Source organism: Colias eurytheme, chromosome 2, assembly GCF_061535395.1.
Source record: "Colias eurytheme isolate Ceu_HAF_F1 chromosome 2, ilColEury1 Martin Lab GWU primary, whole genome shotgun sequence".
Classification (NCBI taxonomy): domain Eukaryota; kingdom Metazoa; phylum Arthropoda; class Insecta; order Lepidoptera; family Pieridae; genus Colias; species Colias eurytheme.
In genome coordinates this window covers 4,939,547-5,061,442 of record NC_142981.1, presented here as the reverse complement: position 1 = coordinate 5,061,442, position 121,896 = coordinate 4,939,547, and the positions used below count along the sequence as shown (strand labels likewise).

At 33.5% G+C, this 121,896-nt stretch overlaps 8 protein-coding genes, 1 long non-coding RNA gene and 1 pseudogene across 11 annotated transcripts; 6 read left to right on the top strand and 4 right to left on the bottom strand.

The window, feature by feature from the left end:
• Window positions 1-1,452: 1,452 nt before the first annotated feature.
• On the bottom strand, window positions 1,453-12,473 carry Zip71B (Zinc/iron regulated transporter-related protein 71B). Its single transcript, XM_090112281.1, has 4 exons — window positions 12,010-12,473; window positions 5,642-5,783; window positions 2,562-2,753; window positions 1,453-2,449 (listed from the first exon to the last, which is right to left on the bottom strand). The coding sequence occupies exons 1-4, from the start codon at window positions 12,169-12,171 to the stop codon at window positions 1,530-1,532; spliced, it is 1,416 nt and encodes a 471-aa protein (XP_089968407.1). The 5' UTR covers window positions 12,172-12,473; the 3' UTR covers window positions 1,453-1,529.
• Window positions 12,474-19,973: 7,500 nt separating this feature from the next.
• Window positions 19,974-28,073, bottom strand: mnd (L-type amino acid transporter minidiscs). Its single transcript, XM_090112247.1, has 5 exons — window positions 27,222-28,073; window positions 24,493-24,711; window positions 22,260-22,530; window positions 21,791-22,115; window positions 19,974-20,629 (listed from the first exon to the last, which is right to left on the bottom strand). The coding sequence occupies exons 1-5, from the start codon at window positions 27,502-27,504 to the stop codon at window positions 20,237-20,239; spliced, it is 1,491 nt and encodes a 496-aa protein (XP_089968373.1). The 5' UTR covers window positions 27,505-28,073; the 3' UTR covers window positions 19,974-20,236.
• A 467-nt stretch (window positions 28,074-28,540) lies between these two features.
• On the bottom strand, window positions 28,541-32,597 carry LOC149910307 (angio-associated migratory cell protein). Its single transcript, XM_090112259.1, has 4 exons — window positions 31,723-32,597; window positions 31,092-31,266; window positions 29,658-29,774; window positions 28,541-28,931 (listed from the first exon to the last, which is right to left on the bottom strand). The coding sequence occupies exons 1-4, from the start codon at window positions 32,356-32,358 to the stop codon at window positions 28,615-28,617; spliced, it is 1,245 nt and encodes a 414-aa protein (XP_089968385.1). The 5' UTR covers window positions 32,359-32,597; the 3' UTR covers window positions 28,541-28,614.
• Window positions 32,598-35,925: 3,328 nt separating this feature from the next.
• On the top strand, window positions 35,926-37,118 carry mRpL10 (mitochondrial ribosomal protein L10). Its single transcript, XM_090112270.1, has 3 exons — window positions 35,926-36,086; window positions 36,180-36,689; window positions 36,770-37,118. The coding sequence occupies exons 1-3, from the start codon at window positions 36,068-36,070 to the stop codon at window positions 37,003-37,005; spliced, it is 765 nt and encodes a 254-aa protein (XP_089968396.1). The 5' UTR covers window positions 35,926-36,067; the 3' UTR covers window positions 37,006-37,118.
• Window positions 37,119-38,857: 1,739 nt separating this feature from the next.
• Window positions 38,858-43,917, bottom strand: LOC149910305 (uncharacterized). 2 transcript variants are annotated; one of them, XM_090112227.1, is made up of 5 exons: window positions 43,806-43,917; window positions 41,348-41,474; window positions 40,630-40,891; window positions 40,273-40,432; window positions 38,858-39,821 (listed from the first exon to the last, which is right to left on the bottom strand). In XM_090112227.1, the coding sequence occupies exons 3-5, from the start codon at window positions 40,737-40,739 to the stop codon at window positions 39,270-39,272; spliced, it is 822 nt and encodes a 273-aa protein (XP_089968353.1). In that variant the 5' UTR covers window positions 40,740-40,891; window positions 41,348-41,474; window positions 43,806-43,917; the 3' UTR covers window positions 38,858-39,269. The 2 variants fall into 2 exon arrangements, with proteins under 2 accessions (XP_089968353.1, XP_089968363.1); XM_090112237.1 differs by lacking the exons at window positions 41,348-41,474; window positions 43,806-43,917 and having other exon boundaries at window positions 40,630-41,304.
• Window positions 43,918-43,950: 33 nt separating this feature from the next.
• On the top strand, window positions 43,951-59,052 carry JhI-21 (Juvenile hormone Inducible-21). The gene is made up of 7 exons (XM_090112215.1): window positions 43,951-44,383; window positions 47,619-47,917; window positions 52,589-52,714; window positions 53,714-53,855; window positions 56,885-57,008; window positions 58,030-58,230; window positions 58,561-59,052. The coding sequence occupies exons 1-7, from the start codon at window positions 44,241-44,243 to the stop codon at window positions 58,966-58,968; spliced, it is 1,443 nt and encodes a 480-aa protein (XP_089968341.1). The 5' UTR covers window positions 43,951-44,240; the 3' UTR covers window positions 58,969-59,052.
• On the top strand, window positions 48,774-50,049 carry LOC149910304 (uncharacterized). 2 transcript variants are annotated; one of them, XR_016457305.1, is made up of 3 exons: window positions 48,774-48,812; window positions 48,897-48,975; window positions 49,528-50,049. It is a non-coding gene; the product is annotated as an uncharacterized LOC149910304 (long non-coding RNA). The 2 variants fall into 2 exon arrangements; XR_016457304.1 differs by lacking the exon at window positions 48,774-48,812 and having other exon boundaries at window positions 48,829-48,975.
• A 2,555-nt stretch (window positions 59,053-61,607) lies between the features above and the next one.
• LOC149910302 (NADH dehydrogenase [ubiquinone] iron-sulfur protein 2, mitochondrial pseudogene) lies at window positions 61,608-62,762 on the top strand (annotated as a pseudogene).
• A 2,655-nt stretch (window positions 62,763-65,417) lies between these two features.
• On the top strand, window positions 65,418-68,729 carry Snx21 (Sorting nexin 21). The gene is made up of 4 exons (XM_090112203.1): window positions 65,418-65,806; window positions 66,018-66,239; window positions 66,883-67,076; window positions 68,179-68,729. The coding sequence occupies exons 1-4, from the start codon at window positions 65,582-65,584 to the stop codon at window positions 68,303-68,305; spliced, it is 768 nt and encodes a 255-aa protein (XP_089968329.1). The 5' UTR covers window positions 65,418-65,581; the 3' UTR covers window positions 68,306-68,729.
• Window positions 68,730-73,364: 4,635 nt separating this feature from the next.
• Window positions 73,365-74,167, top strand: LOC149910300 (uncharacterized). The gene is made up of 2 exons (XM_090109813.1): window positions 73,365-73,600; window positions 73,942-74,167. Exons 1-2 carry the CDS (start codon window positions 73,365-73,367, stop codon window positions 74,165-74,167), a joined length of 462 nt encoding a protein of 153 aa, XP_089965939.1.
• Window positions 74,168-121,896: the final 47,729 nt, after the last annotated feature.

Below are 121,896 nucleotides of genomic sequence, written 5' to 3'. Positions count from 1 at the left end.
CAAGACAGCATTTTTTTACTAAAATTGCAAACCCTTTTTGACGTATTGCATGACACTATATGCGCTATAGCACTGGAGCAGCGACGTATTTGCTTTTGATTTCGTATTTTCTTTGACAAGGGCGACGGGCGGTTGTCATGCTCCATCTGTATTTTATTTTGTAATCGGTCTTGATCTTTTTTACAAATTGTCACAAAGATCTACGCCACGTCTACGCGGGCCAAAAATTTCAGACGTACCTACTTACTTCCCGGGGAATACCTTGTCTGTGTAGGCCTAAGGTAGTTAAATAATTGTAAATAAAATATATTTTCGTATAAAATTGTTTTATTTATTTCTTAATAACAAAACACAAAAAAAAATGATGCTTTAACATTTAAAACACTCGTCTCTGAGTGTGGCAGTATAACTACTTACAATATTATTAAGAAGAATTCGACATTTTTTTTATTTCTAAAATTATAAAATAATTATAAATAATATTGAATAATAATCGTTGATGCATTCAAATTAAAACATTCTCATTAGACATGAACGACAAATATAATATCCATAATATTCAGTCATTTCAACACACATGCGCTTTTATATAGAATGAAATATGTAGGTATCTATAATTTAAGAATCTATTACAGTTTACTAAATTATGTTTGGCCGGCAAAATCTCAAATTGGATGCGTGTACTTAATTCTGTTTATTGAAAAAGAGAGTATTGTATTATATGTTAGGTACATAATATTATGTAACACAAAATTCAAATTTAATACCGCATACTAACATTATTATAATAACTTACCTACTCAAATTATAGGTACATAACTAAATAATATTGAATGTTTTTATTAGGCTTTTAAAATATAATATACGTACCTATTGTACATAATCTTGTAACATCAATGTGATTACAGTGTTTCCAAAAAAATAACCTTCTTAGAAACAAGTGTAAATTATTATGAATTATCTATATTTTTAGGAACATCCACAATTTAATGATAAATCATGTTCAGGTTTTCTACTTATTTCATTCGTTTACGACTTATACAACCTAATATTTATAATCACTAATCAGTAATGTGGACCCTATCTTTAACCATACTTAATAAAAACCTTATATATGTATTCAATAACGTGCTAGGAAATTACTTTTAAATGCAATGTATCACTATCGTGTTTTATGTTCATTCTGTTAACTACAATGTACCTATGTAGTTCGAATTTTAGGTATTAACTCGTTGACTACTCGTGTAATAACTCAATATTAGTTCATGAGGCTAAAAACAGCAAGGATTAAAGAGGAGTGAAGACAGCATGTTCGTAGCAGTCTCAACTCTCAGCTCCTTCGGAAACTGTTACATATAGGTACTTGTAGCTGTCTAATTGAAACTTGTTTTTAACCATATTTACTTATGTTTCATGTATTTACACATTTTATTCACTATGGATTTAATAATATTTAAGTTGATGCGCATTTATTTATTAATAAATTATTATTATTATCACAACACAGTGTTGATACGTATAAAATTGATTCATTTTTCTGAACTCCTAAATAAGTATTGTATTGAGTCCTCATGTAATGCAATAAGAAGCATTATAATACCGCCTGATAGGATACCTAAAACAGCAATAACTAAATGTAAAGTTTTGCCCTTATTATTTTCATTTATTTCTGGAACTAAGTCTGCTAATGCTATGTAAAAGAATGTGCCTGCGGTTGCAGCATATATCCATTCTGAAGCGGATTCGTGGTCTTCTGCTAGCCAGATACCAACGGCCATGCCCATAAAACTGAGCACAGAGGATAGTAAGTTGTAATAGAGGGCACGTTTTATACTCATGCCTGACCGCAGCAACACTGCAAAGTCGCCAAGCTCGTGCGGCAATTCATGACAGAAAACTGCTAAAGCTGTTGCAAAGCCGGTAACAGGATCTCCACTAAATGCTGCACCTATTGCTAAACCATCTGTTAAATTGTGCAAACCATCACCTACTATAACCATAAGTGCCGTCGATGACATGGGACGTTCCACTGGCGGCTGCGGCGATCCAGGCATTATTGCGCCGAGTTCGATTGATTCTATTTGTTTGGCGGATTCAACTTTCTCCTCTTCAACTGTTTTTTCTTGATGATCATGAGAATGTGAATGTCCACCGTTAAGCGTTTGCATAATAGCTTCAACTGTATAAAATAACAAAATTGTAAGAAATGTTACACTACATTTCAGAACAGTTTCGGTTTCTTCTTGTGGTTCATTCGGTGAGCCGTGCGATTTTAATGCATGCGGTAAAAGATGCAACAAAGCATCCCCACACAGTGTTCCGACCGCGATTGCGATCAGAAAATGCAGCACATGACCAAATGCGGCTGATTTTATCATTGGAACAATCGCAACACCAACTAATCCAGTAGCACTGATGATGAGAATACTAAGAGTGGCATAAATCCACGCTGGAAATAAATGTAAATTTATACTGAATATCTGAGATGTTAATTATGTTCAAATAAATAGACGAAAACAAATGAAATATTATAATGTAAAAGGAATTTAGATTGAACTTACTCCATATTCTGTCTACTTTTGGTGAAGGCGCATCGGTTTTATAGCATGAGCGTTGGTCTAATTGGTATACTAGTGCAGGACACATTTCCAAAAATGTTTTTGGGTTGATAGTTATCACTCCTGGTTCCTTCTCCATCCCGTAAACAGTAAGTAATTCTCGTGGAGACAAACATGGTTTTTTGAGTATTGTTGCTGTGAAAATCGAAAAATTTAAATGAATTAATAAATTATTGATGTAGCTTATGTGAGAGTCACAGGAGGGATAGTCAACTGATATCTCATTTTTTCTATTGACCAATTGGATTATGGATAGTCCTAGAAATAGTCGAACTTTGACTCATAGCTGTAACATAATATATCAATTTATGTGTCAGGAAACTTGGGCTTGGGTCGATGTATGAACTAGGGTTATAATTGGATAATCGCAGCCTCTTGAACGACAAAATGCTCTTGCTCGTCTGATACGCATAACCGCTGCTCCGGCTCCTCCGTGATATGAATAATTTTATTGTAAATTGTAATACGTTAATAGAAAAGGTGATCGTGATACTCGTGGTGCATAATTAATCTGCAGCTCATTATATTATTTATTTTGAAACATTAATTCGTCGGTATAACTATTAAAACAATAGACATGCGCAAAATTATTTTTGAATGTTGATGATGCGTTTTATTGTTGTTTTTTATTACATGGGATATGTTGATTTCATGTCAATTGTAGGAAACAATATTACATCATAAGAATTAAGAGAAAGCTCGACTGCAGGTACCTATGAGTTGCTAACTCCATCGCTTTCTACCAAACAACCGGACAAGTTACTTACACCGGATTAGAGCCATTTTCTGATTTGATATTACCTACTTAGTTACTTACCTACTACTATTTCATATTTATTCAATGTAATCTCTATTTACGCTTTACCAGTCTGTGTATCAAAGGGCAAAGACCTTCAAGTAGAACGGTAAAAATCAAGATTAGTTTCTGTATACCGGCAAAAAAGTTTTACAGATTTTTTGCTCAATTGGCAAGTTTTAGTTTAGTTATATTGCAGTAAAACGTGATTTTCTTTTTACCGTCGCTGATATTTAATAGATTCCTTTTAAAATTACAAAAAAGAGCAATCTGAGGTTATGAAAATAGATAGGCAATTTACTATTAGTGATTAGGTACAGCGCGTTAATTAAAACTTTGTAATAAGAATAGGTAACCCTTTGAATAATTTTTTATAAGGTATATTACATAAGTTGATACGTACAAGGTATACTATAAAATATAGGATTAGCTAGGTGCTTTTAATCAAAATTGAATTGAATCAAATTGAGTCATTTACACTTTTGAATAAAAATTAACGTGTTTAAAAATGGAAATATGTATATTATATTTCGTATGAATTTATTCTACTAATTTTATAAACACGTTTATTACTCTTTCACGCAAATACCACTGAACAGATTTTGACGAAACTTGGCAGTTACGAATAATTAGCCTATATCCTAAACTCGAGAGTAACACATGCTGCTAGAAATATTTGCTTCTGCCATGCTTCCTGCCAGTGCAAGTGGTTTCATTTGGCTGCAACAGCGATATACGCTAGTTGTATAATGGTTAGGGAGCCAGGTGCAAATTTGGTTAACTATTTCCTCTCAAGAGATAATTCGTCAGACGCATGAGAGTATAGTATTATAAAGCCTCGTGAACGTCAGCTGGCGCTCGGTTGGGGGGGTGAGCGGTTGTAGCCTCCCACGCACATAGGAAAAAAAATACATTCATTCATTCATTTCCTCTCAGCTAAAAATTTGTCAAATTGTAGCTAACCCAATATCTCAACGAAAAAAAATAGTCAGCTGGTTACAACATGGTGTATTATACGTCAGCTGGTGTCTCGAACATGAAAGTTAAATTTAAAGAAAAATTTATTTTCCGTTATTTCCTCTCAAACAAAAATTTACCTGATGATAGCTTATATGTAACTGTGGATAAATATATATGTCAGCTGGCTGTATCTTGGTGGAAAAACCGTCAGCTGATACGGGAGGCTACAACCGCTGTTCCCCCCAACCGAGCTCCAGCTGACGTTCACGAGGCTTCATAATACTATACTTTGATGCATTTTACTAATTACCGCTTGAGAGGAACTTGGTCATAAAATCTGCTGCTGGCTCCCGGACCATAATATTATATTGTACAAATGCAGCTTACTAAACCCGTTAGCACATGTACTCAAAATTAACCATGAAGGCCAATAAGTATGGGTTCCCCTTGCATTGTCGTTACCGGACAATTTCCATTCAAGGGTATTGAAACAATAGCCAAATACAGTGACTATTTTTGGACCTAATTGAGATTTTTTTTTCTTCCGTCTTTCACACCACTTTCAAGGTTTATTAACGATTGTTCATGATATTTATTTAGATTTAGGTAGTTAACTAACTATTAACTTTTTATTGTGATTGTAGCATTGGGTATTTGATAGTAGTGAACGAGTTCAGCGGGTAGACATGATTAAGGTTTACTTTTAAGTGTATTGCACGACTCATGATGCGAAGCATCAGAGAGTGCTTTACGATCGAAAAATTTTTTTCGCCTCATTTTTGCAGCTATTCTTATTAATATAGCCTTGTTAGTTCACGGAATCAAGATATTTTGCATACTATTGTCGAGATAATTTAATGGAGATTAATCCCATACTTTTGAAAAATTGATTTACTTCAATAGAATTGGAAAAAACACCGAAATAGGTCAAAAAATTTTCCTGTCCGTAATGTGTGAAACCTGAAAACACTATAACTTGTGAAAAAATCCATCATTTGAGTAAAATTTTTTTTTAAATATTCTAATCGACGATTGTAGGTCACTGAATGCGAATGATTAATTAATTCAGTGTCGTTTAATTGCAATTAATAAAAAACGAAAACTACAAGACTGTATATATATATATATATATATATATATATATATATATATATATATTTTTTTTTTATATTTCATAATTAAATGAGCATTATGAGTCGTGCACTTTTGGATTTTCCAAACTTTTTTATTATTTTTGCAAAGGTATCTGAAATAATTAAATACATACAAGAAACGGGTGATCTTCGGTGGCGATGTTGCGTGTCGTGCAATTGTTTGAAAGTGCCGTTTATTCTGTGGAGCGCGAGGTCATGCGGGGAACTGAACACGCGCCCGCCCAACCCCAGGTTGTCGAGCAGGTGCTCGAATCCCTGGAATTATAGAAAGGTTTTTGAGAGAACGTAGGTTTTCCTAATTGTGCTCGAGCTCCTGGAATTATGGTAAGGTTATTGAGACTGTATAAATTATAAATTAATCATAAAAATAAATGCTATAAACGGTAGATCTGTTGTTTCTAGATGACTAAATTGCGACTATGTTGACGCTCGCGCTATGGATATAAGCAAATTGAATTTCTAGTCGTAACCCTAAATTTTTTCGACTCGCTGATAAGTTCGTGTATAATTTACCTACATGGTAAATTGATACATAATCGGCAAAAATGGCAGACGGCTATCGGCATTCAGCAGTGACTACCAGCAGGCAGCACAGTATTACAAATTACAATAGTGCTACCAGTGTAGTCAGGATAGAATAGTGAACACAAATATATATTGTCACAATATTCAATTAAATAATAAGACGATTTAAAACGGGAATCTAATATACTGAAAATATATAAAGGAAATAATTCCATAAATATTCGTTTTTTTAACAGTTTACTAAGATTTCAGTCAAGTTGAAGGTTATGTTATCAAATAGCTAATTCTTATACGTATATACATATATGTACATATAAAGGTAATACTGAATACAGATAGCCGTTGGTAAATATTTACAAGTAGGGTTGATGGAATGCCATGTTTTTTATACCTAATCAAATGTAACGATAAATGACTATAGGTAGTTGGTACTCTATAAAACTTCTACAATTATTGTGATAAATGTAACAGTTTACTTTATTAATAGTTCTGTATTGTATTAGGACATATTACCACAGATATTAATTATTATTTATATAAATAGTACCTAGTTACATACGTAAATGTTAGATATGACACACATACAATGAGCAGCCATCTAATTTAAAATTTGTATAATTTGAAATTATGGAATAGGAATTGAATTTATCATTATATATTGATATGAAATAACCCTAAATAGCCTTCCATGGTCCACTATTCTACAGGAATATAGGAAAAAATTTGCAACGCATTGGATTCCGTTTGTCCTAGAAGATTAATATTGTGATCGATTGTCAATCCATACCTACTTCCATACTAATATTATAAATGCGAAAGTAGGTAACTCTGTCTGTCTGTCTGTCTGTTACTCAATCACGCCTAAACTACTGAACCAATTTGCATGAAATTTGGTATGAAGATATTTTGATACCCGAGAAAGGACATAGGCTACCTTTTATTGCGAAATATGTACCACGGGCGAAGCCGGGGCGGACCACTAGTAGCCCATAAAAAACATACAATACATTTATTATTCATCAATGTGATCTGAAATTGTATTTCTTTCTTTATACATAATATTATAAGAGATTGGATTATAAATTATTTTATGCTATCAAGTGGAAAGGCCATTTTTTATTATGATAAAAAATAAATACATATCTATTGTATAGCAAAATACGTCTTCCATACTAATATTATAAATGCGAAAGTAACTCTGTCTGTCTGTCTGTCTGTTACTCAATCACGCCTAAACTACTGAACCAATTTGCATGAAATTTGGTATGAAGATATTTTGATACCCGAGAAAGGACATAGGCTACCTTTTATTGCGAAATATGTACCACGGGCGAAGCCGGGGCGGACCACTAGTAGCCCATAAAAAACATACAATACATTTATTATTCATCAATGTGATCTGAAATTGTATTTCTTTCTTTATACATAATATTATAAGAGATTGGATTATAAATTATTTTATGCTATCAAGTGGAAAGGCCATTTTTTATTATGATAAAAAATAAATACATATCTATTGTATAGCAAAATACGTCTCAATTATGATTATTACGTCCGCGTCATGATCGTACACAACTTGTACACAATTTTATAGGAAACATAATTTCATCAGTTTAACAATTTGTGTAAAGGACATCACGGTTACGGTTCCTTTCATATCAAATATGAAATAACTGAAGCGTATATCTATACTTTGAACCACTCCTTCATGTGTACAAAAAACAATTTACTTAAAAATTTAGGGAACCATTGGCCTTTAAAGTAAGAGCACTACTACACTACCTACCTAACTACCACATCAATTTTCAAATACATAGTTTAAACACAAAGTGCAGATCTTCATCAATTCATCATCAGATGATGATGATACTTAGATAATCCGTGAGTATGTGTATCTGTTTTCGATGGTGGTAAATCATAATATTTGCGTGTTTGAAAACTTATCTTTAAACCCCATTAAAATATCATGATGTTTAGCATTGTATATCTTATTATTCATGATTATTTAGTCGTAGCTGAAGTGAGCGCTAAGGATTAAAAGCATTCATTATCTTTTGAGCAAAGTGGTGTAGCGAAAATAAATTAGTTACATTTTGGAAATGACAAATACTTATGGCGTGAAACTAATTTCATAACAATTTTCTTTGTAATTGTTAGGACTATTAGTAATGTTTACTTACGTACATTTAGGTAAGTATTGTTATTTTATATTGTAGATACTTAAAATACCTATATTATGACGGCACGTAACAGACAAATGCGGATTGTCCTGTATGTTGATAAGGTGTTTTACCTACAAACTACAGGTTCTACCCTCTGAGGGTTCTACAGTCTACACGTTGACACTTTGAAAACTTATCACAAACGCATTTTATTGTCGCTTCACACACTTACGCTAAAAGAAGGGAAAGAAGTTTATTTCGGTGTTTTTTATTGTAACTAATTACATATTCAATATTTATATTCAATCTTTTTTAAATAGAGCTGATGAGTATTTTTTTTATGATTTTAGAATCATAGCAAAAATACCATTTTTATTTTTTACGCGATTCACATAACAAATCTACAATGGTACCTATACCTACTTTTATTTTTTGTTTCTATTCAACTTTTATTGCGAGAACAATGGCTTGAAGTCTACTCTTCAGAACAGGTGGCCTATTCAGAAACGACAACTGAAATAGTGCTCTTATTATTTGTTAAATAACTTAAGTTTCAGTGACATGCAATAGGTCATCGCTTGGTGACAGTTTATAACACAGAACATATAAAAGAGGTGGTTTAGAACTACATTAATAAAATTTGATGAGTAGCTTGAGCACATATAGGTCTACCAGAATCTGATGGCATATTTATATTTAAGAAATAAAAGATTTTCATGTGGCAACTTATTTGACAACTATCAAATTGGTTGTCAAATTATTTGTCTTTTTTGCAGTTGATGAATAATTTTTAGGATTTTGTCTAAAAAATCTTCGAAAATGTCGAAAAAGCCGCTGTGATAACAAGCAAGAGGTGTTGTTTATAATGTGTATAGAAAAATATTTGATGAAGAAGGGTCAAACACATCACAATTTTCAATTTAGAAGATTCTAATGGTAAATTGGACTTACCCGCTTTGATACTTTCAATTAAAAAATATTATATGTAGGTAACCTGTGACACAATAAATAAATTTTGAATTTAAATTTGAATTTGAATTTGTAACTATAATATTGTTTGTTGATTGGAATATAATTTTATGAAAACTTATTACAGGAGTTTCCAATACGGCTATTCGTCAAGTCCAAGCTGTCCAAGTAAATTTTATAATGTGTGTATCTGTTAATACTTACGAAAATAAACAGTTTTATTTTATTTTTATTTTATTTTATAAAAAATTATAAGCAGGCTAGTTTTCTATCGATATAAGATCGATATAACATCGATATTTTCACATGGCATAATAATAATGAACATACAAATATAGGTATGTGTAAATAATAATATGTATTACCTGTATAAAAGTAATATGTATATTATACATGTAAGTATGTACCTATATAATATTAAGTGAATATCTTATTATTAAGTACAGTATTGTCCACTTATGTAATGTGACTAATGATATTGAGAACAAACTAAAAAATAAGCAGTATCAAGATCGTTCAGTCCATTTTCCCTAGGGTTGCACACTCAAAATTTTGATTTCCCTAATTGCCATCAGATTCTGGTTTACCTATACCTAATATTATCTATTACATAGGCTTTAATGCCAGATTATTTGACATTTTTTCCATAATACTCGGGTACCATCAGAAGGGCAATACCCGGTTCTTTGGAAGACTTACGTTGTGACTGACCAAACACATAAAATTTAATTAGAACTACTGATTAAATCTATATAATAAAAATTAATCGCAAAAAATGCAAAAGCACACTACATAATAAAAGTTGTTTTTCTAATCTTACGCGACTTCGTCATGCCATTTTCCCAAGAAACAAAGGAAATCTAGAGATACACAGTTTAATATAGAAGATATAGGTAAACATAAAAAATAAAAATATATTTTGATCATGTTATGTTATTCTTATCAACAGTCGATTTAAGGGATAATTTATATATTACGTCGTATAAATGATAACAGAAGTATTGTCATTTATATCTGACTTCCTTAGGAAAAATGTTAATATTTTAACAAGGTTTTTTGGCAGTACACTTAAAGAATATTATCACACTTAGATGTTTATTTCTAAACGTGATAAAATTCTTATACGCCATCTGTAAACATTATATTTTCCATACTAACCATACCTATAAAAAAATAGGAACTTGGTTTTAAAACGATCGGAATGGCAAGTTTATTGAATCTCTTGTTTTTATTACACCTCCTTCACATAAGATTATAGGCTTTATAAAAAAATGATTAATTATGTATTAAATTATACGCAATATTGTACTTCATTATAAGCCCCTACTTTGTCTACGTATTATGAAATAAGATAACAATAAGAGTTTTGAAACTTGGTGTCGGTATGAATCAAAATAAAATCGATTGATATACTTTTAGTATAATAGTTAACTGTACTTTTTAAACAGGTTAAAGATTTTACTAGATAATTGATAAGCGATCGATAAAAGATAACAAATCGATTTATATTATACATAGAGTAAGTTAAGTTTATTGAACTTCCGTTTACGAAATAGGGAAAGGTGTAGAAAACTGTCATAGAAATTTATATTTAGAAATTTTCCGTCAAGCCTGAATAGAGTAGCGTGGGATTCACATAACTTTTATTATGGTCCGGGAGCCAGCAGCAGATTTTATGACCAAGTTCCTCTCAAGCGGTAATTAGTAAAATGCATCAAAGTATAGTACTATGAAGCCTCGTGAACGTCAGCTGGAGCTCGGTTGGGGGGAAGAGCGGTTGTAGCCTCCCGTATCAGCTGACGGTTTTTCCACCAAGATACAGCCAGCTGACATATATATTTATCCACAGTTACATATAAGCTATCATCAGGTAAATTTTTGTTTGAGAGTAAATAACGGAAAATAAATTTTTCTTTAAATTTAACTTTCATGTTCGAGACACCAGCTGACGTATAATACACCATGTTGTAACCAGCTGACTATTTTTTTTCGTTGAGATATTGGGTTAGCTACAATTTGACAAATTTTTAGCTGAGAGGAAATGAATGAATGAATGCATTTTTTTTCCTATGTGCGTGGGAGGCTACAACCGCTCACCCCCCCAACCGAGCGTCAGCTGACGTTCACGAGGCTTTATAATACTATACTCTCATGTGTCTGACGAATTATCTCTTGAGAGGAAATAGTTAACCAAATTTGCACCTGGCTCCCTAACCATTAATTTAGTTGATAATTGCAAATTAAATACATTGTCACTCAATAAAAAAAGTGTATAATGGAAACTGTGAAATTTGAATTTGAATTTACATACTTATATTATTTCAAATAAGTATGTTATAACAAGTACCAATAGATAGTTTTATTTCTATATTGTCTGTATAGGTATCTACGTATCTATCTACTTTCTTTGACCGTCCTATTTTTTTGTTTTGTGATGATAATATATCCGTTCGCATTATAGTATCTATTATAATGTAGTTCTTCCATAAATATACATATTTAATTCCACAGCACACTGAAAGTCTCGAGGTGTGGGTGTTTAGTCAAATATAAAAATTTTAAGATCAGATATGTTTTAAAAACACATAAAACATTTGTTATTTTGCCAAGTGATGATTGTTTAAAATAACTTCATCCTTTATACGAAAACCACGCACCTATTGTGTAAATAATAGTAGATAATATTCTAGTTTATACATGATAATATAAGAAATAGTTACAATATTTTTTTATAGCATTTTCCAACAAAAATATTATAAACGACATCATCTTTATAATTAACGGCTTAAATATTATAATATTGTGTATCACTAAATCCCACTCACCTCAAAAGTAATGACACCTTCATAGCCATATTTATCGAATATTTTCTCAATGAAATACTGTTCTGCGGGTAACGTATTGTTTACGTCCAGATCTGGGGCGAGGAAGAGTTCAGCCGAGGCGGATCCCGCCGCCAAGAGAACGAGGCAGTACGTTGTCAACATTGCGAATACAAGTGCCCGGCCGGTGCGCCGGCGGCGTTCTCGCGCCCTCGCACCACACTATCTGGCAATCAGCGATGTGCCTCCGCGATGTGATACGACGCTCCACACGGCGTCTGACCACGTTAGACGCACGCGATTATTTGTTTATTTATCCAAGATTATCGCGAACCGAAATCATTAATCGAATGCGAATTACTAAACGTGTTTATCTGTTGAAGCGATGTGTGCGTCTGAGACTTTCACTAAACGCTTGCCGATGTCTTGCAGGCCACTTCTGGCCCCGTTACTGATAAAAAGGTGTTTACGTAGTGACCGTCGATTCATTAAAAAACTGTCCAAAAGATTAGAGCCTGTTTTATAATAAACTAGACAATCGCACTACAAGCCAATGTAACGCGAAGTAATTTTGAAGAATGAAATAAATGTTATCTTACTACTTATTTGTGAGAGCAAATTTATATCAAGGACGTGATACTGAGGTATTGTTATTAATTGCTTACATTGTCTGTAAAATTGATACCTGTTAGGTATTCCTATGATGCGATAAGTGTAAACATATTAATTCAATAATTATGTAGTAAATAAAATGAAGTTTGAGTGATAACCTCGGCTTCCGACTTCCGTGTGGTCTACGTAAGAAAATGGATATATTTTTTTAATGAAATTAGAAGCTTAGAAACTGTAGAAATATCCATATAGTTCTTCACTAGTTCCAAACCATGTCTACTAATGTATATAATAATAATATATTATACTTTCTAAGTAGGTATGCAAAGCACTTATCTCATACGAAAAAACAATTGTAGGGGTCGCTCTACCAATATTAACGTAGGTATTTTATTTGATAATAATAAGGATGTATTTGTAAATAAAAATTATAAATAAAAGACAAAGATGTAACTACTACGACACTAACAGACCCATGTAACTTTGATCTCAAAAGGAATATTTTTCCCGCTCTTGCAACATTTTGTATGTAAAATGTATGTATGTAAAAAAGGTGAAAAGGAATATTATTTTAAACGGGGAGGTATTATACCCTGTGGAATCTACTGTTTTTCTTGGTTTGACATTAGATGAGAAGCTTCAATGGGAGGCCCATGTTACCACCACCGCTGCTAAGCTCAGCTCAGCTGCATATGCAGTTAGAAGAATAAGGCATCTCACCGATGAAGAGACGGCTAGATTGGTTTACTTTAGCTACTTTCATAGCATTATGTCCAACGGAGTTCTACTATGGGGCAGGGCTGCAGATATTGGGCCTGGAGATAGGCTGCCGCTGACGGGTCTGCGGACGCGGTTCTACCGAATACCCGCGGCCCCGTCAAGGCCCGGCTCTTCCCCCGAGTGCCCTGGGTATGCCTAAATGCATTCTCCACTATAAAAAAAAGGGCTGCGGATATAGAAACTATATTTATATTACAGAAAAGAGCCATACGTTCTTTATGTAATTTGTTTGCTCGAGACTCACTAAGGGATCTCTTTAAGAATACTGGTATCCTTACTGTAGGTACCGTCGCAGTAAATATTTAATAATATTTAATATGTACACAATAACGCTTACTTACACACAAAAGTAGGAGATAGACATTGTTATGACACAAGAAACAGAAATAAAATTGAAATGCCATTTTTCCGACTAGCTAAAGTTAAAAATTTTACAACAGAATTCCTCATAATATTAAAGAGTTTAGTAGTTCTAAATTTAAAACTTATATAAAAAATGTTCTAGTTCAGAGAGCCTATTACAGTATTAAGGAATATATGGACGATAAAAACCCATGGAGGGTTGTCGCGTAAAAACCACAGGACAGTTCTTTGGCATATCACTATAAATTATGATGTAATTTGTAAAATTAAATTATTGTAAAACTGACATGATTAAAAAGAGCAACTATGGAGTACTTCTTGCCGATTCTTCTCCGTAGATACTGCTTTCCGAATCGGTCGTAAATGTTAAAAATATGTACCTATGACTTTCAAAAGTGCTTCTAGAAGAAGTCTAATTGAATAAATAAATGTTTGAGTTTGAGTTTTTCCTTGATACCTAAGTACGTTTGATTTACGTTACATATTTTTTGCTCGACTTGGCGAGCTTTATATTATGTCTACCTCGAATCTCGATAAATAAACTCTACAATATGCAACATTTTTCATATCGAACCTGTTTTCCGGAGATAAGCGCATTCAACCAACCGAACAAACAAATTCTTCAGCTTTATATTTTACTTATTGTACATAATTATTGACAGTATGTACCTATATAAAAATAATGACATAAAAGTTGGCATATTTTTTGCACGAGTATTTTGCAATGGTAAATAAGCAGTAAATTTGCTAATAACTGTGTCTGATTGTGAATGTGGCCCAGAGAACTCATTAGTTAAAAGATTAATCTTGGAATTAACCAATTTTATTACTCAATTAAGTAATGCTTAGCAACGTGTTATTTTTATTATGTGCTCTTTGTTGTGATAGTGTAAAGATTTTGTTTATTTTATTAATGGTTTTATTAAAAACTAGCGGTCCGCCCCGGCTTCGCCCGTGGTACATATTTACGTTTTCTCTACATAAGAACCATCCTCGTACTTCAAGGAATATAAAAAAAAAAGAATTATCGAAATCGGTTCAGCCGTTCTCGAGTTATGCGCTTACCAACACATTTTGCGATTCATTTTTATATATAAAGATGATGTTGATCTGATTATTTTAACTTATCATAATATGTTGTTATAATTTTAGTCTTGGAATGTCTGCTTTACAAAATGCCTCCGTTGGCCTCCTCCATAGTCCGTAGACGATATTTCTGCAAATATTATTTTAACTTTTTTTTAAACTTGTTCAACATAGGTATGAAGAGACCTACACTTCGTAACTTCGTAAATATTTCACTGGTATGTTTTTCTTCCCAAAGAATATTAAAAAAACTAAGTAAACGGTACTTCCTGTTTTCGTGTAATAAGTATATGATATTGATAAGTAGGTGTGTATTAATCTATTAACAATTTGTATGAAGGTTCCGTTGCAGAACAGTGTTTGTTACCTATATATTTTAAAAATACATATCGAATATCGATCGTATCATTGAGTTAATATTTATTTAAACGTGATGTCTAAAACACCTGATTCAATACTGTTTTTATATTGTTTCGGCGTAAGCCATAGCTAAATAAGTTTGAACTTAATATAGGTACCTATTAGGTCTTTATTGTTTATATTGTATCGTAACAAATAAAACGAAATGTTCTTTAACCGATATGTAGCCTGTAGGTACCTCTATATATTCTTTAAATTAAAATATTATCCTTATGCTGTGTTTCAATTTAAAATGGAAATTATTAAGTCATTTACTCATAATGATACCATCTATTTTGCAATTATTTATGTGATGATTGTTATTTATAAGTAGGTACCTAATAAATATTAATCGTATCTATAGGTATACATAATAGATTCCATTTAACTCTTATAATATCTTTGTTTGGTGTGACTATACCTGCCCGTGACTGACATAATATTACAGATAAAGTTTGTAAAACAAGGTCAGAGGAGTTTCATTGTGTCGATGTTGCTGACGCGTGCAAATACGAATTGCGAATATTTTTATTAGTTTTTTTAGGCGTCTACGTGATAGGAAATAAAAATCAAATAGCTTATAAAGATATGATAAAACGGAGACATTTCCCATGGTATGGCATTCGAGCAAAGAGTTCATTGACGTTTTCTGGGGTAAAAATATCCTAAAATCGAGTTAGAGTCAATATAAAGTTTGGTAGTCACACTTACACGAAAATAAAGATACAAAGGTAAGCCGGAAATGGTCCAATCCAAGTGTTTCTTCAGTTAATTGGTTGCAAAAGTTGTTTTCACTAAAGTTATCAAGGATTTCCATTTTACACACATGAATTCACACTTAGAGAAACACTTTAAAAAACTCCCCATTCAAGACGAACATGTTTTTTTAATGGTCCCTTTATTATTGGTTATCACTAGGTACATAGTATAAAACAAAGTCGCTTTCTCTGTCCCTATGTATGCTTAAATCTTTAAAACTACGCAACAGATTTTGATGCGGTTTTTTTTAATACATAGAGTGATTCAAGAGGAAGGTTTTAGCATATAATTTATTATGTTTTAGACAAAGCGGGCGAAGCCGCGGGCGGAAAGCTAGTACATATTATAATAAAAGATATAAATACATTGAAAGAAATATGTACTTAGTATAGCTGTGATATTCCGTTAAGTTAAGAACAAGAAAAAATATTTACACTTGAACAATATTTATTTTATCGGTAACTTTCAGGTTTGTATTTCTCGAAGACATTGAAAAAATAATAAATAAATAAATGGCCGATAAGCTAATGGTCATTGCCCATTGGTGTTAACAAAATGTTCTTGACAATTGATATGTAGGTACTTTGCACAGGTACTTTGAGTGAATGTTCTATAGAATAGAACCGAAAACAGGGAATAAAAGATGACATAAAAATGCCCTCGCTTCATCTTCTTCTTAACTTGTAGGCACTCTGAAAAGATTTTAAATAAAAAGAGATTTACCAAATATCAGCTATCCAAGTTGGTTTGTAGTGATGGATGGTTATTGGTTGCATCCATCCCTACATTCAACTTCTGCGTGTATAACGGCGCGCCGCGGCGTGCGCTTGCAGCTATTTAAATATCAAATAGTTCCATGAAATTACATCGAATTGTTGTTTTTATTTCGCTCTCATTTTAAGAACATAGGTATCTATTAGAAATGTAATTTTACTGCAAACACATATTATAATCAGAATGAATTACGGAGAAAAAAAGAGTTAATGTATTCATGAATGAATAAACAGATGTAACTTATCATATTTGATATACATAATTGCCAATCACGTTACGTATTTGTGTGTGAACTTGTGTTTACTATAACTGCGCCCAGTAAACATTCTCAGCCACTGACTGTGATAGCGTGTGTCAATATTGTCGGCATCGCATCGTGTTGAGTGGTACAAGGGTAGTATTTTCCCCACTTGATTTTACACGACAGAGATTCTCCTAAGAATAAAATATGAAATCTAAAGTTTTATTCTCAATACAAATATATTAATCACTGATCAGTGATTTAAATTGTAAGCGCCTGGTTTTTTACCATTGAGTTAATAAGTACATATTGTATCTCAATGTTTTTTACCTATTAATCAATGGCTATATTATTATACGGCATATTATCTAAAAAATAAAAATATAACGGTGCACTTCAATAATAGGTACCTTTTTAGTTTTTAGACCAGACGAACTGGATTCATCATAGATTATCAGGATCGTGTCATTTTCTTTTTATTTGCACATTTAAATATTAATTGCAACTGTTAAATAAGTGAAAGCAGAGTATTGTTATTTGTAATGTTGATAACAAACATAGGTACCTATAACAAATTTATTTTCTTTTATAATATCTAGTTATCTAGGTTGTAACCCGGAATTCATAGCACTAAGGCAAGGTAAGGAAGCATGAAGGTAGCATAAAACGTGTTCATTACATTCATTATGATTATTCATTTTACGCTCATTATAATTATTTAATAGGTATGTTGACTCAGTCCTAACGCGACATGCCTGAAAATAATTGGTACATTTTTAAATTAGCGCATAAAGTTCCTACGCAGTAGTATAGAATACTTATGAATAATTACATAACAGCAGAAGCAAATAGCCAAATGCCAAACCAATGAATATGAATCATTTATTAGTATTATACCTAGTACAACTAGTTTCAATGGTAAAAGTTTAAAGTATATACTTACCTAGGTATTTTCTTTATAATAAAATGAATAGCTAAATGTGTTGGTAAGCGCAAAACTAGAGAACTGCTCAACCGTTAAAATTGGTATGGTAGATAAGGTACTCAGTATCTATTAATATACTGGAGATACCTTTTTTCTTAATGTACCTACTAAGTATGCATTTTCTTTTTAATGCAATGAATATGCTACCTAGTCTGCACTGCTCAAAATAGCAACAGCAGCAGCAAAAGGTTAATAATTTTTAAGTAACTAACCAGATTACGTACGCGTTGTACATACGTAAATGTATTTATTTGAATCCGTAATGGAGAACATATTTAAAAGAATACTTTACGTTACGTTTACGTTTTAATTATGTAATGAAAAATGGTCCATCAGGGATTTATCTAATCTTTAAACCAAACAATCATAAATGATAAAACTAATTTGAGTGTCTAACAATAGTTTAAAATAAGTTTTTATGTTAGTATTACTTTTTTAAACGGTATTTTAAATTGTTTTCAAGAAAACAATCGGGATATTTATTGATTTTAAATTGATTTCTTTGTAGGTACCGTCGTGTAGCATTGAGTCGTGACTACGTGACTATTCAGTTATCAGTAAAACAACTTACGCTTGGTTTCACAAATCCTTATTGAAACCTTATTCTATTCTCGAAACAAATTTCCTGATTTTGCTTTATTTTATAATTCTGCTTCATAACATCGCGAGAGGAATAATTATTTTTTCAAATATCTATGGTAAAGATATACCTAATGGATAACCTCTAGACCACTTGCTCCATCTACTTTCTACTTTGATTAGAAAATAAATATGTGAGAAACAAACACAATAGGGGTGAGGTAAAGACAATCCCATTAATATACCATAGTACTTAGACGTATTTAATTAAAGTTTATCATCAGATAAGACAGTAGACTGTTGCATGACAGAAAATATAATTTTTGCTTTATATCGTAAAATCCCAAATGTTTACTAGTAATAATTAGTTCAGAATCTGCAATTTGACTTGTGTAAGGGGTGATTATGCACAAGGTAAAACTAAACAATAATATTGTGTTGATTTTCAAAATGCTGCTACTTAGCTGTTAAAACATATAGGTAACTACGTATAGGTAAAAACGGGGAGAATTATTTGAATCCCTAAAGGATGATTTACGTTACACCGTGTCGCGACCGGTTCGTGGCCCGTGCCCCGTCCGGGGCTCGATCAAACATATTATTGCATAGCTACTTTTTGTCAGAAGTGATTTATGCCTGACCGTGGCTCGGCCGGGGCCTCTCTGTGGCCGGGGCACAACGTTGAAATGTGGTTGAAATGTCGATGAATATTGTTTCATTTGTTTGGGCACGGTGTAGCGTGAATCATACCTACTTTTTTGAATTGATAACGAAATTCAAGTATCTAAATACACACGCCTAATGAAAATATAACGCAAAATCTCTGGGAAACTTAGTTTTGTAATACAATTTTCTTTAGATCATACTAGTAGCGTCTCGCGGTTTCACACGCTTAAATGAGTTTTCCCTTTTAATCCTATTATTTCTGGGTATTATTAAATCCATGGCTTGCGCGAGAAAGAGTTAACATACATCGCTCGATGAATGATAGGAAAATAGCGATTCCACCAGATAGCTGTTACATAGTATAGACTGGTTGGTTAGCATCGAAGTGGACATCATTCCTGATTTTGACATCCAATGGGAGTCAACTACTTAGTACAATTTTAGAAACGATAATAAATCTAGTGAAATATTGGGTGCGAAATGCGAAATAAATATAGGTATATATTTATTGTCATGTCTGAATGAGAAACATAAAAAATAAAGTACGCAAGTAATTTAAACATTTACATCTTAAAGATGTCGGTGTAAAAAATTAATTGCCTATTGCATTGTAGCTTTTTTAATTACGTCTAACATTTTACATAAAAAAAATTGTAAGGTACGCCATATTACAACTAGGTCTAGTTTTTAAAAGTAGGTAATCGGCAAAATCAAAAGCATATATAGAATTTCCATAAAAAGCATTATATTATTAATTGACAATACAAGCTTATCATACCTACTTAAAAATACAGTTGCAAGTTGCAAACGTCCTTTTCTTTCAAAATTATTGTCTAAATAAACTTAGCACTAACTTTAGGAAGCATTTGTTTTCATTATCTAAACAGATCTACATAATTGTATGACTTATTACAATTAATGGCGTTATTATTAAAAATGTATAAATAAATACATACACACAGCCCATAGTATTGAACTCAGATCGATCATAATTCTTTGGAGTCTTCTGGGAGGCATAAAAACATTTTTGAGCAGAAGAGATTGACTGAATTGCAGGCGGTTAAAAGCCACGTTGGTTTGTTTTGCCACATGATGAATACCCAATAGACGGGTACACCGAGGGCTATAATAGCAACACCAATACCTACTTCGAGGAAATGCGTGAAGCAAGAAAATACAACTAAGAATATGCAGATTATGAGAAACACTATTGGGAGCAATAAATTCACTCGTATTGGTCGTTGTAGTTTCGGGCGCGTGTATCGCATCCACAATAGGCCAGAGATCGAACAGAATATAAATATAGCTTCTACTGCTGTCACGTACACCATCAGCGACTCGACGTTGTTAAACATTAACAGCACGAGGGTTACCAGACACTGGAAAGAAAAAAGTGTTTGTTTTAAATTGTGATTCATGCATTTCCATTTGGCCACAGAAGTGATTGTTAGAGGTAGGTGTGTGAAAAATTTGTCGTGTGTAATAAATAATAATGATTAAGGAGAGATGATAATATACCACTTTAACCTTTCTGTAACTAGGGACCGGAAATTATCGATGTTTTCCAGCATTAAACTTTCATGATCTATCTAAAGCCTAAATCAAAATTGATAATACATAGAACAGTGAAGATATACCTAGTCAGGATACGACTGTATGGAAGGCTTTTCGCTTACTTATTACCCGATAATATAATGAGTTATAAAAAATTTAAACGTAGTTAGGTTGTCTTGAAATTGGAACGACGATTCTTATAAATTAAAAATATTAATAAGAGTAAGTATAACATGATAACGTAAATAGTCACAATCGTTAACCTTCAAAATAATTAAGTTGAGATTTACATCAAGAAGTAAGAATTTCAATAAGGGACCGTTATCACTACATAGTACCTATGAAACAAAGTCGCTTTGTGTCTGTATGCTTAGATTAAAGACAGTGTTTGAAGAGGAACGTTTTAGTATATAATTTATGAGGTTTCAGACAAAACAGGCGAAACCAAGGGCGGATAGCTAGTTAAACACTTTTTAGATTGGTTAATAAGTAATCCAATATTATTAGGTACAAGTGTGTGTACGAACTATAAAGCTCTTATCGATTTAAAACCAATATTCAATTATTAATTAGCCTTGGTAGTTAAGTGATAATTGAAAAAGTATTTGGGAAAATTAAAAGTATAAAGTACAACGCACAAATCAAGAAAAAATTAGTCTTATTAGTTTTTTCGAAGGAATACGCCAGTAGTTTTTCCAGTTATAAGCCTTTTCTCATTACCGTATCGACGCATGTGCAATGTACATGTAAAGTATTAACGCTATCATACCTTAAGACTATTAACTTTTAAATACGACCATAAAGTTACATAGAGGCGATACTATTTTTCAATTTAATTTCTATGAATAAGGATTTCTATTTTCTACAGCGTGCTCTTTTTTCTTACTTTGAAGTAATCAATCAACCAAGATTTATATATAGATACAAAATCTATACTTGTTTCAATAGCTTTAGCATTTTTACTTACATTTAGCATTTTAACTTACCATAAATATAAGAGATGGAACAGGAGTAAGTCGCCGAATGTCTATCAAGGAGATCGCTAATGGTAGGTGTCCGTTCCTGGCACCGACGAAAAATAGACGGGAAGATGCGTAAATAGCTCCATTAAGTGATCCAAATGTACACAGCGCTACAAATAGTGGCATGATCCAAGATACTACACCAAGGATCTTCTCACTAAACGTTACGGCCACCGCCTCGGACGACATTATCTCGTCGTTTGTGAGAACAGCGAAAAATGCCACGTTTGTAAGCGCATACACTAATGTCACTACCGGCATTGATATGCATATTGCTTTCGGTAAATTCCTGAAAGAAAAATAAAAAATATAGTTCATAACATAATTAATTTTAATAAATTATAGTTTTTGATAAACATTTTTTTTTCTTATACGTAAGAATTGTTTTTAAAATGATGCTTACACGATTCAAATTCAAAACAAGGACACTTACTTATATGGGTCTTTCAATTCTTCAGTTACAAAGTTAAGATAATTCCAACCAGAGTATGAAAATAATCCAGTATAGAAAGCGATGGCTATGTCCCCTGGATTCGTTGTGGTCCCTTGCATCATTGATTCCAAATTCTGCGTGTTTCCAGAAAACAAGTACCAAATGCTGGCAAAAAATGTGACCAATAGCGCCAAAATTTTTGCCGCCGTGAAGGAATCTTGTACTCGCGTCACCCACTTCACATTGTAACAATTTATGGCTGTTAGAAGGCCTGAAACGAAAACAATTGAATAATTAGTTAGTGGGCGAAGGAACCATTCCCATAATCCATAATTATCTTTGAAATAATACGCACAAAAAGTCAGTGACGATAGGTACAGATATACGATTTAATAAGATTAAAAATAAAAGAAGTTTAAAACATAACTGATGTTTCATTGTATCAATGGTATTTCGAAGTATCGTTTGTTTTTTTTTGAACTCATGACAATAAATTAACTTAACCTGCCATACTTGAGTTGTCTGTTTCTTATTTACGAAGTAAGTACATAGTTTATAAATAAATTGTAAAATGTCGTAAAAAAATTAATAAAATGTAAACATTCTCCATTTCGGTAACAATTGATGAATACCATCCATGATATCATTAAGTGTCCTTACTACAATCAGTAGGATATTTTCGCACTATGTGACAGTGAGATACGGGAGGAAGCTCTCATTATCCTGTCAAGCACAATCAGCACTATGTCGCCATTGCGAGTTTAAAGACGTAGTCCTCCACGGCCCTGCGATGACACATGCTTTGTCCAATAACTTATTATTATATTACGTGTTATTGTTATCCAATTGTTGCTATTTATCCTGTAACGTACAAATGTCCGTATCTACTTAAATAAAGACGTACTAATTTCATACTTTATAGCGTGTTTATAGCGTTATTGTCGCACCAAAATAACTGTAGTTATACCGTCCTTATTTATGTTTAAGTAATTACATAAAGTGAGTTCGTTGCCCCGTGTAAGTTTTTGCAATATTTCAGCATATTTCTTTTGAACACTTGCCACTTGTGTTACCATATATGTGACCAAAACCGGAAATTGAGTGATTGGTGTGGCACCAAACTTGATGCAGCAGGAAAGAAATGAACTTATATACTTACTTAGAACATGGTACTTTTGTCATACGAAATTATAGTGTTCTTTTTAAATAAACTTGATCTATTGAGTTTTTCCAACGGATTTTCTTGAACTCACTTGTGCCAAAGAAACGACGCGACGCGAAGATGCAGATGGTATAATCGTCATTGCTACCGTACACTTTCCATAATTTAGAAGATTATAAATTATAATTTCTACATGGTGTAAAAATAATAGACAATCATTAATCACAGTCCAAATTAACCACTTGTAGTGTAATTCCTGCATGTATAATGAATACGATATCAATAACATATACTCAAAATAATAATACTTAAAAATGTTTTCTCCGAAACGTCTCACTGCATGTGGTAATGCATAATAATATCTTGCATTCCAAGAATCTTCCAGGCATGTTCGTTTAATTTATAAATAAAAAAAAGGTATCGATTGTTTCTTACGCAATATTTAATTTGACTGTGACGGTTCTGCGGAGGATGAACCACACGAAAAATGTAAAAAGTTTAAATTTTAACTCAGTGAATTAACAGAATATGTACCCAAACTTAAAAAAAAAAACTAAGTAATTACATTTCAATTTTCAACACTATACGTACTTAGGTATTGTTAAACCATATTATTTATCCAATAAGAAAAATATTGATTGGCTTAATTTTTTACCTTTTAGTAGGTATACTAAATTTAAAACGCTTATGTACCTACAAATATAAACTTACTACATACTAAAATCACAGACAACTCATGTATACAGTAGAAAGTTTTGTATAAATATTTCATCCTTGACTTCATTAATTCGACTAAAATACTACATGATATGAATAACTCAGATATACATAAATATAAAATGTGAATATTTTTAGTAGATCTGGTAATATGTTCGTTGCCACGTTATTTGACAAAATGTAGCTATTAACAATGTCTATTCCTAGCCTACACTCCTTAAAACTACTAACATGAAAACAGTGCTTAAAAAGTAATTTTCAATTAGACTTCTGAATTAGGCTATGAATACAATGAAAATAGGTTTGTCTTGAATTTAGATGAACTTAGTTAAAATATAAATTCGAGTTACTTACAAGTTATAGCAGCAGCAATTAACGTAACAGCATCTGAAGGTGGTTCGCAAGCTGGTGACAAGGGTTTGAGAATGTTCTGTGCAAATGTAAGTGCCGTGATGGCGTTTCCAGTAGGCACTAAGATCAATAACGCGACCCACAGATATAAGAAAGCTGGAAGTGGCCCGAATGCTTCCCCAATGTACGCGTAGTCACCGCCGGACTTTGGGATCATTGTACCTGAAAGTAGGAAATAGTCCATTATAAATTTATGAGATTACATGGACTTAATTGCCGATTTACGAAGTTTCGTTTTAGTTACTGAGCACACAGTACAACATTATATCTAACTCACTTTTTTGAACAAATGCCTACAGCTACGGTAGTAGTACGGAGTACCGTAGTGGTACTCTAGAGTAGATAGGATTCATTTGTACTATTAATGGACGTGATTAAATTATCATTTACTCAATAAACAACGTAACCCCTAAACATCCAATTATTCGAAAATGAAGATATCCTAGTTACTGTGTATATAAATCAATATATTATGGGTTTTGATTAGCGGAGCAAATTCATGCATCATATTTATAAAATAATTTGGAAAATCCAAAAGTGCACGCCTCATAATTTTTTTTTAATAAATATTTATTAATTAAGTATTATTTTTGTTTATTTATTAACAATTAAACCACATCGAATCAGACCCTGAAAAATGAAAGGGTTCTATTCCTGAGCATACTCAAGCGTAAGAGAAAAAAAAGACTCGATTAGTAAAGTATTTCGGTCGCTATCGTGTTAACAAGAAAAAGGATCCGCACATACAGACACACGGACGTCCAAGACAGAACTTTTTTAAACTGTTTTTTAACTAGTTTAAATAACAAAAATGACATCAAAAATATCATGAACGTTAAAAATAGTGTTTTTTCTTAATATGTGTGTGTATGTATTATCTTACAAGTGCAATGTATGATACATAAAGACATTTTAAGTTTGAAAAATCAGATGTTTTGCGCGAAGTGACAGTAGTACCCACCTCAACGCTTCGCTTATGAGGCGTGCAATAACAGATATGTACTTAAATTTAATATTCATTTAACTAGATAATGTGGTGAACAATTCACGGACAAGAACGAGTGGTAAATATAAGGAAATGATATAATTTAATGCGCCAGCGCTGATCGATTAGCAAATCGAACATAATGTGTGAAACCTATTTTGTAATAAGTACCAAAAAGGTATTATAGGTAGTATTGGAAAAATAACGTTTTGGTTGGTTCAGAGATAAATCAAGTTAAATTCTTATAAGGTCTGTGAGAAATATTAATATGTAATACTACTATTTATCTTGTTCGAATTTGCATATTTATATGTATACCCGCAGTGCTCCGCTCCTGTTGGTCTTAGCGAGATGAAGATGATATACCTATAGCCTTCCTCGATAAATGTGCTATCTACCGAAATAATTTTTCAAATCGGACCAGTAGTTCCCGAGATTACCGCGTTCAAACAAACTCTTCAGCTTTATAATATAAATTTAACCTAAGTATATATTAAAACTTAAACTTAACGTAAATTTCTCTCTTTAATTTTGAAAGTTGCGGCATCTGGCACAATATTATGCTTCCTGGCGCTGTTTGAAATATCCTCAAAGATTGCGTGAGAAAATTTCGATTTGGATTGCGAGCGCAGAAGAAACCAGTCGTGAACATTTTCATGAAAAAAAATAATTTTATAGCTAGTTAAGAAAGTATACCTAGTAAAAAAGATACATCGATCTAAATACAAATAATGTAATGGTCCGGGAGCCAGCAGCAGATTTTATGACCAAGTTCCTCTCAAGCGGTAATTAGTAAAATGCATCAAAGTATAGTATTATGAAGCCTCGTGAACGTCAGCTGGAGCTCGGTTGGGGGGAAGAGCGGTTGTAGCCTCCCGTATCAGCTGACGGTTTTTCCACCAAGATACAGCCAGCTGACATATATATTTATCCACAGTTACATATAAGCTATCATCAGGTAAATTTTTGTTTGAGAGGAAATAACGGAAAATAAATTTTTCTTTAAATTTAACTTTCATGTTCAAGACACCAGCTGACGTATAATACACCATGTTGTAACCAGCTGACTATTTTTTTTCGTTGAGATATTGGGTTAGCTACAATTTGACAAATTTTTAGCTGAGAGGAAATGAATGAATGAATGTATTTTTTTTCCTATGTGCGTGGGAGGCTACAACCGCTCACCCCCCCAACAGAGCGCCAGCTGACGTTCACGAGGCTTTATAATACTATACTCTCATGCGTCTGACGAATTATCTCTTGAGAGGAAATAGTTAACCAAATTTGCACCTGGCTCCCTAACCATAAGTGAAAAAATAAATAGACAACCTGTCGCAAGAAACTGTTGAGTTTTTGCGCTACTGCAATGCAGTAAGGTCGCAGACAGTCGGGAGGTGTCGCGTCCTCATTGTAAGAAGGTATTAAAAAATTACTCAAAAAGGACATTACTAATTTACTAATATACTTAATAATATTGAATTTTGTTTTCGACTAAAACATAACTTGTTACCATGACTTTATACTGTGTTAATTATAGCTAAATTACTTAAAATAGTAAGTTACAGGTTGGTACGCATTGTGGTCTGTGGGTTACCGATTGTTCTATATTTTAAACCTATAAGCATTGAGATACATGTTCTACGTACTCAATGCCTATAAGGTGATAATTTGTTTTTCAAACACTTACCCAATTCCGCGTAGCACAGTGCCCCGATCATTGACAGGAAACCGGAAAGGACCCAAATAATAAGGGCCATACCCTTTGAGCCCGCGAATTTCAAGGCTAAGCTTGGGGAGACGAAGATTCCCGATCCTACAATTACTCCAACAATGATCGCTACTCCATTGACCAAGCTTAATTCTTTCTTCAATTGAACTCCTTCCCTCGGTTCTTCATCAGCGTTCCCACCGCCTTCACCGCTATCCATCATCTTCGGCGTTAAACTCTCCGATGCGGATACTTTTGCCATTTTTTATTATTATTGTGTTGCACTAGGAAGATTAAATAGTCCTTTTTCTGATCACCAAATTTGAACAGTTTATTTTTACGAGCACTCAGTTTTATTTGAAAATAATAACATAATGTATTCTACTACCGAAACTGATGACCCGTCATGCAAACATTGCATCACACTACTAAACCACCGCGGGAAACACCACGTGCAATTTACACCATAAAACTGTTCTATGGTAATTAATTATTAGTTAGATATAATAATAAAAAAGGAAACCGCTTGACCACCGAACACCAGCTGATAACACGTTGCGTACTGTTCACCGTTTGAAATAATTATTCACGCGTTTTTTACCTATATTATCATTCGTAGCTAGGTTAATATATTCTAAAATATGTAGGTCAAAATATGTTTGAAATGTTCATTAATACTTTTAAAACGAACACGTGGTTTTTAAATTATTGAAATAATAATATAATGGCAAATAATTTCGTAAAGTGATTATAACTCATGTTGCGATCGAAGGCCGGCACGGCGCGCAACACACGTTCTCCGATATGCGACCCCACTTCACTATTCAATGTACTTTTCACATAACCACGGCTCCGACGGTATACAGCCGTATGACTCAACGACGAAAAAGGCTTTAGAACGATGACAGGTTTATGCATTTAAAACTCTAAACACCTATAAATAGAGTCCATTTTTAACCATAGAGAAGAGCGTAAGAATTCACTGCCAAGTTTGAACAACGGGTTTTATTTGTCTCTTTCACTCCCCTCTAAAGTCTACACCACGTGTACGGATGGCATACTTTTTAAAAGTAATAGTTATCCTGACAGACAGCTCTGATAACACGTGTCTTCATTCACTGATATCTACATTAAAGCTATGAGATAAACAATAGACAGACACAGGATATAATTATTATAGCATCACTGCAAAAGGTCATTGACAGGCTGATGGTCGGAGATCAATCAACCTCACCCAATATAGGCTAAAATAAAAGGAAAATTTAACGTATCGGTTAAAGTTAACTATGTAACAAAAAATTGTTTTGTATAGAAATATTTATTGGGTATAAATATAAAATAGAGTAACATAAAATAATATAACCATTGTAAACTAGTCGTTGTCGCTCTTGACTGGATATTTAAATATCCTTGCGGTGCCATCGTCGGATGTGGTTAATATAATATTTTCCTTGGCATTGTGTACCAAATCTAGTACTTCTGACCAATGGCCAGTAAACATAGCACTTCTTTCACCAGATCTTCCTTCGTAAAATCTTACGGAGCCATCGAGGCAACCAGTAAGAAGATTTTCTTTAACCCATATCATTTTCGTAACGCCAGCCGATACATCTTCCTCAGATTTGGCACAGGAATGACGAACCATTTGTCTTGCTGTATCCCATATTGTCACAGATCCGTTTAATGTGCCTAAAAATAATAATAAGCATATAAAACACATTATGGGTATTGTTGATGTAAATTCTGTGACTTTATTAAAAAAAAATTACTGTACTTTCCTCGTAGTTAGACTTATTTTCAATAAAAATTACATATATTTTTTCTCATATTAAAAAACAACATACTAAGTTATAATTACTACACTAAATAAACAAAAATGAGGATTACAGTATTTCATAAAACATTTTCTATAAATAAAAATGGATTTCGATTGCCCTTGGTCACGACTCACGGCATCACGCGTAAACATCTGGACAGATTTCGCTATTCTTTTATTATTGTGTTTATACTTTATATTGTCAGGAGTAGAAAAGAAAGAAATTCTGCCAAAAATGAAAATTAAGAAAATTTAACGACTATGTATTTAAAATTTACGCATATTATAGTTAGCGGTAAGACATAATATAGTCTGTCAGATCAGCAGGTATAAGATCAATTAATTCAATTATTACAATCTAGAAGCTATAATTTATTTTTTTTTTAAATAATGTATTGTATACATCTGTTTTTTTTAAAGTAAGGATTGATATTGGTTAAAAGCCAAAAAGAGGTATGTCTGATCTGGCTCTTCCAAATTATTCATACGAATATTTTATGTAATGTATACTCCTTCATCCTTAAATTAACGAACCATTGTCTTAATAGTTTAAAATGTAACATTCATATTTATTATGCTGTATATTAAAGCTTTATTACCAAGAGCAAAATATCCGAGCTGTGTATCTTGACAAAAAGCAACGGTTTCTAAATCATTATCGGCTTGAAGTTGTGCAACCACTTTCCCATTATTGGATGTAGTTAGACACACCTTCCCTGTAAAAGAATCAAGTTTTAGAATATGTACATGTATACTTTCTTAGCTTATATAGAAACATCTGTTAGACAAAATATAGAACAAAACATGTTTTTTGTATGTTTAAAGTCAATGTATCCCTAAGCTTCTCTTTATAAGGTCTTTGTAATACTTCGGAATAGATATTTTATAAAGACTATCCAGTAACAACCATGTAATATTGCATTCATTGCTATTTTTTAATATTATAAAAACATATTATGTACATGTCATTAATCAATAATGCTTATGCATTTGTTGTGTTATATTTTGAAGTGAATATTTTTTTTGCCGCATTGAGAGTAAATTTTCAAGGTCGCCATACCGACACGTCATGAAGTAAGGCGACATAAAAGTTTCACTTCTGACACGTATGCACAGGGCACACCCTTTTTTAATTTATGCTAAAGGAAGGCCAACGAGAAGCGATACGAAAAGTCATTCACCTTAAAAACAACTGTGGCGTTGACAAACTAATATCTATCTCTTTCCATCTTGTGCAGTTGCCGTAATGTCTCGTTCTCCCGGTTGTTCACATGACAAGTCAAGCCGGGTTCGCCAACATTCGACCGGCCATTTTAAAAAGATTTATTCTGTTTCGGAACGCGCTCGTGGTGATACAAATTATTTGTTAAAGTTTTGCTATTGTTTGTTGTTTATTTAATTATTTCTTGTTTAAGTTAAGTTAATTTATTGTTTTAGTTAAGTTGTTGTTCATTGTTTGTTTTTATTAAGAGTGGTTAATGATGGAGCCACAACCAAGTACGTCAAGAGATAAATCAACAGATTTTACTTCTTGTTTTCTTATTTCCATTAACAACATAATATCATCACGCTTGTATTCCATAAGGGGCAGGCAGAAGTATAACACACTCACATTTCGACTGATTTGTTTCAAATCCCTATGTAACAGGTGGCAAGTGTGTTGCCATACACAGAAAATTATTATTATTATTCGCGTTATTTAATTTACATCTACATTATACAATAATTCAAATTATGATAAAATTTATAAAATAGACGTATCCTTTTTTGTATTATTACAATTTGCCGGATATTTAATAAAAATATATTTAAATCTAACTTTAAAAAGGTTACACACCCCTGCTATTCCGAATGACCTTGACTGTGGTTTGTTTACATTTGGTATCGCTTCTCTTTGGACGTGCTTTAAGCTTAAAGGTTTCGCTTTACATGAACTTGCGATAATATTTATGACAGAGAGACGTAGCTAGTTAACACCTAAGAAAATATCAGAAAAAAGTAATATGTTGATTATAATAAAATTATTTTATTACCATCTGTGGAAATGGATGCCAAAAGATTATTCTCAGGATGTAGATCGAGTGCTGTGACGCGGCTCTCATGCATACCGGCAGGCAGTTGGTGAAGAACAGCATTTGTCTTAAGATCCCAGATCTTAACAACTCCGTCTTCATAGCCAGCAGCAAGCCTCACACCATCGGGGTATATCTAGAATATATTTTTGATTTATTTTCTGATAATCTATACTAATATTATAAAGAGGAAAGGTTTGTATGTATGTATGTATGGTTTTCACGCATAAACTACAGGACCGATTTTGATGAAATTTGGCACAGATAATCTTTAGACCCTGAGAAAGAACATAGGCTATCTATTATTGCGAAATATGTACCACGGGCGAAGCGGGGGCGGACCGCTAGTGTGTAAATAATTGTAAAGATTGTTATAATTATTATTAAATACTGAAGGAACACTATCCATCAGTGTGGTTAATTCATTAATTCCACAGTAAAATTTTCAATAAATATGTTATTTCATAAATCTAATATAATATGTAAATTTACTCAAAATATGTAAAACTCTTTCCACGCACAAGATATACTTTCTTGACAAAGATGCAAGTATAAGCAATAAAATAAAAAAATATATTTAAATTTGTAATACCTTTCCACATTCAGTTCTAATATTGTGTCCTTGTAGAACTTTAGTATCTCCTGATGGTATTTTAAAGACATATATGTCACCAGCTACTGCTCCACATATGAGGACCCTCGCACCAAAATGCCAAAGGCCCCAACTGAGATCATCAGCTTCATATTCAAATGCCACAGGCCATGGTTCCTGCTGATTTTCTTCTAAATTACACTTCCAAACTTTAATTAAGCCACACATATCAACTGTGGCTAAGTAAGCCCCATCAAAACTAAAGCCAACGAAAATTACTGAATCTTTATGACCCGTACAATCCATGATTATTTGACCAGTTTCTACAGACCATACATAGGCTTTATCATCCTCTCCTCCAGTGACAGCAAATTTTCCACTTGGATGAAGATCACAACAAAAAACTGAGCCTGTATGTTTGTCGAAAACCATTGCCGCGTGGTCTTCAGGCCTTTCCATACCTACATCATTGTATTCCTCTTCTTGATCGTCAACCATTTCTTCGTCATCAAACTGAATCTCGTCCAGTTCTCCCAAATAAATGAGTTCATCTTCATTTTCACCATCCATTCCCATAATTTCATCACCATTAACAGATGAGGGTGGTGTATCTTCTTGGTGAACCCTCATTTTCATTGATATTAAAAATAATTACTTAGTTCCTTCAAAAATAACCTCACAAAATAAACGTTCTTTTAAAAAATAGTCACTAATAAGCTAGTTGGACAGAAACTTCTTTCAAGTAATAGAAAATTGTAAATATATTTGAAATATGATTCCGTAAATTTAGTTATCTTTTTTTTCGATAAATATCAATTGAAAGAGAAAATTAATCACATGCCTGCCGCTTTTGTTTTGATAAGTTTTGATAAATGATCATTAAATGATAATTTTTGGTGACACCCGTGACAGTGTCAAGTGTGTGTCGTGACATGGTCGTGACTTTTCTCAGACCAATGTCAAAGTCATCCATCTCGCAAAGTCTCCTCTTTGGTTTAGAAGCTCAAGGCCTCAGAGGAATATAAACCTATAGAGTACTTATATTGAGACAGAACAAAATACATATTTTCTAATCTACTTACTCTTAGTCAATAACAGCATAAGTCAGATTGAGATAGCGATAGAGTATCTGCACTGTCTTCAAACGTAGCGCGCCGGCAGTCAGTTTGTTTTCCAACCAGCTGGTGGGCTCAGTGCGTCAAGTGTTTTTAACGAAATATTTAGAAAATATTAAGTGTATAGTGTTTCTTTTTATTTGTCAGTGTGCTAAAATGAGTATTGTATGTTTAGCTATCGGCTATTACTAGTCGAATGGGAGTTTTGGATGAAAACAATGAAAAAATATCTTTCCATCGGTAAGTGATTTTCAGCAAATTGATAAATATTTATGTTCTAACCCTATTTGAAGGTTTTATCAAGCGCTTTTTTATAAGTTTATGTTGTAACTGTAACATTTACCCACTTTATGGGGTTATGGAATACAAAAGAATTAAATAATTTTTAAAAAATGTCACAATATTATCACGTTTGGCATTTTGTTTACCACCGTAGTGTTGTAACACATCTAGCGTATATTATCGATTTATGACAAAAAATCTATTTCATATTAACGTTGATTTATTTATTTTGTTTCTTATATCAGATTTATATGTAGTTGTTGTTGCAAATAATAGATGTAAATTTTCTACAGCAGGAAAATAAAAAATACCACGTGGTTGTTTTATTTGACTTATCTGTTTAGTTTGTTGTTTCTCTTTTAGATTATTAATAAATTCATTTTGTTTTAGATTTCCAGAGCTAAATAAAAAATGGGTATAAAACATGAGACGTGTAGATTGGACGCCGTCGAAATTTGGTAGATTGTGTTCACTGCATTTCGAGCCTGCGTGTTCTCAAGATGGATACTCTAGAAGAATTGTGCAATCTTACGCTTACGCTTTTTTTTGTTCCTATAGATAATAAATACATTTGTGTGTGAGTGAATTTTTATTTGGAAATTTTTTTACACATTTATTTTAAATGTGTAACTATGTGAAAATTAAACGGTTGATTAAATGACAGTTCTCATAGATGAGAAACTACTATTGAAATACATACTTAATATACGTATGCGTTTTCAAAGAAAACCCCGCATAGTTCCCATTCCTGTGGGATTTACGGGATCAAAAGTAATTTTTCCAAATTTCATTGTAATCGGTTTAGTAGTATTCGCGTGAAAGAGTAACAAACATCCATCCTCACAAACTTTCGCTTTATTAGTAGGATGTAAGGAAAATGTTTTCTTTAAGACTGTCCTTTTATGAACTTGTTAAAATTCATGCTGACTGTGCCTTTCTCCTCACTCCTTTAACTTTATCATCATTTCCATCTTTATTTTAAATTAGTTACATTTCAAGTTTTAAAATTTATTTTAAAATATACTAGCTTTCCGCCCGCGTTTTTAAAGAAAATCCCGCACAGTTCCCGTTCACGTGGGATTTCCGGTATAAAACCTATCCTATGTGTGTATGTACAAAATTTCATTGTAATCGGTTCAGCAGTGAAAGAGAAAGTTATCCATTCTCGCATAATTTCGCATTTATTATATTCGTAGGATTAAACAAATAATGTATTCAACTGAAATTAATGATTAATTTTGTTTTTTTTTTATTATTTATTATTTCACGAAACCGTAAATGCAAAATGCATTCACGATTTTATCGATTGAAGCACATCCCATCACTATCACCTTCTATCTATCTAAATACGTACCTATAGTAAAAATGGTGCCATGACTATGTTGAAACGTAGCTTGTAGTCTATAGCTATCTCATTCTTTCATACGACGTTTTCTTTAGATAGAGAGAAACAAATATATGTAAATTGTATACGCTCGATACAAGTACTCTATAGGTTTATTGCTCTTAGCTCAAGGCGTAGACAGAGAACGCTCTAAGGCCATTCTCTCATTACGATATGCACAGAAGATTCAAGTATCCTGCAAGTCCTCGAAGACTAGTCGCCTCGGAGTATCTCACATACATTTGTATGTACGCTCGCACACTTCGCTACCGCTACAAAGTATGTGAGATATTCCGCGGCGACTAGTCTCCGAGACTTGCAGGATACTTGAATCGCCTGTGCGTATCGCAATGGGAGAATGGCCTAAAGATTGATGCAGGATGCAGGTAATGAATGGAATCTTGGGGCGTATTCAGAAAGAAAGCTTGAAACTTATAAGCGCTTATCGGCGCTTGTCATGTTCATATATTTTCCTGTCAGTGCTGGTAACCCGCGCAGGAAAATATATGAACATGACAAGCGCCGATAAGCGCTTATAAGTTTCAAGCTTTCTTTCTGAATACGCCCTTGGAATGGAAGAGGTAATGACACATACCCCGTTTTCCAATTACAGCACTAGAGCGCATTATGCGGCATAATGCTTAACGTTGAATGTTCCAACTACAGCAACGCTTCGCACAATCGAGCACTAGAAAAAGTAATGCGCGTGAATTGATGCGTGCAATCGATTTATCGTTAGTAATTATTAATTGTTGGAAAAAATTTAAAGCTTTCGTTTCATTGTAGCTTTTTCGAAATAATCAAAGTTAATTCAAATTGTGTTAAAAAAATAAATATAAGTATGGATGACGGTACAAACATTGAAAAAAATGTTAATGAAATAATCAAAATCCAAATAACTTAAAATAACCGTAAATATTTTTCAACCAATTATTATGTATACCACTTTATTTACACATTATTATAATGAGGTTATTGTAAGGGTTATTGCTAACTAACTAACTTTAGAAAATAATAATTACACAAAAGTTATTTCATCGTTCACGCACTTCATACCATAATCTGAAAATGGAGTAAAGTGGAGAAATAAAAAATATAATAAATAAGTACAGCCTCAGCTCGGACCTAACTAACTCTATGAATATTTTTTTTTCAACACTGAACTTAGCGCAACCTGCTGGTGCGTTTCATGTTCCAATTAAGCATCAGCATAATTCGGCATTGTGCGGCATTGAGTCGCATTATGCTTTGTAATTGGAAAACAGCCTTCATCACAGAAAGATCAAAGACAAATATCACAGATCTTTTGCAGACAAGTTGTTAACTTTCCTGTGTTTAAACTTCAATAAATCTTCAAAAAAAAAAATATGACACTGACAACCACTGACAACAGATACGAGGCAAGTCACAACTCACAAGTGACAACTGACACAAGTCAATACTTACTATCTTCAAAAGGTGCATAATTTATAACTCTATTTTCTATATTATTATTAGGTTAAGTGTAATTAATTAATCACACACATAAAATAACCAAAGGATATTAAAAAATAATATAAATAACATGGCGTCTTTAAACAAAGGTAATATCAAATAAAAATTAAAACAACAAAATAATTTAACCACATTGTTAACTCCACTAATGATATATTTTGAAATATTTGCTCTTTTTTCAGCGTTATTGCAGACGCCTGCTACATTTTTAATTGCCAGACGTTTTCGAGGTAAAATTAATATACAAAGACCTCGGAAACCTCACTTTGAGAAGCAGCTTCTTCTTGATATAACTAAACCTATTTATGGAACTCCTCGAAGCCAATTACCTGAATATGTTTTTTGTGATTTTGATAAATCTAATAACGTAAAAAAGGAAATTGATAATCCATTTGAAAGGATATTAGCCCGTGAGTGCCTCGATTGGTTTAATACATCAAAAATGGTTGTGTTCCTGCACATGAATTCAATATCAATGGAGGATAAGACACCAATTTTCGCGGCATTAAAAAAGAACAACCTACATTTGAGGACCTATGGTAAAAAAATTGTAAGCATGGCAACCACAGGCACAAGATATGAAGTTGTTAATCAATTGTTTACATCACATCAGAACATTATTTTTGGGCAACCCAATAAAGCTGACAAAATGTTTAAAATTCTGAAAAAGGCACCTCAACTTGTTGTTATGGGTTAGTCTATAAAACATAATTTTTGGTGACTTATTGAGCCTTAGTATTTTAAGTTTTATTAATTGTTATATTTGTTTTAGCTGGCATTGTAGAAGATAGATTTATGTCAAAAAATGAGTTAGTGGAGTTCAGTAATCTTCCCAACCTGGATGTTGCGAGAAGTCAATTATGTAATGTGCTGCAGAGCGCTGGGTCTTGTCTCGTGAACCAATTGAATCAAAACCAACAAATATTAGTTTCACATCTTGATAAACATATAGAATTGCAGAAAGCACCTCAGAGCGAAGAACAATCTGATACAAAGGAAAGTTCTTAAATTAAGGTTATAATAGTAATTGTAGTAATTGTAAACATAGATTAATTAAATATAATAGAAGATGTGGTATAAGTATATCTATTTTTATTTGTTTTTAAAAATTAATCTTTTTATTTCAGAATTATTAACAATTACCTATTTATCTAAAGGTAAATTATTTATTGTGGAATGGTTTTCTATTTAAAATTAAATGTAAAAATTGTTTATTTGGAACATTATAGCATTCATAATGTAACATAGGCACATATCTATGTAAATTGTTTTGCCGTCTTTATGGTGGGATAAAATTAAGTTTGAATTGACTTTGACAGACATACATAAAGAATTATAGACTGTATATTATAGCAGTTTGTGATTGGGAATACCCAAGGAATACCCAATGATAACGAAGTACATACTATACAATATTATTTGTATTTAAATTTTGTACTATGTGGAATGAAAATGTTTTGACAGCTGAACATATGCTTGATAAATATTTAAATAAAAAAAGAAATCATAAACTTGACTTAAACAAAAATATACTATAAATTCTGAATGTCTGTCGTTTTTCGGTTAAAATAACTCTTCATTCGAGGGTTTGATAGCTGTTGTTATTTATTTTATGACTGTCGCCGTGCGATGAAAAAATATTGAAGTGAAACTTCTTTATCGGGGTTGGACAAAAATTTAGTGTAACATTTTTGCGTTACGTCGTACGCGTGACATTTTTGCGTTACGCCATACGCGTGACATTTTTGCGTTACGCCATACTCGTGACATTTTTAAGGTCAAAGAAGTTTCACTTCTTACGTGTGTACACTAGTACACGCACACTTTTTTGTTAGATTATAATCTTTACGCAAAATTGTGATCCGTAACGTTAAATTTGCTCTCTATTTCAATTTAACGCATTCGATCTCTTTAGCCTTTATTGCGAATGTAATATCTTAATTATTATGTATTGTGGAGAATTTATTTTACCCAACGTCAGGTGGTTTTTAAATATACAGAACCTTCACTGACCCATCATATTGAATACAATTTAACGGTTTCACATCGATATACTATAATCTTCCAAAAAATTTTTAAAATTTTCGTTAAATTTCAAATTTCAACCTATAATTAATATTCACACAGTTTTTCGTCAGATAACGTTTAAAATTTTTCGCGTATCAAGTAAATTCCCAGGTCCATAAATTGACGTAATAAATTGTAAATTAGAGTTTAATTTACCCTTTTATGAGAATTTGATATGTATGAACAAATAAAATCTATGACTTCTCAGTTGAGAAAAAAATTAAACACCGCTTTAATTATTATTCAATCAGTCACTTTATCAATAATTTCGAAAGATATACCTGACGACAAAATTCTACAGGGACTTTTTATTAATATCCAGTTTCATTAACTAGAAATCAAAAATAAATAATTGATCCACATATTTTTCCGAAAAAAATTGGTCTATGAATCGATTGTAAAAAGAGATTAGTTTGACATTGCTTTAAAAATTCCAGTCCAGTTATTTAATAATTTATTTATAAAGCATTTGCAATAAGTAATAGTTTCGTAGTATTATTGCATGTTTTGTATTCATCATCGCAAATAGAAGTTCACCCAGAAATATTCAAGAATCAAGTCAATTTTCATTTATTGTATTGGCCACAAATTCCTGTAAATGTGTTGCCAGTTACAGGAGTTTGGCGCAATTAGCAATGTTTGATGGAAAATAGTTTCGCTTTCTTTATTTAAAACCTAAAAGTGAAAGTGGGATTGTTATCCTGAATTTAGTATTTTCTTTATAATTTATCTTATAGGTATTTAAAATATAGTAACTAATAGCAACAACTGGGTATCTAGTGAGTTAATAACCAGCACCGCAAGTGGGAAAATAACAAAAAATTTACAATTGTGTACATTTTTATTGTAATAAACAATCTTTGGTTAAGCTATAGCCAGTCTAAAAGAGATCAAAATATTAGCGTTCCTTGTAGGCAGAACTTACCTCAAATATTAGTACGTAGTAGGTGATTATCTACGATTATAATTTATCTACTTGATCACTTGCTTTATTTTAAATCCGCAGGCTACAAGGAATTACTACATTAACTTAATAATAAGAAATAAAAGTAAGACATAAAATGATTAATATTAATTTTCCATTGAGCAATTGTTAAATTTAATTATAATTAAAATCAAACTTATAATTTAAAGGAAGAACTCATTAATTAAAATATGCATACAATCAATTATTATGTATGCAAGAAATTAAAATGCAAAATATTTTATAAGGCAGTAATGCGGCTAGCAGCTAAAGTGGTAAGAGCAACTGCTGCTTCTACTTCGTCTCTGTCATGTCGCAGGGTGTTCATTGGTCCTCGTTGCACTTTAAATTCCGGCTTTTTTCGTCTTCCTTCCGCCCACCATGAATAATTGGTCTCACTTGGTTGAAATCGCGCAGCACTTTCCAACCATTTACTCAGAAGGACCGGGCTAGTTGTCGTTTTGGGATCATCACAATTAGAAATGGTGTGGTCGACTTCATTACAGTTATTGTTAAAACTCTCGTTTTGATCTAGAGAGGCTATTGACCCGTCAGTTTCATCGTTTTTATATTCTGATTTGGCATCCGGACTGCTTTCAAATCGATCTGTATCACGTGGACTATTGTCTCCCGGTTCACTCCAAATGCTATCATCTGAACAGATACTAAATTGTTCAACATTGCCTTGTGCTCGATCATTGTACGTGCGAATGAGATGGCCCCAAGTCAATTGATGGCGATCAGCATTTACATTTTTTAACTTTCTTCGCCAATTTGCGAACCAATTGCATATCTGTAATATTATATGTTTTAATTTACTTTCACTTGTGAACATTAGGACAAACTTTACCAGCAATGAAAAATTTCACGTAATAGGATTTATATATTACGAAAACGAAAATAATTTATAATATAGTCTAGTATTTCAAGGTACGTAATAGCACCGAGATTCGAAGTTTAGATGTGATTCAGTAATCAGTAGTATCATTGGCTTAGGTAATGGGTAACAGACATACCTAATAGTAAGGGTTAAGACAGTAAAAATATATACAAAATTAATGGTCAATATCCAGTTATCTTTTCAAACTACAGATTTAATTGTTTGTCGAGAAGTGACAAAAATAGTGCCTATTTATGTACAAATAGCAATTCTTGGCACTTTTCCAATTAGGTTGTTTAGAGGTACAGATCTGTAACACGAAACTTTTTGTCTTCAACTTGGTTTTAAAATCAATAATACTCACTTGAATATATGTGAGTCCTGTTTCCCTGGAAAGGAGCTTTTTTTCTTCTCGGTTGGGGTATGGGTTATCTCGGCGTCTTACGAGCCAGTCTTTTAGATATCGTTTGATTTCTGGTGTAAAAAGCCTTTTTTGGGGACGCTGGCCCGACACGAGACATCGTCTGCAAACATGCAAAGTGGTGTAATTTGTAATAAGAAACATGAAATCGAATAATAAATTATGATAGAACAGTAAGTAACAATTTATGACTCTCCTTTGAATTTACAAAAGAAATATAAATTTTCGTAGGTATTGAGTGACGCACAAAGACATTATTTACTAAATAAAGACTGAAAGAGATGAGTCATGTTAGCTAACCGTGTATATCGCCTGTTCCTCACTGGTCTCAAGGACTTTCCGCGATCCTCTCGCGCTGGTCCGTCCATGTTTTCAGCACGTCCGTCTTCTTCTCTTTGAATTAGCGTCATCGGCGCAACAAATCACTTCCACCACTAACTTAATAAAACAATTTTTGTAATAGTATCTGGTTGCAATGTTTCCAAGCACGTGCGAAGGGTACCGCAGCTTGAGACACGACTCGTGTCCCGTAACGTTGTCGTTGCGGGGGATGGTTGATGATCTATTAAAAAATAAGGACATGTTAACACAAATAGATTTATTCTTAAGCTTGCCATACCTCTCGTTTCGTTGCTGATATGCACAAAAAACAGTTACTATTCCATCTATCTGTTGATGTAACCCAAACATGACGGTCACATTCCTTAGTTCACTTTTAGATGTTATTATTTCTTAATGTTTTCTGAGAATACGAATTGGTACGCTGTTTATTTATTATTTTTGAGGCGATATTAAGCTTTAGTTTTCAATTTTTGAATTAGTCCCTGACATCTTCTAATTAAGAGAAAAACAAAAAAACATGTTAACTGTTACGTGTACCGTCGAGGTCATTGTTCTTCTATTCACGAGGCACAATTAGTTCACTATTTAATAATTCTAAATGTTAGTGCGATATTAATGTAACAATTATTATATTGAATAAAGTTAATAAATATTTTTTATTAGTAAGAAAAGTTACCTGGCTGCGGGAAAGCTCGTGGTCGGTATGAAAATGGCGTCGGATAGTGTGTGCGATTGTAGCGCCGCGGCGCGGGCGCACCGCCCTGCTGCAAATTCATGTTATTTCAGGACGTCTCCCGCGATGTCTTCAAACAATAAAACAATCTGAGATAACTTATTGTTTCAATAATAATAAGAAATCCTAATAACTTTTGGTACATTTTTACATTTATCTAGATAAATATAATTAATAAATTGGAATGGTGTCGAATTGGTTCCATAAAAATTTTATTCGGATAGGCCCAGTAGTTTTTATTTTATGAGCATTTTTGCCTGTTCTCGATGACTTAATTGAAATCTAGCAAGGACTTTGAGTCACTTCCCGGTAACCGATTGAGCTGAAATTTTGTATACGTAGGTATGTCAATTGGAAATCGATGAAACAATATCATGACATAGATTTGACGATGGAATCGGAAGGTGGTCATAGCGAACTCAGTAATATATTGACTCAACTTTATCGAGTTTGGGCTCGTTTAAGTCGTGTTCAAAAATTCACTATAAAGTATGAAATAAAAATAACTAACTACGTTAAAAACAACCGAATTCAAAAACGGAACAGTAAAAAATGAACAGAAAAGTCGGTTGTTTTTAACGTACCTAGTTAAAAATTATTTGAATTTGATTTCCATATAACTACTAGATACAAACTGTGCTCGGTACTGTAATTTTCATCACCTTTCTCTTCACCATGATTCGTGAAAGAAATGTTTGTGTTTTTTGTATAAATATTCTTATATTTTCAAATTATTTGAATGACTATTAGAATTCAGAGGAACAAGTCTATTTAAAGTTGTATTTTAGTATCTTTTATCATGTTTTAACTTTAAACAAAAGTACATACAAAATACATACGTACGACAGGATTAATATATGTATTTTAATAGTTTCTACTGTTGTCCTGTATTTAAACTATAAAATTTATTCCTGAAGTCATAATTAAAATGTCATCAAAATCAGTCCAGTCGTTAAGTAGGAGTTCAGTCACATAGGTAACATTATAATTATTATTGTCAATGTGTCGCTTACAACAAATCTGGATAATATTATTGAATGAGTGGAGTTCCGACTCTTTCGTGTTAGCACAGAATACTTAATAGTAGGCTAGCTAACGCTATGCTAGTGGAGGCTGAACGAAGTATAGTTGAAAATGAAAAACTATTTGTTTCAGCTATACTTAACACAATAAAACGATAGAAATTTATCAATATAAAAATTTGCTGTAGTTTAATTTTACACATATTATATAAGTTTTAACTATAGCTCCCACAATAAGAGAACTTTATCCATTACATAAAAACATATTTATTTATTCAGTGAAATTGGGAATAAGGATCATTGCCAGGAGGCAGGAAATTGATCTCTAGGGGTATAGAAAATAGTTCACCACTTGGCCTGGTAGTGGTCAAATTCTCATAAGATGTTTCAATACGGTAGTAGTACCTACTACCCTTCTACTACCTATGTATGTATTATTCCCAATAATAAAATTGGGAATGTCTGTTTTTAATATGAAAACAACCACTTTTTACTAAATGCGTACGTATACCAAAATAGTATATTTTACAATTTTATGTCTGTCTGTCTGTTTGTTCCAGCTAATCTCTGGAACGGCTGGACCGATTTTGATGGTCGACGATTGACGATTGACTTTCACTGACACTGACAGTTTCACTGACGTAGCTGTTGTTTTAAGGAGTAAGCTATTTGTTATACCGATATTCCCACAGGAACATTAAGATTAAAAGGAAAAACTCAATCACGCGCGCGGGTGAAATCGCGGGGCGCAGCTAGGGAGTAAGCTTATTATAACATAAGTACCTATAAAGTTATTGAGGGTAATTTTGGTTGCTGTATTGCAGGTATTGTGAGTTGAACCGACCGCGACGACTGGAATATGATGCAACATTACAGTTAAATTACATAATTTTATATCCAACGATTTTCCAATAAGTGCAACACGCAAAATGTTTTTTAGCCTTCTTAAAAATGTTTCCAGTTGATATAACTTAGTTTAAATGATACCTAACAATATTAATATAGGTACTACGTATATTTCCTGTTTATTTTCAGACTGTTTTTCAACTTCTGGATTAATATGTTCTCTTAAGCCAATCTGGCAGTTAAAATTACTAATAATATAGTTAGTTAATTATTCGCTATTCATATTTTTGATTACTCATATTTAAAATATGTTTATATAATTATCCGCATTTTTGTAATCCTAATTCCTTATCACTTTTAATCATGCTTAACATTAGCATATTATAATGATAATAATGTAAGTACAAATATTTGAGCTAAAACGAAGTAAAAAAAGTAAAAAACGTAGACACCGCAAGTATTTTAACAATTTAAAAGATCGTTTAAAGAAAACTTTTTCGTATTATTTTTATCGTATCTAAGCTTTTATAGACCTCGTGACCTTCATGCCGTCTCTTTCATTTCAATAGGGCCGAGGCTATCGACGTCCTTGTTGCGTGCGGGCTTTCCATCGCTGACTAGTGACTACAAGGTGTTTAGTGTTCACTGTTCACCAACGCAGCACTCCAGTGCCAGTCTCCAGTTAGCGGCCGCACATGCGCCGAGCGTCCGCTTACCTGATAATATATGTTTGACGTGTTGTTGAATTTCTACTCATTTGACGTCAGATCGCGGCAGTCGATTCTTGTTTTGTAGATCGTAAAAATGGTAACGGAAAGTGAAATAGTCGTGTAAAAGTTTTAGTGGAACACCGACGACAATGCGTAGACTGCTGAATTAAAAATTGGATAATAACGTAAAATCGTGCAAATTTGTCACACGGCCACGTGCGTAGTGCTTGCCGGCGTCTGTGATTGATTTTTTGCGGTATGGGCGAAGAAATAAAAGGCGAAGAAGGAAATGTGACTTTGAAACGCAAAATAACACTATTTAATGGTGTTGGTATTATAATTGGTACTATTATAGGATCTGGAATTTTTATATCACCTACTGGAGTTTTCAAATACACCGGGTAAGTAATATTATTAGTTTCCCGCCTTTTTAAATGTCAAATCTGAACCAAAATATTTTGTTACTGTAGTCATATTCACCATAAAAGCTTTGTGTTATTAATTTATCTAGGTATGTATGAACTGTAATAATATATTGTGATTTTGTCAGTGTTTTACATGTTTTGTAAGAAAACTTTTATATCCTAGGTAGGTAGGTACTTATTGAACTTTTAAAAATCATATTGTACATTTCCATAAAATTATAATTTTACTATTTAAGCTGCAATACGCGTTTATCATTAGAAATTGTAAGGACATTCCTAAGCAATAAATGTATTTGATAATACAATAGTAGTATGCGTAATAGCATTATAGTAGTGCCATTCATACTACATAGCGTGCAAGTCATACGCGAGTTACCTACTAATCCAATTGTAATTGTAGGTAACAATGTTGATCTGATTTTCTTAACAAAATATTTTAAAACGCAGCACATTTTGACGTTACATTGTTTAAAAAGTACATAATATAAAATCGAATTTACTTATATATCTATACCTATTTTGGATTTATACCGTACGATATCTAGGTAGACCGTATCTATTCGTACAGTCTCTGGATTTTTTTTTATTAAATACTTAATAAACATAAAATGCATTTTTTTTATGATAATTATTAATTATAGATAAGTATTGACAAGTTTTTTTTTAGTAAATTAAATATAGTTTCCTGGTCCCTTTTGTATATACACGTTTACGCAATGCCATGATAATGTATCGCGAATTATATTTAATGGAGAGTTGTAGAATCTTTAAATTACGCCAATTAATTTAATCAGGGCAGTAACATGCCCCGTGTCCTTGGTTGGTCAAGGCATTGTTGTTTTCGATATCTTGTTTCGTTTGGATTCCATTTGATCTCTAGTAGCCACTAGCCAGTGGTAGGTAGATAATAATTACAGAAACGGAGCTTTATCCATACTAATATTATAAATGCGAAAGTAACTCTGTCTGTCTTTCTGTTACTCGATCACGCCTAAACTACTGAACCAATTTTCATGAAATTTGGTATGGAGATATTTTGATACCCGAGAAAGGACATAGGCTACTTTTTATCCCGGGAAAATGACGCAATCCCGGAAATCCCACAGGAACGGGAACTATGCGGGTTTTTTTTTGACTGCGCGGGCGAAGCCGCGGGCGGAAACCTAGTTCTCCATATTTTTCCTATTTTAGATCCAGATTACTTTTAATGTATTTATAGATATTTAATACATCTCGCAAGGTTACTCAACCTACGGACTTTAAATGAATTTGTAATGTAATGACTAATGACATTACAGCTCTCACATTCATTTCATAATGTCAGGAGGTAGGTACCTATGTGCTTTAATTTACAAAAATGTCTCTATCTAAACAGGACACGTGAAATACAAAGTTTGAGTCCAGGCGATTTGTTTTGACCTAAAATGTGTAAAAATAGAACTGACATCAATTTAAATTGAACTTTTTGTAGGGAATAGAGGCGACAATAAGTTTTTCATATTTCACAGTAAATTTGTACATTTGTACTTTTCTGTTTTATCACGAAAATGTAACCAACATTTTTGAATATGGTCCATACATAATATCGTCGTAGTGCATCTCGTTTAAGTGCATCAAGTCAGATCAGATAGGTAGGTAAGTTATTTATTTAGTGCTTTCTTTGTTTTGATGTTTGATAGAATACAACACACTACCTATAATACCTACATTCGTTTGGTAAAAGTAACAAAACTAATGGGTTGGAAAATGTTACAAGTCATTATAATTATTGGTACGGTGTTGATGGAATTTCACTTATTTCGATGACATTTTAATGATTTTGAAATAAAAAATTGCGTTTGGCACTTATTTAACAACGAAAAAAAACGTCTTGCAATAAAAAAAATATGTCTGATGGATCTATTTAAAGGCAAAAGATTAAAAATTACGCGTAAATAAAATAATTTAAATGACTTTAAATTACGGATATTTTCCTGTGCAGATAAGATGCGCACTAATAAACGCAACCACTGCGGCCAGTCAGACAGCCCGGACTCTAACCAATATACCAAAGAACCAACTACATATATTAAAAAGAAGATCTTCTATCCCTAATTAAGTTTTATGGGCTTTGCTTTGACCACGTCGCCGCGGCCATTGGAAAACTGAATAAAGGTTTCAATTTTTGAAATCGAAACCTTTTACTTATCATTGCTTTTATAATAACTATAGATACTAGATTTATAGTATAGAAATCACTTGATCTATGAGGTAATAATCGAGCGGTGAACGCACTTCGATTCACTTAACAACAGTGTCAAGGCTGTAATTAAAACCACCAACGAAGTTAGTCTTTCTTAGTTCTAGGAAAGCAACAAGGGAAAATATATTTAATCACGCTTTAGGCCGCATGCAATTTGACTATTTTTTTTTATCTAAATCGAGGTAAAACTGATAAAATACACACCAGTGACACGCTTAACAATTCAATGATAATATGGGTACAGATATAATATTTGTTCTAATAGGGAGGTGTTTAGTATACCAGATTTTTTTAATAGGTAACAATATGTAATTGGTATAAGAAAAAACGTCCACTAGGTAGATATTATATTAAAAGGGTTGCAAGGTTAAAATGTGATGTGAATGAAAAAAAAAATCATCGCGAATGTTTAGTTTCATAATAGTTACCAATTATGGCAAAATTAACAAAAATATCATTACTATGTACCTAACTAGCTGAACTGGCTTGAACTCGAAAATGTAATAATATTTATGTAATTTTAAATAATGATAACTTTGTAATCGTTTGCAATTGCCCTAATCTAGGAAATGTCGTTTGCTTACTTACGTTACCAACTCATCTAGATGCCACATTTACCTATTTGAAAATATTTCGAAATATAATATTGTGTTAATAGTAACTATCTACTTTTAGGTTACTGAGTAAAGTTCTTATGATAATTAAGGTTGAGTGTGGCATATTTGCTGTAAAGTAGAGCATGCCCCTGAACCGATAGAAGGTAGTACAGTTACAGCGCGGTTACACCTAAACCGGCTCCATATCAGGTAATCGATATGGTACTTGCATTTTCGACAACGTTATCCGATTTCATCTCTCAGTTAGCCATTTATCAACGATAATATTACTACTGCTATTAGCCATATCAATTTTACGTATTTGACCCGTATTGTCTTATATTTTTTTATTGAAATCGTTTTTTTCTTCCAGATCCGTAGCCGCATCGCTTATAATATGGCTCGTAAGTGGGCTCCTATCAACACTGGGCGCCTTATGCTATGCGGAACTTGGGACTTCCATCGCGAGGTCTGGCGGTGACTATGCCTACATATACACGGCCTTCGGGCCGTTGCCTGCGTTTTTGAGAATGTGGATCGCTCTACTCATTATAAGACCCACGACACAAGCGATTGTGGCTCTCACTTTCGGCCACTACGTTGTTAAACCATTCTTCCCGGAATGTGAACCACCTGCCAATGCGGTGAAGCTTTTGGCTGCAGTTTGTTTGTGTAAGTAGTTATCCCTTTTTATTTTTATTTAAGACTAGCGGTCCGCCCCGGCTTCGCCCGTGGTACATATTTACGTTTTCTCTACATAAGAACCATCCTCGTACTTCAAGGAATATAATAAAAAAAAGAATTATCGAAATCGGTTCAGCCGTTCTCAAGTTATGCGCTTACCAACACATTTTGGGATTCATTTTTATATTATAGAGATAGATATTATAGCAATTCAGAGTGCAAAATTGTACTCTTAGAAAAGAGAGACATATTTTGTTTCGTTGAGTTTCATAAAAATACCATTGCAATACAATTCATATTATACATAAGTAGTGAGTATTAAAGTTTTGAGATTTCAGTACCCAGTTAGGAATAAATATAAAGAAATTTAAATACTGACTTGCAACTTTGCAAGGTTTGAGATAAGGTCGACTCAAAGCTCAATGTTTGCATTCAGCACATCTCTTTATATGGCGGCAACGTGGCGCCATCACTATGACTCTAATTTTCAAACTTGTAGTAGCTACATCATTAAGATATCATTATGTCGTTAACTCTAGATTGTACTTAAAGTAGGTATATGAACATAAATAAGTAAAATTCTTAGGTTTACACAAAGTGTCTGCAAGTCATTAAACTAAGGATCATCATTCATCAGGACTTAAAACAGGTTATGGTCTTTAGATTAACATTTGTAGTAGATATAAAACTACATTAAATTATATAAGTATTTGAAAGTTTTTTTTGTATTAGGAATTAAGAGATGATATCAAAAAATTTTTAATAAAAATCCGTTCCGTTAACTACTTGGAAATCATGTGGAAAAAAATAAATAACAGGCAACGTTAGACGAATTGGTTTAGTTATTAGTAGGTAGGGGAGACCGAGGGGTTTTGAAACAAAGGTAAGTTGAAACAGTCTCGATTTCTCCGAACTTAAAACTGTTAGCGATCTGGCAACGTCTTTTTTAACCAACTCCCGCCACCAGCTATCGCGTCAGTTCATGCCGATGACGTCAGTTGTGCAGTTGTGTAGTTCTGAATGACATGTGCCGAAAATCGTAAAAAGTAAGTATTTCATGATTTTTTACGATGCTCGTACTTTAATATTGGTATTGTTTTTTGGGTTGAGTTATTTACGTTTTAAAAACTTATTATCTATTGATTCTTGAAATATACTTGGTAAATTTGATTTCTGTGTATTTACTGCTTGGTCGTGATTTGAATAAAAATTGGGAGGTTTTTTCTCACCGAGGTGATTTGAAACAGACTGTTTCAACTCTCCTTGTTTTCAATTTAATATCTGATTATAGCTAAAAAGTACGAAGATTATGGGCGAGGCCACAACACTGCGTTGCGGCGTCGCGTCGTAAAAATGTACGACGCGGTGCGCTTATAATTCGTGTGAATATATCTACATTTTGCACGCCTCATGTTGAGGTGGGTACTACTGTCACTTCGCGCAAAACATCTGATTTTTCAAACTTAAAATGTCTTTATGTATCATACATTTTAAAAGTCTGCGGCGTCGTAGATTTTTACGACGCGACGCCGCAACGCAGTGTTGTGGCCTCGCCCTATCGGATTTTATTGTTGATTTAATGTGTTTATTTGTTTAAGCATGCCTACTGGATGAACTAAAGCAAGAATAAGTTTAAAACCAGGCTGTAAAACTAAAAAGGTTAAGGTTGTCAAGAAACGAAGATAGTGATGAAGAAGAAGAGGAATCCTGTTGTATTTGCTTTATGGAATCATATTCAAATAACAGATCCAAATAAAAGTGGGCTCAATGTTTGAAATGCCAATTGTGGGCTCATGAAACTTGTGCTGGTGGAGAACTTTGTCTTTGACATTTTGTAGATTATTGTTCCTTAAATAGTTTATAGTAGGTACTGATTGTAATACATACTTAAAAAACGACTGATTATTAACTATTTTATGTCAAAGATTTAGTTTTATAAAAATGTAAAACATTTTGTTGATTTGACTGATTATAATTGATGTTACGCATGTTAATTTTTGGTTATTTAGGTGTTTATTATTTGTATTAGACCTACTTGACTGAAATGTCATTAAAATATTACTTATAAAAGTCGTTGATTACTTGAAAATATAAGTTTTAATTAAAACCTTTGAATTAAATCATCATTTTTATTTTGCAGCTCCTATTACTCCCCAAAATCATTATGTTTCAACTCTCCTCGACCTCTGTTTCATCTTACCTCGGTATGAGGGGAATTGAAACAAGTTCACTTGTTACGATTAAGTCAATTTTTAACCACCATCTTTAACGCTTACCGTTTATTTATGCTAACCATTTGGAAGTGTATAGAATAACCTATCGATTGATACCAGTACCATAAGATTTCTGATAATAGTATGAGTTATATCAAACAAAACGTGAAAATTGTTTCAACTCCCCTCGGTCTCCCCTATATATTTTTGTCAAAATTATATAAAGAAACTAGTTTTTTACACGTTTATAATGTCTTTAAACAATTTTTCATTTAAATAACTTTTATAAAATAACCTGATTGTAACGTGCCCACTCAAAATAAAATTAAGACAGGCTCATATTATCGAGGAAACCGTTTTAGATTGGCATGATAAATTAAAAAACACTTGTGATTTAATCTATAACAATATAAAAATTGATTGCTTCGACAATCTATTACCGCATACGTGGTTGCTATTATGTCCTTGATATTAAGGAATTTAGCTATGAATATTTAAATTAAATGTACATTTAAAATACATATAAAAAATTTACAAAAGTAGTATTAGTACAACGATATTTTTTTACACTGGATGTCAAATGAGTACACGTGTGTTTTGGTAGGCATAGGAAAACTTTAAATATATGTAATAAAAACAATGAATCTATAATAACTACATATCATAATAAAGTATTTATTTGAATATAAAACACACGTTGCTCGCCCCCAGATAGTAGGTATTCGGTTAGCAAAAACAATTTTATGCCTGTGAGAAAATGGGGAGAGTCCGACAAACACTGATTGATCCTTCTCAATGTTATATTGTTTTTGTTATTATTCACAGATATATACGATTATGATTTATGCCTCACGCTTGGTAATTTAAGGCCTCACGTGATAGATTTATTCTAAGTCTAAGATATTAAATTAACTGCGTCTTATGTCAATACGTAGATATATGTAATGACAAAAGACGATTCAATTATGATAATCTCCATAGTGGGTGGTACATAATTATATACCTCACATATATTAAAGAGATATATTATTAATTTATTATAATGAATAATTAGTATAGGTTCATACATTCATATAAAATAAACTAATAATCATTGGAGTCAAAGATAGCAGAAGTACTGAACATGAGGATAATTTTATACTTAACCATTATTGACACGTAATGTTTTGCTAAGCTGTTTAGGAAATGACGTATGTAAATAAATAAACGTACTTATGCATTTGAAGTAGAAAAACATATTATATACCAACAGTGGGCCACCCTATATATAACGTAATAATTACCTATAACCTTAATTATTTTCACATGTTACTTTTTAAAGATAATTTACCTGAAGGTACCTCTCGATGAGATTTGGGTACCTATAGTATGAAGACTATGTAGTTATTGTTTGAGCAGTTACTCGTTTACGTTTAAACGATTACCAGCTGTTATACTCATTAGCATTCATACGAGATGTTTCGTAATAAATTCACGAAGTTAACTTGCCCATTACGATTTGGCAAGCTCAAACTTAAGCACATTGACCTTTAAAAACAATTTAACTTGTTTGATTTCTTGGTAATGTTGCAATTTTTTATAACAATGTTGATGTAGTTATTAACAAATATCATACAGTGGAAGTTGATAGAACAATGTGCATATTTGTGAAAACCGATAAATTGATCATTATATTGTTAAAGCACCACTGCTAAGCTTTGTCAATCTACTTCTATTGCATCATCAAAATGTTCAGGAGAAACTGATACAGCAAAATCATAGATTCGATTGTGCAACAGTGCAGAAATATTAGGTGTACCTACCGTGTAATAGGCATGTAGCCGGGAAGATAATAAACAATCTCAACAAACTCAAGTATAAAGTATTCCACATATATTTTACATCTATTGAAGTAATTGCGAAACCATGTTTACTTAGTTAGCATATTAGGTAGGTATGTAGATTGTAGGTATATTTTTATATAGGCTTTAGAATAATTACGTATTTTGAAATATTGATAATGATCCAAACAATAAAATAACAAACTGTAATAAATTTAGTTTAATAGATTTTCCGGTTGATATTTTTGCGCATAAAATAAAAGAGAAATGAAAATTTGAATAGCTGACTTGTCTTCAATTCTACCATTAAACTGCATCTTCGGGGAATAGGCGGAAACTTCCACTTAACCTAATTCCCGATCATCTAAACTCTAAAGGAACCGTTTCCCGCTCGCTTCGTAACAGCTTTAGCGTTAAGTTGATTGTTGACTATTAATACTTAGTTCTCATCTTCCATCAACAATCTATTTACACTAGAAAACTTAATATCTAGTGAAAGCGATTTAAGTAACTTGGCTGATTAGAAATGTCTGTAATCATCTAAATGATATATCTCTCCCATGTTATGATTGATGTATTGGTCATGCAATTATATGATTACTGGAACTTTTCCACGATTTCTCCAGGTATATTAACAGCCATCAACTGCATTAGCGTGAGGTGGACGATGCGAATACAGGATGTCTTCACGGCTTCGAAGCTTCTTGCTTTAGTGATCATCATCATATCTGGACTGTATTATATCGGAATTGGTGAGTATTAGTAGCTAGCTACTTTTTATTCTGTGGTATTAGAGAGTCAAATTTATAAGAGGGAATAAAAATGATTAGTGTCATTCCTACATTACGAATTTTTTTCACGCGATATTCGTAGTGTTGAGCGAAATTATACTGGAATTCGAAACAACCTACAACTAATTGCTTAACTTTTAATGCATTTGGTATTAACAATAGAAATGTTCCGATAACCAAGATAAAATATAATTTTTTTTTCTAATATTTTAGAGTAAACTAACCTATGGGAGATATAATAGTTATAGAGGGTGGTAGAGCTAAGGGTAGAGCGTGGTAGAGCTCTAGAAGTCTAGAATACCAATAAGTTGAACATGTTTGGTGAATTTTTCATGTTAAAACACATAAAAATGTATTAGAAATTGCATTTCTTTACAAATGAACACTATTATAAAAAGTACCATGTTAACAAATACATACCTTTGCTCTTATTCGTTGGTGAAAGCATGTCGATGTTTTTATAAAAGATAGTTAGCGCTGTCCGCCATTCAACTCTTTCTTTTGTATTTATTCCTAAACGGTTACTGTAGGTAATATAAATCAAAGGTGGTTGGAAAACTACGTTACTCTCACCACTTGCTACATCGACCCACTTGAACTTGACAAGTACAAAGTCTTTAGATATAAAAAGAGGTAGGTATTTTATTGAGACGTACCTACAATTTAATGAGTGTATTGAAAACACAAACACATACCTAAATCATAATGATTATTAAATGCATACGTGTGTAAACTTAAGATTAAGCTTTATGAAGACAGGATATCCAAAGATTGAGGAATATCAAAAATCTAACGATATCTTTCGAACCACTGACCTTGAAGTCGTTAAAGATATTCATGTGTACTGCTCTTGAAAATCATAATTTTTAGAGCCAACATAGAAGATCAAAACCGATACTAAAATTTCTGATATTTTAAGCAGCATTATACATTTAAATTATAATTTTATTATTGTAACAGGTCACACCGAAAACTTTAAGGATGCGTTTGCTGGCGAGTATGGCGCTGGTAATGTGGCGGTAGCTTTTTACTCTGGACTCTTCGCTTTTGGCGGGTGGAATTACTTGAACTTTGTCACTGAAGAGCTGCAGGATCCATATAAGTAAGTTATTTTATGTTGCCTTTGTAATATTGAGCGAAAAATTATATTTTGTTAAATCACACTTCTTAAAGTTGTATAAGGAATTTACATTATGTCGAAACAAACAGGATTTTGATTGATACTGTAGTTAATATCCTCATCGTAATCGATACCGTGTAATCGATAAAGACACGCAAGATGCAAATGCCAAAAGATCCTTTTAGTTTATGACTTCTCTTCTTGTGATTGAAACAGTACGTATTTAGAAAGTAAATATGAGTGCCTATCATCTTTAAGCTATAAAACATGACCATTGAAAGTAACTTCCGTACTTCAGATTCCGTACTTAACATAAAATGATCCTTGTTATAACATTAAAATAAGCATCTTGCAAACGCACACTGGTTTCCAACTTGTTCTCTACAAGGGATTAACCGAATCATAAAGGTAAAATGACATTAAAATTTTCCTTATTTACATAATTACGTATGACAAAACCCGTTTTCCGCTTGAGTGCTTTAATAATGTTTCGGTGTAGTGTTTGATATGTCTTCAAGCTACAACTGTTCAAAAAGATTTTTCGATATTCGATGCGATCTCAAAAGGGAACCAACATTAGAATGTGTGTTATTTAAACACTTATATTAATTATCGCATGTCCAATACCACGTATTTAATTCACGAGGCAGTGTCAAATAGCGTAGTTGGAAGTTTACCGGATATTTTTACAAAGCATTTATCTCAATGAAACCACATGAAGTCGACAGAATGGATTATTTATTCCAGTAAAGTCAAGGTTGTCGACCGCAAAGTTATATTGTAATGCAAATAGCAATTGATAATGCTCACATTGTCTAAGATTTAATTTATTATCCAAACACACATAAAATTTTAAGATAAAAATAGTAGGTGTGATAAAAATAATTTTTATTGCAAGTTCTTATAATATATACATAGTATTATAATATTATCATAATCCTCGTTTCTAAGGATATAATTGAACAATTCACCAAATATTTAAAAACATGATCATTCGATAGCGATAATCGATAACCCATTATCATTTTATAAGGTTTGTTGGACAAAAAGCAATGAATCACTTAATGCAAAAAATAAGCTGTAGTTATGGTTTTTTTATTATAAATAAGGAACGAAATAAAAATATTTTACTTTTTATCGAAAATTTATGTATAAGGTATCACAAATTGATCAATATTGATGGTACAGTACATTTATTACTTATCATTTCACTATAATTGCATTAAGCTTTCATTCACTATTCAATTGAGTATAATTTCAAAAAAATATTACAGGGCTAGAGATATTTTTTTATTGTATCATATAATATAATATATTGCGTGATATTGCTAAAGGACAGAAAGCAATAGAGTATTAAAACTTCCTAATAAGCCCCGTTAGTAGGAAGCACGTGATGGCCTTTATACTGCTGCTGTTATCATGTTATCTTGTAACGTCTATCGTACTTAGATCACGTAAACGATAAAAAATATATATTCTTATCTGATATTATCACTGCATCTCTAATAAAGTAATTGGTTTATGGTATTCATTAATTTATGTTCAAACATCGTTCATGTAGAATCCCTAAAGATTATCTTATTAAAGACGTTTATTTTTGCATTTTATACTTACACAAAAACATTATAAAAATTGCACACTTCAATTCATTTAAGAAAAATTCTTATAATCGAGTGTGTAAATAGAAAAACCTTCAGATACCATTAATTGCGTGGGTATTCAGAGTAAACGTTCAAATCCATGATGAGCATCCCTCGAGAGTTTATCAAACATCCCACGTAATATAGAGTTTCACTCAGGGGAACTGGGCTTAGTTTGCAATATCATTTCATTATAATTGATTATTTTAACTAAATGCTAACTACCTATTATAATAGTCCTAAAAAATTGAACGAAGTAGAAATTAGACGAGTATTTATTATTATGCAAACGATGTTTTATTGGACGTAGATTTTATGTAAGTATGTCTCATTGTTTTGCGTTTAGGTTTTATTTCTAGCTCAATTTTATTCATTGGAATCTATCAAGGATTTCCAATCTCGTTTTTCAAACAGACCTCCGTTTGTTCTTCTGAGTGCTATTACATGCATTATTCATTTAGAACGTTTGCTATCTCGTCTCGGTTGTCAGGGTCTTTTATCGGACCCCACTCAAGCTTCTAATGACCTACTGAAATAATGGCAATGACTTGGATATTATCTTACATTGCGTACGTTCTTTTAGCAATATAGGCTTAAGTTACGATACCCATATCAATGGCAAGATATAATTAATATCATAAGACATTATCAAATTTTTCGAGCAGTAATACCTAATTAATCTTAGATATAATATGTCAATATCGCACGTTATTATGTAATATTTACCGAGAACTATCGTAACAATAAATTTTAGTTTTCTTACAAATTGAAATTATTCACGTAAGTATTAAAAAAGTGCTGTATTCTCTTTTTAAAGGAGAAATACAAAAACATATTTCGTTCGTTTTTTATACATTCTATTTTATCCATTATAACTTATAGCGGAAATGTTGACGAATTTATTTATAGATACAATCAAGATACAATAATGGAAAAGTGGGATCGTTCGCGATAGGCATATCTAACATGGTTATGATGTCACTAGTATTATAGTTATAAATACAAATGATACAAGTGTACGATGTTTTATAAACTTCCGATAACCGCGGTACCTAAGTATTTGTTTTACTACAAAGCTTTTTCCCACGATAATTACTACAGAAAACTCGATGAAGAATTTGAATTTAAGTATGATCGAATGAAAGGGAAAATAAAAGAGTAGGTTCTTTATTGTAATGAATATAGAAGACCAAATACCAAAATATGGAACAAGATGACATTTTTAATGTTAAAGTTTTAGATTTAAAACTAGTTTATTACTTAGCTTTGTTTTTAGACTAAACAATTAAAAGCAGCATAGCTCAATAGACCTTGTACAAGAATGTTAGACAATAAAAATGTTAATGAGATATTTATTTCACGCACTTTCAGGAATTTGCCGCGTGCGATATGGATCGCTATGCCGATGGTGACTATTATCTACGTAATGGCAAACTTGGCCTACTTCGCCGTTGTCTCCAAAATGGAAATGATGTCAAACTCCGCGGTGGCTGTGGTACGTGATACTATGAGATTATCGGAAATAAATCATTTTTATGTTATCTCGTAAGGCCGCTATGAAGATAATTTTATAATCATTATTTTTGCATTTGGAATGAGTTATGATAGGATATTGATAGCGTATCGCTTACTTCATAGTAAGGACTAAGCACATAGTAGTTGTTATGAAAACTTTGCTCTCTTATTGTTGCCTGGCGCAACAATCAATTGCAATTATTATGCACTGCATTTGATCAATTTAGGACTCTGTTATCGTTTTCGTTGTGGTATTCCGAGCTAAATAATAGGTACGTATACGTATCAGAATTCTATCGAGAAAAACGTGTGCCAGTGTTCATAACGTGTAGGTACCTAAAATTAAACTCATTTCAAATTTGCTGTTGATAAATTTATTTTACATCCTGGCATTCAATATCCAAATTTATCAAAATTAATTTCAAAATATAATAATAATAACAAGATGCGATGACATTGCCAAGGGTGATCTTACATTATTCATTAAACTCGAACCGTCTGGCTTATTATTACTCGTCATATTTTGCATGCACCTTTGTAAGTTTAGACCGGTTTCACAGCTTCCTTTTCCTTTCCTGATAAGTTCTGTTATTCATCGTCGGTTGTTCTGGCTTATTCGTCAGTGATTAAGCCAAATCATTTAAAAAAATCTATGTCAAGGATTTATATAGGCTATCAGACATCAGTGACTACGAGCAAGAGATCAAGTCAAGATTTAACTCAAAGATTAGTCGATCGATTTTTTTTTAATAAAGCTTTATTTACCCAATATCACGGGTCCTTCCGATCGAAGCCGGGACAAGCTAGATAAAATCTATACCTACTTAATATTACTAAGCTTAGAGTTTGTTTGTTTGAACGCGCTAATCTCAGGTCTAGTCCGATTTGAAAAATTCTTTCGGTGTTAGATACCCCATTTACGCTAAGACCAACAGGAGCGGAACAATGCGGATGAAACCGCGGAGCACAGCTAGTTATAAATACATAAATACGATTTCCAGGTATTCGGTGACCGTTTATTTGGTGCATGGAGCTGGTTGATCCCCGTGTTCGTAGCTCTGTCCACATTCGGCGGTGTGAACGGAGTGCTGTTCACATCAGCGCGACTGTTCGCGACGGGCGCGCAAGAGGGACACATGCCTGCGTTCTTCTCGCTCTTTCACATTGATAAGCAAACGCCTATACCGTCGCTCGTGTTTACGGTACGTATTTGAAATTGGAACACTTTTTGAAACGAAATTTTTGTGTCCCAATTTAAGTTTGCGCGGTGGGGTTTCGATTGAAATTACGATTGCTTTTACTAGCGCGATGTAAACGATGATTACTTTCTGATTAATACTTTTTTACAGTTATGAAAGTGTGGGTCAATGGCCTGAGTTTAAAATGAAGTTACAGTAAAATAGTAATTGATAAATCATTGCGGACCTATGTTAAAATAATTTAGAATTTTTTAATAGAACTTTACACAGTTTCGGATGTTTCGGTGTTGTGTAAAATAGAAAAAAATTAAATATGATTATTATTATTTTCAGTGTTTCTTCTCACTACTCATGTTGACAACGAGCAACGTGTTCGACCTTATCAACTATTTCTCTCAAACTCTATGGTTGTCTGTGGGCGCGTCCGTCGTTGGGATGCTCTGGCTTCGAAGGACCAAACCGGACATGCCTCGACCAATTAAAGTCAATCTAGCTATTCCTTATGTTTTCCTCGTTGCTATCGCGTTTCTCGTCTTCATTCCAGCCTTCACTCAACCCATGGACACGGCTATAGGTCTTGGAATTCTTCTCTCTGGCATCCCGGTTTATTATCTATGCGTCAAATGGCAGAACAAACCCAACAGCTACCATAGATTCTCAGGTTGTGTACTAAGGTTCCTACAGAAGCTCTGCTCGTGCATTTACGTAGACTCGTTAGAGAAATTATCCAATGCAAATTGAACGGTTTCAAAGTAACGATAAAACTGTTTAATCGGATACTTGTTGCCTACATTTTTTATTTTAATTCAAACATTGAATAAAAATTTATTGATGGTCACAAGCTCCCATCATTTAAGATCACATTTATATAATTTGTTGTTTGAATAAATAAATAGGTATGTCCGTGTGTATTCAATTCAATCAGTTTTATCTTATAGTGTATGAAAATAACACGTTTATTTATATCGACTATAAATTATTGCTACAAGAATAAATGTAAATGGACCAATATTTACCTTATAATATAGTTATATACTTTGATATTAAAGACATTGTGACGAATTTAAAACGTTATTTATTTTATAGTACTTATAACCTCCATTTTGAGCAATATTGTTTTTTTTTGTTAAAAATTACTTAACATCATTCATAAATTTAGCCCATTATTAGCCGATAAAAACAAAAAAATATATATTATTAGACATTGTTGATGCAAGTAAATTCTTGTAATGTTAGTAAATTTCGTTTGATATTCGTTACATAGTCTTTTATGTCTATATACTGCTTATATGTAAGTATTTTAGCCATTGGATGTTTAGTAAACTGTAAATATAAATAATATTGTAGGTATTGACAAACATTGGATACCACAATATTAAGTATAATGTGTTATATTTATCATAAAATGGGTATATTATACACAATCCCATAAAGATAAGAGTACCTACGTCAAATAATTAATTTAAAGTAATTGATGGCAATAACATCGCAGTTTAGACATATTTGTTAAATAAAATGGCTTTTTATGAAACAATTTTGAAGTAATATAGTGAAAAATGTTAATTTATATGCTCACAATGACTTAAGTGTTTTATAGCACTTTAAATTATTAAATGTATAATTTACACAAAAAATAGATTCTCATATATAAATTTTATTAACATACCGAGCTTTTGCACGCGTTTATGGCTAACATAAGCTAACAAATAGTATTATTATATGACATTTTACATGGTACTTACACTATTATAATTTAAAGAACTTGAATTAATACAAACTGTGAACTTTTTTACATTTTATTAGGAAAATCTTTTAACTCGTTTAGTATATTAAATTTACCTATACCTATTGACTTGAATTGCCATCCTAGATATTTTTAGATCAATATATATGTAAAGATATCTAAAATTATATATAATGGGTATAGCTGATATATATGTAAAACTTTTCATAGGTACTTTATAAAAGAATATATGAAGTAGGACCGGCTATATAAAGGTCAATAATATACTTACTTTATTGTACAAAATACATAGTTTAAAAATAAATCATATCGTGAAAGAATGTATTATTGTTGCTATCCATTTTAACCAATAGTAGGTAAGATGCAATTTTAAGCATTGGACTGAATATTTAAATTTTTAATACTCATTATTTAAACAACGTTAAATACAGTTTCATATTGAGCAGTCTGCTGATAATATTTTTAATGCGATATAGAAAATCTGGTATTATTAGAACATAAAAAGGTAATCTAAAATGTATTGTGCTTATTTATTTCCACAGACCATAGAGTAAGCTAGATGTAAGATGATAAGTGCACCGTTCATGCCGTTACGATTACAAATGGATACCTGTCGGAAACTAGTCTTAATAACATAATATAACAGAGCAGAACATTTCGGGACTCGAGTCTCGTAATGTTAAAAGAAACAACCAAAATGATTTTAGACGGTGGTTCCCTTGCAACCAACTTGCAACTTATTACTCTGTGCTTATTACTGACAGATGACAAATATACATGAACCTAGTTTATTATTATGTGGTCTGTGGAATTTTTGATGTTGACTACATACATCCTATTTTTATCCACATATTTATCAATATTATATTATGACTATAAAAAAAATTGTATTTAATGAATATGTATGACATGTTATAAATATAAAGCTCGAACTGAAAAACAAAATCTTTTATTATTTGGTTTATGAAATCATACGCTATTTGCTGATACCTAATCCTATAGAAATATTTTTTTTATACATATATACTACTTATACAAGTTGTTCTTACCAAAAACTGTTGATTACATTCTTATTTACTTACTAGGATTACTATATAGGATGTATTTTTCAACCATTGTTATATCAATATTTTAACAAAAAATAGGTAAGTATATATAAGTGAGCTTTTTTCTCAGATTTAATAAAAGGTACACACGTGGTACACCGTACACACCTATTAAATAATAATGTTATTGAAATTGAACTATTTTTATTTTCATACATCATTTTATCATAATATAAAACCTTTTTAACCTTTATAAAAATTGGATTTATTTTTTAAATTTTAATTTTAAGTATCTATGAAAATAGTGACAAACGCGAAATACACGCAGTAAACAAGTACGAAAAGAATTTATCGTCAAGAACATAATATATGCAATGCAATTTTTAAAGGTAAATTCTTTATTTAACAAATTCCAAGGGATAAGGCAGCTTCGAATATTTGCAGCTTTAAATGGACATCGCTGGAACCCGGATCCCGAATTTATGAAACAATTCGAAGGAGTAGCGATCTATCCAACACCTGAAATGGAAAAGTATGGTAAAGTAATCTGGAACGCAACAGTTAGGCCAATTGAAAGAAAACTGAAGAATATGGTGATTAACTTTGGTCCACAACACCCAGCTGCTCACGGCGTCTTACGACTAATTCTCGAACTGGATGGTGAACTGGTGTTACGAGCGGACCCTCACATTGGTTTTTTACATAGAGCTACTGAAAAGTTAATGGAGTCTAAGCATTACACTCAAAGTATACCATTCATGGATCGTCTCGACTACGTAAGTACGATGTCCAATGAAATAGCGTTTGTTTTGGCTGTGGAAAATTTACTCAATATAGAAGCCCCACCCAGAGCTCAGGCTATCCGGGTTCTCATGAGTGAACTTTCTAGAATCGCTAACCATCTGCTTAATATTTCTGGTACTGTTCTTGATGCGGGTGGAATTACTCCATTTTTTTGGATGTGCGAGGAACGGGAAAAAATTTATGAACTATTTGAAAGAGTGAGTGGATCTCGTGTCCACAATGCATATATGAGAGTTGGAGGAGTGTCTCAGGATCTTCCGATTGGATATCTTGACGACGTTCACGAGCTTTGTATGAAGATGGGTGAACGTTGCGATGAAACTGAAGATCTTTGCACAGAGAATAGATTATATTACGAACGTACTGCTGGTATCGGTGCTATAAGTGCACACGAAGCAATAAGTTTGGGGTTCACCGGTCCAATGTTGCGATGTACAGGTGTAAAGTGGGATTTAAGAATAGCACATCCATATATAAATTATGATTTGTATGACTTCGACGTGCCAGTTGGTACCTTCGGAGATAGTTATGATCGCCACCTTTTGCGATTAATGGAATTGCGTCAGTCATTAAGAATTATAAACCAAGTATTAGATTCCATTCCTGCGGGAGAAGTGAGGACGGATGATTCCAAGATCACGTTGCCTGCCAGAGCTGAAATGAAAACTTCTATGGAGTCGCTTATTCATCATTTTAAATTATGTTCTCAGGGATTTAATGTGCCCCCAGGTTCTACATATACTTCAATAGAGTGTCCAAAAGGAGAATTGGGTGTGTATATGGTTTCCGATGGCACGTCCAAACCTTATAGAGTATTTCTAAGACCTTGTTCCTATCTTCATTTAGCAGGATTGGCTGTTATGGGAAAGAGGATGATGCTGGCTGATATTTCAATTCTCATTGCTACCATAGATATAGTGTTTGGTGATATAGATCGTTAATTAATATTATACATAAATAATATATTTCTATTTGTTTGTTTGCTGTTTAACTATAAGTCATTTGCATTCATTATATTTTATTTTTATACACAACAAAAATATAAAAAAAATACTTTTTTATAATTGATTGACATTTCTTTGGATTTCCGATAGAAAACCCTTTCCCAGGTTTCAAGATTATCTTCCAATTTTCATTGAATTCGGTACAGTGGTCTGTGGTGTAGAACTCTAGGAGTACATCCGTATACACTGCATAATATATGGGTTTAGACGTGATGAAGACACAGTTAAGATGAAACATGAAAACAGAAGTTAGGATTTATTTATAATTTAATTAATTATTATACTCTGTCCATTATATTATTTGCTTTTTGACAGCTACACGCCTATGAAGGATTGTATTGTCTATGTTAAAATGTCATACAAATAATTATCGTTCTTCATGGACAGGTCCCGCCCACTTAGTGATGTCTACACAGAATTATTCAATGATGGGTCGATAGATTATAATAATCGATAGAAATACTCTGTAAAATATATCCGATGCAGAAAAACTCTTCTATTATGTTATATATAATTTAAACGTAAAGACAACCAAATTTTAAGATAGAAACCAATAAATAATAAAATATTAGTTTAGTTTAGTTTTAACATACAATGCATAGATATGTGGTCTTATTATTACATATCTTATTAGTACGTTTACGTTGTAATTATTATTTACGTACCTGATTCGATTTATGATAATATTTTTAATTTATAATTGAAATGGTATCACAATCGATAATCTTTTGAACATCACTTCTGGTATCACCCGTCGAGCTGTCAAAAAGCAATTCTTATAGTGGACAGACTATAATGGTAGGTGATTGGTAGGTGAAAGGTAAAGTTTAGCAAAGTTATTCCTTTATTTAAAAGTGGTGACCAAGAAGACAGTAATAACTATAGGCCAATTTCCATATTACCAACTTTGAGCAAAGTCTTCGAGAAACTAATTTTAAACCAATTAAATAGTCATTTTGCATCAAATGGTTTACTGCACGCCAAACAGTATGGTTTCACAAAGGGGCGTTCTACCACTGATGCCGGAGTAGCTCTTTTGTCACATATAAACAAAGCATGGGAAAATTCAAAGAATGCTTTGGGGATATTCTGCGACCTTTCTAAGGCTTTCGACTGTGTAGAACATTCCACTCTATTACGGAAACTAAATTTTTATGGTATCAAAGGTTTAGCTCAGGATCTCATAGCTTCATATCTTCAGAACAGGGTACAAACCGTTGTCGTTAATGGAGAGAAATCTCGCGGTGCGCCGATTAACATAGGTGTTCCGCAGGGATCTATCTTAGGACCGTTTTTGTTCTTAGTGTATATTAATGACCTACCTTATTATTTGCAGGATATGTGTGAAATAGTACTGTTTGCAGATGACACCTCATTAATTTTTAATGTGGATAGACATGACACAAATGTTGACGAAGTAAACTCTGCTCTTTTACGCATATCCAATTGGTTTAATGCTAATAATTTACTATTAAATACAAAAAAAACAAATTGTGTAGAATTTATCCTCCCAAATGTAAAAAAGGTGAAAAGGAATATTATTTTAAACGGGGAGGTATTATACCCTGTGGAATCGACTGTTTTTCTTGGTTTGACATTAGATGAGAAGCTTCAATGGGGGGCCCATGTTACCACCACCGCTGCTAAGCTCAGCTCAGCTGCATATGCAGTTAGAAGAATAAGGCATCTCACCGATGAAGAAACGGCTAGATTGGTTTACTTTAGCTACTTTCATAGCATAATGTCCTATGGAATTCTGCTATGGGGCAGGGCTGCAGATATAGAAACTATATTTATATTACAGAAAAGAGCCATACGCTCTGTATATAATTTGCGTGCTCGAGACTCACTAAGAGATCTCTTTAAGAATACTGGTATCCTTACTGTACCGTCGCAGTATATATTTAATAATATTTTATATGTACATAATAACGCTTACTTACACACAAAAGTAGGAGATAGACATTGTTATGACACTAGAAACAGAAATAAAATTGAAATGCCATTATTCCGGCTAGCTAAAGTTAAAAATTCATTTATGGGCCAAGGTATACGCTTTTACAACAGAATTCCTCATAATATTAAAGAGTTAAGTAGTTCTAAATTTAAATCTTATATAAAAAATGTACTTGTCAAGAGAGCCTATTACAGTATTAAGGAATATATGGAAGATAAAAACCCATGGAGGGTTGTCGCGTAAAAACCACAGGACAGTTCTTTGGCATATTATGATAATATAATATTATGATATTATTACATATGTAATTTGTAAAATTGTAAATCTGACATGATTAAAAAGAGCAACTATGGAGTTTCTTGCCGATTCTTCTCCGTAGATACTGCTTTCCGAATCGGTGGTAAATATTAAAATATGTACTTAATGACGTTTCAAAAGTGCTTCTAGAAGAAGTCTAATTGAATAAATAAATGTTTGAGTTTGAGTTTGAGTTTGACGGTAGATGATTGCTTTTAAAATCAGATTAATAACACATTATTAATCTGTTGAACATTTTTGACAAACAAATGGGCTTATGATTGACAATTGACATTCGAACGAACGTGACAACTGACAAGAGAGTCAGATCACAGATGATTTTGTTGTTTTGGTCATTGTAATTTTGAATTTATATAGTTAATCAAAATATAAAATAGTTAAATTAGTTATTATACGTATTAATTTTGTTCGCAACAGTATAAAATTGTGAAAAAATTACATGTCCGTTCCTAATTTTCATTGCAAATAATACTAATTGAAGATGTTAAAATTTGAAATTGTATCCTCTCGTACAGTGGAGGGTGTAGACAATGAAAAGAAGTTCGTAGCATACATGTTACAAGCGAGACAAGATTCGACCGAAGAAAGAATTTATGATCCTGAGCCAGCTAATGTGGAGAGACGCTACACCCACTTTTTGACCCTCTATAATGGTCTGAAAAAAGAATTTCCTGGTATGATGAACAACATATCTTTCCCGCGCAAGGTATGAGTCAGTATTTAGTAAACAAAGTCCTTTATTATCGCTTTCATGTATCTATTCAGTTAAACAGGCTATAACAACTTACTATTTGAAATCTCTGTCTCTACTTGAAATAAAGCTTAAATTTATTATCATTGCTTTGTAAAATAAGTATGTAGAACTATTTAATTATATATTTTAATAAGTTCTCTTACATGAACATTTCTTGTTTTAGATAGTTGTTGGTAATTTTGATCCCAGCCTTATATCAACAAGATGTGAAGCGTTTGAGTTGCTTCTTAATGTGATAGCAAGTGAATCCAGACTAAGGGATTCGACACCAGTCATAGCATTCTTCCAGGATGTGGAGTTGAAACAAGCTAAACAACTGATCAGTGAAGAGAAATATGATCAAGCTTTGTCAGTATTGGAGACTAGTTTCAGACTATTAAACAAGGTAAGCATTCTTTATAATAATGTATCCCATTTTAAAAATGATTCACCGTTAATTAGATTGATACATGTAATGAGAAGAAAAAAATGTAAAATAGAGCTAATTATGTATTTAACACAATACAGGATTGTACAACATTTAAATATGTTGAAATAATTGGAGATAATTCTTTGTTGTTTAAACTCATCCATTGTTATCATATTGCTTAATCTATAATGTTGTCAACCATTATCTGATGTTGCTTCAACTTGTATGATAATTTTTTTTTTATCTGATGCTCTTGAAGTTATTTACACTATTGGTGTGTAACCTTAATGTCAATTTACAAAGCTCAATAACACATTAAGTTTGATTCAGACATTCTAAAAATTGTGCTGAATTGTGATTTCAAAACTCCATTTATAATAATTTTCATATCTGTTTTTGCTCTCAATTTAAAGATACTGAGTTTGAATAAGCTCCTTAATACCATATTGCATAAGACTGGAAACCCTGCTTCCCTTGTAAAGGAAGACTATGTGCTAAATTGTATTATTCAATTTCATACTGACCTGTCACCAGTTAATGTCTGAAAGTATAACAATTAACAAACATCCATTTATTCACATTTAGGATATTAGTATCAAGGTTTTAATAAACATTTCAGGTGTACACAGACAGATCGAGGGTGGTATTAAGTGTGCTATGTCGTATAGTGGCATGCGCGGGCTCTAGTGGTGGTGCGCTGGCCGGCCCAGTGGAGAAATGGGCACAACTCGCCCTGAGACGCTATGAAGCTGTCAGTGATTCGGAATTACTACTCATATATGTGCCTCTCTTGCATACTTGTATTTCTATATGGTAAGGTTTTGTTTAAACTTATAATTATTGTATAAGTTTTTTTAAAGTCTGCCGATAGATATTGTTTTTCGTTTGTCTGTTATTACTAGTAAAACATTAATTAAAATTACCAATATGTACCTTGATTTTGCATATGAATTGTACAGATATGTAGAATTAATAAAATGTAGTCTCTTTACAAAATATATTATATCAAATTTCCATAATGAGTAAGTAATTTATTAAAATTGATGTATTAGTAGTGACTAATGAGTCACTTGACACCAATTGATAGTTTGGTAGGTCAGTTTGCATAAGCTGATTGTATTACAATTGAATTATATTACTATTGTTAAATATGGATCTATTTAAGAGGTCATGCACCCTAATACAATGAAATATTTTTGTGATTTCTTTTACGGCAATATGTTCTTCGAAAATGTTTATTTTATTATTTTGAAAAATGCAGTTTTTTTAACAATAACATTAATTTAAATAGCTTTTTTAATTTTGTAAATTAGATATAAGCCCCAGGTAAATGGCATAATTTTATTTGCTTTGTTTTGGCTTGTGACAACTTATCTGCGAATAACGTTTAATAAATAAGTAAATGTATACTTACATAATTTGTTTAACTCATTACAATTATTGAAATCGAAAAAAAATAACAAAAAAAATGGTAATCGAATGTGAGATATAAATGTTTTAAAATATTATTATAAATACCTACCTATCCTATCTCGTTTCGTGTCGTTGTAGATTGTAAGGGGAATTCCTTTTTTGATATAAAGTCTGTAATAGTGCACTCCTAAAATATTTCCTTATCCACGAACAATGTGAATTTACAATCAGCTTTTACATGGTGTTTATAAATAGCAATAGGTCTTCAATAATGAGTATCAGTCGTGTCTGTGGTTCCGATAGAGATTAATGAAATACATCTCGGTCTTGACATGATTTTTGTTTCTCAAGGACTGCCTGCCTACCGTCAGCGTTATGGGTTTGATAACGTCACGAGTCACGACATTCTACATTGGTTGACTATCTTCACTATAAAACGATGATTCCAGCTATGATACATAAAAATTTTTAAACATAACTTATACCTTTTCTATTATTACAGGGAAACATTGGGACGCGACAAAACCAAGCTAGTGGAAGAACTGAACAATCTTCGAAGACGGGGAATGAAAGTAGATTCTGTTCCCAGTCTAATGGACGCTATCGATAACCTCAATACAACCATGTAGTCAGCTTTAGATGCAGATATAGTAAGCTTTAAGTAATATATTTTTCACCTAGCATAAGCCAGTTATGTATTATAACTTATAAGATATGATATTATAAACAATATTCTAAATATAGACTTAGTCGATAGGTATAATCAATTCAGTTATTATTTAATCAAAGTATTATGAATAAGCATTTGTATGCATGTATAATTATTCCATATGACAAGTTATTAAAAACAAATTAAGATTGGTTAAAGCAATCTGTTACAATAGGCTATAATGTAGCTTACAGATACTATTATAATGACAGTATTTAATTTTAAACTACATAGTATCACGAATAATCTTAGTTTTTAAATCATATTGAATACCTAAATAACCTAATAGCTTAATTTTTTAGGCTTTTATCGATTCCTTCTCAAGATATTTTAGAACTACAGACTCTAGAGTCTAGATGAATCTCTATTGAAATTTATATTTGAGACAAAATTACATATTAACATATTATATGGGTGATCCCATTAAAATTTTAAGATTTTTTTAACGAAATAGATATGTTAAGAAAAAAAAACTGCGAAAAAGTAGTAAAATTGCCAAATGCAAATATATATTTAAAAATTGTTAAATATCGTATCTTTTGGTGGTTATTTATTTTTATGTTGAAAAAGTTTTATTCAATTAACTTTTTCATAATTTGTAACATTTAGGTATTGAAAACCAAATATAATTATTAGGTGCTTTCGTATGATTAACTAGCTTTTTACTATTGTAAGGTTTATACATATATTGAAAATGTGATAAAATTCTCATACAATTATCTTTAAGGCAAGTTTGTCAATTGGTCGCTATTAGGAAAATTTAATATTAATTAAGACAGACATCTTTTTTTATACCTTTTGAGAATTCTGTATGCCATTTTTTGTCATGACTGGAGACTATTTCTAAAATCAAGGAATTATCGTAGTTCAAAGCTGATTGGGTAGATGGCGCTAGTCTGAAAAAGGTCACTTAAATTTTGCTTTATCTATATTTTCTTAGGGCCGATTTTTCAATGCTTGGATAAAACTTATTCGTCGAATAATGTATAAAACTATCATTTTAAAAACGTATTTTTATTGCCCGTATTTGACAGTTTACGTGACATTTTAATATTATCGTGTAATTATTTATTGGACGGATAAGTTTTATCCAAGCATGGAAAAATCGCTTAGTGAATGTAAAAAATCTTATCTAGTTGATATGTAAAGTTTTATTTAAAATTATGTTAAAAATGCAATAGAAAACATTTATTTTATAGCTTAAATAAATTAAAGAAACTATTGACAGTTAATGATTTACACGGAATATTGTGTTATGTAAAATAAAATAAAAAATATGTACATTATAAGTAATAATATTATCTTAGATTAAGGATTGGTCTCCGCGCGCGCGCTACGACTAGATACCGCCCCACCTAAAAACAATAGCTCTGTGAGTGCGGCAACTCATTTCTGTAGTGTGTGTTAGGCAATTTGTAAAGACGCTAGTGTGTGTGAAGAATTGGGCTGCCAGCTACATAAATTTTACCTCATAAATGGGAAATCTGGCATCTTGGAAAGAAGTTTGAAAAATATTTTTTTCATCCTGACCTGGCCGGGAATCGAATCCATGAACATGTGACTCAAATCCACTTGCGACGCTACTATACTATAGTCACAAAAGTTTTTTAAAAGTAAAAAGGCGGAAATAAAAAAAAAAACATATTATATGAGTTATTAAACACGGTTAAACAGAAATAAATTATTGTATTATACTTTTTTATAGGTACATGTATTAGTAATAGTATTGAAATTATTGCTAAAAGATTTCCTCAACCACGTGTATTTTTTTGGATATGCAATACGGCAACACTGAATGGCGTCGTATTTTCGTAGAAAAATTTTTCGAAGTAAAGGAGAAATTTCGAATAATACGATACTTAGTGATGGTACGTGATCGCAGTGTCTTTCTTATTTTTTGTTGTATTATTTTTAAATAGTTTTATGACACAAATAGGCATTTTACTTCAGATTTTGTTCAAAATCTTTATAAATTATCGGTTCACCCTCTCCACACAATGCTTGTGACACGACTGGCTTGGGTACGCCGAATTCGGCGTACTATAAGTTGCCGCATTTTTCAAGTACGCCGGCGGTATCTAGTCGTAGCGCGCGCGCGGAGACCAATCCATAATCTAAGAATATTATTTTATCTTCTACTTTCGAAATCGAGTCATATTTATATTTTATTATAAGTTATTGTGTAATGAAATGTTTTGCTATTTACTCAGTTTTACGCTAAGCTATTTATTTTAGCTGTATGTACCTATAATCAGGCAAATAAATTCCATTTGACTTATATACTACCATTGCAATAATCATTTTACTCATAATTTCTATATTTGTATATTTATACACCATTTGTAGACATTATATTGAAATAAAGATCTGAATCAGTATTTATAGCTTTTTATTCTGTACCTACCCCAGCTATCATTTTTCAAATAAGTGAACTCATTATTTAAAGGAGTTCGCTTTTCAATATTAATTTTGTAGGTTTTAAACAGACACAATACAGATTTAATCTAATCATGGCATACAATTGTAATTTTGGTCGACATGTTTTATTTTAAGTAAAACAGAGTAAAACCTGTGTGAAAAATTAACGTTGTTGAAATGACGTTGGATATCCAGAATTCGAATTATTTGCAATGAGTTTTATTTAATTATTCTTCTGAACCCATAAAAAATATTTAATACGATAGTTTTTAATTAGGTTTTACTTGCATATAAAACTATAAATTACATATTAAGTAGATACTCTAACATAATTGACTGAATCCCTCAAATTGTATGTTTATAGAAGCTCTCCATGATCCATCGATTTACAAATAAACAAACTATCCACTTATATTAAGTGGACATCATAAAAATATCTATTTAGTAAATTGTTAAGGGAATACGTACAATTTTCCCTTCATATAGGTAATGAACTTATACCCATGTCGTTTAATTCACGTTTGATTGCCCTGTAATTCGTGGGAGGCATATGGCCTATGCATGTTAACTGACGATGGACACGTAAGTTGATTTTACTATAAATATAATAAAGAAATGTTAGGTTTATGATAAGATAAGGCATTAGCGTATTTTGGGTTATCATATGTATACGTAGTAGGTTCTAAGTGATTTCTCAATCATGTATTGGTTGGGTCCATAAGAAATGAAAGACTACTTAAGTCTTTGTTTTAAGACCAAAGCCTATCTACCTATCATCGAAGTTAAAACTCTTGTTTAAAAGTAACAAACAGGTGCATACAAAAAATTAGCAAATACCCTTGAAATACCCAAAGTCCATAGATAAACAAAACTGCTCAAGAAGTAACTTTGTTTAAGCGCGGCTGGTAACAGCTATAAATCTGCCGTCTAGATTTACGAGGGACCTCTGCAAATCGGTTTATATTTTCGATAAATAAAATTGGCGCGGGTTTTGCGAGATAAGCAGAGGCAGTTAGGAGCACGTCGCCGCCCGCCAACGCCAGCTGCCGCAGCACATAAACCCGACTACCCTCGCGTTTTCTTGCTGACAATTTTTTCCTGCTACGGTCATTACACAGCTGGGCCCGAGACAAAACGGCGAATCGTTTAAGCCCTCTCCGGAGACCATCCAATTTTATTGTATACCTAGTTGAAATTGATATGCCGTGCGAGTGTCCTCGGCTAGCGTCACATGTGACGGACATTGCCTTTACGGCCATTTGCTAAAAACCATGTGGAATTTTTATATAATCTTATATATATAAAAATGAATCGCAAAATGTGTTGGTAAGCGCATAACTCGAGAACGGCTGAACCGATTTCGATAATTCTTTTTTTATTATATTCCTTGAAGTACGAGGATGGTTCTTATGTAGAGAAAACGTAAACATGTACCACGGGCGAAGCCGGGGCGGACCGCTAGTAATGTTATAATATTACATATTTTAATGCCAATATAATATTATAGACCGGGAGATACTGACACAAAATTTCGAGTCATTTGTAACAGGATGGCGGTTCTACAGGGGTCTTAGTACGCAATGACAAAAAGAAAAATGATGGTGTGAACGCTGGTACCGGCGGCTTAGTCGCGTGGGCGTTAGTCGAACTCATCGGAAAATAGCGAAAGTCAAACGATTTGTAACAGTATGGCACTTATTTTTCCTGTAAGTTTGAGGATCAACGAATATAAATACAAAATTTCAAAGATCTAGGTGTTGGAAATCTTCACTTATATAAATTAATAATAAATTTATTTTTCAAGTATGACAGCACTTTTTCCCCCTACTAGAAGTATGGCAAATATAATAATGGTCACATTTTATCAAATACTCTCCAAAAAGTCAAATGCAATACTGGTACAAAAAGATAGGCGAAATAAAAAAAAATTGCAGATTTTCGGCGGTATGGCGACCATTTGGAATCGTCCGAAAAGTATGGCATGGCGATTTTCGTAAATGGCTGCACGACAATGGTTACCTGTGCAAAAGTTAGCTTGGTACAAATGGTTGAATAATTGTTTTTTTTTAATCAACACATTCGCGTCGGTATGGCGGGCTGTAAGTCATACCGGAAAAGTATGGCATGACACTACCGCCTACTTCTTTTTTATGGGCTATCGGTAAATTCTAAAATTTTTGTGTTACAAATCGTTTGACTTTCGCTATTTTTCCGACGAGTTCGAATAACGCCCACGCGACTAACCCACCGGTACCAGCGTTCACACCATCATTTTTCTTTTTGTCATTGCGTACTAAGACCCCTGTAGAACCGCCATCCTGCTACAAATGACTCGAAATTTTGTGTCAGTATCTCCCGGTCTATTACCCTACTTATAAGTTCCCTATTGTTATCAATAGACAACACACTTCTTTATATAACGTCAAAAGCATCTTTCATCACACAGACGTTTCAGCACAATTTTATTTACAATCATTTCACATTCGTATACGAAAAAGTAAATTAAATATGAAGACACCAATTTTTAGAGCTCTGATTCCCTATAAGAATAATTAAGGACTATGTCTTCGAACCAAACAGATTGCGATGCTGTGTCTATCGTCATAGCATTGGCTGTGTTTGCTCTTCCTATAACCCTTCTTATACCGGATTTTAGTATATGGGATGTTATACCAAAGATCCATGTAACGAGATGGCCAATAATGGTCCAATATGTCACATGGAAGCAGTTGAATACGGCATTCATTATTATCCTTACGCTTTTCTTCGGCATGTATCTGGAAATTCGAAAACGCAGGTACGTATATGTATATCAAATTATTATTTTCATCTGTAGTGCACTCTGTACTAAAACTCGGAATATAGAAAAGTAACGGAGACCTATGTAGAAGCAGATCGAGGTCTTATAACCGTTTGCTTTAAATTACATATTTTAATTTTTAATGTTATTAAATTAGGCACATTATAAAAAACGACACAATATATCACTTACTCATATCAACAAACGATTACAAAACATAGAAATGTCGTAATTAAATAATATCTAATGTAAATAGAAATATGGAGTTGTCGTTTTTGTATATTATGTACAAGATATTGGAATAGCGATAAATTTTTTATCAAGTGTGTTCTACGTAGGTTAAACGAAATGGTGGAGACAGTTTTGAAAGTCACGCAAGCCACGGAAACCACGCTGGATGGGGAGCGCGATAAGCAGGCGGAGGCAGTGAAGGTCTGCGTGGAGCTTCTAGACGTTTCCACAGAACATTACGAGAACCTCATCCTTCTTAGAGACGATTTGCGGAAGCGTGATAAAGTTAAACAGCGTCCACCCGCGTGCGAACCTAGTACATCGGATGTTTAATTTGTGTTCAAAATTGAATAAATATGTAATTGTCTATGGACTTGATACTTATTGTTTAAAAATGTTCATTATCAAATGATCAAATGAATATTGAATACTCATCAATTAACTAACAAAGAGATAAGTAGATAATTAGTTTGTAGCTGCAAGATTACCAAAATATTGTATTTTTAGATCTAAAGTCGTGAGCCGAAAGAATGTTAAAATGGAATTAAAAAATATTGTATCGCTTAGGTATATCTTCATGGAAATAAAATTGATATCACTCCAATCAATCAATCAGAACTGGCGCGAAACAGCTCTCTTTTTTGTATCAACTACTATTATAAACTTAGTTATTGCGAAAGCCTATTTGATCGCCTCGCATTAATTACATTTGTCACGTCAGTCACGACATTTGAAGATGGATGTGACCTCTAAGTGTTGCCGGAGTTAATTGAAAGAGCGTGGCATTTTTATTTGAGTTGCAGCACAACTAGACGTGTTCATTAGACCAAATGTCCCGAGTCCTCGTGGGACGTTGTTGACGCGAAAAAACCAATCTGGAGCTGGCAATTACGGCAAACGACCTAATTAGACGCCGGTGCTTGTTTCTTGCGGCTACTCGCCGGAAAATATAGTGCTTTATTTAACGTTGAGGCAAGACGATCAAATAGTCATTTGCTTTTTAAAAGCTCGTGTTACTGCATAATTGGACGAATTTAACGCTGATTTGCTGTTGGGGGAATAAGTATGAGATTTTTTTGAAAATTTTGAATTTAGGTTCAATGGATCTTGATAACGTACCTAAAGATAATTATTCAATGTTGAATCGTTGATAGATTTGATTGATTTTGATAATTGATCTTAATAAAAGGAGACTTTTTAGTTTTTACACATCCGATAGGTACATCTATATTGTGATGTAGGTAAGTACCTACTCAAACCTTCAGATTCGTTCTCAAACAGTGTACTGAATTGAACGGTCGTACCTACACAGTAAGGGAAATTTATTTCGACAATAAGTAATGTCAGCATTACAAACGCAACCCAGTCTGAGAAGCGCTCGTATCTTGAACACGCCTCTATTTCATTTAGGCGAATCCAGCGGGAGCGGATCAGTTCACAAAAATAAATAAAACTGTTATTGAGATAAGCATCTGCGGCGCGGCTTTCGCTAAGTCCCGCTGTGTCGCGCTGAACAATGTTCTGAGATATGTCCGGATTACGGCAGCCGCAGCTCCTCGCGTTTCATTCAAACCTGCCTCTTTTCTGCCGAGTTTCACAGCTGAAACCGCTTAACATAAATGGGATGAAAACCTTTTAAGTAGATACGCTGCGCTCGAGGAATAGTTCGCTGTTATACCTAAGTGTTATATCTTGAAATTATTTCGCTCTATACAGATTGGGGATTATCTTTTTGCATGAGTCCAGGCTGTTGCAGTGTTTATCACTAACAATGCATATCAGTCACAGATAATACAAGATGTAGAGGCATATGATGTAGGTAGAGCGTGTATATTGACGAATTAGTAGACAAAATTATTACAGATAAAAATTTCACTCTCTTAATAAAATAAGTAGGTACTTAGGATGAGAATATTTTTTGAGCAGAACTTTTGATCGCTAGTTTTAAAAGGAACTAATACATACTTTTACTTGTTAGTTCAATAAAAATACATAAAGCTATTAGGAGACCACAATTCCTGTCTCCCAGTTGGGTATTGTATGCAATAATTAATATCTATGTATGAAACCGAAAACCAAGAATTCCTACGACCCGGGTTTCCTCATACAAATTTAAACACTGTGCCGCTTATATAAAGAATAGCTTGTAAAAATTGCATGAAAGTTGAAACCCAAGCGTTTGACTGCATCGTTAGATTCTCCGGGACCACCTGTGCCCTGCTACGGATTAATTTCTCATCACGCAAAGCGCTTTCTCGGGAAATAATGAGGATTGGAGAAAAATGCCACTGGCCCCGAGTTCGCTTATATTAATAAAGTCTACAGCGTTGTGCTCTGCGCAAAGTTTATGCGTATCTGAGATTAAATTCCAATGATTATTATTCAGAGCCTTTTATTCCTAAGCACATTTTTATTTTTATTTGAAAATAGAATGTGAGATATAACTATAACTAGGAAATTATTAAATTTTGTGATACTTTGTGCATTGGATTTTGTGTCTCCGTCTTTTTATTTTATACCTAAATCGGATAACAGTGGTAGACCCAGGCCCCAGCGGTAGCATAAGCAACCTATTAGGCAATATACTCACCCGCTGATTAAATATATTTACTCAATAACTTTTTGATATTATTAAATTGCAATTGCATGCAATAAGAGCCCATCTTCAGTTATTTTGCTATTGAAATGAGATTGTAAACGGTGACACTGTGACCGCAGACACGAATGCAGCATACGATACTTTGAAGCCGCAAGATGGCCGCAAGCATCTGTCGGTTTGTCGCTCTTTCCACTTAAATAACTGTACTTTGATACAATTATTTGCCATGTCATTTTTGTTTGCGGTTCATGTTCACGCGAACACTTTCGTTTCCACAAAATACGCCCCAAGGTATGTAAATTGTTCAAAATTTTTTAAATGCTTACAGCTGGCTGGTACAGATAAGTAGGTCTCATGTTATATGGTTCAAAAGTAACTAATTTATAATTATCACTCGTCAAAATACTGTTAAATATTAAATTTTTGTACCAACGTTAAAGATTTGTAAAGTGTCTCTTGTTTCTTATTATTTTAAAATATGTTCTATAGTGACTTCATTACATAGGTCTTCATTACAATATCTGCTGTACTGCTGTATAAAAAATATCGAGATTGCTCTTTACGAAAGCGATATCCTATCTCGGATTGTAGAAGATAGACCGTCTTCATAAATCCAAATTGTGTCCTGTGCCTTCACTCTGAATTATTTATGTTACTATTTATTGTATTAACATAAATTGGACATGAGTTATTTTATTACTCCGAATGCGTCGCTAGAATGCGTTGAACAAAGATTATGATTGTAATTCAAATTTGTCATAGATCGTAAATGAAGCATTTGTTTATAATGTCATAGATCATCGAATCATGAGTTTTTGTTCTCTTTTTAACTGGAACCGTGTTTCAAATAAAATCAACTTGAACAATACAATTAGTAGGTACCTAAGTACCACTACGGCTTCATCATTGTTTTTTTATTTTGGACCATCTTCTTATATTTAGGTAATTCCAAACATAGGTACCTACGATTAGCATATATTATTCTAAGCAATACTTAACATTTTAGAAAATAAGACATGCATTTTCTAAGTGTAAAAATATTTTTTTCAAAAAAAGTAAATAACACAACCTACGCCAAAACATTATATTTCAAACGAATTCGTAAATGATGGACAATGTCCTCTTTTTTATTTATGTATAGAAAAAGCAAACAGACATTATAGCATATAAATTCCAAGCCGTAATATTTACTATCATTATGGTCCATGGCTCAAATTTCTACATTATAACATATTTTGAATAAAAGAGAATCGCGTTAATCATTGTTTAATGTCCTTCGAGTGAAGTGCCCCTATTTTATTTTAAATGTTAACGATATACCAACAACACTCACGTCCAGCCTTAAGCCTTTTCATCTGTCAAGATTTAACAGCTATGGAATTGGGTTATAATTTACGATTTTATCTCGAATGACACCATGGGGGCTGTGGTCAGCGATCCGGTGAAAAAATGTGCAGCCGTAATCGACGTATAATGGTCAACCCTGATCGCCCTGCCCGCCGCACCCGCCTTGTTATGACTTGCCAAAATAGAGCCATAATAATGAGAGATGGTCCCGTAACTTGTGCGTAATTTAGAGCGATTCCGTAACGACCGCTCGCGGCCACGCTGCAGTTTGTCCAGTGGGCACTTTCCGTGTTGTGTTGTCGCTGTCGGGGGTGATTTAGAATCACTTTTGTTGGTCACTTTGTGACTCAATTATTATTGTCCGCATTTACAGTCAATACATCGCTTTATTGTTATAAATAGCAGGGGAGTGAAACGTTAGACCGTGTGTGGTATGCGAAGATATAATATATGAGCGCGGTGGATTGAGTTGCGAAGCTGGTCCCGAGATTGATACTGGCCATCCACCGTTGCCTGACAAATAGTTCGTGCAAAGGAGGCGTCGCAACGCGTCTTACCATAAATAAGGATTACTCTCGTGACCACGTAGTCTTGTGGAGTGGACGCAGGACAGCCTTTGTGACGGCGCTACACCGCACTAGTCTCCCGTTAAATCAGTCTCAGACTGCTTTGTGAAAGCACGAAAATTTTCGGGTAATTTAAATACATATAGCACTATATTGTCTGAGCTTTAAATCTCGCAAATGCGACTTATTTCTGCTCCGAAATCTCGAATTACAACTTAGAAGATGAGTTTCAAGTTTGGCTCAAGAAGCGCTAAGCCACGAGTGTTTTAGGCTCGGCGGTACCGTTTCAATTGCGAGAACGTCACAGCTTACCGGCTCACAGAGTAAGGAAACTCGACGAAATTCGCGTCAAATCCCTATTTCACTTATCTTGATGTCTATAGATTGCTATGAGCGTCTACACAGTAACAACTTTGCCACAATTTAATTGATTTTCCGTCCGTAGCTTTACTCTTTAGTAGCTCTAGATAAAGTTACGGAGTTACCTATAAATATAAATTATATTAAAACTGGTCAATTGTTTTAAATTCATATCAATGTTCATGGATGTGATCGAATGTATAACATATACAAGAGTTCATTGAAATGTATCGGTGGTAGATGCGACATAAGGAATCGACATCGCAATCGATGAAAAATAGACTATTCATGAGCACCTGTAAAGTATACATGATTATACCTACGATTTATTTATTTATTATATTTTCCTTTAGATTTCAATGTCTGTATGTTTATTTATGTAATTGGGTTAATATATCAAGCAGAAGAAGATTACACAGATCTACTATTTTTAATATGTAAAATGTATTAGCATTAAGGGTGCGTATTAAGCAAAATTACCAATCTTCTATTAGATGATACGTGTAATATTCAAGACCAAATTTAAAAAATAAAATATATATATATCAAACTAGATGATATGTTCAACGATTCTGTTTAATCAAAAACATAAAATATTAAAATTTACTCGATAAAAAAAAATCACCAAGTTAGCTCTAATTTTCACACTTTTACGTTTTCTACTTGACATGGTAATACTTATTATGATTTTATATTAAAACATTTGCAAGATATTTGTCAGAGCATTTTGTGTAATTACTTTTAGTTTTGGTTTTATCTGCGATAAACCACTTTTGGCGCTCTTTTTTTCTCGAGATAAACGTTTGGTTTTGTCACGATAAAAGTGAACTAAACGTTTATCTCGAGAAAAAAAGAGCGCCAAAAGTGGTTTATCGCAGATAAAACCAAAACTAAAAGTAATTACACAAAATGCTCTGACAAATATCTTGCAAATGTTTTAATATAATTGTTTATGAAAAAAAAAATCATAATAAGTATTACCATGTCAAGTAGAAAACGTAAAAGTGTGAAAATTAGAGCTAACTTGGTGATTTTTTTTTATCGAGTAAATTTTAATATTTTATGTTTTTGATTGAACAGAATCGTTGAACATATCATCTAGTTTGATATATATTTTATTTTTTAGATTTGGTCTTGAATATTACACGTATCATCTAATAGAAGATTGGTATTTTTGCTTTATACGCACCCTTAAGATGAGTTGTAGAGTGTAGACTCATTGAAATAAAAAAGGGTAATACAAAACAATAAACTAAATATATTTTGGCGTACCAAACCGACCGCAGGCTTACTTATCAACGACATTAGCTCTTGCCTCTCAACTGTTTAGACTTAGACAGTTCCACGAGACACATTAACTCAGCAGAGTCGAGTTTCCTTGTGTATTTGTTAAGTAGATTGTAAATTCACGAGTCGGTAGATCTAAGGTGCAGTTTGGGTAATGAGTCTAACTTCGCGAAGATCTTCTCTTTGATTAGAGCTAATAGTTAACGGCGGAATTAATTTGATCTTACGTAATCACGTTTTATCGCCAATATATTTTAGGGTGATATCTACGCTTGTTTGAGTGTATGACAATGATGATTTGCTTATGTTGCCTATAGGTACCTTTTATTAAATCACTTATTTATAATATTTTTCGATACACCATGATAAAATTCCGGGTAGGTTTAAAACACATATTTATAATATTTTTGAATACATCATGATAAAATTTCGGATACATATTAAACAGGATATTGAAATGCTTACATTTTATTTAAATGATTGCTAGGTAGTAATTAATTTAGAAATATGAGTTTATAACCCCAATCTATAATGTAGATTTTGTTATGAATTTATACATCTTACGATGTTCTAGAACTGAAATCCCCTGATAAATTTACAAAAAAATATATAATATTAATTCCTTTATAATTACCAAATACGCGGTCAGTACACTCAGGATTTGTACGAACAAAATACTTCCGAATTTCAATTAAACCCGTAACTCAATCAGTTTTAACTCCCTCACATTCACTTGTAAGTCAGAGGGTAAATCTCAACATAACAAGGTTCTTATAGCGATCGAGGGTTGCCTTAATTAGGGGTCATAGTGTTATCTCGTGAAATCTCCAATTATATAGCAAATATATACGGGCGAGGTCCGAGGATTAGCTATAGTTAGTCTTCTCACGTCGTAGCGCGGGATTCAATTAGCCGCCGGTACCATGTTGGTTTATTGCTTTCTATGAGCTTATAGTATATGTTTCATTATTTCAGACACTTGTAGTTTTAAGGAACTTTTTGCCTTCGATATGTTTTATTAAGCTATTGCATAGCTTTTATCGCGGGCTTTGAGCGCGGGGACCGAATCCAGAAATTCCGTAACGAAAAAACCTCACGCTCCCCACTCCGACGGGCACGGAGGTGTGGCTTGAAGGCATAGCATGCAATAGCTTTACCGCGGCAGTCCCCGAGTGCCACACGTCTTTTTTTATTATTTAACATTTTAATGTTATTCTTATCAGACTTGATCAAGTCATAAAAAGAATATCATCATCAGAATAGTAGAAAGAAAGAAGAAAGAAAGAAAGAAAATACATTTATTTTAATGTCTTGCCACACAGGAAAAAAACAGAGAATATAGTAAAATACAATAAAGTTTGGAGTGCGAAGAAAACAGAAAATTATATTCAATACTGATTTTAACATTAACACATAGGGTCTGTGCAGCATCAAACATTAAAAAAGGGAACCACTCGGTGATATTCTGTGATGCAGAGGCATCGCAGCACCGGTTTTCAGTGGGCCCTCCTCGACAGTCAAAGGAACAGTAGCACAGTCTGAAACAAAATAAAGTTCTTTAGTTCAAAATAATGATTTTTTGATATTATTTCAGTTAAAGAAAATGTATTAAAAAGTTGTTTGTTCACTTTATTTGTGCATATCAATATAACGTCACTTAAGGGCTTGGTCTAGTAGTGCAAACAAATGCATCCTGTCATCCTATATGTAAATAATACAAATGTACTAAGGGAAAGTTGCTCCACTTAATTTTTAAAAATTAAATCATTCGTATGCATAATTTAATATTCGTAATAAGTACCAAAAATGACAATTTGAAACAATTTTCGTGAAAATTACACCGGGTGATTTTTTTTTTATCAGTACACAAAATTTGCGAATACTTTCTATTGATATCTTCAACTTCATGTTTATATAACTGATCAACTTTTACAAAGAAATTTGGACGAAATATAAAAAAAAATAAGCTTTCCATACAAAATGCAGAACTCTATACATTTTTTTCGACCTAAGTTTCTTAGTGAAAGTTGTTCAGGTTAACTAATAAAACGGATAAACAAATTTTGTATATAATAAAAAAAATGTAATGTTTGTGTTAAATGAAAACAAAAGATATTTATTTCTGACTAGCTTCCGCCCGCGACTCCGTCCGCGCGGATGTCAGTCTTCGCGTCTTCTACAGATTTATTATATTACTAGCGGTCCGCCCCGGCTTCGCCCGTGGTACATATTTACGTTTTCTCTACATAAAAACCATCCTCGTACTTCAAGGAATATAATAGAAAAGAATTATCGAAATCGGTTCAGCCGTTCACACGTGATGCCGTGACAACGCGAAACGGGTGCGGACCCGCCGCCTTTTTATAGCTCCCGCCGCGAAGCGCGTCGAACGCGGCAACTGATACACAAAAATAATCCTTATGGCATGTAATTCACGCGCGATGACTTATAGCGTATTTCATGTATAACTTTGGTGTTTCTACACCGATTTACATGATTCTTTTACTATAACCTGCCCAGGAGTATGAAGAACAATTGTGCCAAATTTCGTTAAAATCCGTCGTGTAGTTTTTGTTTCTATAACGAATATACAGACAGACAGACAGACAGACAGACAGACAGACAGACAGACAGACAGACAAAAATTTTACTGATTGCATTTTTGGCATCAGTAGCGATCCCTTATCACCCCTTCATAGTTTTTTTTTAAATATATTTCATGTACAGAATTGGCCTCTCTACAGATTTATTATAAGTATAGATGTGTAATATATAGATTTATATTGATAAACCTTATAAATCTTTTGCTAGCATTCTGATGCTTTATCGGTTGCACTGGATTTATCTCTTTTTTTTCAATCGCTTGAATGATATTATAGGATGGGTCCTTGATGGGCATCGAATGCTGAAGTCTCGAATCAATCAATTCTGACAGTAGGCAATTTATGTAAAATCTTGATAATGGTCCATCATTGTATTTTGCCTAAACGTTACATACTTTTTTATATATTCTATTTTTAACGAATTATTCACTCCAGTCCAAACAGCAAATAAGCAGACTTCTGCTTCTGCAACGTTTAGTTGTCCCTGAATTTAGAAAAAATAGTCATGATTCTTATCTATGACAAAAGTGTTATTTTTTGCATTGTATTTCAAATATTAATTTTTTTTTAACCGCATCTTCCGCATTCATGTCTTTTGCCGGAATTAGACATTTAACTTCTACTAGTCCCATTTTCCCTTTTTGATATGGGAGTGTATAAAGTAAATTTTTTAGATATTTCTCGTTATACTTTTAAAAAGTTATTATTGTCATTTTGCTCATTAGGTAAAGTTATTTCGATATCAGTTTTAAGTTTTTTGATACCTGCAATAATAACGTCATAATCGCCTGCACATACTTATCGATTACACCCTGTATACAATCCACCATCCACATTCATAATGTTTTCCTGTCCTCCTCTCCTTTACGCTGTTCACCGATACATTTGAAATGAGTAAATCTGCTACCACTGAAGGATGTTTCATTGTGATCAGCAAATTTTCACCACTGTTGTCAATTATTTGTTTTTCATTTTTAATCAGCAATTGGGAATCATCAGTTTTGTTTTTTGCAGATTGGTGATGTACCCTTACAATATGTCGAAAAGGGAAAGCATCAACGAATTATCGTTTTCGTCCTCTTTTTTTATTCTTCGCGTCTCTGTTACTTCTGTTTGTTTAGTTCTCAACACCCACTGAATTTTCTATGTTATTGTGATCTTCCATTACATCTGAGTTTTGATGATGTGATGATAATCCATTCGTTTTAATATTGGTACTTAGAGTTGGTAGACTAAACTAGAAATGGCGGACTAAATTTGTCAGCGCGTCTGTAAGATCAGAATATAAAACCAACATCCTGCATTTATGTTACAAAATTAATAATCAAACAACATGCCGCTACGTTGAAAATGACTAGAAGAAAAAATTAAAACACCTCGGATCAATTCTGGAGTAAACAAATCATTTTCCCCGTATGGGGATTTCCCCGGATGAACTTGGGAAGTTCAAGTTCTCAATACAAGTTTATATTATATTTCGTATTTCTCAAATGAAAAATAAACATTTTTGGAACTTCAAAAAAATTATATTATAAGAAAATTTATGAGCTTACTTTAGTTTTAAAGAAATATACATCCCTTTACTGACACCCCGTAAAATAAAGAAATTGTTGCTAATCACCTTTGCAATCTATTTGGTTTCATAAACTTTATGTTCGAAGATAATTTTTTTTCTAGTAGTTACACGCGTATTTTTTTCGTTTATTTTCCATATCGAAATCAAATGTTTAAAAATACGAATATTTGCACAAAACTAAGATAAAAATAATCAATTAACAAAAATATTAAATTTAATGAAGTAGAGCAACTTTCACTTCGGTATGAAGGAAAATCGAGCGTAGAGCACACGTCAGAACGCTCCGGCCCAAGGAGCGCGACTAAAGAAATTCGCTAGGATTTTTCCTAATTATTTTAAATATTTTTTTAATATTTAAAGAATTATCAAAATTAAAAAAAAAAAAAATTTTAAAGGATTAATACTCATTGGTCTTCAACCAAATCGAATAAATTAATGGAAAAAATAACTTTTAGCAGTATTTATCAATAGATTTTGTAAGGCAAAAAATGGGAAATTTCATGAATTTATAACGTTCTAATTAAGAAAATCATAAGTTTTTCGGCAATTGTATTCAGCAGTTTTTAATAACGACTATATAAGGATAATAATGCGCTGATCAGATTGTGTAAATTGTAATCGGTTGCAACGTAGTGAGTGCACAAACTTAGCTCGAAATGATTTTGGGGGAAAGAGACTTATCTTGAAGGCCTGATTAAGGTAACATAAAGTAACTTTATAAATGTGAAAAAATTCACGCGCATTGCGTATATAACACTAATTGATAAACAAGAAAAAAAAATTCAGTTTATCATTTCATTAGCCGGGAAAAAATTGTCAAATAACTTGTTGAAAACGCAATTTTGCTAGACTGCAGCCTTAAAATATACTACATATGTACCTATAACCTAGTATTCAATAATTTTCTAACCGACAGTTGTACTTACATCGAGTGTATAAAACATAAAATAATAAAAGCTATGGTAATTTCACACATACATACTGTGAATTCGTTACAAATAAAAAACCCTTTAATCGCAGATCTGCATAATAATACGAAACGGGTCTTTCCGTCTATCCGACAACTTGATTGATGTCCCTTTCTAGATTTATTTGCCTGCAAAGTACATGACGCACGTCCGCGAAGCTTATACAATATTAAAATGACCCTCGTTTTGTTTCATTTTTAAATACGGCCTCTCATAATTATTAGAGTTATAAATTATAAAATGATAATACCGGTAGGGCCACCCCGTGAAACGCTAATACCGTCTCGGAGCGCCGCGAGCCGCGGGCGACCTCATGTCAATCACTCTGTAGAACAATTCTTTTTTAAAAGAGTATAAAAATTCGTATCACTTTTATCATTCATCTCACTCTCTTCATTAGAACTAAGTACGTGTGAAGGAAACAAAACACAAATCGGTCTTGCGGTAACATCTGTGCTTTATAATAGACGCTTACGTAGGCTTCTTTTCGGGGATCGAACAAGCCCGGTGGGATCGCTTTTACATGATTGATCTGTTTATTTTACATTTTAAAGGAACATTTTTACGGTTGCTTGTCAACTTAATAACAAAGTGTTTTATTTCGGGACACATTAAATACGATTTTATTGATAGGTCTTTTAAGTTTATTCATATTTTTGAGATGGGTCGCTAAGTTTTGTTTGTATTCGCCAGAAAAGATTGCTACAAGGATTATTATGATTTGAGATCGTTTACTAGAAAGGTGCTATTTTTGTTGATATTTTCTGTGAGTAGGTAAGTATAAGGTCTTATTCTAAACTAAAAAGTTAAAAGATAATAATCAAAGTACAAAACATTAAGTAGGTACCTACCTATTAGATTCTGTATCGCTCTTGAAAATAAAAGTGAGAGCTTCTAAAAATAATGTGAACTTATCAGGTAGCAAGTGAAGAGTGGCGCCACGATGGAGTGCTGCTAGCTTCCACCTGCAGAAGGAACAGTGTAAAAGATAACACTGTCACTAATTTAAGATCTCTCACTGAAATAGCTTTAATGTTAGCGGCACTTGAGACTTTTTCATCACAGGCGCGATCAGGGTCGTTTGTGAGGACATATTGTTAATGTAAAGTTATCCAATAATTTGTTGGAGATATTTTATGATGTCTTTACAATATTGAAATCTGAAATATTGTAAAGACATTTCTTTTATACCTGACATGTTCTTCACCTATTTCTTCAGTCTTGGTACCTAAAATTCATGTGAAGTTCGAATGTAGTTTTGCGTAAGTACAGTAGTTAACAGCTGAAGAGGTCTGAAGACAGATTTAAATTTTTTTACAGGTTCATAAATAATTAAAGGTGAGTAAATCAATAATACATCCACTACAAATCGACCTCAGGGCTCAGAATTATCACAAATATCAACAAGAAAACAAAATGTATCGAAAATCATTGACATGTTCTTGTTTATTGAACATATACAAAGAATACAGCAGCCAATCATTAAACGCAACAAAAAGTGGTCCCGCGGGTAACTGCGTTATCGGAAGCAATTACACGTCGCTTTATTAATTTTCATAACTACGCCTGCGACATCAAAGGAGGCCGACCGCGCGCGCCGTCCCGTGGTGTAAGATGTAGGCTTTTAATCACTGCATAGTATAAAACAAAGTCGCTTCTTCTGTCCCTATGTCACTATGTATGCTTAAATCTTTAAAACTCTTCAACGGATTTTGATGCGGTTAGTTAGCCTAGTATAGTATATATATAATTTATACTATGCTTTTAATATTATATTTTAAAAATGTAGCCTACGCAGAAAATTAATTTTTTCACGTTACATTATGCTCCAATTAAACATGGTATGCAAGGTATTTGTATGTAAATAATAATTATGGGAATTCATAGGATTATGTAGGTACATATTTTCTTTGCGAATGACTTTACTAGGTACTTAACCTTCGAATATATTTTTATAAAAAAATTAGGTAGGTAGGTACTAGGTACTGGGTATTATGTTAATTTTATGAATAATGAAAATTAAACATTTTGAAATATCTTTACTTAAAAAAATATCCAAATAATAATTAAAATTTTAAATCGCTTAAGTTTATGTTTTACACCCCGTCTCAGCTACTGTTTACCACGAGAGGCCCTTGAAGACGTTTTAACAGTGCACTCGTCTTGGGACGCACTGCTTTGATCTTTGACGACACTCCAGAACTTATACTACGAAATTGGGACTAAATATTGGTATTAGTAAACAAATCTTCTAAACGATACACGGAAAATGGTTAATTCAATATTAAAATTGTGCTTTAGAGTTCATTAATCATTGACTGATAAATTTTAAAAACAAGTTAACCTTTACAAAATTCCTGAAGAGAGAGATGATATTTTTTTTTTTGTTATAGAAATTATGACACTTCGAGTACTTGCAATCAGAAACAAACTTATATGATAATATGACATAAACGTTACGTACTTTGTAGGTAATGTACACTTAAATACTTCACAAAATAGTTTAGTACCTAGGTACTGACATTAAACTACTTCCTGTTATGAAAGGTAGAGTATATTATTCTGTATGAAGTCAAATAAATAAAAGAAATTTACATTTGCCCGATTCTATTGGAACCGTAAAGACTTATCTCACTAAAACGATTCCCACATAAATAAAACTCGACGGATAATATGAAACTGCATTTACATAAGAAAAATGTAAAGAGGCCTAAACGATAGAGCCATAAGGGTGGTATCGCCTGCACTTTGTATACCGCGCACGTCCGCCGGGAGCTTTAATAACAATACGAAATATCAGTTCGTTCCTCCGATCGCAAATCTACGTCAATAACATATCCAATAGTAGCGCTCAATTCATTTCGACATAATCTAATACGGCAGGGCACGTTTCCCGCCTAAATCTACCGCCACATGTCGCCAAGATGGCCGCTCGACCGAAACGTGAAACTAAAGAAAAAGGAGATCACGAATCGGTAATATCTTTCGAGTCCATAAACTTAAATGTTTATTTGCAGCGATATATTGTCCTTTTGCGGATATTGCTTTACTAAGTCGACGTCAGCCTTAGTTTTCATACGACTAGACGAAATACGAATAAGCTTTTTCTGATAAAGGGAATTTTATTCGCGTTCAATATAAAAGGTACCTATAATTTTCTGTCGAATCGTCTGTAATCTGGACAAATTAGACAATTAAATTCATACTAATTGTAGACATAAATGTAAGTAAATAAACACTAAATAAGGGAAGAGCCTCGGTACAATTTTCACAATTGTGACTTTTCCACTTACGTGATTATTATGATTGTTAGGTTAGGTACCAACCTATGCAACGGAATGTAAAAGTTTATTGAACAAATTCACAGTAATTTGCTTCAATTACTTAATTCATTGCAAGGTAGTCGTATAAATTGCCTGATGTAAATACGAGTAGTATCTAAATAGGAGATTCTAAAGTACACGCATGTGAATAAATTATAATTTTACAGATTTATTATTTTGTTTAAATGCTTCGATGATGGTGATTAAACCGCAAATAGGATAGGATCTTTATATTATTAAAAAAATTACACACTCATAATAGAAAAGATGGCCAGTTTAATTCAATGGTAAAATTTATTAATCTTAGGTGTATGGTATGCACAAGCTTGGAGTTAATGTTTTGAGCAAAATCTCCTCACTTGCCAAGTTTATTCCCAAGAAAATTTTGCCAACACAATAAATCGCATGTACGAAGAATTCTACTGTTATTCTGCAGTCATCAGTACAAATAAACACAAATTGCTGCAATTAAGTTTGCTTTTCTAATGCATTGATTGGTCAATCACTGACACGGATAATCTAAGGAAGTGCTTCTTTGTGTGCGCCGCTTTGTCCGCGGACGTGGTCTTTGAAAACTATCAATGGGCATAGACTAAATATATATAACAACTTATCAGACCTGCAAATATTTTTTTTAGACTATTAGATACCTATAATTTATTTCGTCTAAGAGCATAGCTCTAGAATTTGATTGCACATACAATATTGTTCTGGTCTACTTTAAACTTTTTTTTATCTTCAAATCTATGGCATTCAAATGATGATGTGATTTTAAGAAAAAAAGTAGATAGTAGTTTAGTATGGTTGTAATTTTTTTATTCGGTTTGTGAAGAATTAGATAATTCATCTTGCACAAACTCTGTTTTCATTTTTAATTAAAAACAGTGATTAAGATTTAAGAAGCATAGTTTAGTTTAAATTAGCAAAATTAAGAAGCTACTATAATAGTTTATAAACTTTTCTAGAATTTCTATGTAAATAGTTTTGCCGCTTCTACATTTTACTCTATGGCTTTAATAGCAGGCGATTGGGATTGATTCCGTCATTGTATCGAAGAGTAGTGATTTCAGCAAGATTTGTTTCATCTGACTCCCGTACAAGATAACTCACAAACGTATCGATGGGTAATTTCAACCGATGAATTTATGTGGTTCTCCGTTCAATTGTATCTTGATATAATTTGTCCAAGAAACATTAAATTCGTGTGCTATATAATTTTTACCGAATTGAAAACTACTGTGCTTTATCGTTTGATAGCTTTTAAATCGATTCGGGCACAATTTGTTATACAAGTTGGTTCTTAAATTGGTCACGATAGAATGAAATGTAGATATATTTCCATTATTTTTGACAGTAGATAATTATTTGAATATTACAATAAAAACTTTGCGCGATGAAGACAAATAAATCGCGTTTTGCGCATTTCTTATGTTATGAGGAAATGGAATTTAATTGTCTAAGGGCAGATTTTTCAATGCTTGGATAAAACTTATCCGTCCAATAAAGTATTACACGATAATATTAAAATGTCACGTAAACTGTCAAATACGGGCAATTAGAATACATTTTTAAAATGGTAGTTTTATACATTATTCGACGAATAAGTTTTATCCAAGCATTGAAAAATCGGCCCTTAAAATAATAGATAAAAAATAGTGTTTTTACTTTCCACACACCATACGACATGTTGGATACATCAGTTATGTTATGATGTGATAGTAGTGCAGTTGATTTATTTTAGATGAATTTTAAATAAAAATTTCATAAAAATCCTGACCAAGTGTTTGCAAGCAACCTAAAAATAGTTGTTAGGGAATTCCAATGTATTTGTATAGCTAAGATCCCACAATAACATTGTAGATGAAGGATGGCCGGTCGCTGGTCACGTTCGCTTCTATCGATTCCCATTTAATTCGGCGCGTGCTTGCCTCACGCCTACCGTCTGCCCATCAACAACAAATTGTTCTACCGACTTCATTTCGACTGATTGAACGATATCACCCTTTGAACGATGAATGACCGGGGAAGACACGAACTGAGCTGAACTCATGAGTCTAAATTCATGATACGAGCAGTTGGAAAATTTTCACTTGAGGTGCGAAAGTATTAACACAATAGCAGCGCAAATTTAATTGCGTGTCTATACAATCGTAATTCGAATAAATTAATTAAAAAATCGTTCGATACATAAGTATGTAACGAAAAGTAATGTTACTAAGTAGTTCCAAAGGTTGTTGCGTTAGCTTTAATGTGCTCTTATAAACGTGAACATATTGCCAGAAAAAATAATATCCCCCTATCCATCGCACTTAATCACTTTTTGATGCTAAATTGTTTTTAGTGGGCCAGTAAATTTCAAGATGGCTTACATCACCCAAAATTAATTGATCGGATCACGTTTCTCACAGGAAACAGTGCGGAAGAGTTTTAATTAGCGAGAAAAAAGGGCACAAAACTTCCAACGTAAAAAAACTGGGAGACAAGGGTGGGCGTAGCGAAGAATAAAAATCTCCCGCTCGTAATGCGGGCAACATTTGTGTAAGGAAGACGCTCAGTAATGGAAGACAAATTTCAATATAATTTGCAATACATAAGCGTGTTACTTTAATAGCCCAGAACCACCCTTCAAATTAAACGGGGCTTAAGTTTTATTTTATTTTTTTCCCGCTCTGTTTGATTATAGTCGGGTTTCCAGCGCCCATCGACCTCGCGTATTCCGCAGGGTTGCTTGCTTCCTTTGCTGTAAAGGGACCACGCACAAGCGCCTATGCGCTGGAAAATATAATCCGACTAAATTAATTACCCCTACTGGCAATAGTGTCGCTGCCATGATGCCGCCAAATCACATTAAAGACTCACTATAAAAACCAAATTAGTACTCGCTTTAACCGTGAGGGGGTATTTAGTTACAAGACGTTAGTTCAAATCCCGCCATTTTCATTAACAATAAATATCCCCTCGTAGCCGCACGGAATCCTTATTGTTTTACTTTTTACACCCTTGTGTCCCGGGTGGGATATCGCGAAGACGGTCCTCAACTGAGGCTCTGGCTAATTTGTTCTTTTGTTTACTTACTTATAGAGCCAAGATAATAAAAATTTGTGTAGCGCGAATTTATATAGACTTTAAATTTTTTATAACCGGCATCAGTTGAGGACGAGTTTTGCATGGAGAAAAATTTAGGGCCGGCGAAGCGCTTCTGTGCGGATTCTTTAAACTAATTGGACGGCCGTTACGAACTTTTTTGTTTTAACCGTTTACGCAATCAAAGCCGGCAAGATGGGGTTTTTCTTTACGATACTTAGAAACATATTTCCACTTTATTCTCTTGTTTACGTTGATTGCTAATTATATTTTATGAGCTAAATTCGATATAAAACATAACAAATCCTGGTTAAAAAATATGGAAGATCCATGTTGGTAGTTATAACTTATAAGACAGATGATGATAATATATCGAAGGGGTGAGTTTGATTTTTTGCGGCCGGACAGACCTTAATTACAGGCGATGCACTAAATTAGAGGGCGGTGTCGATTTAAAACAATGAACTGAAACCGTCATTAGTACGTACGTCTGGCGGCGCATATTACTGGCTTCACCTTCTTAATGTGACGATATTAAGTGTTTATTACAGCACATTAAGGTTGGCACCGTGTGTTCTGTTCGGTTTCTGTAACTTGGATATCTCCAATAAAGACCTGTCATTACTTATACAATGTACATAATTACTATTTATTAATCAGCATATTTAAAGACAGAGGAATAACAATACTTTACATACCTATATACTAACTTCATTAATCATTTACGTTATAAATGTTTAATACATATTTTTAAATATAGACAAGTATTATAATTTTAAAATTCTATTAGTTTTTTTAGGATATTTGTTGATAATTGTTAATTACCATAATATAGAATCACCACCAACGCAATAAAAAGGTGAATTTAATTTTGTATGATTTATCTACCTTCCTAAAGCGAGAAGTCGTATCCTACATAAGATTAGATGTGAGTCGGAAGTAATTTTTAATTTCTTTCATTTTTAGACCTTATGTTATTTTCGGTTAACATTTTTTTTATTACTGTACTACTTGTACTTCGCTGCCTCTTTGACCGCCTCCTTGGTACAGTGGTTGACGTGTGAGCGTAGAACCGAGGGGTCCTGGGTTCGATTCCCGGTGGAGACGAAGAAAAAAAAATGTCTCGGTCTGGCAGGACACAGAAGGCTGATCACCTAAAGAAAATCGACCAGTGAAACAGATGTATGAATAATGCATCTGCCCCTTACCCCACTACGGGGACACGGGACTTCACACACACTACTTGTACTTATCTAAACTAAAGAATCTTCTTCTTCTTCGTGTCAGTCTTGACTGAGCGGTCGTGGCCATCGTGGGCAGATGAAATCTGCTTTTACCGATCTTCTTAAACTAAAGAATAAAACCCTACCACTCCCTATAACTCTAATCCATTAACAAAAAGAAGAAAAAGGAGAAAGAGATTATAAAACGTGACGTATAAAATATTCCTTTAGTTCTGATCACTCCGCAAATGTGACATTTTTAATTACCAATAGCTGTAACATAATTACAGGTCCGAAAGCCGGCAACGAATATCGTAATCATATTATTAAAATGAGCACGATGATTGCAGGAAACGTGTTATTTAACGTTGTTCTGATAGCATCTTATCGCTCAATCCTAATGTCCGACGTGTGGATATTATCGAGCTGCCGAAATCGGCCGGATATTCGATGAATATTCGACATATGATTATACTTATAATATGTTATATACAGCGTGATCTCTACAAGTTGTAGGCGACGCACAGTATTTTTTTGACCCTTCTTTTGCGACAGCCTAATTTTATTGAATGAATGTATGGATATATACATGACAAACGCAAGAGTAAAACTCCCATGAAGCTCACTATCATACTTTTCGAAAAAATTCAATCTGAATAAAAAGTACCGGTATTTTATATAATTCAATTTTAATTTTTTATTAATTTTTCTACCATTATAACACATTTTTTTGCATTGCGAGCGTCAAGGCTAGCCATAGGGCCAATTTTCGATCCATTCGGGGAAGAGCTGTGACTTCGCAATTTCGAGATAATCGCATAAATAACAAAATTTCATTTCTTTTTTTGTGACTGAACTTTTAAGAATAGGCAAATTATTTTTACTTCAAAACATAGTTATATGTATGGACTACTTCCACAAAAAAAACCGATCGCGAAAAGAGCGGGATTCGCGAGATATTAATTTCTGAAAAAGTACCGGTTCTTTAACGAATTTTTTGTATAAAATCCACAATATAAATTGAACTTATATAGAGTTGCGTTTCTCAGATGACGGAATACTACAGAAAATTTGATGAGACATATTGTTAGTAAATTGAAGTGTCTATAACAAAATATAAAAAATAAAAAAGTTATAAAAAAAATTGAGTTAAAATTAAACAAAATTTCTTTATGCAGTAAAATTACATCATTTACAAATTAATCTTAATTATTTTTTTATTGATGTTATTTAGCGTTTATCGCGACATAAGGTGTTATAATAAAAATGTTTTTGCTTTAAAAGACTTTCAATAAATTCTCTATTTGTTTGGTCGGATGACATTTAATTAGATAAATAAAAATAAATAGTTCAAATTTTTTTTATTCAACTCATCCATCAATTGAAATTGCTTTCTCTAGGCACTAGATATCAAGATTACGACTATTTATTTCAACTTATTAGTTGACATTATCGGGGTGTGTGGAGTTTTCGCAATCCAGACTAGAGGGCGCTTTTGCGCGCTGAATCGCGCTATTGAAATGTTTTGTTAGTTACATATAAGATGTAAGCTGATTTCCATGAGTTGGGTTAATTGGTTTGGAGAAATAAGTAAAAAAAAGTAAAGTTGGTAGTTTGAAAAGTAAGGTTGGTTGAATTAGCGTTTTATCCGCTTTAAACGAAAAATCGGTTGGTTTTATCGGTCCAACCGTTTCAGTTGGTTGGTTGTGGGTCAAAACCCTAATTAAATCTTCTATTTCGTTTTGTAAAGCCATTTATTGGTTGTTGATTTTTGACTTTTCTTTTTTACTTTGTTTTTTAATTTCTTTAATCCAATTATTTTATTTGATTAAATACTTTCACTGCCATTCATACAGTTTTGTATACGTAAAGGCTATGGATAACGCTGTAGCTGGAACCTCTTATCCTTCGGAGGTGGCCTCATACAGGCTAGATGTAGAAACAGGCTGCCATACACTAACTCGATATGATATATACATATATCTGGATCAAGAGAGTAAAAAACTCCATGGTCGCTATGGAAAACCGTTTGACTTATCCAAATCGGAAAGGAATATTTTTGTAAAATCGATTTTTGCAACTATATTAAATACACCCCTTTCAGAACCACAGGAGAAAAATTTTAACATTGCTATAAACCGTTTTATCAACAAAGTTGAGAAAAGATATAACGATAGCAACAGAATTTTGTCACAATTTCGAAAAAAAAATAACGCTTGGTTGAATAAGCCTTTTATAAATGATCTTCCTCAAGATGTCATTTCGAAACCTTCTGAGGTTGTGAATGTACCACCTGCCGTCTTGGATGTATCGCCTATGGTTTTGGACGTGCCATCTGAGGTAGCCGATGAACACCCAATAGTTCCCGATCCTCATCGCTTGGTCTTGCGTGAAATTGCCTGTTGTAATAAAGATGAAGAATATGCAAAACTTCATAAACGAACGCAACTTAGAAAACAAAAATCACTAGAATTATTGATTCAGAATGAACCATCAGCAAAACTGATTTCATCATTTACTAAAGTCATTAAATCTCATGACAACAAAAAACTAAGCAAAAAAAGTGCCCATGACTTAGAAGCTGTGATAAAGATATGTTTGGAGTCTGCAAATAAATCAACTGAAGTGTTGGCAAAAATAAATCAGTACAGTAATCCATACTCTCCAGAAGAAGCGCTTGGTATACTTATTGACCGAAAATATAGTGTCGAAACATATAAATTTTTACAACAAGATTTAAATAAAAGAGGTTTTAAAGCTTTTCCACCGTACAGACTTGTAGCAAAAGCAAAACTGGAGTGTTACCCAGAGGATGGAGTCTTGGCAAATGAAGTTGAAGCTTCTGTTTCGCTACAAGGTCTGCTTGCACACACATTTAAAAGAATTGTAAGTCTCTGTGATGATGTCATTAATGCGTATTGCGAACGAATGGATTTGGACGAATTGTCTTGTAAATTTGAAGGCTCTTGGGGCTTTGACGGCAGCACAGGCCAATCATTATATAAGCAGAAGGCACCCCAAGATCCTTTGTATGATGAAAATACTATATTTGCCACAACCTTCGTACCATTAAAGGTCATGGAAACGTGCAGCAGTCAAATTCTCTGGGTAAATCCAACACCTCAATCATATCGCTCTTGCAGGCCTCTACATATTCAATATAGAAAAGAGTCAAAGTCTCTTATTCTCAGAGAAAAACAGTACGTTGAACAACAATTAAAAAATTTGTCCCCTATCGCAGCAGCCACATCAAAAGGCTTCATAGTAAAAACTATTTGTAATCTTACATTAAGTATAATAGATGGCAAGGTGTACAATATCATCAACAATACCTTTTCTCAACTAAGGTGTCCAATTTGCGGGTTGACAGCAACTAAATTCAATGACCTGGATTTGGCGTTCTCTACACAAATTAATAAAGAAGCTATAAAAAATGGTCTGAGCCCTCTTCATGCATTTATAAGATTTCTAGAGTTCTTACTCCACTTGGGATACAAAAATGACCCCCGAGTAAGACAGTGGCGAGTCTCAAAGTTGTCACCTGCGGGCATAATTACTGAAGACCGAAAAAAAACAATTCAGGCGCAAATACGGGATCGTCTGGGTATACTAGTAGATGTTGTACGTCCGAACTCTGGAACAACTAATGACGGAAATACTGCTCGAAGAGTTTTCGCTAATGAGGAAAGTCGCGGCATATTTGCAGACATATTAGGAATAAGTAGATGGCTTGTAGATGACATACACGTAATTTTAGTGGCAATTAACTGCGGTCTACCGGTAGACTCAACGAAGTTCGGAATTTTTTGCAGAAATTTAGCCAAAAAATATGTAGCTAATTACAACTGGCACCCCATGACGACGACAATGCACAAAATCCTTATTCACGGCCAAGAAATTATAGAAAACTCGGTACTGCCCGTAGGTGTTTTATCCGAACAAGCTGGAGAGTCCAGAAATAAATATTGGCGATATGACCGCGAACATCACAGCCGAAAAGACGACAGAAAACACACAATGGAAGACTTATTTCATAGGGCATTGGAATCGTCCGATCCAGTTATATCGAATACACGTTTGAGTATGCGCCAAAACAGTATGAAAAAATTGCCTTTGCCCTCTGCTGTTATCGAAATGTTGAAACCATTTCAATTTAATGAAGAAGAAGATGAACACAACGAAGAAGAATCATATTGTACTGAAATTGAAGACAGTTCACTCATTCTAACAAATGAAAATGACGTATTTTTAGTTTAGACATTTTCACATTTCATTTCACTCCCTTAGCTACATATTTTTTCCTGCCAAATCCAAGGTCAAGTTTATTTTAATAATTTTACAAACAAGGAAACTTACAAATTTATGTAATCCTCTTCATAGTATAATGTGGTATAAGTATATAAATAAAGAAAAGAAATAGTAATTGGGGTACCTACTTACCTTTATATGAAAGTATGAAATAAAAATATTGATAAAGTGTGATTTAGGATTTTATACAAAAAAATCGTTAAAGAACCGGTACTTTTTCAGAAATTAATATCTCGCGAATCCCGCTCTTTTCGCAATCGGTTTTTTTTGTGGAAGTAGTCCATACATATAACTATGTTTTGAAGTAAAAATAATTTGCCTATTCTTAAAAGTTCAGTCACAAAAAAAGAAATGAAATTTTGTTATTTATGCGATTATCTCGAAATTGCGAAGTCACAGCTCTTCCCCGAATGGATCGAAAATTGGCCCTATGGCTAGCCTTGACGCTCGCAATGCAAAAAAATGTGTTATAATGGTAGAAAAATTAATAAAAAATTAAAATTGAATTATATAAAATACCGGTACTTTTTATTCAGATTGAATTTTTTCGAAAAGTATGATAGTGAGCTTCATGGGAGTTTTACTCTTGCGTTTGTCATGTATATATCCATACATTCATTCAATAAAATTAGGCTGTCGCAAAAGAAGGGTCAAAAAAATACTGTGCGACGGTAAATGTTGGAGCTTTGTTGGTAATCCATATGCTTCAAGCGTTGTTTATAGTTATAATATATTGTTGCTTATATTTGAAGTTCATACTTGGATACCTATAAAATGTGAAGTTGAAGATGTTCGTACATCGCAAATTTATAGTACCCATAGTTAAAATAATTACAGTATTTCATTATCTTAGTATGTTTAAATATATTAATGCTACATTGAACAACACTGTTAAATTGCAGGACTATCACTGTACATTTTCATTTCAGCCAGGCATGACTCACATGTAATATTTCATAGATAAGTTCAGTGGCGTCAGTGTAAACAATAAAAGCGAGTGGCTCGAATTAACCAGCCTGTATAAGGTGTTATTATAGAGACAAAGCGGTCTGTTTGTCTATCACGATAATCTGTGGACTGCGCGTTCCAATTCCGTGTTGTGTAAACGGCCTAATGGACGCCGGTAATGTGACACGCTTGACGATTTTACTCATAAATTGTTGTACGAAACTCTATTACAATCTAATGACAGCCACTGTCTAATTGCGAGGTTATTTCGTTTTGTTGTGCACGCGGCTTAATGGCGCAGTAATTATTGGGCGAGGTGAAACCCTGAAGATGTGTCGAATTGAATCGTCGGGTCGGTAATGAAGGCTCGCGGGCCGCGGCCGCCGGATATGCGCACTCAAATTATCCCCATATCAATGAATGTGCGATTAATTTATAATAGTATCGATTTCAGCTACCACTAAATTACTCTTCTACTTTGTTGTTACTCAATTTGAATGAAACATTTAGGTGCTTAAATATGTGATACTTACAACCGATTATAACAACCAAAACTCGTAGCTTTACGTTAATTTTCACGTACTAAAATACGGCACCTCAATACGAGAAATAGTACCATAAAGAATGGTAGGTCATTATAATGATTAGTGTGTTATATAACACACGTACAATAAATAACGATAGCCGTATATAATGTATCCACAAAGATCATTATCCGCAATAAGTGGAACAAAAGTCCATATAATACTGTCACGACTGCCATCAGCGTTTCACCGTTGTGCATTATGACAACATGTAATTTCCCATATCTTAGGGCGTATTCAGAAAGAAAGCTTGAAACTTATAAGCGCTTATCGGCGCTTGTCATGTTCATATATTTTCCTGTCAGTGCTGTCAACCCGCGCAGGAAAATATATGAACATGACAAGCGCCGATAAGCGCTTATAAGTTTCAAGCTTTCTTTCTGAATACGCCCTTATAATTCATAAAAGATATGGAGCCATTTCAGTTAGGTATAATTTACCAGACAATGCTTCTGTTACACACGCTTGTTTATGAAATTTAACAATATCAAAGGGAAAAGCTGTCTCGGTTTGAAAGTTTTTTCGTAGCGCATCGTAGCACAATTAATGAGAACAGTATTTTTTAAGCCGGATAGGTAGCGAAGTTATATTTTTTTGCACAAATAAGTATAAATTTATTACCTGTATAAGATAGGCACAAGCATAACATAATTTTTACTGTTTTTTAAATAATTACGACGCGAAGGAATTATTTTTAGGTTCCTATTGATTATGAAATATGATGAAAGTTTTCCTCGTTCGTCGAATAATAATAATTCTTCTTAATAAACGAAAAAATACATCGAAAATATGCTTGCAAGTTGCATGCTCTATGATAATGATAATATTAATTTTATAGGTATGTCATGAAAACAATAGGTATTCGTAATAGTTTCATAGTAGATAAAAATACACTGAAAGATATTCTTATACAAGCAAACTGTCCTCCGTATAATGGACTTGATAAGATTGCGTATTTTTGCAGTGTCACAGGAGTTGGGATTGATTTAAAGGACGAAGTGCGATCGACCCTTACCCAGCTTAGCCCTAACTAAACCTTATCCCGAATTACGCAAACATGCCACCCGTCGCATCGTGACATTTACTGTGGACTAACTTGGGATATAATGTACTATTTGTTGCCCGTGACTCTACCCGGGTTATTTTACATTTCAGGGACTGTAAGTGGTATTGACTGGTTAATAATTTTATGCTTTTCACCTAAGTATGTCGTTCATGATTACTTATTTTATTTATATAATTAATTAATTACTTATTTCATTTTCAAAGCTTTCAGCTTTCAATATCAACGTGACTGCTCGTTAAACCACATATTATGGACACTGATGATGATGAATAATACATACCACGGAATTAACATCAACAACATATACAAATAGACGCACATACTATACCGAAGGCTCTGCTATGCCCGACGATAAAGATAGGCAAACTTTATTCGATAACTGAGTTTTTGTTTAAGTTATTACACCTATTAAGCGAGTTGTAAGACACGTTCGCCATTAAAGCGATCTCCAGCAGGTCCATCTGAAGTGGATATTATCGCACCGCTTGTTGCCCGCGTAAAATAATAATGGCTGAAGTTCGTTCGCTGGTGGAAAACTTGGGCGAAAAACGCCGCCGCGCCCCGGGCTATCTCTCAACTTTGTTACGGGATGTGACGTCACTTAATTTATTAACACTTCTGCGCTGAGAGCTCATTTTGACCCCTAATAGCAGTTTTTCAGTTTGTTTGCGCTGGCGGGAAGTATGAATTCGTTCAGGAATTAATGATTCGTTTAAAATTCACGTATGTGACAGCTTGATGTGTTTCGCTTCTTTTTTTACACAAATCGAATTGATTTACCTATGTCGAATGACAAAGTTTACGCCAAGCAAACAAAAATTTAGATTCGTGAAAGAAAATTTTTCATTTCCAGTGTCCACTCGCATTATTTTCCGGCGAGCCAGCGAACTAGCAATAGATCATGTCACGCGTCGAGTCCACTTCGATACCGACAGGTGAAACTTAAAAACTGCGAGTCAGTACAAACAGGGTCGTTGGAAAATCAATAAATGAAACCGCATTGAGTGCGACCACTCGAATAAATACGGGACCGACTATCCAATAAAACACGCGAACGGTTTACAATTAAAGCTTTAAATCTGCAATAGGTGTTGCCATAAATTGAAGGAGAAAACAATCAGCGGGCGCGCGTCGTTCGCAATTAGCGCTGCGCGGCTCGATAAATTTGCATTAATGCTTTCGAAAAATCCGTACGGCTATAATTTTCACATGCCACCCTGTATAGTGCCGCCTGACGCCTACCTATAGCGCATATATCGCGAGCCAGTTAACTTATTCTAGATCGACATTTTATTGGTTTAGAATCAAATACTATATCTTTACGGTAAACAATTTGTTCGTTAGACCAAATCGGCGTGAATAATTGAATACGTTATTTTAACACAACTTATTACTTAGGTAATAAAAAACCTCATTGTGTTGGGACTGTATTTACCTACTAAAGAGATTTTTCATGATACTATAATGTCTAATAATTTTCATTTAAAGTAAAATTTATTTAATTTTTGATAAATGTAGTTCCATAGCCTGAGAATGGGTCGTATGTGGATTGAAGAAAATGTGATCTTTACATCTATTTTGATTTAGAGATATCAGTATTTCTTCCTCATACCTTGATCACTTTTTTATTAAAACAATTAAAGAAAGTCTAGTCGTATCAGCAAATTTCGATTACAAAAATTTGTACAACTTCCCACTCCATGACATATCTATACCAATCCTTTACACGAGTATAATTACGTGAAATTATAAAATGAAAACGGACTCAATGATAGTGAATTTCAGCGCTGTCGATGCAGGGATGGGCGCGTGATTTACGTAACGCCCCCCGCTTGACTGCACTTTAACACTTTTGCAGCTTCGCGCGCACCACCGACCAATAATTGATATTCGATACGACATACACTCGGCGATAATAGTTTTTCACAAGAAAAATCTAGGCTACAAATGTGCGAGTCGGTGACGCGAGTGACGTTGAGTAAAGGATGTTGATATGTAGAATATCTATTCGTTAAATTGAATCGAATGTTGATTAGTTGATATCTATTCGATTCGTTTATGGAATAGATAGACATATCATACATATGCATTCTGAAGTAAGTAAGTAATAGATACTTTATTTTTCTCGTTCTTCTTATTTTAGTATGTAAATGGAGAATTTGAAATAGAGGAACTAATTGATATCAATACAATAATAATTGTTTGGCTTCAAACAAAATGCAATAAAATATACTCTTTACCATCGATCGATATTAGTAGAATTGTATCAGTTGTTCTAATGTTTTTGTGCTTTATTCGTCTTCGATAAAGTAATGAAACCATCCAAATCTGTTTATGAGGTTATTTAAATTCTGGCACTGAATTGGTGAATAATCGTTTTAGGCAATAAGTAGCTATTTATGTTGAATGAAACCATTCTGAGCAATCTAATAAAGTTTAAATTGAATTTTGTCAATGTTTAACACTTGGATAGCGTTGCGTCCATTTATAGTGTGTGGATGTAGGCGTATAACTATTTACTTTTAAACAGATTTTAACATACTACCACCTGGAGTGTGATTACAAATTATTGTCGTGATTTTATTACTTTATTTTGGAGGAAAAATATATTTACGAAAAGTGATTAAACATTTTAGATTAGATTAATTAAGACTTAAAATAAGTATATGTAATGGCTGGTGATAATGATGATAAAATTATGTTCAAAAGTTACCTAATATATATTTAAAAAACAGTGTCAGAATTCATGCGTTCTATGTATGAAATAATAAATGATATAATATGTAGAGCTGTTATGTGGCTCTTAAATATAATCTAATATAAATATAATAATCGAATTTTTTTTTGCTTTACTTAGGTACCCAATACGATAGTAAAGGAATTCACCAATTGTATTAAACGTGTCATGGAATACTAAAAAGAAATGGTTATTCGATTGATAACCTGCTCTACTGCTAACGTGTTTTTTACTGTTAATGTTTATCTTTTCAATTCAGTTTAATTCTACTTCTACGTAGTTTGATAGTGTCACTTGTAAATTGTAATGGACGCCTAGTTTTATTTTGATAAAAAGTTTTTATACCCACAACACCTACTCGTGTATTCTGTAAATAATACTCATTAGCCTAGTTAATTACTGAGATTTATTCACAAAAGACAAAATCACTAAGAGGTAAAAGCAATAAAATATTAAATAAGCAAGAAAATTGATATAGGTACCTATTTTGTATTTTCTTAAAATTGCCTCGCTTCTTTTATCATCTCTAGCAGTTACGAAACTGTATTTACTTCAGTTATATTCTAAGCCTGAGTTGACGAAATATTTTATAAAAATAACATGAATTCATAAAATACAATATGCATTATGTAATTTATATTATGAAATATTTATAGGATGTCATAAAATTGAACGACAACGAGGAATCGAACCCAAAAAGTACAAATACCCTCAAATGCTGTAGAGACGTTAACAGCGATATTAAATAACATCTCTATTCACATAAAGTGCATCGTAAAATGTTTGTGGACGGATGGGAGATGTAGCGCCGGAAGAGTCAAACTGCGGGGACACCCTGGAAGGTGCTTAAATTATGGAAATACATATTCAATTTTATAACATTCTGTCGAGATAGCATCGCTGTCTGTCGAGTTGATATTTTCGGCGGTAAGGTAATATTATCCGCTGGCCAGTGAATGGAGGCGGGCATGCTGGGCGCGCTGCCCCTCGTAACTTAGCACTTAATCTTTCAAAGAGACACTTTATAGTACAAACGGTTTGTTTACCATCAATGGGCAAGATGCTTGACAAAAAACCAGTTTGTTAAACTAGTTTCTATACCGATGGAAATTGAAATTTAGTGCTCAAAGCTTTAAAACTTGGAACACTATACACTACTCTGACATTGCTCCTACTAATTGTACACTTATATCTTTACAATAGGAACGATCTTTCGTGATCGATCGATCGATCGTTTTGATAGCAATGATCTGCTGAAAAGTTTAAAACAAAAGCTTTTTGTTAAGTATGTATTGGCTTTTTCAATTTCTCTGCAGGGAAAGCTCCTTCGCTAACTAATCCTGATGAAAGACAATTTTTAGTAGCGTTGAAGATACTACTTATCTGGATCAAAAAGAGAAACAGTGATTATCATGTTTATTCCAACATGATAACACCATCTGTTTCTATAAAAGTAAATACCTCATAAGTAGATATAGTCACATGAAAACTGAATGAACCAAACAATCAAATGATTTATTCAATTAACATCGCGTATCACCCGGTAGCAGATACAAAGGTCCACAAAGGTACAATCTACAGTTGTCATAAGTCAGCGAAGTGACTGAGGTGGATAATAAATTAGAGTCAGTTTTGCCCCCCGTGTTATGTGGCGCTGCGTGGGTCGGACGCTTGCAGTAAATCTAGACTTTTCTGATGCCTGCGTATTATGTTACATATTACATTTCAAATTCTAGTTTGAAACTGTGCGTTTTTGTGCACTTTTGGATTGATGTTGCACGTTCAGATATTGGGGTGTAGACATTTAAGCTGTAAAATAATCTATTAATGAAAGTCTGTTTCGTGTTTCGTTACATAAATTATAGACCCATAAAAGGAGAGTGCTAATGGAATCTAGTGCGGTTTGTATAATTTTGCAGTTTTTGGCTGATGCCATTCTTATATTTTGCATAATGGATTGATTTAGTCTAGAAAATTTAAATCTAAACGTGTTTATGATAAAGAAATTATGATGCATGCAAATTAAATCTTGTTTTTATTCACATTTGATCGAGTGTTATTGGCACAATGGTTGAATGAAATAAAACCGCTTCTGTTCAACATTAAATCGTGCACATTATGGCGCACAAAGTTATGAGTCTTGCATAAACAGCTTGTTAGTCAACAGACGTACCTACCACGTCAGCCTATAACACAGTTCATTATTTATATTAACAGTTTAGCAGTCAGTGGCCTGCACTCTCGAACCCGACTTATAGCCGCGTGAATATGCGTGGGCATTATTTGTACCCTTGTTAAGCGCTGAGGATATTATAAAAATGATTCCATTATCCGCTCTGTGACACTCGCTGGAAATTGGTCGGTTAATTTATAGCCATCATAAAAAAGGATTCGAAACCGTACAGGTTGGAATTTCATTCATAAGAAGGCAAAGGCCTGATGGTCCGAGTCTCTATAGATGTTTTCATTAATTTAACTCGGATTTCGTTATCCACGTAAAGTATCGGATGTTTGAATAACGGTGTCCGAGATGTCGAGATAGCGCGCAATCGACTACCGTTTAATTCTAGTTAATATCAAATTTATCGAATATTTATACAATGCTTGTGGCTTAGGCGACGTCAACAATACATCAATATATTTAAGACCGTGCCATTCGACCTATGCGAATGCAATAAATGAAAATATAAAATGCCATGTAAAATTGCCTTCGCTATTTACATACTAAATCAAACGTCATTTCTTGAAAGTCACGAGCGTGACTTAAGTTATTGCAGCTATCAGTGGGAATATTTCTTAGACATTTCAGAGCAGGCGTCATTAGTCATCGAGGAGTGATCGGTGTGGATGGAGCGAACGCGGCAGGCGCCCGCTGGCCGGCCGGCGCGAACGCATCATCAGATAGTGGACAATGAGTCGATACGCGCTCCAAATAAGCCGCGGCGCGCATTAGTCACCCGCGACCGACCGACAGTTTGCCTAATCCACTCAAAACATACAGAGACATTTGTCGGCCCGCCGGGGATCGGGTGATCGATAGCGCGACTTGCCACAAAACGATAGATAAAAGCCGATAAGTCAGAAGAAATATGACGCGAACAAAATCGGGAGATATACGTACGTACGTAATAAGATAAAAGTCAAACAATGATTCGACCGCGGATTCGCCGCGGCATAATTTATGTGACAACGCGTGATGGACGAGCGGCGACTTTTGGTAAACTATTTACATACGGCGGCGGTCACGCTGTCGGATTGGGTTCTGTTGTGACAGAGGGTGGAGCTTAGTACCGAAAACAAAACGTCACTGTTATTTATTAGGTTACGGACCTATTGCGCCTAAGAACCAAATTATAGAAACCACAAGCTTGGATTGATAGTGAGATTACAATTTTTCGCAATGTTCCTTATTTTCGCTTAATATAGAAACATTTCCCTAGAGTAGAGACACTACACTTTTATAAATTCAGCTATTCAGTGCTATCTGGTTTCTTCCTAATATTCTTTAATTTCCGTTAATTTATAAAATGCGTAATAAATCAATCAAACTCGTACGTTGCATCTTCATGCAGTGATTTAAGCGTTAGATGCGTGAGGTTCCCGTGGTGATCAGTCTAATTGAATCAAGGCGGTCTCGCTTGCGTGGTCGGCAATTCCCTAAACACATTGACTTAGATTGCTTCCTACGAATTCTCGTAACTGATTGTCTAAGCATTTCCTGCTATAAAATTATGGCTAATATAAACGATATGATTGAAGTAAAAGTAACACAGTTTATAGCATCGACGGTGGTTTGTATGTGATTTAGTATTCAAGTAATTGTGAACCTGACAATAGATTTAAATTAAACAACTCTCTCTTTAAATTTAACAACGCTCTTCAGCTGTCTATTTGTTTACATAAAGATACAAAAAAGGATGTCGCGTGAGTAAGTTATCTTGGACAGATCCAATATAGTTGATGCTATATTTATTGTGTACGTTAGCAAGGATGGTAAATTAGGTCGTAGGTGAAAACGTTAGGCGAGCGACAATCCCGCGGAGACAGTGTCGAGGCAACTTCGCTTTTTATCTCTGCTCCGCCGCGATCGCTCGACCGTGTAATTGGATGAGAACGACGCGATCCCAATAGCGTGCCCTTATCTGTTCGCGGCAAATCCGACCCCCTCCCCACACCCCCGCCCCGACGCTTCGACAATAAGTTTTTAGTGAGTAATTCAAGATAACCCCTTGATGTTGTTCATTTTCACACTTCCTTTCCCGAGAACAGCTCTTTATTGCGTAATATGTAACTGTCTCGTCGCCGACGGGAGTCCCGGGGGCAAGTAGACGAACTTCTCCCCTTTTATGATGTTAATGTGATCGCCTCGACCCTTTATCTGGATAATGATAATTGCTTTTTCCGAAATTATTGTTTGATGTTGTCGCTTAATGTCACTCTACTTTGGGACGATTTAGAAGTTCGTAACGTTAACAGATACTTCGTCTAATTATGACGATAATAACCTTTTTAATATTTTGCTTTATAAAATACAGCTGTCTTTTTAATGAGCTTATAATATTAATACCATTAACAAAATTACGTTACTTATCAATTGAAATTTCACATAATATTAAACTCATAGAATGATTTGTATGATTTTAACACGATAGAGATGAAGCAAAAACAGTATAAGGATTAAAAATCTAAGCGTGTGCAAGGGTTGTGTTTTCTTTATTTGCAGCAAAGCGGGAGGCTGCGAATTGTCGTCGTATTAGTCGGTATCAGTGGACGATGGGCACAGCTATCTCGCTTCACCGTGGGGTGGCCCCCCTTGCTAAATCCATCTGTTTTGGTTTCGCTTCGCTAGCGGGTTTATGTTTTTATTTGTACTTTTTTCTGATCTAAAATGTATCTGTACAATAATAATATTATGAGAAAATAAGTCTGTTTATCTGTCTTTAAAGTTTTTTGCTTTGATTGCAATGGAATTATTTTCATACACAGAAAGATCTGGCGTTTCAGCATGAAAATAGGATTGATATAAGTTTATACCACGAACATCAACAAAAATTTTCAGCAAGACAAAACAGCAAACTCTTTAAACACTAAACAAAGGTTCACAAAAGCTATATCCTCGCTACATGTATACCGGCATGTAAAGTTGGGAGGCTGCGAACTGTCATCATATTCCAGCGGTATCAGATGGCCCGGGGGACATCTAACCGCACTGCCCGCTACGTGCTCCTATCCAAGATACGCCTGCACATAAATGAACTTGTGATAACTGATAAGCCACGTTTTCTGCTCTTACTGGTATGTTTGTAACAGCAAACAAACAGTGGTGTGCTTTTTGAATTGAGCAGTTTTCTAATGGTTTTGAAGGTGTAAGGTTTGAAAGTTATTTTGAATGTGTGTCACGAGCGTTCTTCATAACCGCATGTATTTAAATTAGTAGATACGTTCTTAAACAATTTTTGTATAAGAAATTTAAATTCCATGCTCTATCATAGTTCCATGTTCCTATATGTATCTACCTACATATATGGTAGCGTGCATATAATGTTTCTCTGCTCGATTGTCCGATTAAAGCATAATATTATGTCATAATATTTTGTTATAATATTAGAGACATCAGCGTCATCAACTTATACAATTACATAGTTCAAAGAATAGTTTGTAGAGCTTAGAGAAATAACGTACGGCATCAATATGCTCACAACGGCTTACACAGTCGCTGCTCACGTCGCCAATTCTTATTTAAGGATCCGCCGAAAACGTCTTTTTTATTGTGTTCATTATTTTGAGTGAAATTGCGAGAGCATTAAGCTGAATATAGGGTGGGACGCGAAGGCCTATTACCGCCCGCCCTGTAATCATCCGAGCCGCACCGCGATATGTTACAAACACGTATTAACATCATATTAATTTCTAAGTGATATTTTGTACGAAATTTCGAACCAATTTGTAATCGATAATGCCTAATGATTGTAAATTGATTGTGGTCAGGATAAAATGAGATTGTAGTTTGATAGCGAGTAGGTATAACGATTTACATCATTTACTACACGATAAGGGTTAAAATGTAGTTTTTAAAAGAAAAATAATAAAATATACAATTTGCAAAATAATTTATTAGGAAACTATATATAAAGCTTGATGAGGATGATAACGTTATTTCTCACTTACTTAATAGAAATAACGTTAAGTAAAAATTATCATAAAATCTTCATTTAGACAACTGAGAATTTTGAAGTAGTGGGAAAGAAAAATGTGAAAAAAATGTAGGCTATGCCTTTGAATAAAATGCCGCTGCTCGTAACTAGCAGTCTGCCGATCTCAAGCCGATTGGAGGCGGCAATTTCAAATGTGCGATCGGCTCACCGTCCTATAATCTTAATCAAATTACCTTCTCATTAAATTCATGAGGAACATTAGAATTTGCATAAAATTCTATATCGGTTAACGTTTTACTCGAAGTGTGAAAATTGGCATTAATCTCAATTTGGGTCCAAATTACGGTTGCTATGCTCCATACGAATAATGTTGCGAAAGTTGAACGTCTTCACTGACGTTTTTCCTTGGGTGGGAGTAATTATTTTACTAGCACTTTATTACGGGCTAAATAATGGTTATAAGTGGGTGAGAGCGCGGCCGGTGGCGTGTCTCTGCTCTGTAATCTCGAGCCGGCCCCCAATCACGCATTTCTCACCCGGGCGCGTTGAAAAAATAATACCTCTTCAAGATTCGTCTATAATTTGCCGTATGCCGCTAGCAATATCCCGTGCGTGCATGCGGCAGGTCCTAATAACATAGGAACGTGGCTATTCAATTCTATTTAGACAGTGGTGATCTAATATTAACCGTAATTTTTGGTAAGGCGATACCGTAGTTGAAGCTGGTTCCTTTTTTGTAGCGTTTGTCATTGATATCAAGCAATTTGTGTTGTGGGTTCATAATTTTCTTTGTGGTAACTACTTCATTCAGAGACGCCATGATAAAATATTGATAGAGTCGGTTTAAAATGAAAATTTATTAAAGTGTATTTTTGATAAAGTTATGGATAAATAACGTATTTTTTTCGTTGTGAAATATTCTGCAAATATTTTAATACTTACCAAATAGTAGTAACTAATACAATAAAGTAGACTATTATTAAACAATTTTAATTGAATTAATAGCATAAATGAAGGAAGGAAGGGAAATAAAAGCGCATCGCCTGCGTTGGCTTGGTCATGTAGAGCGAATGGGTGAGGAGCGAGGTCTGAAGAGAGCATACTTGGGCCGTCCCTCGGGCCATCGGCCGGTGGGTCGACCCAAGTATCGCTGGCGCGATCAAGTGGAGAGGGACCTGAGTGCGCTTCAAACCAGTGACAATTGGCAAGAGACCGCTCAGGACCGGGGAAGGTGGAGAGTTCTCGTCTCGGAGGCCAAGACCCACTTCGGGGTTTCAGCGCCACAGGAGTAAGTAAGTAATAGCATAAATAGATAAGAGGATACTGATATGAAAATGTTAATTACTCTATTTTTCTACATAAAGTATAAAAAAATCCTATACAGAATACAAGTTTCACATTATATGCAACGTTTTGGGGTAAATCCTGGTAAAATAACAACAAAAGCAGTCCTTTTGACCAAAATACTTCATTGTATCCAAAATTAGGCGAGAATTTCATACTTTGACGATATTTTGACGTTTGACTGACAGTTACTTTCAATAAACATTTAGCGGAACGGAATGAATGCGGTGTTCCCTTATTCATGTTAAGCGTAACACAATAAACTCATATAAATAAAGAATTACAATGCTTTGTAAACGGTGTTTTTATGGAAATAATATTTGGTCACATATTTGTGGCTTTAATCCGTCTTTTTGGGGCAATGGTTATGGATATTTGATATATTCACGCATTTTGCGATTTTTTTTATGACTGAAGAATTTTTTTCTACTTCATAGAAGACTTTTGCAATTATTATAAATATGAATATAAATGCATTTGTGTGATTTAAAGTTTAAACACTGTTAATATTCTATAGGTAATTAATTCGACAACTAAGTCACACCAAACTATAGGTATGGAAAGATCACGTTCAAGCAATCACAAAAGTGGTTTATTTATTGGATTTAAATAGGCTATATATTTTATAGACTTTATCATTGTTATGCATCTGAGTCACGAATTAAAAATTATGTCCCAGTGAGAGCAGTTGTTACGTATTTTCTTGGCAATTCATCATTTTATATAAAACTGTTTTGATGGTAGTCGACATTGATGGACATTCCATAAAATAAATCAATAGATAACATGGCAAGGTGTAGCATATTTTTTGTTCAAAGTAATATTCCAGAATTTCGTGCCTAGAATTAAATGCATACTTTTGCCGCCTCTCATGTTGTTGTTTTTGCAACATAACACGCAAGGAAGTCCTAAGTACTTGCTATCAATCAATCTATCAGAAAAAGCTTTAGAATTACCATTTATTAAACAATACAAAGTTTTTGAAGTGAAATTTCTTTAAGCGCGTTGAGAGTAATATTTCAAGGTCGCGTCATTGCAATACAGTCACGTCATGGAGTAAGGCGACGATTTTGGTCTTTGAATCTTGCCAAAGAAGTTTCACTTCTGACACGTGTGCTCGGCACACACGCTCTTTTTAGGCTATCCAAAAAAGAGCGTGTGTGCCGAGCACACGTGCACTATTACTATTAATATAGGTAGTTGTAGTTGAATGATATGTTATGTTTATATAAACTAAAAAGTAGCACATCTCATAGAGGTGGTCCCGTACGAGCGGCAATTGTTCAAACCCATTGTAATTGTGACAAAAAGCCGCTTGTCGTTCAGTGACGGATTACCTTCACTTATCCGCTTATATTGCTCTTTGAATAAACTTTTTATTCCAGCATGATACATGTTACGAGTGCATGGGAGTATTTTTTTTTTGTTTATTGTTATTGCGCATCTAATGAGTGAAGATTGATTCGATTCGATTGTTTAGATTAAAAAAAAAATATCTAACGCAAAAGTAAGCTTTTGTTTTAGAAATATTCGTCTGGTTATTGTTTTTTTCAGGTCTTCTTATTTTCATCCAGATTTATCAAAGTTTGAGATTAACAGTAGTACTATGTATAAATATTAAATGTATGTGGTAAGATGTTTCAAGCCTCGTACTTAAATGATAGAGCACATTACAAGGGACCATCAATAATATGAAACAATGATAAATAATTGATAAATAACTAACTGATAAGTGGTCTAAACGAATTCTAACAATATTTGTATCTGGCGTGTCGGACAATACGAAGCTAAACTGAAATTTATTTGCGTTCTTCTAAAATTATTCACATTCTATTGTCGATTAGCCATACATGTTAATGATATGTTTGTTGAATAACCAGCAATGGACATCGTCTGCTCAATATATCCGATCTGTCCAGAACATTGGTCGTGCGGATGGGAGTTGTTAAAAGTTGAGTTGATTGGGCCACTGGTACGCGCGCGCAAGTCATCCAGGCATCTCGGCGGCTCACAAATTACAAACAGAAAGCTAGGAGCATTGTAATCTGACGTCGCATCACGTCCGATCATCGGCTAATCATGATTTACGAACATCTCACGCTGATAGATCTCTTACGAATTCAAATCTCGATTGTGGAATCATTGCCCGTTGGTGGAGATTGGTAGAAAATTGATAATTCAAATAATAACAATGATTTCGATTACAAGTTTGGTATTAACCTCAGAATAGTTATTTTCTCTAATACTATTATTATTTTGTAATAGTTTAACGTAGTTGTTTGCATAATTGAAAAAAATATATTGTATTATCGTCATATTATCAACGATACAATATCAATCTGGAAACCTCTCAAATCGCAGATCAGATGCTAATATTTTTTTTAAATTTTACATCAATGCATTTTTGGTAAACAATCGATCACGTTGGGATTGCGATCCCTTTGAAATCGTGTGCGACGTGTGAGCCTAGCCCGCGTCAGCCCGTCAGCTCCAACGGTTCACCTGTCCGATTAACATCACCTATTTTTTATGGGTCACTGGCGCGCATACCGTACAACAAATTGAAATCTGTTTCGTTATGCCACATCAAGGGAACTAGCTGACAAATGCCGCTGGATTAGGCGCTGACTCATACCGATCCTTGATACCATGTCCAAATTGTCCCGACGTTGCGTGCCCTCGCGAGCAATCAACTTGCACTCAACGATATCAGCTTTCCATTATCGTGCAATATCAATAAACAAATCGGTTTAATTGATTACGGACGATACTTTCCGTCCCTAAATATGCTAATCGAAATTAAAAGCAGAGGTTACCAAACGCGGAGCATTAGCCGTGGCCCTAGAGAATTCATTACGGGCAATAAAATGGTATTATTATCGAGGGCCGAAAAGTCGATGCACGCGATGCAATTACTTGATTGGCGGTGATCTGGCCGAGACTGGCCGAGCCGTGATTGATGGCGAACATAATTAGAAAACACTTCAGCGTGTGTCTTCATTGGCGTTATCTTAATTGTGGGCAGCACTTGCCTCGCTGACTCAAACAGCACGTGCCAGTACCGTCTACCAGAATCGATGGCTCGAACAAATATACATATTCGTAAATAGCGCTGAAAATCATTACTTATTGCTTATCACGTTTAAATATAAACTAATTGATTTAATAAATATAAGAAATGTTTAGACCTTAGATATTTATTGTATCTTCCTGAGTCCTGAAATTAGTAGTGGGTGAAAAAATATATTTAAAAAGATGTTTTTTTTTTACTTTTTTTACAGATATGTGAGTAAAACCGGTATTCCAATTTTATCTCCATTATTACCTTCTGCACAAATAGCTCTATCGTTATCGTCTGGTCTGTCTTATTAAACATTGACCAATTAATTATTATAAGGAAATGAAATCAGCTTCTTCGTATCTCTTTTTACAAATTCACTTCAAATACTTCTTGTGTATGGCAAATGATGCAAACCATCAGCGGAAGAATGAGCGGGCGATAGCAGCCGACACCTCGCAGATTTATAGCCGCAACGCAGATATCGCAGTTATTTCCGGACAATATTGATATTTTCAGCTCGCTCCACACCTATGAACCTCCATGCGTTAAAGTACTCCACCGAGTGAAATAAACAGAATAAATAACAATCAATCGTTTCAATTGGATTTTCAGTAATTGCTTACGGAATTTTAAGAGCTTCTTTAGCGTTCTTAAGCAGATTTAGATTGTGAGTAGTGGAAATTGCAGCGGCTGGCACTTACAGAGATTTTCTTAACGTTGTCGCACGGAATTCTTGCGAGGGATGCACTATTCTCGAGCGTCCGACGTTCTCAAGCCGCCGCTTTACCGCAGGCCCGCAAGTAATCAACCTATTAATAAAGGGATCAAGCATAATGCGACCAATTAAAACGACGTCTCCCGTCTTAAGACGCCCGCAGTTTTTGGGATCGTTCCAGTCGGATAAGGATTACCTACTCGCGACTCTGCAGATTTAAATAAGTGAAACAGTTTTTAATATAAACTCATCTTATTCAGTGTTGTATAATATCTTCACAACGTCTGGCGAAATGCGCAGGCCATTCAATGTCAGATAATTGCTTGCGGAATGAGATTTTTAATTTATTTTTACATTAATTGGCGTGGATAATTTGTAACGTTGGCTTTTATCTTGTATCATGGAAATGTTATGTAAATCGGTTATTAATATTCAATTGTCGGTAACCAGTCATCGTTTATGAGTTTGGCCGTAGGCAAGTATTACGTATGTACCGTGACTGCGTTGACAGGGCCAGAGGAGTGCGTTCGGCGTCTTTGTCGGTCCCGGCTTTGATCGGTGCGCGGGCGCCAGTAGCAATGGCTTCGAGTGCAAGTTTACGAGCACCGACGGTTTTATTACCCGACTGCCAGCTTCAATCAATAAGCGTGAATGGCTATTAGCCAAACTACAAGATGGTAACAGTGAGCACTTATTAGTATTATTTGCGTACCGACTTACCTACCGATATACACTGCATTTTGTCTGTCTTCAATATCTATAAGTCCATATTTTTTCATAGGGTGTACTTTCGTCAATATTTACCTGAACATTTTACTGCACAAAAAACATTTTAAATTAAAAATTTAAATATATATTTTTTACTTTACTTTCTGTAACAAAATATAAATTAAAAACAATTCATTGTCATGTATCGGGTATATTATTACATCGTATAAATTATTTTAATTGTCTCTTGTCTTACGTTTAAAACAATTAGGGCTTGTGTATGAAGGCGGTTGTCATGTAATATTTTTAGGCTCATTATCTGGGCGTGTTGTTTACGCGCAATAGCCTATAAGGTGACCGTGGATCTCCGGTGGAAAAACTGTATTTCATCAGCACCATTGCCACGGGACGGTAATTAGTCTTGATTGCGAGTGGCTTCGTGTAATGTTGAATTTTTACTCTTTATCCCTTTAATGACATTATTTTAATGACCATTTCCACGCTGTGGACAACTTAATTTTGATTAAGTGGATTGAGGGAAGATTGTTGGTGATAAAATTTAAAGTTGTGTTAAACATTAAAATTACTCTTTATTTCATAGAGCCGAATAACATCTAGTGTTTTTTATTGTATTCAAAGGTGTTTTTGAAGAAGTAAGATTTACGAGTACCTATACATACTTACTCTAGATGAGATAATAGTAAGGTATTAAGTATGTTAACTAAATTAAACAATTGAAAATAATTTATCTAATCCATAAGAATATGTGTTAGACATTAAAGCAAATTGTTATCAGTAAGAATGGTCGAAGATTAATTGATTTATAATTTATATGTTTCACAATGTTCATTCATTTGGCAAGTGAATCAAAGGAATGGATAATGCAGTTCTTACTCTATATGCACTCTATAGTAAGACTTATTGAATTGACTGTTTATACCGAAGAATATACAAAATTAATAATTGTTTTAAATTATACTCATTTACTGCTCGCTCTGACACCGACTTTATTATTATTGACCTCGAAAAAAAAAACAAGCTTATTTCTTTCACAAATGATGTAGCTTTTTACTTAAATAATTATTTAATTGGTAAGTACAAACATATCAAACTTTCGTCTTTCTAAAAATCATCTATCAGTAAAGAACAGAGATCTAAAAAAAGCTTTAGAAATTTTGACTGGTATCAATACAGTCCATGAGCAACAGTCAACAGAGTCAGCCTCCGAAATCGAAATCTTAGTGTATAGTATAAGTATTATACCACAGTATGTATATAATATGGTATGTTAGACTGTGATTATACTATATGTGGTGTATATGGATCTAGAAGTGACGTATATACCTACTGCTGTATAAAGCAGTTCATCAGTGGAACAGCTGGTGTGAACTGCATCTGTCCCCAAAAAACAAAAGGGACACGGGCCGTCATATTATAAATTACTCTCGTCTCTTAGTAGCTTTTGCTCGAGGTAAAAATTATTTAATTGAACAATAAAGATAATTGCGAAATAAGTAAGTACAAGCATAATTATATGGGACATGTATATTTACCACTAATTGATATTATGATTATTTAATGATAGGTATAAAATGATAATTATTTTTAACATCTAGGCATTTACCTATTTATAAAGTACCTACCTATCTGCAATTAGTCTACAATGAAGCTATTATTTATATTTAACTTAAGATTGTAAAATTATGTACTTATAATATCCATTTGAATATACCTACATTTTTATTTGCACCTTGCCCAGTAGACAAAGTAACAATTACAAAACGATAACGAAGTTAGAAATCGCAAAAATGTATGGGATTGACATACGCCGCGTTAGATCACGTGGTCTATCTAATGTCAATCCCATACATTTTTGCGATTTCTAACTTCGTTATCGTTTTGTAATTGTTACTTTGTCTAAGGCCCCTTGTCTTTAAAATAAGTCTTATGCAGAATACGATAATATATTATGATATGATGAGTGTACACTTATTTATTTAGATAATTTTTTGATTCATCATGTGTTAACTGTTAAGTAAGATTTTTTTATTACATGGACTTGAAAACTATATTTACGAATCAATTATAAGTGCTGAAAAATGCTCTCCAATGCTCTGCTCTACAATTAAAAAACTTAAGGTTATTTTTCTATAATTGAGTTTAGTTAAAATTTCCTTTCACGAAATTACCCGAAATCAATTAGCGTTAAAACCTACAAGGCTTCGCCGTATTGAAGATCTGAGTAAGCGTAATGAAACCAGTAGCACGATATTATAATCCTCGGTAAAGCCGTCGAGTAGCCCCTGAAATAGATATGTCGAAAAACTGCATATGCCCGTCTTATCTTAAAACGAACCGATCGTGCACTTGCCTCGCATTAATGGGCCCTCTTTGAGCTGTTTTTGGATAAACCGAACCGTTGATTAATGGTTTAAATTGGTACATTTCTCAATGTGATGTTTATGTGTTTTGATAATATAATAATTGAATGCTGAATGTCTGCTGTGAATCACGCTAAGATGTTTATACGAAAACTTCAGTAGGTACTATCTTTGTATTTTGATCTATAGCGAGTGTATTGTGGTCGGAAATTATGCTCATTAGTCATTAGATATTATATTATGTACCTATACAGTATAGGTACCTACGTCAAGTCACTGTTTTATATGTACAGTATACCTATATTATAATGATATCATAGTTTTGATTGGTTGATTGTTTGTTAGCTTAATCATTTCAGGAACTCTTAGTTTTTAGATTTTTTTTTAATGTTGGATTGCTCAATTTATATTTATATAATTATAGGTACAAAAATAAAAAAACTACCTACGAGAACGAAATGAAAAAAAAAAACGATATTGTGAGTACGTGCTGAAAAAAGGTTTTTTAAATTTTTATTATTACAAACCCATGTTTACAAACAACGACATCTCAATCTAGACCGCACAGCATCTGCGGAAACATCTCTCTCCACTCAAACGGTTGATGATCACTATTGTCACCAATTAACAACCCGCAAAAAATTAGACCACCGCCGTGGAAAACACCTTGGCTAATGTGCCAGTTGACAAACCGAAAAAAAAAAATAAGTTTCACCAAACCGCAGGGGTGCGGGCTCCTAATGTTGTTCTTAAAAAAAAGAATGACAGCATCCAAACAGTCTAGGAAACACGTGGCGAATGAGATTTTGATGATCTTCGCTGGATACTGCTAGTGCAAAATGTTATTCCGATTTGGCTACTTAAGGTTTGGGTATGGACTATGGACATATGTTTGCATAGATTGAACATCAAATATGATTTTAAAAGATTTATACTTGGGTAAGACTTGGGTATTTAAGAATACAAGTCCCGAATATTTTAATTTTAACTTCCATATGATTATTTAAAATTAAAATTGCTACATGGGAATAAAAGGCATGGAACAACGTGTTGATGATAAGTTCTCTGTGTAGGTAATATGAGTTGCATAATATTATAATATATTTTTTATACAGTCACGTAAAAATGCAGTTTCTGAATATTATGTAGACATGTAGATGGCTTTCAGTTCTTATAATTCAATTCATGTCTATTTGTAGATATAATAAATGACCTATTCATTTAAATAATGCTTTAAAAATAATTACTAAATTATCCCATTTCCATAGAGATTGCATTAGACAGTAAAGCTGACAGAGATATCTATCCATCTAGTTTATTTTATTTTGAATCCTCAAGAGCAGCAAGAATGAATGATAAATTACTATACTATTTAAATAAAAATTTAAGTTGTTTTGTACAAGAATACTTAGGTTAAATAGCAATATAAATACTTCACAGCGAGAGATCCATCTTGTTTATATTGAGTCACCAAATAGTTGTCACAGTAACAATGGGAAATTCGTCACAATAGAGACATCTTTGCAATTTCAATGGGGCAATTGAACGAATACGGAATAAACATAGCCACAATAATAGCCTACATTATAACTTGAAAGTCATCAAGAAGCAGTAGGTATACACCTGGCATCGATTTATATAAAAGATAACTAAAATAACTTATATTAAAAACTACTTTTATTTCACTTGATTGTTTCATGTAAAAAATATATAAGGTCACAACGAGCCTCGACATTTCGTAATGAGCAAGCATTCGTTCGTGGATTTAACAAAAGTGTGGAATGCGAGTCGTGTACAGCGAAGGCAGCGAGCGAGCTAGCTGAATATGTCTTCGTCATAATTTACATAAATGATAAATTTGATCCGCCTAATACTGCGCACTGGTCATTTATTAAGCAGAAAGTGGACGAGGTTCGGTCGTACAGCCGCATAGCTCGCGTGCCGAGCTGCATGCGCCGACAGAACTGGCGTCTGCGGACCACACAATGAAACTTGCCTATGAGAACCTTCCTTGTTGACGTATGTAAATCTTCTGGCGATCATTATCTTCGCATCTTATGTTGGCCTGCATTACCGTTCACGTTAGATAATCTTAAGATCTAAGTCATCGCTTGTAACGAATCGTTCTTAATGACCGAAACGATGGTATGAACTTTTGGAAGGCAAAAAAAGTTAAAATTTGTATTCTACGATTGGGTCATTGACAGTGCTCGTTTTTATGTGTGAATTGATCTAGGGTTTTTTGCACAAAAAGTCCGTGCCAGAGGTATGTGAGGTCGTGCGGCCGGTGGCCGAACGCGGGTGGTCCAAGCGTGTGCCGCCTGCAAGAGGCGTAAGCTTCACACCTCTATACAACACACAGATATTAAAAACGAGCAAGTCGAATCACGTCTTTAAAGCAAAGCTATAAGAGATTAAATTCCAACATCGAATCCCAACAATAAAAGACATTAAAACTGTGATATTATTTTCAAAAATGAAGACTTAAAGTAACGAACTAACAACAGATGGGTGCTAATTGCTATCATGTAACGTAATTACTTTTTTGGTCACTAATGTTCACAGAAGTTCCGGGTTACGTTTTTGTGAGATATAATCAAAGTAATCAGTGGTTTAGGAGCGTGTGAGGCGATTCGTGGACATTATCTGTTAGATCTGTACACCCGGAATCTTGGCGGTCGGAGAATAAAGACATTAAAATGATCTTTATGCGTGTTGGTCATTTGAAGCTCAATCATGATTCTCACGGGCAGAATGCCGTGGTAAACTGTTTACTGGTTAATAAACGAGTGTGTATTTCCAAATTGCTATATTTGATTTCTTATGGAGAGCCAGCCCATTGATATCACCAAATACTGATCCTATGTCATTGTATGCAATGTTATCACCAAATAAATAAACTCTGTCTATGACTTGGCTTTTTATTTTTATGTAAGTATCATCACGTTTTTAGGAATATGACAGAAGAGACATGATATTTAGTACATTCACTACACTTTAGAAAAAAGCTCTTAGATGTATAGGACACTCTCACAATCATATTTAATGAAATAAGGGAAGGGACTGGCTTTCTTAACACAGGCTATGCCTAGCAAGAGAGCCAGAGCCTCATAACAAAAAAAAAAATAGTGCAGTAGAATGATCTTTACTATATAAACAGGTTTAAAATATAAAAGATAGAAAATTTAAATTAACTCTAATTGAAATTCAATTTGTTGATGTCTAAGGTTGATGAAAACATTACTAGGAATTAAAATACAATTTTCAAAATGTGTACAACCAAGTACTGACATTATAATTTAACATTTACGTAAGCAAATATGTACAGAGTAAAATGTAAAAAATACCTATGTTCATTTCGCTAAAATAGCAGTTGAGGAAGTACCTATTTGTAGTTATATCGCCAATTTTATCTATTTCTTTATTCTATTCTAGTACCATAATTATACATCAGCTATAACTTTTTCGCTCGTTTAGCCACTACTTATTCTACATGTCAAAACCTTGACAAAACATTATTCCGCTCGACGCCAACGTTTCCGGGAATTTCGTGGATGAAAAAATTAATTAACGATTTTACGTCTTCCAAAACAATTTGTAATGGTTTACGATGCATAATAAATCACAGTTGGGTATCTTGTTTCGGATGAACGTTGGATTGCTGAAATATTTAGGAACAGATCTGTCATCTCGGGGTTAACTTTTTGGTTTTTTAGATGTAACGTTTTTGTTGCGTGCTCCCGCTTGCTAATGAGATGGCAGGGAAATAATGGTATTGTTAAACATTTGGTGTCATGTCCATGTTCCGTATTCTATTATTTTTTAAGTGTACTACCACAGAATATATAATACCTAGGTAGTACTACGGTACTACTGCTTAACCTAAACATAATACCTATAAGAAAATTAAAATCTTTTAAAATAGTGCATAATATATTATGCTCATTTGCCTGTTATTTATAATGTTTGTATGTAATTTTTTTCTTAAAGGCTAATGAACCCAAAATCCTCTTTGTGCTATAAACATAAGAACAAAAACAAGATGGATTCAAAATCATAAAAAGAAAAACGTTATTTTATGTAAATAGTAATGATGTGACTTGACATCCACTTCAATAGCTACACCCACGCGTTATTTAAAAACCAATAACTTATAACTAATTAGCATTTATGTTATTGTTGGAACGGTTCTTCAAAAATTTAATATTTTGAACTAGCATAACATCAACAAAGTTAAGGAATTTGCTATAGCAATCAAACTCATAATGTTTAATGAAAATTATACGCTCTACCCCTGTCACGCATAATACAATAAAAGGAAATTTTGCAAACATAAAATCTTTGCGAGCGCTGTCGAAACGAAAACAAAACATCCTCTTACAAATAAATTTCTACCGTCCTGCGGTATCCGACAGATGCTATCGCAAAACCCACTATTTTCCATCGGAGTAGGCCATATTTTTGTCAATTTTTCGTCTGACATATCCCATTTCCTATTCAGAAAAACACGGGGTAGACATGAAGTCGGAAAACAAGGGAATGGAAAAAAGAGCGTCTCGGTTGAAGCGACAGATAATCGTGTTAGCCGGCCGCACGGCGAATAAATGATGTGAACTCGGTGCACCTCCCAAGTCCCAATGAGATTGCGGTGTTTTTCTATCGAGCTCGAGACAAACAAGGGATGCAAATTCGTGTTGACACCGCGATCCATCTTGTTCGCCTCTCCGGAGACCTTCTAGAACAAATACGCCCGTGATTGAGACGTTCTGCTCTTTGTTTGTTGTTACGAATGGATTTAAATGTTTTTCTTGTTTAATGAAAATGTGGAGCTTTTTATTTGTTCTACTATTTTTAAACTTGATTGTAGAAGTATGTAGTTCATGCACACTTAATATTGAGTCTTCATATTTTTCCCAATTGGACGAGAAATATTGAAGCTTACAGCCTTGCTTTAAAATCCCTGCAAAAGTGCAAAGCAGTTGGAATATTCCCGTATTTTCGTATAATCTTGGAAACGAATTGGCGAGGTGTCGTAAAATACAAGCAGCTCGACATTCCGGGGGCGGTTGGGCACGCTGTGACCTTCTCGGATGAAGGACGGCCTCCGCTTCGATGCACT

Bases quoted from the DNA above. Each gene is read 5' to 3' on its own strand.
- Zip71B (XM_090112281.1), bottom strand. From the start codon at position 12,171: ATGTTGACAACGTACTGCCTCGTTCTCTTGGCGGCGGGATCCGCCTCG. The intron at 5,784-12,009 runs GTGAGTGGGATT...CTATAATTCCAG, and splicing joins AAGGTGTCATTACTTTTGAG to GGATTCGAGCACCTGCTCGA. The intron at 2,754-5,641 runs GTATGTATTTAA...CGATTTTCACAG, and splicing joins CCGAAGATCACCCGTTTCTT to CAACAATACTCAAAAAACCA.
- mnd (XM_090112247.1), bottom strand. From the start codon at position 27,504: ATGGCAAAAGTATCCGCATCGGAGAGTTTAACGCCGAAGATGATGGAT. The intron at 24,712-27,221 runs GTAAGTGTTTGA...TCCTACTTTCAG, and splicing joins ACTGTGCTACGCGGAATTGG to GTACAATGATCCCAAAGTCC. The intron at 20,630-21,790 runs GTAAGTTAAAAT...TTTTCTTTCCAG, and splicing joins TTCCATCTCTTATATTTATG to TGTCTGGTAACCCTCGTGCT.
- LOC149910307 (XM_090112259.1), bottom strand. From the start codon at position 32,358: ATGAAAATGAGGGTTCACCAAGAAGATACACCACCCTCATCTGTTAAT. The intron at 31,267-31,722 runs GTATTACAAATT...AATATATTCTAG, and splicing joins TTAGAACTGAATGTGGAAAG to ATATACCCCGATGGTGTGAG. The intron at 28,932-29,657 runs GTAATAAAGCTT...TATTATTTTTAG, and splicing joins GCTCGGATATTTTGCTCTTG to GCACATTAAACGGATCTGTG.
- mRpL10 (XM_090112270.1), top strand. The intron at 36,690-36,769 runs GTTAGTCTATAA...TATTTGTTTTAG, and splicing joins ACCTCAACTTGTTGTTATGG to CTGGCATTGTAGAAGATAGA.
- LOC149910305 (XM_090112227.1), bottom strand. From the start codon at position 40,739: ATGACGCTAATTCAAAGAGAAGAAGACGGACGTGCTGAAAACATGGAC. The intron at 40,433-40,629 runs GTTAGCTAACAT...GCATGTTTGCAG, and splicing joins AGGAACAGGCGATATACACG to ACGATGTCTCGTGTCGGGCC. The intron at 39,822-40,272 runs GTGAGTATTATT...ATAATATTACAG, and splicing joins CAGGACTCACATATATTCAA to ATATGCAATTGGTTCGCAAA.
- JhI-21 (XM_090112215.1), top strand. From the start codon at position 44,241: ATGGGCGAAGAAATAAAAGGCGAAGAAGGAAATGTGACTTTGAAACGC. The intron at 53,856-56,884 runs GTAAGTTATTTT...ACGCACTTTCAG, and splicing joins GAGCTGCAGGATCCATATAA to GAATTTGCCGCGTGCGATAT. The intron at 57,009-58,029 runs GTACGTGATACT...TACGATTTCCAG, and splicing joins CAAACTCCGCGGTGGCTGTG to GTATTCGGTGACCGTTTATT.
- Snx21 (XM_090112203.1), top strand. From the start codon at position 65,582: ATGTTAAAATTTGAAATTGTATCCTCTCGTACAGTGGAGGGTGTAGAC. The intron at 65,807-66,017 runs GTATGAGTCAGT...TTCTTGTTTTAG, and splicing joins ACATATCTTTCCCGCGCAAG to ATAGTTGTTGGTAATTTTGA. The intron at 66,240-66,882 runs GTAAGCATTCTT...TAAACATTTCAG, and splicing joins GTTTCAGACTATTAAACAAG to GTGTACACAGACAGATCGAG.
- LOC149910300 (XM_090109813.1), top strand. From the start codon at position 73,365: ATGTCTTCGAACCAAACAGATTGCGATGCTGTGTCTATCGTCATAGCA. The intron at 73,601-73,941 runs GTACGTATATGT...TGTTCTACGTAG, and splicing joins CTGGAAATTCGAAAACGCAG to GTTAAACGAAATGGTGGAGA.